This window comes from Impatiens glandulifera, chromosome 2, assembly GCF_907164915.1.
Source record: "Impatiens glandulifera chromosome 2, dImpGla2.1, whole genome shotgun sequence".
Lineage (NCBI taxonomy): Eukaryota > Viridiplantae > Streptophyta > Magnoliopsida > Ericales > Balsaminaceae > Impatiens > Impatiens glandulifera.
The window spans coordinates 64,094,962-64,198,203 of record NC_061863.1 but is presented as its reverse complement, the minus strand read 5'-3'; the positions used below and the strand labels follow the sequence as shown (position 1 = coordinate 64,198,203).

Sequence of the window (103,242 nt, the reverse complement as noted above, 5' to 3'; positions counted from 1 at the left end):
AAAAGCAAAAGATATTGTTATATTAATTCTTGTGTTAATAATATCACTTCCTTGTGAAAAGAAAAAACACTTCAAGAAATTTCAAAAGTTTGCTTGTGAGCTTGCTTGGTTGATGACTTGATGTGGGTTTATTGAAAGTTATGAAATCAATATCTTATTTAATTAAATGTTTTTTTTTTTATTTTAGATTAAATAATCAAATTGTAATTTTATAATTAAAACTACATTTTTATAAAATAAAAAATATAAATATTGAAATATTGAAATTTTAATTATTGAATTAAAAAATTTAATAGTTAAAATTAATGGTGCAAAAGGGGTTTTTTAAGAAAATCCAATATTCCAAGGAGCTGGTTTTTTTAGATTATGTTAGGATTTTACCTAATCTTTTTATAAATTATCTCTTTATCACATTGATATTATTTTAATTATTAAATTATTTATTTATAAAGTTCTCTTATTTTATTTTATTTAATCAAATTTAAATTTAAATACAAGAAGATATACTAATTAATCAATTAAAAATTTAAAAATACTCCAAAACTTAAATAACCTATTTATTTTTATCAAATAAAATTCTAAAAACATTCAAATAACCAATATCAAAACAAGCACTGCAAGATAATTTATATATCTTGAAGTGAAAAAAATGACAATGTAATCATTTTTATAATGTGAGAATTTGTTTAAATAAAAAGACTTATAAAATATTAATATATATATATAAATAAAATAAAATTTAAATAAATGATATTTTAGTATTTTTAATAAATTGAGTTAGTGATGGATGAGAGTCATGATAGTGAGTAAAGTGAAATAATGTTTAATTTTTTTTTAGTTATTTTAATAACTCAAACCAAGCCAATATTCTTTTACTTTCCTTTTTAATTAAAGAGAATTGGAATGATACCACGAGCAACTTGATATTGTTTTCATTCAAAAAAAAAATTTATAGTTAAACATCATTCATTCTTTTATTCATTAAATCACTTAATTTATTAATTAAAATTTTAAAATATCTTTTATATTAAATTATTACAATTTTATTATATATTAATATATTTTAAATTTTTTATTTAAACAAAAATATATTGAGTTCTCCAAATTATCACCAAACTGTTTTTTTCTTTTTCCCTCAAGAAATTTGTTGTATTAATGGGTGATATATATATATATGGTAAAATTAAGAATGGTTCTTCAAAGGTTTTTTATTTAATCTATATAAAATTAGGTGTTTTTAATTAATTACTTCTCACCAATTCACATCACTCATTTTCTTAACCAAAATACTAAAATATTCTCTATTTTAAATTATTATTTTTTATTTTATTTATATATATCAATACCTTTTAAGTCATTTTACCAAATATAATAATCACCTTCTCAAAATCATCAACCATCATTACTTTTTTTTTCTCTCTAAATTATTCAAATAATTTCCAATCCAAAACAAACCCTAACATATTATTAATTATTTTTATATAGTCCTTAAATAAATATTTGTGGGAAACTCAAGACAAGCAATGATTGTAATTTATAGGAAAGCTATCATGATTTCTCTTTCATAATATTTTAATCATTTGTTTTTTTTTCTCATTTATTTCACTTCAAGTACGGATTGGAACCGTGAAAAAATCCAGTTGATTGATGCCTTCACACAAAAGTTAAAAGAAAAAAAAAAGAGTTAAGGCTTGTTTGATGTTGGTTATTTGGTTTTTACCAAAATTTTTGAAATTTGATAAATAATTTACCAAAACTTATTATAATTTATTTTAGTTGGTTAAAATATAAGGCTTTTTTTTATTATATCTTTATAAAAATATGTTCAAATAATTTAATCAATTAAACTCAAAATAATCTACTTTTTTTTTTTGTTAAACAGTATTAAAAAAAAAACTCAATAACTCACCCACCAACAACAAGGCTTCAATTAAAATTCCTTAAAAAAATCCCCTAAGGCTTGTTTGATAGAGTTATTGAGATAAAACCCATTTTTTATACCAAAATTCAACCATCACATTGATAGTCAATCTATTTACTTAAAATAGCAAAATTATTCTTTACTTTTTTTTTAATATAAATTAATTATTAAATAAAAATTTAGAAAGATAATTTCATCAAAAATAAATAAAAACCAATTTTTTTTCCTACTTTTAATTAAACCAGAATTTTTTTGAAAAAAAAAAAAAAACTCAAAAAACCAACTCTCAAATAAGCTATTAGTTACTTCATTGCAAATACTACATTTTGTACAATTTGGTATATGATTCATGTAATATAATTTAAATTATTACAAACAATCCCTATTCAACCAACGAGAAGGACTTGTTTGGTTTGAGTTATTTAAATAATTCAAAACATTTAAATATCATTTTACTTTCTCTCTTATCAACCACGTCATTAAAAAAAAAATCGGACAACAAATTAAGTATGTAGCCTGCAAACACACTTAACCATTTAACTAGGCGACGCATAATCAGTCGTCTAACGGCTCGAACCTATGACGGTGAGAATATTCACCTCTTATTGTCGTTAGGCTAGAAGAGAGGATAAAAAATTGGACAATGAATTAAGTAGGTAGTCCCCACAAACACACTTAACTATTTAATCAGACGCAGAATTTATCGTCTAATGGGCTCGAACACAGAACTTTAAGGTGAGTATACACCTCTTATTGTTGTTAGGCTAAAAAAGGATAAAAATACTAAAATATATTTTATTTTAAATTATTATTTTTTATTTTATTATATATATCATTATATCAATAACTTTTAAGTTTTTTTTTTATTAAAAATAATTATTTTTATTAAACGGAGGATTTGAGATTATAACTTGTTTGGTTTTGAGAAGAGTTCAAATTACAATTTAAAATTATAATTGCATCCCAAACAAGGTTAGAGATTTAGAGTCCGATTTTCAATTCTTATAATAACATAACATATAGAAAATAAATAATAATTTGTTATTGATTTGAGTAGATGAGAATATTTTTGATAAATTATTTTAAAGTGTATTGATATATAATATAAAATAATAATAAATAATAATTTAAAATATTAGTATTTTGAATAATGAATTAAGTGATGTGATCGATGAGAATGAGGTAAAATAATGTTTAATTGAGTTGGATTATTTAAATAATCCAAAACCGAACAAGGTCTTAATTAATAAGATTTTGTAATAATACTAATAATAATAATATATATATATATAGTATTAGTTTGATTTTATTTTATTCGGTTCATTCATTTTAATCGTGAAACTCTAATATATGTTTTAATGATATTTAACTATTTTACTATACTCTTAATTATTTTAATTTATCAAACTTATCCGTAAAATAATCAATTTTATATGATTTAATTTATTCATGATAACTAACTAAATCGTTAAAACTATTATATCAATTTATTACAACTATCAAAACTTATTTATAATTATAAGTTGAATAAAACTAGTAGCTATTACTATTTAGTCAATGTATTTTTGTTGGAATTATTATTTAAAATTTACACTTGAATGAACAGTATTCCCGTGTGAATAACTGAAAATAAATTAGCATTATTATTAAAATATATAAATAAATAATAGTTAAAAGAATTTTTTATAAATATATATTTTCTTGGTATATAAATGTTTATAACTTTTTACATAATTCCCTCTTCTTCTTTTATGTCAACCTTCTCTAACACATTTTTCCCCCTTCATTCCAACTTTGTATACCATTATTAATTAATAGAGGAGGGGCAGAGAGAGAATTTGAGGGAGGGATTGGGGGGAGAATGATGTGTCCACTACATGGTTGAAAAAAATGATAAAAGGTGAGGAGAAAGAAGAGAAAAAATTTATTATTTTTTTGGCTAATCAAATTGCACAACATTATTCCCTCCCCCAATCATTTCTGTAATTCATAATATTTAAATAAACATGATTTTTAAGATATAAGATTATTATATTAGTTTAAAAAGTAAAAAACTGAAGTCTTTCGTTTCTTATATTATCTTATTATATCCTTTAAAGAAATTTATACAACTAATTATACCATTACTTTTATAATGCTAAACATGTGTAACTTTTATATATCTTAATATTTCTCAAAAATAAAAGTAGAACTATCACAATAAAAACCAATACTTATTATTACAATGACAACTAATATTGCCCTTATAGTTTTAAATGTACCAATTATATGGACCTTTGAAAAAAAGGTAGAAGAAAGACAAAAGAATAAAAGTATAAGGAGTTTGTTTTTTTTCCTGTTTTTTATTTACAAAATTTGACAAGAAATATGCTTAACTTTTTATTTTCATTTTTATAATATAGCAATTTTGATAAAAGATAACAAATAATTAGGTGAGACGTAGTTTTCGTTTGCAAAAAGAATTGATGGAGAGATTCCCTAAATTGTGTTGAAGGGTCTTATTTTGCTTCTTAAATTCGTCCATATTATCAGCAATATGTTGTCAGCTTCTATTAATAAGTTAATTTATTCAATTTTTTAAATTTTGTAATAACTATTTATATGGCCGGTTTGTTACGTATTAAAGTGGTGTTTGATATATGTACACATTATAAGGAAATATAGATAATGTAGGATAGTTTGAATTGTACAAGTTATTATATATGGTTTGGTTTGAGTTATAACAAATGATATAAATCTTATAAATACATTTTATAATTTTGTGTTAATTAGACTATATAAAAAAATAAAATTCACCCTTTTAATTAATTAAAGAAAAAATATGAGTTTGAATTTATTTTTTATATTAGTAATTTTTATATTTAATAATTAATAAAATTTTAATTATATTATAAAACATTTTGATGGAGATGTGGTCTGGGAGCTGTCTGCTGGAATTAGAACTTGACAAGCATTTGAGGACAATGCTTATGACTTAATTACATTATTATCATCGTCTTCACAATAATTAATGATAGCTAATCATGACCCAACCCAAAAAAAAATTAAAATATAATAAGAATATTGGGTTGATATATTAATAATATATTATACAATCATGAAGAAAATATATAAGGGGTTGTCAATATTTATGTAATGGGGTGGGTTAAAATAATACTGAATGGAAGCCAGCAGCATTGAGCCATATTATATAATAATATATATTATATTATTATTAATAGGACACAAATCCAAAAGGTTGAAAGCAACAAAACACGTATAATTTGGTTACAATATTTACCTTTTTATGTAATTTTTTTGGAATCAACTTAATTTGCAGATACTAATAATAATAATAGGACACAAATCCAAATGGTTGAAAGTACAAAAAGGCACATGATGTATTTTACAATTACATTTTATGTAAAAAAAATAAATTAGAATCAACTTAATTTGCAAATACCCAAAAGTATTATGCATATAGAAATTCAGAACTCATTGATATAATACATGAGTAACTCATATTCTCGTGATCATGAGTTTAAGTGTATCATTTTGAAACTCAAATTTAATAAACAAAAACGAAAAAGTTTTTGAACACTTCTTGAATCTCAATTATATTGACAAGTTAGTGTCTTCAACATGCTTTTAATTGTGCATATATCCCCATTTGCATGTAAAGTTACTCAATTGCCAATCAAAGCTCAAAATGAATTAAAGGCCTAGATAATTAAGAATGACATCTCCATCTATATATCCAGCCATGTCTACTTACAACATTATTAATGTAAAAAAAATAATAAGACTCTTTCTATTTACAGAGAAAGTTAGAACTACCCATCATATATAGTGGATATCTAACCTTAGATTGAACAAAAATAATATATAAGGTTAGATATTACAAGTTAAGGTATGGTAATATTTGTTATAATGTTTGATCTAATTAAAGAATAATAATAATAATAATAAAAGAGCTGGAAAGGAAGTTATCATGATAGCTGTCTGAGTTCCATTAATGAAAATGGACCATAACTTTTGATTTCAAAAAAGTGAAATTGATTGGAATGGAATGGAGATGGAGAAGTGGAACCATCCATTAACACAGATCTGATGCTTCTATCTTTCATTTCAGATTTCAGATTCCCATGTGATGTACTAAAAATCTTCTTCTTTCTCTTTTTATTCCTCTCCTTTTTTCTAACCCTATCTTATCATATACCTAATTTATTATTTATAAACAAGGGCTTGTTTGGGGAGAGGGTTATTGAGTTTTTAGAAAAAAGATTTTATTTGATGAAAAAAATATATTATTTTAGTTTTTAATTACTTCATGTTCTTTTATATTTAAAATTTAAATTTTATAAAAATAAAGTGTGAATACTTTAATTAAAGAAATTAATAATTTAATAATTACAAAAAGAATTGATTAATATATGAGTTTTGGATAAAATTATACAAATAACCCTTATCAACCAGTCCTTAAGATTTTGTTTGATCTCTCAATTTTTAAATTATTTTAAATATTTTATCTTAAACTCAACTATCACTTTATTTATTTTTAATTATTTTTTTATCTATTAAAATATCAAAAATATCATTTATTAACCCAAAAAGAAGAAAAGGAGAAAAAAACATATACAAGGGTATCTTGATAATTTAACACCCAATTTTTTTTTATAAAACAAGATTTAAAAAATTTATAAAAAAAAACGAGGATATGTTAACCTAACTCCTAAGGATGTCACAAATACTGAGCCATCCTTCCAAAGTATAAAAAAATATTCTTACAATATTTATGGAGAATGATAAGCAATTATGATTTTTATTTAACTTTGATTCATCTTTCAAAATTTTCACTGTTTCAATTTTTATTTATATTTATAAATCAATGCTTGGTTAAAATAAGAGATCAATACAATATACAAAGGAATTAGGAGCTACTTCCATTGACTTTTCTTTTATACAACATTCAATCAATTAATTAATTAAAATATAATTTAATTATGTATCAATAAATCTCTTCAAAATCACCCCTCCTCAACATTTTTTAAATAAATTACGTTTATTTCAATAAACCCAAACTAAACGAGCTCTAAAAATAAAAACTAGATAAGTCAATTTTATTTATTTTTGGATCAATTTTATGAAACTATATTCACTTAAACTTATTTCATTAATTATCATTTTATAAAAATATTAAAACGATAAAAAGTACAAAGATAAATTGAAAAATAACAAAAGAGAAAATGTATGCGAGGGGAACTAGCATATAATTATCATGTTGTTTCAAAGAATATTACATCTCTTCAAAGCATCAGAATGTGCTGAAAATTGGCAAGCAAGAGGTTTGGTTGGAAAACATGAATTGGAATCTTAATGTAGTTTCTGCTCCTCAAATAGATAAATAATAATAATAATACCATACTATAAATTAAATTGGAGATTCAAGAGCATCTAAGTTAACAATAGAGATGACAATGGGTACCCGTATGCCCGATATTCGTGGGTACCCGATCGGGTATTGAGTCGGGGACGGAGAGTATGCAAAACCAAAATTCGATAACCGACTATATTAATATTAATATATACATATATTATATATATTTATTTATGGTTAAATATTAATGTGACCTTTCACATCCCATCGTTATCTTTAAAATAATTACATCATTTAATTTGATCTTATTTACACTTCACTCTTACCCACACTTCATCATTTTCTATACTTCTATTTTTTATTATAAAAAACTTATTTCCTCTTTAATCACTTTTTTTATTCTCTCTTCATTCTTAACTATAAAAAATTATCTTTCTCTCTTATCCTTTTCATCTTATCTCTTAATATTTTTCAATATCTATTTTCATCTTTATCTCTTAATATTTTTTAATATTTCTTTTTCAATTATACTAACAACAAAATTGTTATGTTTTTCAACATCTTATATAGGTAAATAATGTTTCTATTTTTCTATTTTAATATTATTATTTTAAAGTTATTTATTGTTTAGTTATTCATCAATGTTTTTTTTATAGTAAAATATATAAATTTAGACTTTATTCGAATAACGGAATACTCGTCGGGTATCGGGTACTCGACGAATCGGGGATGGGAAAGATATAGAAATACCCGTTGGGTTCGGGATCGAGTAGTAAAATAGAAATCGAATACGGGGATATGTAATTCACTACCCGACGGGTAGGATATCTGTCGCCATCCCAAGTAAAAAAACACATTTTCAGAATTCTAATTGGTCAAGGACCGACCATTATAGGCTACAAAAAATAAAATCATGTCCTTTGGTTCAATAGTAATATATTCTTTATTTTCATCACAGCGAATATATATTCTTTCAAGTTCAGCCACATATAATTAGACTTTAAATTTTTAACATTTAAAAAAAATATTATACGGATGAGCTCAAAATGTAAATTCATTCACAAGCCTACATTGGATTTAGGGCTCTTGCAATATGGACATTTCATCTTTGCTGGCCTATTATTTGATTGAAATTTGGGCTTTGGAGAACCAACTAAAATAAAATTGACCCAAGTTGATCAGGCCGTCCATGAACATTAGTCCCGAAGTTTGGGACCTATGCAAAAAAAAAAAAATGGTTTTTTTTTTTTTTTTTTTATCTTATAGGATAAAGATTAATAATTTTGTATTATATTAAAGTTTAGTTTAATTAGTTAAATGATATAATACCCTATAAGAAATCATTTTAAAGATTTTTTTTATAATTTTTTCTCTAAAGTGAGGATTCTTAAGCGGTTGCATACTTGCATTGGTTGCCTCACCCAATACTCATATTATAACAAATTAATATAATTAATGGTAAATTAATCCATTTATGTATATAAAATTCATAAAAAAAAAAACAATTAAGTTCACCCATTATTTAGAAACTGTTCGGCCATCATTTTTTCTCGAGTATGTGTGCGTCACTTTCTTAATAGCAAATGAGACGAAATAATTGTATCTTGAATTATTTTTCATTTTCTCAATAAAAGTTACTCGAATATTTCATATGGAGAACCTCTTACATGTATTTTCCTATTATTTGTATAAATTTTTCATTATTTCGACCATATATATAAATGGTCTATTTTTATTTGGCAGGACTTTTTACGGCGTTGCATACCAACCCTCGGCTAAGGATAATATTAATTGCCGCTCATAATCATTGATAGATATTCTCCCGACACCGTTTATTGATTCGTTCAGCTTACTTCACTACAACGATCATCGTTCAAGAATTCAAATGAGTTCGTGTTGAGAGGAATCCTCAACAAATCACATAATCGTTGGATCATTCCAATTAGAGTTTTTTTTGTTTGTAAATTGTACGTGTATGCAATTCTTATTTGAATTTAATGAGAATGAATTCATTATAAAAATAAACTCATCATTTACAAAGATCACCCAACAAAAAAAAAATCACAACAAAAGATTTAGAAAACAAGCCATTTTCAATCTTAGTTAACACTCTTATTATATTAATTAAATTTCAATTTTAATTCAGAAATAAGTTTGAGAGTAGTATTCCATTTAAAAAAGTAAAAAACTCAAATATAGCAACTAACTACAAGAGAAACACAAGGGTGTATTATTCAAGGTTAAAAAAACGTGGACGAAATTTGGAAGGATGTCATGTTTAATTATAGCTCCCTCATGAGAACGTGGAGGTGTATTCCCACACGCGAGCAAAATTAGAGCTTACATACGATGAAGTCACTCAATTGGAAGTTTCAAGGTGAGATAAAAATTTAAAGTTTGTGTATGATTTTTGTAATAAAGTCATGAATTTGTGTTTGTAATTTCCTTTACTCATGTAGGTGTGGATTAATTCATTTGTTTTTTCTTTTATGTATCAAATCTAGGGTTTGTCAAGATTGATATAAACGAACTAATGTCGTTTTTTTCTTTTTGGGATTTTAATGAAATGACAATAAACGAAAAAATTATAACAATAATTCACGGTGTCAACTTCAATCAGCCATACAAATTCACTTGGTGCAGTTTTTTTCTTACAAATGGCAGTGAAACGTCCATCCCAAACAATAATATTTGTATAGAGACTAAATCTATAGTGATTACAAATTACAAAACATCCTATGTCAAACTTAAAAAAGAAACAAAATAAAAGAAAAATTAAAGTATACAAACATTAATATAGAAGAGAAAAAAACAAATAAACAAAAAGAAAGGCAAAGCAAACTTAAAATCTGTTTTATTTTTTTGATGGGTTGATTGTATTGGGTCACAAAGAGAACAGCTTGTTATACAAGCCACATTGCTCATTGGTAGTCAATTGTGGCTCCTGCATAATTAATATTTAATATAAGAATGATTTTTATTTAAAAAACTGGTAAATTTTACACATACCTGTCTGATCCTAAACTTCCTCTCACTTTTAAAAATAATATTCACAAGTTTATCCCTACTCCTGAGCTTCAATTCATTACCAGATTGAATTATGGATCGCATCGAATACAAAAGATTCCCGTATGTTAATGTCCCATTTTCTCCATTTTCAATAGCTTGAATCAATGAATACGTCATTGCACCAGTCCTAATCCTAGCATCCTTAGATAGAACCTACATACATAGGTTATACAAAACAAGCAAGATCAAATTGAATTAATTGATTGATTGATTTAAATAGTATATAGCTACTTACTGGTGTTTCAATTGCAGATTGATCATCGTCGCAGCTACTAATACAAATAACTTCTCCTCCTTTAGTTCCTTTCCAGACCTTTGACGGAGGCCTATGATCCTCCCATGTTATAGGTAATACCACAGATAACGGCTCTCTTGGATCCCTGTTGAACAGGCGGGGAGGAGGAGGGATGGTAATACGAGGATCAGCTGCTATCGAAACGACGGAATGACAGGATGCGCATTGTACGCAGGGAAGGCCGGGAGGAACCTGCAATTCTTTCAGGCAAGTTGAGCAATAACCTCTCCACATGATGATCAAGTAATTTCTTAGACATTCAAATTCAATATAAATGACAAGTTCAAAGTATTCTGTTAATTAGACTTTTGAACAGGTTTACTTGATGGGTCGTTCTTTACTAGTATAGTATTGAGTGGACTTGCATAATCCCATTTCAACTTGCAAATTTTATAATGAAATGAGTGGAATGTATTTAGCTAGATGGAATGGATCAAAACTAAGAGTGTGATTTAAAAAATTGCCACACTAGCTATATAGACAATTAATAAAACTATCATTATTTTAAAAGTATTTAGATATTACTACCTTAATGTTAATTATTTTAAAAATATAACTATTTATTATGAATTATTACTGGACATAAAGAATCAAACAATCACTAAATAAAAAAAATGATTACTAATTGATATCACCCAAACTATTTTCTCCCAAACAAACCATCCACTTCAGGAAGAAATCCAAGAATTTCTATATTAAAAAAACAATTAATTTTATTTGGGGAGGGCTTAAGCCCCATAGACCATAGCCTCCTAATGCGTCCTTCCATGTGTTGAGGACTTTATTAAAATGACGGGAGGAAAACGTCTTTTTACATATATCCATTAAAAAACGTCACATATAAAAACACATATAAAAAGAGAAAAAAATCAATAAATGAGTGAGGTAATGTTTCACTTTTGTGTATAAGTGTTACTTCTTCATTGGTATCATACAACACCTGTACTGGAATGTACTGGAATGATAGAATTAACCTTTCTAAAAGGGGATATAACTTCATTTGCGTGGTAAACACATACATGCTTGTATATTTAGAAAAATAAAAAAAAGTGAGACTATTTTTCATTAATCTTACGTTGTAGGACACTGATATAGTATGGCTAAGGAATCCATTTCCTGAACTAATAAAAATGGGTGATGATGAACGGGATGAATGGTCGAAAAATCAAGATGTGAACACGGGCTTCTTCATGGTTAGATCGAACAACAAAACCGTGGCTCGTCTCAAGACATGGTTTTGGAAGAGAAACATTAGCCAAGGGATGAAGGAACAAGATGTTTTGCAAGCCATGATAACCATTTGGGGGCTTAAAAGCATGATTTCTTAACACTCGCTACTTTAGTTGCTTTTGTTAAGATAGTTAAAAGACTAAGAAAATGAGTCTTTATCCCTATAATTTTTTTATGGATTATAAGATGGAAAAAAATTAAAAAACTTTTAACAACGAAAGTAGGTCGTTAAGAATTATTTACAATGTCATTATCACGACGATGTCGAAAATTAGATCCGGAAAACCCGTGGATTCGTGTGTAGATCTTATTACCTTTTTGAAGATCTTCGAGTCAATTAATTATTTTAATGTAATAAATTTGTACATCATTTTTTTCCATTTAATGTTTTTATCGTTGTGCTTAAACGATTTTTTATTAAATGGATCATTAAAAAAATTAAGAAGTTCAAAATGCGATCATCGCCGTGCATGCATGCCAATTGTTGTCGGATAATAAGTGTCAAATTGGCAAATCTAACGATTGTTCTTCATTTGTGGAAGGTGTTCAAGAGCTCGAAAGGTCAGATGGATTTTCATTGGTCTGTTCTTCGTTCAGCGCTTGTGTAGAGTGTAGAGTCGTGGATGTAAGGTTGAGTTTTGGTTGTGGAAGGGTTTAGTTCTCTTTTTAACTCTAAACATGTATTCCTTTATTGTTTAAAATAATATTAATTATAACTTTATTATAATAAATTTTGAATTTTTGTAGGTTGCTAGAAGGGGAAGAGGGTGACACAGGCAGCTGCCTAACCGGACTCAGCTCGCCCTGGATATAGGCTTCGTGTTGAATAAGTAGTAAATAAATCATTATTTTTTTTTTAATTTCTTTTATTTGAAACCCAATTTTTATTTGCAATAATAAGTAATAACAAATAGATTACAAAGAGAGAATTGAAAATACAAATTTAACAACAACAAGATAAAGAAAAAATAAACATATACATTAACACACAGGTACGGATCTATATAAGGGCTCGGGTGGATAAGAGCTCGGTTGGGTAAGGGCTCGGGTGGGCTGAAGCTCAACCCGAATTTTTATATTTTTTACGTTCAGTTTTGACAATAACCTCTAATTTTTTTTTAAAAAATCAATATAATTCACTGTTTTTTTTTATTTAATTATTAAAAATAATGGTAAAACTTACTTTTATATATTTACTTTATTTTTAAAAAATCATTATTTTTTTTAAGTTAACCTAAAATTATTTTTAAGTCAACCTCGGTCTTAAATCCTGAGTCCGTCCATTTTTAACTCATACATATAAACAAAACCAAAACTAATTAATAAATTTTTAGTTTGTAATTCCATGAATAGAACAATCATCGCATATTAAGATTGTAATATCGATCTAGGATGAAATATGTACCGTTATTAGGTGGATTCCTTGTGCTCATAAACATTTAGTTTATTTTAGTTCCAATGAACTTTTGAATTTATTACATACAATTTTACTTAAATTTAAATTATTATTTATTAAATTTTATAAAATATTATATATTTTGTTAAGCATTTCAAAACTTATTGTTAGGTTTAAAACTCTAAATGATAGCAAATGAACAACATGGTAGGTGAAACTTAAAAAGAGAAATAAATTAAGGTATACAAACATGTATCAAATTTAATCATGTGACAAATTAACCAGAATGTCAACAACTTTTAGGCATTGAGCAAGACATTAATATTGAAAAGAAAAATTAAATAAAACAAAAAGAAAGACAAAATAAACTTAAAATCTGTCTTTCTCTGGATGAAGTCTGATCCGGTCACAAAGAGAACGACTTGTGATACAAATCACTTGGCTCATTAGCAGTCAATTGTGGCTCCTGCATTATTAATATGTAATAGAATAACCTTTTATTAAAACTAAATATAATCTTCTGATACACAAATATAAAATAATCTTATATGTTAGATAGTTATGTGTCTTAATATATAAACATATAAAGTTGTTCAAATATTCATTTTAATATTATTAGTGTCTATATAATTATATTGGTAAAAGTGGTATTAAAAAAATTTATACTAATTAAAAATATTATAAGTCAACTTTTTATATTTAATTATTAATTTATATTTCATAAGAAAAAACTAAAAATATTATTAAAATAATATTTAAAAAGATGTATTTAATAGTTTAAAATGATAATAATATTCATAAATTTCATTTTATTTTTCAAATTTAATCGTTTCATTTTTATGAGCCAATAAACACACAAATTAATAAATTAATGACCAGATCCGTTGTGTTGGAGAAAACGGCGTTTCTATTTATATGTAGATTTTCATTTAACAAAGAAATGATGAATTTATGGACATTACCTGTCTGATCCTAAACTTCTTCTCCCCTGTAAGAATAAGATTCCTAAGCTTATCCCTACGCCTGAGCTTCATATCACTACCAGCAGATTGAATTATGGATCGCATCGAATACAAAAGATTAGCGTATGTCGTCCCCTGTCCATTTTCAATAGCTTGAATGAACGAAAATGTCATTGCACCAGTACTAGCTTCCTTAGAAAGAACCTACGTACGAATTATACAAAACAAATTAACAAGATCGGATCAAATTGAATTGAATTAAAGACTACTTACTGATGTATCCATTGAAGATTGATCATCGTCGCAGCCACTAATGCAAATAACTTCCCCTCCTTTAGTTCCTTTCCAGATCTTTGACGGAGGTCTATGATCCTCCCATGTATATCGTCCCGTCCTGTCCATCCTACATAAGAATGGCAGATCAAGAACTGTCCCGCTGTGGCAAGAATCTATAATGGCGTGAAGTTTTACTCCAATCGGTATCGGTTTCACGATCAATTCGTTTATATCATCGTCCACGATCATTCCTTCGGTCTCGTAGTCTAAAGGAACCAATGTCTCGTCAAATCCATCTACCTCATCTCCATTTTTATCCTCCAGAGAGAAACCATGCCCCGAATAATGAAACACTAATGAATCTCCAGCCTTACAATCTTTTACCAGCCATTGGAGTGCTGATATTATGTTCCTTCTTGTCGGTACTCTGTTTGGATCTGTTTCTTCCTCTGCAGTTTCACCAAATATAAATTAGAGTCTCATAATCTCTGTAAAAGTATAAATAATGATGATTACCGGAAAGCATGAGAATGGAGGATTCTGGGAAATTGAAACGGTTGAGCAAGAAGTATTTCATGTTCTTGGCATCATTGATACAACCTTCGAGTGTAACCGAAGTGTCGTTATATGTAATACCACAGATAACGGCTCTCTTGGATCCCTGTTGTTGAACAGGAGGCCGCGGCGTCGGCAACTGAGGAGGAGGAGGATTGGTAATACGAGGATCGGGTGCTACCTCAACGACGGAATGACAGGATGCGCATTGTACGCAGGGAAGGCCTGGAGGAACCTGTAACTCTTTTTGGCAGGTTGAGCAATAACCTATCCACATGATCGAATCGATCTGGATGGATGGATTGATTGATTGAGAACAGATCTAGTTTAAGAACAGATTGGAGGAGAGGAAGAAGACATTAAAATTCAGTATAAAATGACGCGTTTAAGGTGTTCAATTTAGACTTTAGAAGAGGGTTGACCGATGACTTTAATTAGGAAGCCCCTGATGGGGTCGTTCTTTACTAGTATAGTATTGAAGTCTTGAGTGGACTTGTATAATTTCCCTTTCCACTTGCAAATTAAATAAGGGAAAATGAATTTTTTTTATATCATCATGTAAGTGCATAACTTCTTAAGGTTTTTTTATTATCAATTAGAGCCCGTTTGATATGTGTACAAATTTTGTTTCAAGATATATTCAAAAGTAGGATTGGCATGAAATGATCAAACTATTTTGAGACTTTATTAATATTATTAGTATTATATTTTTATTAGAACTAAAATGTTAGTATTACCTATCACAACACTAACTTCAACAGTTCTTAGATAGTTTTTTTATTTTTAATCTTTTTTAGTAACTACTCTTGAACTAATTTGGTGATTTCTATTTAATAACTTCGTATTTTTACTAATTTTTCAAATTTTGATTTTTTATACAACAATTCATATTATTGTTTTTTTAATGATTTAAAACAATTAGAAAAACAAAACAAAAGAAGAAAATTAAGAGATCAAAGCAATCTGACCTTAGGCAAGCTGACTAATGAGGTGAAGATGAATTGCAGGTGGCTTGAGCACATAATGGGTTTGGTTCAGTTGGCTTTGAGGTTGCACACGGATAGAGTCTAATATTGAGAATTACATTAATATTATTAATAGTTTTTTTTTTTTGGAAAATAGTAAGAAATATAGGTATAAATGTAGGAGTTGAGTACTATGTCACCTTATCATCGGTCAGGAGATACAAAATGGTAATAAATTATAATTCTTTTTTAAATATTATTATTTTGCCTCTCCTTGTGAAAATGAACATGAAGGTTCCGTAATAGAGGACCTCAGCTCCAAATGTAGGGATGAGCAAACAAATAAATTCAACCTTTATTATTTAAATCGTATTCAACCTAAATTAATTTTTTTAATTTAGTACAACTCACAATTCAACTCATATTATTCACTAATATATGGGTTAAGTATGGATTTAAACCGTATTCAACCTAAATTAAATTTGTACAACTCACAATTCAACTCATATTATTCACTAATATATGGATTGAGTAATCCAAACTAATTTTTTATATATTTGTTTTTGTCTCGTTTAACAAATATTTAACTAATTTACTACGTTTTTACCCTTTTAACACATTTTTATCTCGATTAACACGTTTTTAATCTGTTCAACAAATATTTGATCCATTATACTTCGTTTAACACGTCTTTGACCTAATTTAACATGTTTAACATATCTTTGTCTTGATTAACACATTTTTAACCCGGTTAACAAATATTTGACCTGTTGTAACAGGTTGTCTTTGATCAATTTAACATATTTTTGTTTTGTTTATACAATTTTGACTCACTTAATACGTTTTTAGCTCATTTAACAAATATTTGACTCATTTTGTCATATTTAACATGTATTATAGTCGTTTAACACATTTTTAACCCATTTAACATATTTTAGAAGTATGTGAATCATTAGTCTTGTTTAATATGTCTTTTGACATGTTTAATACGTATTTTTTTTATCTATTTAATGCGGTTTTTATTCGTTCAATATTATTTGACTTGATATATTTGATTTTATTAATATTATTTTTATTTCAAAATTAATTATATATAAATTAGAAAATTGATTTTATATTTAAATGAGAAATAATAAATTAAGAGAGATAAAAAAAAAAGGTGATGCTGAAATAGAGAGGGGAGTGATTCAAATTTTGAAAATTGAAATTATTTTATTTGATTAATTTAAGTAACCTTAATCTAAATTAAATTATTTTACTTAAATTCATATTTTGGGTTTGAGGTAGGGGTTGAGTCATCTCATATTATATGTTTGACTCTAATAAAGGTAATATTTATTTAAGGCCCAATTCTATTTCTTTTAATTTCCCGGCCCCCCCAGTCTGCAGAATATCTTAGACCAACATTCTGAAACACCCCTCTTATGCTACTAGACCCGAAATGTTAGTTGACAAGAGAGTTGGGCCGTTATACTTCTGGACCTCCTAATAGGCTGAAATTGGAAAGTATTCCTCAAATATTGGATAAATCGTTTAAAAGATTTAAATTTTGGAAAAAAAATAATAAAATTTTTAGCTGGTGTAAGTTATTATATATGAAGCAGATGTTGGAAGGGCAGTTTCTTATTGCAGAAGGTAATTAAAAAAAAAAATCATAAATGAAGAAAACGTACGTACGATCCATTGCTTTGCAAATTAATTAGCTGCCTCAATTTTTTAGTTGAACCAAAAACGTCCCTGCGAAGATCTGGCATGCATGCTTTGCAAATTAATTGCTTTACAAAGATCAACATGCATTTTCTTCAGCCTTAGCCTTAATTAGTCGGAGCTTCAATTCTCCAATTGGGGAGGAGAGACCGCTGAGACCATCTTACTGTCCGTCGGTTGGCCGAAAGCTCGATTTTCTTGAAATTCCAGTGATGAAATGGCGCCTGAACGACATTGTTCGGAGGAGTTCACTAAACAGAAAAGATTGAGGTATTTTACTTGTTATTCAATTGAGCCATGTTATAAAAGAGTTTGTCATTCAATTGCAATTTCATTTTTATTTAAAAAAAATAATAAAATTATAATTTAATTTGATAGAAAAATATAACAAAATAAATTAAGTATATATTATTTAATTTAATTAAAATATTTATTTATACAATATATTAAAATAACTAAAATGTTAAGAGTTTTTGTCTTTAGGTCTGTTCTCTTATTTATATTTGTAGGCTATATATATATTGAAAAAAATATTAACTTATTATTGTTGATCGAAATCGATGACATTTCAAAGTAGGAAGTAGGGGAGGAACCTACACGTGATTGGTGAAGAAGACCCGTTTGCATTTTAGTTGATTCCGTATATAATAAAAAAAAATATATTAAAGAATTTTGTCCCTCTCTCTTTATTGTAATATAAACGTGTATATTTTATATTAATAATCTACATATAAATTGTATAATAAAAGTATAAAATTAACTTTAACTTAGATATGTATAAAATCATTAATTTATGGTTTCACCTTTTCAAAAAAAAAAAAAAGTCATCAATTTAAAATTGTTGTCTAAAATATTCAATTCCCCAAAATAAAATAAAATAAATTAATAATTTTAATATAAGTTGACTCTTCTAGTTTACTTAAATTAAAAATTAGATACAAATTAATTGCACTTAATAATTTTGTACCGCCTTGGTCACAAAAGTCATGTGTTAGAAATTTAGATTATACATACTAGCTAGCTTGTTGGACCAAGCAAACAAATATAAGTCAATAATATCATATATAATTATTAGTTTACTTAAACAGCCATAATATATAATAATAATAATTAAGTATATATATTATAATTAATTCATTTCATTCTATACCTTATCATCTTATAATTAATCAATGGATCTTTTATCCTCTAGACCAGCAGATGATAATCCGATCGAAAACTGTTGCAAGAAACTTACTATTTTCGATGTCGCCATAGCTTCTCTTCTGCTCGTCGGTGTCTTTCTCCTTCTCTTCGCCGTCGGCCCATCGATGTCTGTCGACAAATCTACCTGGATAACCTCGTATAACCCTTTATCCCATCCATTAACGGTACGTAAGTTCTTGTTTTAATGTATTTATAAAAAAAAAATGATATATATATGGATCTAGCGTACGTGGTTCGACGTGCAAGTGATTATATAATTGTTGCAGTTCAACATGACCGTTTACATAGACGAGTTGGACGAGGTGTTGGCAGGTGTATCCGACATAAACAAAACAGTCATAATCACTGTCGTGAACAAGGCCTACGCGGAGGGGGATAAACCGATGCTAGACCTTTTCTTGGATGGATTTTGGTTGGGTAATGATACCCAGGACTTGATTAATCATTTGTTGGTTGTGGCGCTTGACAAAACTTCGTTCGAACGTTGTAGATTTCTCCGGCTGAGGTGTTACAAGCTCGAGACCGATGGGGTTGACTTTGCCGGAGAAGAGCTTTATATGTCTGAGGACTTTATTAAAATGATGTGGAGGAGAACGTCTTTCCTTGGAGATGTTCTAAGACGGGGATATAACTTTGTATTTACGGTAAACACTTACATGCGTGTATATTTAATAATAAAACAAGAAAAAAGTGAGATTATTTTTATTGATCTTACGTTGTAGGACACGGATATAGTATGGTTAAGGAATCCATTTCCTGAACTAATAAAAATGGGTGATATTGATGATGAACCGGACTTTCAAATAAGCACGGACAGGTTCAACGGGGATGAATGGTCGAAAACTCAAGATGTGAACACGGGCTTCTTCATGGTTAGATCGAACAACAAAACGGTGGCACTTCTCGAGACATGGTATGGGAAGAGAAATACTAGCCAAGGGATGAAGGAGCAAGATGTTTTGCAAGCCATGATAAGAGAAGGAATAATATTCAATCATTTGGGGCTTAAAACAAGATTTCTTAACACCCTCTTCTTTAGTGGTTTTTGCCAAGATAGTAAAGATGTTCAAAACGTGATCACTGTACATGCCAATTGTTGTCGGACGATAAGTGCCAAGTTGGCGGATCTAACGGCTGTTCTTCATCGGTGGAAGGCGTTCAAGAGTTCGAAAGATCAGTTGGATTTTCATTGGTCTGTTCCTCATTCAGCGTGTGTAGAGTCATGGAAGTAAGATTGAGATTTGGTTGTGCAAGGGTTAAGTTGTCTTTTTAACTCTAAAGATATGTATTCCTTTATTGTTTAGAATCAATTTTAGAAAGAAAGAAAAAAAATAAGTATTAGATCATGTATTAGGAAACAAATAGTGTTATAAGGAATTACCAAATCTTAATTTTGGAATTTACTCATTTCTTTCCATAATTTTATTTATTTATATTCAAAAGATTATTAACTTAGTACAAAAGTACAAATTAATCTCGAATATTAAATATAAAAAATCATACATAAACAAACAAAATGCTTATGTATGCAAAACGGAAGAGACATAGTCATCACCCATTTAAAAGTCAACTTTTGATCTAATCAAAGGATTCTTCCATTGGAAAGGAGACCATTATTGTTAATTTAAAAAAGGTCAACTAAACTAGGGATTTAAAATTTAAAAAAAATTAAGTTCGCGTTTTCTATGTGAAAATAAGAATTGTTCTTTTTTTTTTAACTTGCTATATTTTATATCATAATTAGTAAAGATAATTAAATTTAATAAATTCTGAATTTGTAGATTAATGGATAGAATAATCATCGCAAATTATGGTTAAGACTTAAGTATCTATTATGGAATAAGGTTATTGGCTAGATTTCTTGTGCATGAATAATTGCCAATAGAACATGAATTTAAGAAAAGAAAAACCAAATTTGTTCCTAAAATGAGACATTGCACCAATAATGCAGGTTTAATTTGGATATTTTGTGTATTCTACGTAAAGAATTTACAATATCATTTGTCATAATATAACATTTTAATTAGCTGCATTTTTTAGGCATCCTATTAGTGAGATTTTAAGATGACTAATTAAAATAAGTGAACTAAATTCATAACCAATCACTCACAATTGAGATTACAAATGTAAGAAACTTTTTCTTCTAAAGATATAACTATTTCTCAAGAATTGTTTACTAAAATAATTGTAGATTTAACTCATATCCATGACCCTAGGACAAAAATTCATATGTTCTATAAATAAGATATACTCCATGTATAATCATAGTTCTTATTAAACATTTTTACTATTATATTTTTATTTGTTTGAAAAATTACCTAGGTGATCCTTCAATTACTTAATTTTAGTCTTCAAATTATTTTTTAAAATAATTCGACCATCAAACTTACATAACCTTTCTATCAATTTTTTCCGTTAAACATAATAACCATTCTAAGCTCTCCAATTATTCTAATTGTTGACTTGTTTTGGTTGATTTGATTGGCGATGTTGGCGTAATCAATTTCAAAGCCATAAATATAAATCATTCCATATCACGAATGATGTAACCAAGTCAAGAAACAACCACAGGAAAAAGAGGATAAATGCAACCATTTGTGAATATAAATTATATAATACTATTCAATTGTTGTTTCTCTCAAACTTAATATTTTCGTAAAAATAAAATAAAACAAATCTCTCTTTTGCTGTTGGGATTGTTACACTAAAGTCCGTATCACGTCATCAACAAATTTGTGACTTTGACAAATTCGTACCAGGATGACCTGTTATTCTAGCTTTGGCAAATTAAAGACTATACTTTAATTTTACAAAAATAAGTGGTGATATTAAGTTTGCTCATGTTATTCTGTTGGTAGTCTTAAATCTTAATCGTTATTAGACTTGTAATATCAATAAGTAACATGTTTTTAGTATAGGCTATAAGATTGTCCATTCTTCTATTACTTAAATATAATATTCCTAAACAAAAGAAAAATTATTAATTATTACCTTATCTAATTTTATGTAGCAGATTAATGATCGATATTAACAAACAATTACCAATTTAACTTACGCTCTTCTAGAATATTTAATTGCTAAACTTTTACAAAACAATTATATTATTATTAGTTTATTTATTTTCTTCAGTTATTTTTATATATTTTTTTTATAATTATCACAATAGTCACCCTTGCAGCAGTTATACATTATGTATAATGTTGTTAAATATTTGTTTGGTATGGACGGGTTTGGCCCTTTTTATTTATTTAAAAATTATATTTGTTTATAATATTTTATTGAGGGATGGATTTAGCTGAATAAATATCTTGAAATTTTTTTTAATTATATATATATTATCAAATTTAATAATATTTGGTAGTTAAACTTCAACTTCAACCCTATCTTCAACTCCAACTCAGACGTTTTTAAACAAATATAAATTTTTATCATATTAATTTTTATTTATCAAATCTCATTTTTTATCCTTTGTTTTTACTTAGTAGATATATTTTTTTTTTATAAATGATTGAATTCATATAAATAATAAATTAGAAAAAAATATTTGTAACCTATTGAGTTGACCTATTAGATTTACTAATTAATTTTTTAATGGAATACCAAGATTGGTCTACCTAGCCCATGGGCTTACTCATCTTACATCTTACCTATTACCAACAATAAATTGTGTTGTCTATTTTTTACATCAGTTTCATAACAATTAATATAGTTGTTATTTTTTTTAAATAACTCATGAAATATTAAAAAAGGAATAAAGTATGAGATGAGAAAACTAAAATACATGAAAACAAGAAAAGATAAAAACAAATACATGAACTGATGAACGAAGCCTGCATACTTTCCAGAATGAATTTGATTAGATAGTTAGATAATAATGACAACATGAACTATTTGAATATGGTATAATACAATATAACCATTTCTTTCTAGTAAAAAAAATAAGGATTGTAACTAAATTATTCTGACCCGTTATATCTACTATCTCAATCCAAATCTTCAAATAGCTACCTATAACATCACTCATTATGTTCGAGTCATGTTCTAAAGAAACTAAAAATACTTATCATCCCACACCATTATAAAAAAATTGTGATGAGCCGATTCAAACTCTTTATAGCATATCCAACTAATAATAATACATAAATTTTAATAGAATCTAAATATATGTTTTTTTATTTTATTCAATTAACAAAAATATATATATATATATATATATATTATGTAATATTTTAAAAAATAATTGTGTTGTTGGTAGGGATGACAATGAGTACACGTATGTCCGATACTCTTAAGTATTCAATGGCCAAGTTCGGATATTTTAAATCAGGTTTGGGTTCGATCTTGGGGAGGGGGAGAAGGTACTCGGTCGGAGATGAGTGACAACATGAATTATTTTCGATTCGGTATAATACAATACGAGCATTTCTTTTTAATCAAATAGTAAAAAAAAATATAAATTATAATCAAACTATTCCGACCCACTATATTTGTTGTCTCGATTCAAACCTTCCAACAATTACATAAGACATTACTCACTAAATTTGAGTCATGTTTCAAAGAAACTCAAAATACTCCTCATCCCACATCAATATACAAAAATGTGATAATAGGTCCACATCAATATACAAAATTGTGATATAGGTACACATCAATATACAAAAATGTGATAATAGGCCAATTCAAACTCTCTATGGCATATCCCGACTAATAATAATACATAAATTTTAATAGACATCTAAATATATTTTTTTAATTTTATTTTATTCAATTAACAAAAATATATATTATATAATATTTTAAAAAATAATCATGTTGTTGGTAGGGATAACAATGGGTACCCGTATGTTCAATGGATCTGGATCTGTTATCCCAAAATAATGTCTCATTTGCTGTCTCATAGGAGAGAGAAGAGAGTGTAGAGAGAAAAGAGAAAATTAAATATTAAAATAAAATGTCATATATATAATTTTTTAGAATTTAAAATTTAAGATTTAGAGTTTAGGATTTAAAATTTAGGGTTTATAGTTTAAGATTTAGGGTTTATTTATATATATATATATATATATATATATATATATATATATATATATATATATATATATATTTATTTGTCTAATTTATCAAAATTATGTTGTTTTGATATATGAGACAGCAAGGGGACAGCTTAACTTGGGACAGCAGATTCTCACCCATGTTCAATACCCATGAGTACCTAATGGTCAAATTTGAGTATTTTAAATCGGTTTGAGTTCGATCATGAGGAGGGGGAGAAGGTAGCCGCTCGGGGATGAAGAATGTGCGAAACTCAAACATAATACCCGACTATATTAATATTAAAAGTAATTTTTTTATTTAAGTTTAATGTGTGACTTTCCAAATATATTATCATTACAAATATTATCATAAATTCATCATTTAATTTGGTCTTATCCACATTCCCCTTTAAATATTGTCATGAATACACTAAACTCTAACTTTAAATTTTTTTTATATTCCCCAAAATAATATTTTCTACATAAATCTCCAACTTTTTTTTTATTTTAATAACAAAATATTACTTCACTCTCATTATTCTTTTATTTAATCTCTAACTCTTTTTTCAATTTTCATTATATTTTTTTTCTTAATTCTAGTTTATCTTTTTTAAGACCTACAAAATAAGTATGAAGATAAGTAATATTTTTATTTTTATTTTAAACATTTTAATATTACTAATTTTAAAATTATTAAAGTTATTTTTCTTTTTCTTCCATCTTTTTAATCGGGTAATGAGATACTCGTCGGAAATTGGGTATCCGACGAATCAAGATGAAAATAGAAGTAGAAACACTTATCGGGTTTGGGGTCGGATATTAAAATAAAAACCGAGTTCAGAGATTGATATTTCACTACCCGAAGACGAAGTTGTTGGAATCAAATTTTATGATTTCTTATAATATAATATATGTATATATACATATCATTTAATTATTGTTTAATGTAATTAAAGTTTCAATTATAAATTAAATTATGTTATACAACCGGCTTTGGATTAAGCTTATTTGCTTAAATATTTTTATTCAAATTAACTCTAAACTAAATGAAAGGAGAAAAAAAAAAGATGACCCAATAGAGATCAAACCTATTATTCAAACACTTTTGATTGAATAAGAAAAAAAAATTAAAATTAAGTTAGAAAATTAATAATGAAATTTTTAATCTGGAATTTTTAAATAATTAAAATAAGTGTATCACTGTAATTTAATATGAGATAAATGATTTTTTTATAATAAAAATTAAATATATTATCAAGATACAACTATTCTGGCACGTGTTTTGAATTAAGCCAATGGGAAATAACCTTGTTTTTTATATTGTTTAATTTGTTTTGAAAGATAGCAATTGATTAGTGATAATCATGATTATTAGCTGTTAATGAGTTGTGACGTGGCGAGTCGTAAGGCAACTCATTGGTTGCTGGCGCCTGCCTGCCTTATCTAAATACGCGGCGAAATGCACATTTCAACGGTTTTTTTACTTTTCTTTTCTTTACTTTATGTCTTAAATAAATAGAAAGAAGGAAAGAAAAAACTCTTTCTTTTTTAATTAAATTTGCATCCAAATTTGCTTTTACTTCTCTGAATTTATGTTGTTATACTTCGACTTCTATAAACATTTTAGGGTTCATAATTATTTTCTTATATTTAATAGTTAATTAAGTAATTTGATAATTAAAAAAACAATTAATTTAATAAATATATACATTTTAAATCTAAAAACAATTAAATTACTTCAATCAAATTTGCTCAGCAAATTTTATAATTTGAGTTAAGGTAAGAAAGTAAAATGAGTTTATGAATAACTATTATTAATATTCAACAAGAAAAGTATCTCAACATAAAATTAAAGACATAACTTAATTAATTAAACAATATTAATACATAATCAGCCAATGAGACAAACTTAATAGAGGGACATACAACTCATTTTTTATTTTCACAAATACAACATTAGGATAATATAAGTGAATTAACCTACAAAACCTTAACATTTGCATGATATAAATTAGAAAATGACAAGTTGATATATATATATATATTTTAAATACTTCTATAATTCTAATATTTCAAAAAATATATATTATATACTTTATCTTGGGTTTAATTCTCCATAAAACTTAAATGCCTGTTTATTTATATTAAATTAAAACCTCTTAACTCTAATTTAGGACTTAGTCCCTATACATAATTGTGAAATTGCCTAGCTTTATAAAGTTTTATTTTATAATTATAATTATAGTTTGAATAATAAAACTTTAAAATAATATTGTAAATATATGTTTTAAGTACTTCATCCAAACAATGATTTAGATAAAATAAACTTGAAATGTCACTAATTTTCCTATTAGATTAAACAAACAGAAGTGTAGACAAAATTTTATTTTATGAACTTTAATTTATTTTTTTAAACAACAACTTAATTAAAAGAAAAAATAAAATAAAATTTTAAAATTTCTTAAAGAAGTATGAGGATACCTAGAGGATTTAGAAATATATCTATGTTAGAAGGTATTGTGTAGACATCTAATCAAGCATACACAATGCAATAGTCTCAATAAATGGTACTCTTTACTTTATCTACTCAATATATGAATGACGTCCATTTCAACTTAATATATACAAATGATATAATTACAAAAAAATTCTAAAAATATCATCTAAATTAATTATTATTCATTTATCGATAAATAAATATTATATTCATTAATTGATAAATAAATAATCTCGCGAAATGAATATTTTTTTTTGTCCTAAAGGTATTCATTTATTGAGGTTCTACAATAAGTTGTTATCTTATTTATAAATATTATTATTTATTTTATCTTAATTAAATATTAATATAAGAAATTTAAGTGAAAAAAATGGATCATGAATTTTCATTTTAAATTTTCTGATGTTAAATTGAATATATATATATATATATAAAAAAGTTATTATTTAAGCGGATCATAGTTTTGGGTGTCTTTTTATTAAAAAAAAGAAGAATAAAAAAGAGAGTTATTAATTTATACTATTTATATGACTCAAAGAATGACTTCGATTTGAAACTTGCTTTTGAATATGATTGTCATAAATGGATGATGTCTGAGTCAAGGATGTAACATGTTTGTATATATATCGCAAGCTCGATTAGATTGAGTCGATGAGTTTTTTTTTTCCGATTATTTTTTGTGGACTATTTGACTTGAAACAAACTATAGGACATTCAGTGATCGCGATTGACTGATGTGTTTATTCCACAATGCATGCTATTATTATAACGATTTGAGAGATCTCTTCTCGAAAATCGGTGAAGACGATTATTGAATTTGTTGATCTTCTTAACGATCTTCGAGCTCGTTAAAAATTGATTTTATGTTATGTTTGTTCGTTTGTAAATATATCTTTTGGCTTATATTTCCATTGCTACCCACAATGGTTAATCTCGTTGGATTTAGTGACAAGGTGAACACTCGTGTTTTGTATTATTATTTTTTCAATAAAACGATTATCATTAATATTATGTTGCATTGACTTTTTTAAAGAAAAAAATTATACTATTTATATATTACTAACCTTTTTTAGAATATAAAATAAGATAATAAGATATTATCATAATATTATAAATTGTGATAATATCAATATTATCACAATATAATAAATTATGATATTATTATTATATTATAAATATCTTATTTTATATTCTAATAACTTTCTTCAAATTATTCCATTATAATCATAGTTAAATTATTTTAACTTAATTATATAGTTGTTTAGATAATTTAGGAATATAAGTAATTCATTATACAAATTGTCTTATATATTTGTGTAAATCATCTTATATTTGTGTAACTTAATTATATATTTGTGTAAATCATTTATACAAATCCTTAGTATATTTTAATTTAGAAAATGTAATTATATATGCATAATTATTTATTTACAGATATTACAAAAGACATTAATTATTTCAACCAAAATCTGGCTAAGATTTATATAACTTTCCCCTTTTTCCTTTTTCTATAATTCAGTTTATAATATTAATAAAAAATAGTTTAATAATTTACTGAATTAATTAATATAACCATTTATATTTATATTATTTTTAATATATATATATATATATATATATATATATATATATATATATATATATATATATATATATATATATATATATATATATATATATATATATATATATAAACAGTCAAAACTATAAATAGGAAAATAATAAATTATTTATAATTATACATTATTTGACCATCTGATGTTTTGTTTGTATTTTTTAATATTAATACTCTTATAAAATATAAAATTCAGTCAATTAAAAATGTATTAAAATAATATATTTAAATCTTGTTTGATATTACTTTTTTTTTTAAAAAACTTTTATCTAAAATTCAATACTATACTTTAAAAAAAAAATTAAGTCAAACAATTTTTTTATTATCTAAAACGAAAAAAACAAAAACAAATATCAAACAAACTAAGTATTTATATAATATATAGTTATAAATTAAAATATAGTAATTAATGATAATAAATAAATATTAGTACTTATAATATAAGAATATATGATATTATTTGATTAGATCATTATTATTAGTATATCAGTATATCTTAACCATCTACAATTGTACTTATGATGATTTTTACAGAAATAATAAATTTTTTAAATAAATCTTATTAAAAAAATGAAATTTAGAATGATCAAGGGTAATTCAGTAAATGAAACGTGCTACAAATAATCCCGGCTCTCTTGGGCCCGTTTCATTATTTATATTATTATTTTTCCCAAATCTGGGTTGATTGGTTGGATTATATATAATTTAGGGTTTTAATTAGTTAAATTATATTTAAAATTAAAAAATTTAAAATAAAATAAAGATAATTAGGTAATAAAAAATAAAATTTGTAAAATAAAATAGAGATAATTAGGTTATAAAGAAGAGATTGATGGTGGAAAATAATTAAGATAACTGAAATCTCTCTTTCTTGTCATTACCTAGTCAGCATCAACCTTAATTCTGATCTTGTACCATATATAAATAAACCAATAAACCCAGTTTACAAATCACAATTCATACAGCGCATCTTGTTTGATCTCGTTTTCGATTTTTTGCATTTCCAATAAGTTTGCTCCGTTGACCGTCACTTTCAAACGTATCGATCTACTCTTTCTATTCGTCTTCCTTCCATAACTTACTGATCAGGCGATCCATCATGAACGCTCTCGCCGCCACCAACCGGAATTTCCGTCATGCGGCTCGGATTCTTGGGTTGGATTCCAAGCTCGAAAAGAGTCTTCTCATCCCATTTCGTGAGATCAAGGTACATCTTTTTCTTCTTTTTTCCGATTCGCTTTATTCATATGAGAATTGAAATGATCGCTTATTTAACACGCATGGGGTTCTGGGTTTTTGATCAGGTTGAGTGCACTATCCCCAAAGACGATGGAAGTCTGGTGTCGTACGTCGGATTCAGAGTTCAACATGATAATGCTCGTGGACCCATGAAAGGAGGGATCCGTTACCATCCTGAGGTTATCATGATCATCGATTGTCTTAATATCGATTTACTTTTTTTCGATTGAGATCTAGTTGTTAACCGTAAGGAAAACAGAGTTTTTTTTTTATTTTTTACTGAGATGGTTTGTTTGATTTTGTTTTCTTTGGTATTAAGGTTGATCTTGACGAAGTTAATGCTTTAGCTCAATTGATGACATGGAAAACTGCTGTAGCTAATCTCCCATATGGTGGAGCTAAGGGAGGAATCGGATGTTCACCTAAGGAATTGAGTAGGAGCGAGCTTGAACGTCTCACCCGGGTTTTCACTCAAAAGATTCATGATCTCATCGGTGTCAATGTCGATGTTCCAGCACCTGATATGGGAACTAACTCACAGGTATGAACAAACTTTGATTTGCCTGCAAATTCTTCTTAAAGAAAAGAAGGCATTCTAATTCTTCTTTCATTGTGTGTGCAGACAATGGCGTGGATTTTGGATGAATACTCAAAGTTTCATGGACATTCACCAGGTGTTGTCACAGGAAAACCAATAGTAAGTGGACAGAAGATTAAGATTAAACATGTTTGTTGTTTGCTTCTTGTTGTAAGATTTGGTTAATTATATATAGGATCTTGGTGGATCTCTTGGTAGAGAGGCTGCAACCGGACGAGGTGTAGTCTTTGCAACTGAGGCCTTACTCAATGAACATGGAAAGTCTATAAATGGCTTGACTTTCGCTATTCAGGTAGCTTTTTAATTTTTGTGTGGTGGTTTGAGATGTTGGGATCGGGTAGTGAAAGAAAGTATTCATGTTTGTATTGTCTGTCTGTCAGGGCTTTGGGAATGTTGGGTCTTGGGTTGCAAAGCTGGTCCATGAGAGAGGAGGGAAAGTGGTTGCAGTCAGTGACATAACTGGTGCGTTGAAGAATCCAAATGGACTTGATATAGATGCTTTGATTGAACATAAAGAGACAACTGGTGTTTTAAACAACTTTAATGGAGGGGTTGCCATTGATCCGAACGAGATACTTGTCCATGAATGTGATGTCTTAATCCCATGTGCCTTGGGAGGTGTTTTGAACAAGTACATACTTCTCTTCCTATATCTATATAAGCCATGTATTCATCATCATCATCATTGTTGATGGAGTTTTTTTTTTTTTGAAGGGAGAATGCTAACAGTGTATTGGCTAAATTCATCATTGAAGCAGCAAACCACCCTACTGATCCAGAAGCAGACGAGGTTTGTTTGTTTTGTTTAATGATCTTTTTTCAAATATTTAACTGACAATCCTTTTGGTTTTGGATTTTGGATTGCAGATTCTGTCGAAGAAAGGAGTTGTGATACTTCCTGACATATATGCAAATGCTGGAGGCGTTACAGTCAGCTACTTTGAATGGGTTCAGGTGGGTGACTGACTTTCTTTCTGATCTAGTCTCTCTACTTTGAATAATCATTTTGAAATTGCTTGCTTATTACTGGGTTTCCATTATTATTGCAGAACATTCAAGGGTTTATGTGGGATGAAGAGAAAGTGAACCGCCAGCTTCATAATTATATGATCAAAGCTTTCGGCAACATCAAGAACATGTGTCAGACTCACAACTGTAACCTCCGAATGGGCGCCTTCACCCTCGGAGTTGATCGTGTCGCACGTGCCACCACTCTTAGGGGATGGGAAGCATGAAGAACTAACTACTAGTCTACTATTATCAATTTGTTTCTTTCCTTCTTTATAGATTGAAATCTGTATAACATTTGGTGATGAATCAAATTTATCTGAAATAATATTATTATTATTCTGTTTTGTTCAATTCAGTTTCATGGTAATCTTTTTGTTTGAATATATATACTGACAACAGCAGCAAAAGCTGCAGAAAAGATAAGTTTATTTATTTATATGGGCATGGGCTCTTTTGCCTCTCCATAATCCTTACCTTTCTAAATGAAGGAGCAAAACAAAACCCATCCTTGATAGAATTGGATAAAGAAAGATAGAGCTGCTTCAAAATCAAAATCCATTAATGGCGTTTATTGCTGCCAACACTTCACTGCCAAGAGCCTGCGCAACGAATCATCTCACCGAGAAACAAAAGAAACCTACATCTCAAACAGGGTACTCTAATAATTCTAGTATTGGTAACAAGAAAGCTGTCCAGTTTGTTTCTCTGGACATTGAAGGCTATGAAAAAACCCAGATTGGAGGAAGAACGGAAGACTCTGCAGTTAAGTTCTCCGATGAGCGTTGGAAGAAAGGGACTTGGGATTTGAACATGTTTGTCAAAAATGGCAGAATGGACTGGGATGGTGTCATTGTTGCAGGTATGTAAATACAATGATTGATTACAGTTTACACATTTGAAAGCATAAATTAATCTTGTAGAAGCAAAAAGGAGAAAGTTTCTTGAAAAGTTTCCTGATGCATCATCTATTGAAGAACCTGTGATATTCAGAAGCTCAATCATTCCTTGGTGGGCATGGATTAATCACTCCCATCTTCCTGAGGCTGAGCTTCTAAACGGTAAATCCAAAGACTGGGTTTTTCTTTTTGGTCTTCAATTCATCCTTCCCCTGACAATCGTAGTTAATGCATATGCTGGGTTTTCTTCTGTTGTATAATAATAATAATAATGCAGGTAGAGCTGCAATGGTGGGATTCTTCATGGCTTATTTGATTGACGTAATGACGGGTCTTGATCTTGTTGGACAAACAGGCAACATCATGTGCAAAGGCGGCTTGTTCCTGACTGTACTAGGAGTTATCCTATTCAGGCGCCAAGGAGATTTCGAGAATCTTAAAAAGCTAACCGATGAAGCCACTTTTTATGACAAACAATGGCGAGCTTCATGGGAAGATCAAGAACCCGGCCAAAGATAGTGGGTAAAACTCAAACTATAGTCGAGAATTGTGTTGCATGTTTTATTTTTACTTTTAATTTTAGAGTGAGACTCATTTCTTGTTGCATTTTAAAACAGAGCGTGTTTATTACTATCAAATATTTGCTGTTACATATTCACCTAATAAATTGTAACACAAAATGAATCAATAATTATATTTGAAAAATCATGTTGGTTTAGACCAGCCCAAAAATTATTATGGATCCCGACAGTTACATAAAAAAGATACAACCTTCATTCAACATTCAACCCGTGTTCTAAACAAAACTCAAAATCCTAGCCATGAAAACACTACAGACAAACCGTGACTGAGGTTGCAAGAAGGGAAACCTTTTTTTGAGAATGGTCTCACTTTTTTTTTCCAGGGATTAATTATATATATATATATATAAGGAAGGAGAGTGGGGAGCGACTCATACAGGCGAAAGTGACCTCGCTGTTATACAAAAGCGACCTCGTCCCTTTTGTATAATAACGATGTCTCTTTTGTATAACAACGATATCACTTTCGTATAACAACGAGGTCAATTTTGCTGTATAAGTTCTCCCAAAAGTTTTGCACTTGCTCCAATCATTTATATATATTATTTTATATAGTAACATACTCTTTAATTTTTTTAATTTAATTTAAAAAAATATACATTATTTTTGTTCCCTCTTATTTTATATATAACTTTTTCATTATTTTATTAAACTCAATCTAAATATTTATTAAGCCCACTCCATACTCAAATATTTAAACCATCTTTAATTAAATAATAATAAAATATAAAATTAAAGTTTTTCAATTCTTCTTATATATATATATATATATATATATTAATCTATTATATATTATAATTTATTTTAATAAATAATATATTTTTATTTTTTGGAATGGGCTTAATTCTATTATAATCCATCGGCTATAGGTGTTAATTTTAGTTTTTATTTATTTATTAAAATTAATGAATATTTATTTTAGAATATTATTAAATATTGATAAAATTAAAATAAAGTTATTTAATTGGATATATTTATAACAATCTTATTATATATTAATAGTTTTACCGGTGATTAAATATATTATGTAAAAATCAATACTTAAAATCTTATTTTAACAACGGGTACTTGAAGTGGAGGGAAAATCAATGGTCAAAAACTCAAAATCGCGGTTTCTTTCTATAGCATTGAGCTTCTAGGGTATCGAATTCTGGGATGGAGTAGACTATGGAGGAGTTCAGTCGTTTCTGACGCTGAGCAGAGATTACGCCACGTTTATTCTTCATTTTTCTTTGCCTTTGAAGATGAACAACGAAAATTTTCAAGCGCAGCAGCTCTCGGAGGAACAGAGATCCCGGATTTCCGACAAGTTCAGAGCTGCTAAGGCGCTTCTTGCCCGGAAGAGGCCGCGCAGTTTCATTTCGACTGATGACTTCGATCATATGTAAGCTTTTTTCGTTTGGGTGTAGATATTTGCTTCGTACTTTACTATAAAAATTAGTTCTTTATTATCTCTCACACACTCTCACCGCTCGAGGTTTGATTAGATTGATTCTGACGTATTGTATTTATTGTGATTTGACGCAAACAGAAATGGAGCTTCATCTCTTGCTCATGGAGGTAAGAGATATCCTCTTTCAGACATTTCAGTGAACACATGTTCTACACCAAATATGAAGTTGATGAATTTGGACAAGGAAAGCAAAATGGGTTCATGTTCTGAGCCGATGCATATCAGATTGAACAAGGATGGATTAAATGTAAGGGGAACCAGTTGTCCTTCCAAGAATGCCATAGGCGCTTTTGAAACTCCTAGAAGACAAATTCAGTGCCTTACTAATTCCTCCATTGATACTGCATCAGGGTATACGACAGAACCAATGGATGGTAATATAAGTGAAAGAGAGAACACTGATGCTAAGGATGGAACCAATAGGTCTAGTTCTTTTGATAGTGCAAGAAGCATGGTGTCTGATTATTCTGGATTGAGATTGAACCAGGATAGCTTGAATGTGAGAAGAACCAGTTTTCCTTCCAAGAATGCCATAGGTCGATTTGAAACTCCAAGAAGACAAATTGAATTCAGTACTATTATATCCACTGATAGTGCATCAGGGTATATGACAGAACCGATGGATGCTAATATAAGTGAAAGAGAGAATGCAGGTGATAGCGCATCAGGGTATATGACAGAACCGATGGATGCTAATATAAGTGAAAGAGAGAATGCAGGTGATAAGGAGGGAACCAATAGGTCTAGTTCTTTTGATAGTGCAAGAAGCATGGTGTCAGATTATTCTTCACTGACCAAGTCTTTAAATGAAGATTTTGACATTTCAGTTCTGGAAGAAATAGATGCTTTATGTGGACAAGGATTTGTCAAACAAGAAAGTGGAAATCTGAGTGATAATCCTCAAATGGAATGCCTATCAGTTGAAACAAATGTTGAAAAAAATATCAATTTGGCTGCTATATTCCCAGAACTATTGATGTCAAAGGGTGATGATAAATTGAGAGTAGAAGGTTTGAGAACTTCAGAGACTCTGCTTGATCATAATATGCCCAAGGAATATGCAAACTATATCCAGACTCTGAATGACAGGCAGCAAGAAGCTGCATGTAGTGATATATCAATCCCTCTAATGATCGTTGCTGGCCCAGGAAGTGGAAAGGTTTGCATTTGTTTTGGGCAGTCTCACTACCACTTTTGTTTTTGTGGTAATTGTTCTATTGTTCATAATTTTATTTTTATTTGTTTCTATGATATCAGACTTCTACAATGGTCGGACGAGTCCTGATGCTAATTAAAGAAGTAAGTTCTACATCTCCAATGTGCTTGTAGAGACATAGTTGGTGTATTAATGGGAAACTATTGATTAAGTCATTCTAAACGTCTGCTTGATAATTGTTTACATTATTTTCTACTCTCTTACACTTTGATTTCAGGGAATTAGTCCATCCAATATCTTGGCAATGACATTCACTACAGCTGCTGCTTCTGAGATGAGAGATCGAATAGAAAGAGTTGCTGGGAAAGCAATTTCAAAAGAACTTTTGATAAGCACATTCCATTCATTCTCTCTCCAACTTTGCCGCTCCCATGCCGAAAAGTATGCCTAGCATGATACAATTCCATATTATTTGACAATTTAGTAAAATTTAATTTGAAAACTAAAGAGCAATAAATAATGGCAAAAAGTTTGGTTCTGGCCAACACTACATCTCTGCTGAAAAGCCATCTATTCTCTATGATTTTACCGGAGGTTGGACTTTGTCTCACTTGTATGCGATCTACAGTGCTTACTGTTTTAGTTGATATACAACTCATATATTTTCCACAGAAAAGAACAAAAGGAATTTCCTTCATTCACAGTTTATCTTGTAAAGTGGGCTAACATTTAAGCATGAAACAGGTTAGGTCGCACGCCTGAGTTCTTAATATATGGACAAGGACAGCAAAGGAGAGCAGTCATTGAAGCTGTACGGATACTAGACAATGAAAAGGATACGGTCAATCACAATGCTGAGAAATCTAATGAGGGGTTCAACACAAATTCTCTTCAGTACTTCAAGGATAAGTCAAAGAAATGGCTGAAGTTTGTTACACAAGTAAGTTGTACATACTTTTAGATAAATAGTTAACATTTGATTTTCTTCTTGGTTGAAACCATTTCTTACAGTTAGCCTAGCTAAAGTTTAATATTAATCATCCTTGGCCAAAAGAATGGCCTTTTTTGCTAATAGCCACAAAAGGTGAAACAGACAAACAAGGCGTCTCTGATCCCTTCACAATATCTTTCATTCAAATATTTTTGGGATCAAGTCTTGAAGAAATGCATATACTTGCCCCTAAACTTTATATAGAAAATTTGATACATGTCCTTAATATTGATGTATGTTAATATATACCATCCAACTTGCAAAAATCTAAGTAAATCGTGCCTACTTTAATGCAACCTCTTTAAAAAGATTTGCCCTCAAACCCGTACACACTTTATTTCCATGTCAACCGTTTTTGCTGATATGTTGTATTAATAAGGCAACTAGATCAACAACATTCTACTTCAATAATATGCTTACTTAATAGCTCCATGCATGTTAAGGTTTAAAGGCAAGATCTCTATCCATAACTTTTCATTAAATAAAAAGTTAGTTGCTTGGTTTTATCTAGTATATATATATATATATCAGAAATTTCACATATATATATATATATCAGAAATTTCAGGTGCATACTTATGTGTATTTCCTCTATTCTATGTATGGAATTTTGATAGAAGATTTAACCAAGTATTATAATCTTTCTCTTCTTTCATATTTTTGTCCATGTAACTCATGAATTAACACAAGTAATGGAAGGCTTCTGAGCATAGTGTCATTAGATCTTCAGTGATGTTGCTATAATGAGTTTGGTTAATCAGTAATAAATATCTAATTGCAGTTGGATTCTCTGTTAACAATGGTTTATTCTCATTTTCCACTAACTTTGAATCTTTGTAAAGAATACCAAGTCAATCTGCATATATCTATTTTATGAATACCTCCTATAGTAACACATCTTTGTAAAGAATACCAAGTCAATCTGCATATATCTATTTACTGAATACCATGTCAACTTGAGTAGAAATTAACTTTCTTTTGCGGAATAATGCCATCTAGTTAAGCTCAATAATTATTTAGTGACAAGGTAATGTTTTTTTGAAAAAGGTAAAAAATATTATTTACAAAAGAATAGAGACACAAAGAGGCTATTCTCATGCCTCTGATACAAGGGTAAAGGATATTAGGGTTAAATATAGTGGCGAGAATAAAGTAGCAGTTATAATGTAGTAGTATAAATAGAACAGTTAGTTGTGAAGAATAATATGAAATGATTTAGTTGAAAATTCTTGTTAGAGTTTCTCTCTCATTCCTATTGTATTCACCCTAGCAGTTAGGGTTCTATCTCCTTCCTTGGTTTCTTCACTCCTCATCTCAATATAATTCTTTTATCCTTTTATGTTCAAGATTTATACCTAATTCTACTACAAAGTATAACAGCCTCATATGGGAGTAACAAATGGGCTACTCTCATGCCCCCAAATCGTTCAAATGCTAAACAGAAAATATAGCCGTATTAGACGAATATCTATCTATGAATCACCTCATCGACAATATTGAAAACATCACTGTCTGAGCTGCTCCCACCCTTTGAGTAACAAGGTAATGTGTAGGATTGCAATGATAAGATATGGAAATATGTAGTCCAATACGTTCTCTTATATATTGGGCCTATCCAATCCTCTTGTGTAGGTAACCCAATACTGAGATTCTCGATCACTTGTCAAAAATTGAACATAGCTTCATTCTTGGCCTTTTTAGTTTGAAGTAGATAACTCTGGGAAACTAATCTCTTAAACTACCCCTGTACTGTCACATTTCAGGCCAAAGCTTCTGGAAAGACTCATGAAGATTGCCAAAAAGGTGGTGATGTAACAGGGGTAAGCCAACTTTAAACAGTATATATGATATCTTGGCACTGGTTCATTTTCCTTACATGACTTACATGTCCTTCAGGCTGCTATACTTAAAAACTATGATGATATTTTGCAATCATGTAATGCTCTAGACTACCATGATTTCATCAGTTGTTCAGTGAGGTTGCTAACTGATTTTCCTGAAGGTTTGTATCCCTAGAACATTTTTCTTCACCTTAGGCATTTTCATACCTTAGCTACTGACAACAATCTTATTTCAAGTATTTAAGGAATGCCAAGAATCATACAAAGCAATAGTGGTAGATGAATTTCAGGACACAAGTTCCATGCAGTATCACTTCTTGTGTCTTCTTGCATCTCATAAGCGCATTACTATTGTTGGTGACGAAGATCAGGTATGCTTGTTATTCTTCGTTATAGATAAAATGTTTTCTTCTGTTTGAATTCTTTCCACCATCATATTTATAGCACATTTAAAGGGTCACTGCATCAACACTTTGAGTTATTCAAATGGATAGATAGTCAGTTTATTGGCACTTTATGTTTCACATGTTTGTAGCTTTGTGGTTTTAATAAGCTTCCATTTCTCCTCTCATCTATTTTTATTAAAAAGGTTCCTCCTCTCATCTATTATAAACATCAATAACCCTATTGCAAGAATGGAACTTTATGGATTCAGAAATATTCCTGCCTCCGTAGCCATGCAAGTGGGAGTATGATGCTTATTCAGTCCGTGTGACAGAAAGAACTCACAATCTAATCATGCCATAATGATGCAGATACAATGGTTGAATTTTTGTCTAAGCTACCAAACACATCTCTCATGGAGTGCCATTTTCCAAAAGTATTTCTTGTATTATTCTTGGCAGGCATTTTAGAACACATGTTTCTAGTATATTAAAGAAACTGAGGATGCTGTCCTGGAAAGAATAATTCAGGAAAAGTGTGAGATAAGATAAATCTTGGATAAGTTATACATTCCCCAAATAATATATAGTTGTGCCTTCACATAAGTAGCTGAAACCTCCTTGAAATGTTTGTAAATTGTTTGATGAGAAGAAACTTGACTGATACAAAAGAATTCTCTTTGCTATAAGTGCTTTTTGATCATGATCCTCAATGTTATTACAGTCTATTTTCAGTTTCAATGGAGCTGACACATCAGGATTTCGTTCATTTCGAAAGGACTTTCCAAACCACAAAGAGGTATAGTTTTGGTTGGCATCATAAGTTTTATCTTATTTTGAGAAATAAGTATACCCATCATTTGCCTATGCATTCACAAAGTCTTAAATGATTTATTTCCCAATATTCTCATCTGCTCCGGTATTATGTATCTTTTCTTGCTCAGGTTAGATTAAACAAAAATTATCGTTCTACCCGTTGTATTATTGAAGCTGCATCATCTATGATACGATATAATTCAAAGCGGTGCCAATCAAATAGTGTGCTTACAGACAATTCTTGTGGATCAAAGGTACATCTAGCTTTGAAGAATTTCATGAAGTTCTTAACTGTTAATCTTTAGGAAACTGTACTCAGATTGCTGTCAAGGATTGCAGCAACGAAGATGCTCAATGTGCATTTGTTGTGGACAAGATATTAGAGATATCTTCTGATGGTGCATCTAAGAAAAGTAGGTTTGGAGAGATCGCTGTTCTATACAGGAGACAGGTTAAGAATATCGTTTCCCAGTCTTTGAGTTCCTTAAAAAAGACTGCAAACATTACTATTCCTGAAAAATCCCTTTCACAGGACAACATGATCTGACACTTTGTACTTCAGGTCTCAGGGAAAGCATTTCAAACAGCTTTCCGAAACAGGAAGATACCATTCAATACTCATGGGGTAGCCTTCTACAGGAAAAAGGTAGTTGACAATATATTGACCAATTGTTCTTTTGATTCCTGTTTTGTCAATTGTTCTGTGTTCTGATACAAATTAATATGTTCTTTAAAGGAAAACAAACAAATTTATACAAAACTTTTTAAAAGTGGGGAAAAATAGCCATGCTGTAATGAAGGAGCAAGTTCCACATATTTTTTTCTAATAAGGTGCCAAGTTAATAATTTGTTAAATTAAATGAGATTGATCAACATAGGCAACAATTACATGTACATGGTAGCATGTTAATCTTCTTCACGGGGTAAACAGAACTCTTATTTATTATGCTAATAAATTAATATATTTTTAAATATTAAAGTTACTATTAATAAAATTATAGTGAATGCAATAGTAAAAATAGTGTATATACCTAGTCTTGAACGTGACCTTCACATTGTTTATCGAACAACTCAATCATGATTCATGAAGCCATGTTGAAATTGTGTTAATAAATAAAATTTAATTTAACTGATGGTTGATTTTGCAACTTATTAATAAAATTTGCATGTAATTTTGCTCCTCTAATGGCACATGGGTGTTTTTGTCCGATTGAATTCATGTGTAAATTTTCCCTTCCTTCTAGATATTGTCCATTGTGCAACCTGATTTTCTAGAATTAACATAAATATTTATCCACGTTATGATTAATGCATTGATTTGGCTTGAGTCTGATTCCTTCAAGCTGAAAGTTTCTGAATGGTTTAAGTTTTACCAATTTACTTCTGAAACAACTCTTTTGTTGTCATCATTGATATGATGACATTTTTCATAGTGTCAGATATGGACTAAATAAATATTTTGTTGTATAGGTGGTTAGAACCATTATTGCCATGCTTAAAACAACATTGCCTGGTTGTGACGATGGGTCATACCGTCTAGTATTCAAGGCATTGCTACCTTTTGAGAAAGAAGACAAAAAGAGGGTAATTATATTACATTTTATTCTGATTGGAGCTCTTCTTGTGTCTATTTAGTTCTTAGCTGATCTAAAATAACAATTCTGGAGTTCTCATCTCTGGAATATTTCAGTCGTAATCATTGTGATTTAACTGATCTTTTTTGTACAAGTTAATTTCCCCCCTTCCAAAAAGGACATGAAGAGGCCAAATTTATCTTTTCTGGGTTTTTGATTGCAGGTGATTTGTCATGTCGAAAAAATCTCTACTGTACGAAAATGCAGTTTCATATCGTCTGCACGTGACATATTTAATGCCAAGATTTCTGGAACATTTAAAAGGTCAGTTCAGGTTTATGTAGTGGTAACTTCTTGCACAAACTAAGTTGCCTGATAATCAAGAACTTCAATAATATGACTATCTAATTTGGATGTGGTGTTCTGAAATGATGAATAGGGTTTTAAGTTTGAGCTCTTCTTTGTCCTGTTCCAAATCTCAGGGTTTGATAAAAAAGAAATCTATGTAAAGCTCCCTTTGTTGGAATTAGGATTTTTCATTCTCCTTTGTGTTTTTATGTTATACAGGGAGATGCAATTTATGAGATACTTATTTCTCGTGGCATCTTTCAGTCTGTGTACATTTAATCTGTAGTGGCTTTGGCATCATTTGACAGTGTTTCAATAATATTGGATTGTCTTAGCAACAAAATTTCTCATTGATGTTGCTCAGGAACCATCTTACTCAAGGCCGCAAAGTGTTGTCTACCCTAGACATGATCGCCAAGCTTATTCAAAGGGTAACCGCCCAACTTTACTGTATTTTCGTTTGTCCTATAAGTACTGTTAAATGGACAAGAATAGTTATTGCTATAAAAAGATCTGAATTGTAGTTTCAAGTAACAAACAAACAATTATTATAATGTAGTGTTAAATGGATGATAAAAAAAGAATATTTATTTATATAAAAAAAATGGGTTGTATTTTGAAAAAGGGGATCAATTATTAGAAAAGAATATGAACGCCATAATTGTTCATTTTTTTACATGAAGGGAATGATAAAGATGAACTGAAAGACAAGATACGAAAACGTCTAAAGCCTATGGGGTTAAAATAGTCCCGTTAAATTTCCCTTTTCTCGATGAAAGCAAATGTGTGTATTGTAGTGTCAAGTAACAAACAAACAATTAGTTAAGTCCAATAAGTAGGGAGAATTTCCTTTCAGAAGGATTGGTCTCGTGGATCAGACTCATCTGATCAGTTTGTTAGCCGTAGTAAATCCACACTTAAGTTTGTGTTTAGGTCCAATTTGATGGAAATCTTTTCTTTATGAAAGTGAAAATATCACACTGACATATGATTGCATACAGGAACCATCAATTTCTGCTGCTATTACCTCAGTAGCAAACATGATACCTCAGGTAGGTGTTCTCTGGTTTTCTTGTGTATATTGAATTAAAAAAATACAGGCATCTATTGATAAGTTCTTCTATGAAAAAGTTATTTCACTTCTTAATCTAATAATAATTTGCTTCTATTTTCCTATTAAATTAATGCTTCTTAATTTTCTGAGTGCTTATTAACTGTAATATCCACTCTTCTAAAATTTTGATAATTTAATATTGAGTGTTTTTCAGCTGTACTATACTCATGTGATGTTTATTGGGTGTAATATGATTACAACAATGGGCAATATATAGTTTATCAGCAATATGAAACTATGATACTTTTTTTTGGTAGAAATACCTGCTTGAACAAAGAGCAGTCATTGACATTGATGGAGGGAAATTGCTAAATGAAGACAATGATGTTAGATCTGTAAGTTACTAATCATTCATCAAGTATAAAGTCATTATTTCTGCCCAAGTGCATTTTTTGTATGTCAATGAGGGAATGGTTTTTTCATAGTCAGTTCAATTATCTTATCCATTTTTTCTATATCTTATTATGATCATTGGATTAATTGAATTCACTCTTATTCTTGTATAAGAATCAATAATATATGTTTCTTCCTCGTGTTTTTGTTGGCTTCAGATCTAATTTTTAGAGTTATAATTGTTTTGTATTTATATACAGAATCTCCTTGAGATCTAGAAGTATAACAAGTCTGATCTAAGTTGCATCCTCGCAGGTGATCCAACATCTGTTAGATGATGTTTCTGAATTTATATCAACACAGTACAATATGGAAGAAGACAAGAGTGATGTCACTGCAGACAAAAAAGGCTGTGTTCATGTGCTTAAAGCTTTTATGGACTATTTATCTGGACGTGAGAGGGAAAATTTTCTTACAATGAAATGTGAGAATAAAGACGCAGTTACTCTTACTACAATTCATCAGGTTTCCACTCCTAGCAAAACCATCCACATGTTGTAGTTCATCTGTAAATCTGTTATTCTTTGGATTCTTTAACTCAATAAAATTGTGCCCTCTTTGTTTATATTATTTTGGCAGTCAAAGGGACTGGAGTGGGACACCGTCTTCATAGTAAAGGTACTCTTCTGGTGGCAGATTCTTTTGCTGGCGTTTAGACCAAGAAAATGGCATTCAACTCTCTTCTCATATCAATTTGTATTGAAGTGTAGTCTTATTTCTCATTCATCATAAGAACTATAAATCAAATCTATTTTAAAGTGCTTAGTTGACCCTTAATTAGACAAAGTGATAGGATCTTTTATAGAATTTTGTCCCACAATTATGAAAATGCACTGATGATAAAAGAGTAATTGGAAGGAAGTTGTCTGTTACTTATTGCTAAAGATATGAAATTCCTAACTGAAACAAATTTTTGTGATAAAAACTTCAGGCAAATGAGTCAGAGATCCCTTTGTTGCACGAATTTAATGGCATTGCAGGGGAAAGTTGTTCTTCTGTCGAGGTAAACACTAACATGTCTTTCTATTCTCTTTCTGAACTGATTTATCTGCATTTTGCAAAAAATGGTTTATCTAACATGTTATACTAACATCCTATTTACTATACTAGGAGGAGAGACGCTTATTATATGTTGCAATGACTCGTGCTCGGAAAAAACTGTACATCCTTTATGTTGTCATGGACTCAAATTGGCAGGTTTGATCAACAGTCATTTCCTTCTTATTTTATTGATTGCTTATGTGTATCTTCTTCTAATTAGCATATGTGCCTCATTCTCAGATGCTTCAGCCGTCACGTTTTTTGAGAGAAATCCCTCATCACCTTAAAGAGACCCAGGTATATTTAAAAAAACTGTCTCTACTAGTTTTCCGGCTTGACAGAGAGGCTTGATAACCTTGTGCTCTGTAATGTTGATGGCTAACTGTAACCTGGATTTATTTACAATCAAATTTTACCTGGGTTTTCTTACATGCCTAGTCCCTATCATGAAAAGAGATAAAGAATTTGTATCTCCGAAGGGTGGAGTATGTCGAACTTCAAGAAGGCAATAATAGCTGTAGTGTTTTCGTTATCTTCCGTAACCATTTGTTCCCAAAACATCACTTTTTTGGTAATATTATGGAATTCCCATATATTCCACACGACCTGTTGATGCTTTTGTGCAAAAGAGCAACAACAAAATCTTAAAAGATTCCCATATGGGTTGTTAAGGCTGAGATACATATTAATACCACTTGACCTTATTGTGGTATTGTCTTAGATCTTCATGAAAAGCTTACCTAAGTGTACTCATGAAAAGTTCTCAGGTTAGAAAATGAGCTTGTCATTTGGGTGAAAAGTTAATAAGAATTCTGAATACCCTCTGAGCCAACATAGCCCTTCAAAGAAATGATTTAGGTAAGTGAGATTCTATGCCCAACTAATGAGGACATCACAGGAATAATCATTTCTGTTTCTATCTCTCACCATGTCTTGCAAATTCTATTCAGTTTTTTGGTTCACTTAGTTAGACAGTACTTGGTGTTTCCATTAAGCCTATTTAGAAACTAGTATTTTGTGACAATCAAGATCCCATTGGAAAATCGTCAAAATTATAATTAAAAGTATTTTTTTTGTTATAAGATTTTTTGTGCATTATGATCCAGAATATAATATTATTTTTGTTATTTCATTTAATATACAAATTATTTTCTAGATTTTTTATTCATTTGGTATAAGAGATTTTTTTTGAATTATGATGAGATTATATTTTGTTCATGATATAAATTATTTTTTTGATGATTATAATTTTTGCCAAACATAACAAATATTGATTTTCTGGATCACGATGAACATGAAAAACTATTGATAACAAAATAGATAATTGTCTCTCCTTCCTCTCATTTTAATGATTCTCATGTAGGCTGAGCTCACTCCAAAAGATTTACAAAAAGAGGACCCACAAAATGAAATTGGAGCTGCAAGTGGTTTAGCACGAGAGGTCAAATCTCCCAAAGCAGATGATGTAGACAGCAATTTTGAGATATATGTCAATGAAGCTTTAGAGGAATTGGAACCAATTGAGGCATGCCATGGCAATAGCTTTCTCCGAAGGTTCTCTTTTATTAATAGTTTTTATAGATGGATTTATGTATCTATATGAAGCTTTTTTGTTAATCAACTGTTGCTTAACCCTTTCTTGAATTTGCAGATTCAATGTGGAGGATCGGGCAGTTGTTTCCCATTTGTTCCGTCAGTGGGCCAAAAAGCCAGCATTCCAGGATCCAAAGAGGTTACTCAACAAGGTGAATGTTCTCTATTTTGCATGTTTATATGAGTATTTATTGAAAAAAGTCTTTTGTCCTTGTGAATGGAAATTTAGATACTTCTAAAAAAAGAGTGACAATTTAGAAGACTCTTTAGATTCTGGCATGTGAATATTGCTTAATATATAAAAATAAATAGTGTACAGAGGTTGTCTTTGCTATTAAAAGCTTTTTATTTGTGGTCAGAACAAAACAGTAATTCCATTATGTGGTATTTTGGCTTGCATATGATTTTCTCGCTTTCAACAAATAAATAAACAATTTTGGTTCGAATGTTTAACTTTTTGTACCGATTATTATATTTTTCCCAGAAGAAAAAAAATTCAGTTCTTGTAATTGAACATTTTGCTTCTTCATTGCTTTAGCTTATGGAGTTTGAGCAATCCACCATTTCATTCTAATGAATCCTTCTGAAGTTTGTTTTTTTATTGAGCTTTGCTACCAAATATAAGTTTAACTTCTGTTATTCAAATCATATGATACTTATGGCTTAACTACCACTTGTTAAATTTCAGATAGGCTTTGCCATTGAAGAACGCTTGAGAGTCTCGAAAAGCACGAACAAGGTTGTAAAATCCTCTTTTTCTTTCTGCAAAACAGATCTTTTGGGTATCATTTCATTTTTTTAATGTCTTTAATCATAAGGTATATAAAAACATTTCAAAATGTAACCTATCAAACATTCCCTTCTTCTGTAAATAAAGTACCGTTAAGCATCTCATGTACTCTAAAGAAATTGATGAAGGATTTTGATGCTTCTACCACTATTTCCAACATTAATGTGGTACTTATTGTAATGTGGCAGGATGTTATGCGTCAACTTAAATCCTGTTTGGGGGGTGACGAGGCATTTCAGTTTGCAGAATATGTAAGTTTATATGGACATCCTAATAAACGATAATTTTGGGAAAATGTTTTATAATACCGTCTTCTTCTCAAATAGTTTTATTTGATTGGTAGATGTGACATATTTGGAAAACAAAATACAGGTTCTTAGGTGGGAGAAGATTCCGGCTGATCAACGCATACATTTGACCAGGGAGAAACAGGTTTTGGGTCCTTATTTACATCATCTTCAGATTAAACACATCTGAATCCTTCCTGTCTATTACATCTTTAGTTTGATTTCTGAAACAAGATATGTGGTATTTTGATTACTAGGAGCATTTTCAGAAACTGAGGATTGAGAAATCAATGAGTTCGTCAGCTGCTACGCCAAAACAGGTGAAATACATTTTCAGAAACTGAAGATTCCGATCTGTTTGTTCTTTGATATTGATTATCTCCTTTGTTTCAGGTTGCTTACCTGCAGAGTTTGGGATGCACTGTGGCACCTACATCGAGGCTTCATGCGTCGACTTTGATTGAGCAATATAAAAAACTTTGATCATCCCATGAATATTATTATGGTTATTTATAAACAAACAAAAAATATAATTGACTGACTGTTGTATTTGTTTCTATAAAATATAAGTATTAAGGGTTTTAGGTTCATAAAAGTTGTTTTACAAATAACTTATGCTTATTGATTGAATGATACAAAGCTGCTAGATATTAATCAAAAGGGTCGATCCTAGGGTCATGCTCACTTGCCATTGCCATTCCTGTGCACAGGCATGTAGGACACATAACCTGTCAAACAAACAATAGACAGTTAATAAATAATCATAGTGCAAGAGGTTGGTTTGAATTTAGTCTAACCAACCTTTCCTGCGCCTGAACAATTAGAACATCTTTGAGTTTTAGGCGGTAATAAAGGTTGATCTCCTCCTCTGGTTGATGTTGGGTCAATAAGAACAAGTGCCCCTGTGCTCGAGCAACGAGCACATGCAAGATAACCTGTTCCCAGACAGTACTTGCATCGTTTATGCTCTTGTAGTTTCACATTGTTCACTTCAACTACCATTAAAGCTGATATAACTCCAACCGCTCCACCAGCAAACGATGCCACTATCGGATCCACCTGACTACACACAGCTTTAGTCTCAATAACCAAAACCACAACAAATTCGCTTTGTAAACAAACAAAAAAAAAAAACCCAATTTAAGCTCCATAGGAAGTGCATTATACCTCAGCTGCATTGGAAGGTGCATGGTCCTTATAAAGTCTTCATAGGAAGTGCCTCCAAGACCCAATTTAAGCTCCAACTGACATTTTGTTTAATCATTATTTAGAATGTCTTCATAAGAAGTGTTCTTATTATGACAGAGTTATAACTTACTGTGGGAGCAAGAAGACCTCCAAAAAGTATAACTCCAGCAATAAGAGAGAAACAACTTGCATAATATTGCTTAAGATTTGAGGAGCTCTGCATCAAATAACTCAAGTTTATAAGGAGGAAGAAGAAGAAAAAAAACACAGTTAAAACAAAGGATGATAATATAGTTAGTTAGTTACTAGAGGCGGCAAAAAGGGAATGAATGAAGGGAAGTTTGGGAATTCATTTTCTTGTTCATCATTAAGAACTCCAAGCTCAGCATTCTTAATTCTCTGTTGTATCCTCAGCCTACGAACCTAATTTCATGTTTCATCATAAACCAACAGAAACAGAAAGGGATAATAAATAAATAAATAGAGAATATTTTGAATAGTAATACCTCCTCCATGTGCAAAAATATTTTGTTCCGTCTACTCCTAATGTTGTCCTGAATTTCCTGTAACTCCATTTTATCAAAATCTTGTACCGTTTCCGGTCCTTCAATTATGCAAAACCTGCGCCCACACACATCATGACATCAACCATCAACCATGACATCATGAAGAAGAAGAAGAAGAAGACAAGGAATAGAGTAAGTACCCAGCAGCTGCAGCAGCAGAAGCCGTCTTGTTTTCGGTTGAGTCAGAATCGAGGGACGGTCCAAGGGAAGAAGAACCACCCTCAGCTTCGGAAGCCATGGACCGCCATTTGATGGTGGATTTAGGCAATCCATGAAGAAATCTAGAGGAGGAAGAGGACTTATATATGGATTGCGGCGTGCTTGGGTAAGAGATGGATAAAATTCTACTCGAACAAACCATCTCGAAATTGTTGTATTATTATTTCCTCGATTGCTTCAGCCGAGAAACGACATGATACGCATAGAAGAGAAGGGAGAGAGAGATCAAGGAACCATTAATTAGTTTATCGAGAGAGCATAGAAGTGTGTGCCGTCAGGCGGCCATTGGGGATCTTTTGGAGGGAGAAGAAGCAGCACAGAACAACTCCTATGGCGGAGGGAAGAGCCTGTGTGCTACGTGTTCTTATTTCATTCGTCATTAACATTACATTAATACTACTCAGTCATTTTAATCTTTTTCCAAATTAATTAAACTCAATGGATAATTCAGCTTTCTAATAAATAAATAAATAAAAAGAAGAAGAAAGGGACTAATTCCTTTTTTTTATTTTCTTTTTGCTAAGAAAAAGACGGACTAATTCAGCTACAGCATACAAGTTTAAGGGCTAATAAAATAAAATTAATCAAATAACTAGCTAGCTAGGACGAGAATACTTTTTTTTTAATGTAATAACCAAAAGTAGAGCAAAAGTAGTCATTTTTGGGTTATAATTAGAAAAAATTTCATTTTTTTCAATAACTTATCTTCAAATATGAAATAATTATTCAACAAAACAATTCACCATTTGTTGAATTCAGTGTAATTTCAATGCTTCTCCTAGAATTAAATGTGTAGTTCATTACTCTCTGTTTTCTGTAAAATGGTGTAGTTCAATTTTTTACAATAAATCATGTTTGAAATTTAAGGATGCAAGAAAATATTTACATGTTTGATGTAATTTGAAGAATCGACAAACGGATTACAGTTAATTCATTTATCATGTTAATATATAATTGAGTTTTTCAATCAATTAATATTTCTAAATTAAAATTAATAACAGTAATTTTTTTCAGTTATAGCCAAGAATTTTATACTAAACTATTTGAAAAATATTCTTTAAAAAATACACTCTAGCAAATTGTTAAATGAAATATTATTCGTGAACCCGGGAAGTAATAAATAAAGATTTTCCCACTTCTGAAGATTTTACAAACTAAAAACACAAGCCATTGGACAAAATTTTCAACCTGGATAATTTGTCAGTTTCGACTTTAGAAGAATGGAGATATGATCATGAATCTGATTTCTTTCGGGCAAACCTCTGCAATGATTTCGGAAGTTCACTTTCATCACCCATCTTACGCCTTTTCGCGCCCTCAACCTTCTCTTCCATGAAAGGTCTCTTGGCTTTCACAACCAATTCCTCCCTCTTCTTGGCCTGTTTACTTGGTTTATTCCTACCTTTAGTCTTCTTTTTCATCCTCACCCCCTTTGCAGTTTCAACCGCAGCTTCCATCTCCTCCGCTCTCTCCTTCTTCGTTGGCTTCTCTTTTTTCCTCATGGTTTTCACATTACCCACCACGTTAGGATCAAGCATGATGGTCTCAGGCGGTAGCTTATCGAGAAGAGTGCGAATTTCCTTCTCCCTCCTCTGTTTCGATGTTTCAAACGGATTCGCCACCCAAGAATCGAAATTGGGCTCTCCTGAACCCGGGATAAGAATAGAGGACCAACCCGCCGAATGACCTAAACCCAACACATCCTCGTAGGGTCGAAACAATACCTTCCCAACTTGATACCCCTTTACCATAGAATGAGTCATATAACGGCTATAGTTTTGAGTTCCTGAGAAATCCCCAAAAACCTGTACAAAAGATCCAGTGGCTGCGGCAAGCAAGCCTTTCTGGCTGAAATCCAATGTCTTTGCATGTGTGGAGGGCAGGGTTTGGAGAACCTCGAATTTCCGCAAATCCCAAATCTTTATTTTCCGCTCCATGCCAGAGGTTGCCATGAGATGGCCGTGAGAGTGAAATGCAAGAGCTGTAACCGGGCCTTGATGGCACAACATCTTGACTAAGGGTGTGGCACAAGTCGGTTTCCACATGGTAACTGTACCGTTAGAATGACCGACAGAGAGGACACTGTTGTAAGGATTGGCCTGCATTACATTAGAGCGACCAAGCCCTGTTTTGTAATTTCCAATCATCTCACCAGTAGTAACGTCTTGATAATGAAGCTGGCCGAATTTGTTAAGGGAGGCCAAAAGAAAATGGTTCTTCAGAAATTGTAGCTTCAAAACTGGACCATGCTCCTAATAGTCCACCAAAAAAAACGTTATGCCTTCAAAAAATCAAATTTAAATAACTTTGCACAGAAATATTTTACATCTGTGAAAGAATGCTGACCTTGAGACAATGAAGCTCTGTACCCTCTCGGTTATAAATGTAAGTGTACCTGTAAATGTATTTTTTAAGTTTAGCTCATTTGATATTTAATAACAATAAACGTTTTTTCAATTTTGTTTTTGTATTGGAATGAGATTTTAAAAGTGCTCTAAACAATAAGGTCAAGGGTAGGGGGGTTGCTCACTTCTTCTGGGCAGCAGCAAAGAATAGCTCATTGTGCAAAAACACAACATCACGAACCGTTTCTCTAACCTAAAGACCAGTCATTAGATCAGGGATTGTAACATAAAATAAGATAAAAATTGCATTCATATGAAAATATTTTGGCTAATCAATGCTGAATACATCAACTAACATAAAGAATAGGCTACAAAGTTGATTGAATCCTTAAGTGGCTAAAAAAAACTAACAAACTACAAAAATATCAAAAGGATATGGATAATACAAAAAAACTAAAAAAAACATTGAAATTTTGATTCGCTCAAATTTACATCAAACTTATATATGTGACTTCTTGAAATAATTTATAGGTGGGGATTCAAAACCCAACCGACAGAAACTCCACTCATGGCCCCAAATGTCCATGGGGTCACCAATCGAGTACAAGTTTAACTACTAATTTGAGCCTCCATGCAATTTCAGGGGTTATTTGAATTTATTTTCATATCCAAATCTATAGTTTAGAAAGTCCTTAAACTCAGCTTAATTGTGACACCAAATTTGATACTTTCTTCCCAGCAAAAATCTTTTATTTCCTTACCTATTTTGTTGGCAGGAGAAAGTTACTCATGTTTGATACCTAACTATATACTCATGAACGAAAGTGTTATTACTCCGCTAGTGATATACTAATAGACAGGAGGAGGATCAGAATCACGAGGAATTGATTACCTGCATTTCTTTAATGAGTGCCAACTTATTCATATCCATAATGGCCAAATGCCCCTTACGACCAGCAACTGCCATATAGCGACCACTGGATGCAAAATCCAATGTATACGGAGCAAGTTCTGTTCACATAAAGGACTTGATCAATAAAATATAGCAACAACAAACAAACCAGCGAGTAAGAGTTACTTCTTTAAGTCATCATAATGGCAAAAGCTAGAACTTGATCAATTAGCAGAACAATGTTTAAATAATAACATAAATCTCAGCATTATTTAAATTTATAACATAACTCTCAACATATAATTTATGCCCAGATTCAATGAAACATAAAAAAGGAGAGATTCTCCCCAAAGCACAAAATGAAATAAAAGTAAATAGATAATAACCTGGTAAGACGATATCATACTGATTCTTTGAACTCAAGATATCAACTTCTTTTACAATTGCCTCTTGTCGAATTCCCCAAGTCTTCTCCATTCCTTCAGCCTCTAAATAACCCCCTTCATTAGGCATAAGCCACTACACAAAATGTTCACATATCAGCATATACATCAACAACTACTAGAAAAATATATTGAAACTACATATATTTGTAATTATGTTTTCCACTAATAGGAAAACGCATAGGACAGCCAAAGAAAGGCTAACATTAAGACATCAATAGACCACAGTCTTGCATTGATCTTACAATAGATATGTTAACAAAGAGTTGTATCATTTGTGCCATATCCCTCTTAAAATAGACAATGTAAGGAATGAGAATTTGCTTTCTGAAAATAGTAAAATGAAGGCTTGAACCCTAAGTGGAGAACGAGAATTTAAAAACCAATATGTTAAATAACTGAGAAATAACAATTTAGACTATAATAAGACATAAAATAACCTTCTCCGCTTTGGCAGCAGCTTTTGCAGATTTTCCAAATAAATCTTCTCTAACAGCAAGTTGGCCCTTAAGTTTTTTATCTTTCAGACCCTGTAAAGTATAATAGAGTAAATGAGTTTGTGGAAACACAAGAACTAAGAAATATGATCAAAAAATACACTATCAAGTTTATACCTCTAAATTAACACTTGCCCCTCGAAGATACTTTTTTAACTTCAAATCCATCTCATCACCAATTTCCTGTAAACACAGTAATCTTCTTGTTAACAAAAGTTGAGAATGAGAAATAATATACATAATGGAAAAGAATACCCTCAAAACACATATATATTCATAATGTGTCGTTGCTACTCGCTGAACGTGCACTTATCAATAGAATTAAGTTGCACTTCTAAACCCTAATCCATTATAATACAGGTATACTAACAAAAAATTCAATGTGGATAGTGAGTCCATAAAGAAAGATGAATTGAAGGAAAATTGAACTTGGACAACTTTTCCAACTATTCATGAGACAAATTGATAGAAAACATATAGAAGTGTACGTAAATACCTCTTCAGAAGGAGGCTTTCCTTTGGGAAGTTCGTCAATCTCTTTTGACTCTCCCATCTGATAATAACTTAGGGTTTTCCACTGCTGGAGCAAGAAGAGAGGTTCTCGTCGGTCGGAGAAGAGGGGTGGCGTCGGCTGTGGTGAGATGAGAGAGTAATAAGCGTACTTTAGCTCCTTCCTTACTGTTGTAGGTTGAATATGAGAGAGATCCGTGTAGCGGCTGGAGAAAATATATGTTTAGGGTTAAAACATATGGGTCGGGTCGGGTCGGTGCGGAATGATTTGATTGCGCCTTTCTGAGCTTTATTCGGATTTCAAGTTATTAAATTATCTAAAATAATAATAATAATTATTATTATTATTATTATTATTACTATTGGTAATTATTTTGAAAATTTTAATAAAAAAATTAAAAGTTATTAATATATTATAAAAAAATTAATATTTTAAAATTAATTGATTTTATAAATAAAAGTATAATATGATGTCTTATTAAAATATTTAAAAATTATTTTGTAAAAAAATAAAAGTAAAATAAAAAAAAAACGAAAAAAGCCCAAATTAAACCTGAACCTGGGCTTATGGCTACGGTGATTATGGTTTAGCCCAAATTAAACCTGAACCTGGGCCTATGGCTATGGTGATTATGGAAACCCTAATCAGCCTCGTCGAGCTATATATTGGCAACCTACTTCTTCAAGAAGCAGAGCACAAGTTTCACAGCCATTTATTCTTCTCATCTGTTTTACTCTATATTTTTTTTTTCTCGCTCTGTTTAGATTTATAACTAGAGAGAAGATCGCGATGAGGACTTCATAAATTCAAGCTCAACAGACCGGAATGCAGGTTTCTCTTTATAAGAGATTCATGCGTGTCGATTATCTCATGAACTGAGCGATCTTCTCTGCGAATCTATTTTTTTATATGCGTTTATATATTTGATCAATTCTTATGAATTTGTTTTTGTTGGAGATTCAGATCACAATGACGATAAAAAGCTCCCTCTTCTGAATAAGAAGTTGTAGACAAATGCAGGCAGAATCGAACCTAATTTTAATACTTGCCACTACTGAGTTATCTGAATTTCCCAATTTTCAAATACCTTAGGGTTTCTTTGTGTTCTTCATTCATATCTGTTTTTCAACGTGCATTGTTCTATTTTTCTTGAAAATGTTTTGATTAAGTTAATATAGAAATAAATTCGCGATGAAGACTTCATAAAATTCAAGCTCAACAGACCGGAATGCAGGCTTCTCTATTAATTTAGAGAATTTTGCGTGTCGATTATCTCATGAACTGAGCGATCATTTCTCTTGAATCTCTTTTTATATATTAATTTGCTCAAATTGTATGAATTTTTAATTAAGAGATTGAGATCACAATGACGATAACAAGCTCCCTCTTCTGAATAAGAAGTTGTAGACAACCGCAGGCAGAATCGAACCTAATTTAAAACTTGCCACTACTGAGTCTTCTCAATCTCTATTTCCTTTGTTTTACTTGAATCTTACATCTTTTTAAATTTTATACTTGCCATTATGTATGAATGATGATGAAGCAATTATTAATTTTCCAACACTTGGACTGAATTTTGATGAATTTAAGCTTCTGAATTCCGTTCAACCTTTTTATACATTCTTAATAAATATTGTTTCTTTTATAAATTCAACTTGTGAATGGTGTTGTATAGAAATCACTAGATCTGGATCAGGTCGGTCTTCAAATGGATTCGAAAAGAGCTATTGTTTCGAACTGGAGTTGGTGATGCAACTTGCTATGGAGGCAACCGTTAATTCGCCGGAGATTACTTTGAACCAGCATTGTTAAAGCATACCCAATAAATTATTTTGGTTTCGATTATGTTTTATTTATTATCCAAATAAAAAATATATATTTTATTTTTTTGTATTGTTCTTTCCTGAAATATGTATATTTTCCTATCAAGCATTTATTTTTTCTTTCACTATATATCATATTTTCTGTTTAATTATAAATTAATTTATAATAATTATTATATCTTTATCATAAGTAAATTAAATTAACTATAACAAATAGTTTATAAAAATTATATTTAAGAGTTAAAAGTAAAATTTATGAAGATAAATTCCATTATTAAGTAAATCTAATTCATATTAATCAATATATCAATTCAAAGCATTCATTAAGATTATCCAGAATCATCTTTTGAATATGTTTTTTTTCCCACAATAAGGATATTTGTATAATACACCAAACAATATTCAGAAAAGGTTCATAGACATTAGTTTCGTTGTAAGGGAAGCAAACATACAAGCTTACATTATTATTATCTAATCAAAGATGCTTCTTAGCCGTAGCATCGTATTGGATCATTACAGCCTTTATCAATTGATTGTTTATCCCCAAATCGACCCCCTTTAGCCAAATACTGCTGATGATACTCCTCTGCTCTGTAGAACTTCTTTGCCGGAAGTATTTCAGTAATAATCTTTCTGTTCAACACTTTCTGCTGTCGATCCCTTGATTCTATCGCTAATCTCTCTTCTTCCTCCGTATAAAAGTATATTCCCGATCGATATTGTGTCCCAACATCATTTCCCTAAATCATTCACAACCCTCTTCTCAATTTATGTGGAGAGTTTTACATTCATACTCCAATCAAAAGTCAAAAAAATATATGTACTTACCTGGCGATTCAGAGTTGTGGGATCATGTTTTTTCCAGAAAGCATCAAGAAGATTCTCGTAGCTACACTCCTTGGGATCATAAAGAACCCTAACAACCTCAGAGTGATTCGTTGTACCCGAACATATACCATTGTAGGTTGGATTGTGAAGAAATCCTTGTGAATATCCGACTTCTGTCTTCGTTACACCATCAACTCTCTGAAAAGCTAATTCGACACCCCAAAAGCATCCGGCGCCGAATTGAGCAAACTTCTGTCCTGGAGCAGGTACATCGTCGTCAGGACCCTGGGCGATCGATGATGGCGATGAAGAGTCCACTTCCGTCTCCGATCGATTTCCGAACCCTAGCTTGCCGAGCCAGCTCATTTCTAGTTTCGTATTGTCTGTTGTGGAGAAGAAGAAGATGCCGAGGGGAGGTTATAACCTGTTTGGCAGTTACGTGTAGCAATTTGTAAACTGGTTGGTACTATTTTTATTTTCTTGGTACCCAAGAATAATATAATATATTAATTATTTATTTTTATGTTTGAAGGTAACCAAACCATTATTGATCAATAAACTAGTAAATTATTTAACCTGGCTTAAGAAAGTTCTAAATAAAATAAATAATGGTCAAGGAAAAAATAATTAATAAAACATCAAAGAATGATTTTTGAACGTCTTGAAATATATATAAAACTTATTTATTTTATGCCAAGATTTGTTTACGAGGAAGGAGAGAAAATAACTAACTTTGTCCAAAAATGGCGAAACTTCTCTTTATATATGGTTTGATTGAACAAGTCTTCTCCCATTATTTTTTTTCGAATTCATTCGATCTCATCATCATCTTACATTTATCGAAGAAACATGCACAGATCGAGCAGCACAAACAGGGTGTACGATGAATATCTCAAGTACTATTCCTCCCCGTCGGATGAACTTCCTGTCTTGGAACCGTTATCGGAATCATCCAAGAAAGTCAGATCTCGTACTAGATTTTCAGACAACGCCATTCACGCTATTCCTTTCCTCCTCCTCCTTTGCGCACTCATCCTCTGGTTTCTTTCTAATCCATGTAAGAACAATCACTCTACTAATCAATCCCCCCTTACTGAAAATTAAAATCTACTAATTCTCCACTTTCAGATTTGGAATTACCGAGGAATGAGGCATCAGTAAGAGAAATGGATGGGACTTTAGCAGCCATAGACAGTGATACTGATCAAACCGGCGTTTTAGCAGCCATAGACATGATGAGCTTGGATTCGACTAAAGGTGACGACGATAATGACAACAAAGCTTCTTCGTTTCAATAGCTACATTCTCAACCCTAGTTTTCACAATAATAACATCTGTACGTAATTAGTAATGGATTGAAACCAAAAACCTGCCATCATCCATCCCTTTGAATTTGATATCTGAATTTTGTAACATGTAATTGTTCACACTTCACATAGAAGCTTAGAAGAATAGAGATTAGGAATTCAAACAGCTCAAAATACCAAGTATTCAAGAAACTCCCATCAAACACAATATGTAGGCTTCAGCAATTCTTGGGTTCCTCAAATCTAATCCTAACCCTAACACTAAATATAAATTTAAGTAAGCTAATTTGATTTGGGTTAAATTTGAATTCAGTATAAATTAGGTTTAATTCAAGTTAGCTAGGGTTATTCAAATTACTAATATAATCATTTGATTAAATTATTTTTTATCACTTCTCCCTTCTCTCGTTTTTTCATCGTTTACTCTCACCTCTCACCTATCATTTTTCTCATATCTTCCGTTTTTAATACTACCCTTCATAATAGTCAAATATAATGAATGAGATAAAAGAAACTTTGTTATTAAAAATATACTAAACAAGTAAAAAAAATATCAAACGGCTTGTAGACATATTAAACGAGTCTAATACTTATTAAAGTCAAATATTTATTAAGTTATTAAAACTATATATTATTTATAAATAGTATAAATAGAATAAGTTTTGATAAATTTAATTTGGCTTTCACATTTATTTTTTTCCTATTCTCACCGGACACACCCTCTGAATTGGGATAAGGGCGAAAATGGGCTTAAGTCCATTATAAAATATATTACCTATTAAAATTTTATATATCTAAATGTTTTAAAGTTAATAATGATTTTTTAAAATAAACTACATACATTTAATTCTTCTTAAATATATAGTTTTTTTTAATTTATTTTACCTTACTCTAATTTATTTTATTTTTTTCAATTCATTGGCGGTGTCTCATTTAATTAGAGAAATTATATATTTAGAAATTAAAAAATGGACCAATATATGGAATGGTAGATTGGGTCGTCAATCACATTTAATATAGGTAAGTTAATATTCTGATTTAAATTATATAGAGGTGGAGTAAAAGTCATGGCAAGATAATGAGTTTCATACTTAAATATATATATATATATATTTAAAAAAAAAATTCAAAATATTTTATTACTTATTATTTAAAATAAAACTATTATGTAAAAACATTAAATATTATAAATAAGTAATTTTTAAATAAAAAATAATTTGTTAATAATTTATATTTGCCTTTGTTGTTTTTGGCACAATTAGAATCCCACATCGGAAGATGATGGGAGTGAAAGAAGTTTCTTAGTATATAAAAGAAACTATATTCACAATTAGCATAAATCCCACATCGGAAGATGATGGGAGTTGGGGAAGTTTCTTAGTGTATAAAAGAAACTCTCCCCTCTTTGGTTTATTACACCCAAATTTGTATCTCTTCTTCCTTATTAATTGATAGCCTTAGTGCTCGGAGACGTAGGCAACATTTTGGCCGAACTCCGTTATCAAATTCTGTTAGTGTGTTCATTATTTTGTTTTCTTCTTTTGTGGTTCTGTCAGGGTTTTCCCCAACAAGTGGTATCAGAGCCGAAGGTTCGTCCTTGGCATGGTGGAGTCTTCAAAAGGGGCGTCAACTCCTTCGTCATCCTGGACGAGGACACCGATGTCGAATTTGAAGTTTGCGGTGGAGATCTTTGATGGAACTGGGCATTTCGGCATGTGGCAAGGTGAGGTTCTAGATTGTCTTTTTCAGCAGGGTCTAGATGTTGCTATTGAGGTCGGAAAGCCAGATGGTATAGAAGAAAAAGAAAACAAAATAATGAACACACTAACAGAATTTGATAACGGAGTTCGGCCAAAATGTTGCCTACGTCTCCGAGCACTAAGGCTATCAATTAATAAGGAAGAAGAGATACAAATTTGGGTGTAATAAACCAAAGAGGGGAGAGTTTCTTTTATACACTAAGAAACTTCCCCAACTCCCATCATCTTCCGATGTGGGATTCTAATTGTGCCAAAAACAACAAATTTGAATCAAATTTGGATTCACGAGGAAAGAAGACTCTTTTTATGGGATTTACTACAGGAGTTAAAGAGTATCGTCTCTGGTGTTTGGATGCAAAGAAAACCATTATCAGAAGAGATGTTACTTTTGATGATTATTCAATGTTGAATAAGGTAACACCAGACAAGATTGATTGTACTCCGCAACAGGTGGAGTTTGAGCAGATAAAGATAAGCCCAACTAGAAGTGACTCTCCGACGACAGACGAAGAGTTAAATGAGGAAGAGGTTCTGACCCAAGAACCTTCAGAACAAAGTGAATCAATTGCTGTTAATAGGCCAAGACGAGTTATTCAAAAACCAGGTCGGTTTGTTGACATGGCGGCCTATGCACTTCTAGTCGTAGATGATGTTTCATCCACTTTTTCAGATGTCAGTCGAAGTACTGAAAATGGAAAAAGGAGAGGTGTTATGGAAGATGAAATGCAATCTATTCAGAAGAATGAGACATGCAAGTTGAAGCATCTACGAAAAGAGAAGAATGCTATTGGTTGTAAATGGATCTTTGCTAAGAAAGAAGGATTTCCTGAAAAATTTGATGTTCGCTACAAGGAAAAATTGGTAGTTAAAGACTACGCTCAGAAGGAAGGAGGTGATTATAATGAGATACTTTCTCCTGTTGTTAAACACTCTTCCATTAGAATTTTATTGGCCTTGGTAGCGCAGATGAATTTGGAGCTAGCTCAACCAGATGTGAAGACCGCAGACATACACGGTCATTTGAATGAGGAAATCTACATTTATCAACCAGATGGATTCAAAGTTACTGATAAAGAAAATTGGGTTTGCAAGTTGAACAGATCATTGTACAGGTTGAAGCAATCGTCGAGACAATGGTACAAGCGACTTGATAAGTTTATGATTGAGCACAAGTACACAAGAAGCAGATTCAGTTCATGTGTGTATTTGCGCAAATTGCAAGATGAGTCTTACATCTATCTACTCTTGTACGTTGATGATATGTTGATAGCATCAAAGAGCCAATATGAAGTTGACAAGTTGAAGGCTCAATTGGGTAAAGAGTTCGAGATGAAAGACATGGGGAAAACCAAATCTAATTGTTTAGATTTGGTAAACATCTTCCGCGTTTGAGCCGGCGCTGAGGAGCGCCAATTGGAAGCACTGAAGGTTTATTTTTAATATTGAAGATTAGTATTTGGATATTGTGCCAAGGTGGAGATTTGTTGTTTTTGGCACAATTAGAATCCCACATCGGAAGATGATGGGAGTGAAAGAAGTTTCTTAGTATATAAAAGAAACTATATTCACAATTAGCATAAATCCCACATCGGAAGATGATGGGAGTTGGGGAAGTTTCTTAGTGTATAAAAGAAACTCTCCCCTCTTTGGTTTATTACACCCAAATTTGTATCTCTTCTTCCTTATTAATTGATAGCCTTAGTGCTCGGAGACGTAGGCAACATTTTGGCCGAACTCCGTTATCAAATTCTGTTAGTGTGTTCATTATTTTGTTTTCTTCTTTTGTGGTTCTGTCAGGGTTTTCCCCAACAGCCTTAACATTTTGTAGGTAAATACTTTTCATATTAACAAAGTTAACCAAAATAATCTTATTAGCTATTTTTTTTCTTATGGATGAAATTTGTTTTAAAAATAATTACCTGAAAATGTGTAATCTAAAAATATTTTATAACACAATTTAAAATTTAAAAGTGATTTTAAATTGTAAGAATAATTATGATGAACACAACATTTCGTACCTAACGTGTTCAAAATTATACATAAATACTAAACTTGATTTACTACAAATTTAGAAAAATTATCTCCTCAGAATCAAAATGATACAAGTAAATACCAATTTTGTCTAATAAGAATACCTATTGTTTTATTGACATTGTATTCTTATTTATTCCTTTACTTATTTTGTTTCATTTTACTTTTAACATTGACTTAAAGAATACCTATGGTTCCATTGACATTGTATTATTATTTTCGAATAAACATGTTCATAACAGTTAATTATTTTCTCGGATTAAATATATTTTTAAGATATAATTAAAATATAAAATAAATAATCTCATGCTGATTAAAAAGTTAATTTAAAAAATATTTCACAAATCTTTAGTCTATAAATTAGACCTAATTTATCTTATTATTAGTTAGTCAATAATAATAAAAATTCAATTATTAAATACTGTAAGATATTCTTTTTATTTATCAAAAATATATTTAATAAATTATTTGTATGATTGAACATGGATAATATTTGAATATATGTAATTTTAATCACATAAAATCCAAATAAATTGAGTTCAATAAGTCAATTGAAAGATAATAAACATATATCTAGAGTTTATTTATCATATCTCCTTCTCATTTTACTATAGTTGGAATTTCTAACCCCTTTTATACTTTTCTAAAAATTAAAATAAAATATTTTTTAATAATATATTAAAATTTCATATTATAAATAAATATATTCAAAATATTAAATATTTAATTATATTTATTAAAATACATATAAACAAAATTTCAGCTACACTCGAGTCAACTATCGGTCAATGGTGAAAAATCGTCAAAAATAAAATAAAATTTCAGATCGAAATTGATTAGGCAAATAATTTCGATCCTTAACTTGACCCTCTAAAGTTTCGAACCGGACCGGCTACTCATTGATGACGCGAGGAAGACGCCTGATCTTGAGCTAATTAGCTGTTTCAGCTAATCTCTTAGGTTTCCGAGTATAAGAACTTACCAATCGTTTACCGATAACCACTGTATGAAATCACCTCTCCCCTATATCTGCGATGTATCAATCTTCATCTGGTAACATTTTTTGTTTTTCAATTCAATTCAGTTCTCATCTGTATTATAAGTGTATAGTTTATCATTATCATATTTGAATAGACCTGATGTCTTCATCTGCTGAGCCGTATATGATCGGCGGAGAGACACTTGTAGTTTTCAGCTCAATAATGTATTTGAGATGATACTAGATTTGATCGGAACTTTTACCCTACACGTAGAAAGGTTTATCTACGTATTGAGTGTTTTAACATATTAACAGAGATTCTAAATATTCAGATTGATCTTTCCTTACTCTCGTTCTTGAAGAATATGATGATTTTCTAGTTGAGAAATTGCCTGTTGGAGATGATAGATTATAGTAATATTGTTTTCTGATAATTCACAGCTAGTGTTGTGTGCATATAAATTTGCAAAAGTATAATCCATTTAGGGTTGACAATAGTTTTAAGTGATGTTTGTTGGTGTTGACCTATTTTGGCTCCACGGGAACTGGTACTTACTATAATGAGTTTTCAACAGTGTTAGTATGTAGGCCTTGGGGGGTGAAAAGTATTTTAGTATGGGATGGAATGGAATAGAATGTTTACTATAAAAAGGAATTTTGAGAGCTATTGAGAGCTATTGAATATAACTCCCTTTCTTGGAATTGTGGTATAGTCTTGTTTTGGTTGTGAGTGAGAAAATTGTTTGGTTTGGTTTCGTGTTATGGATCAATAAATCGGAATTGTCATTTAGATGTTGACATCGTAAATGACATTAAATACGGATTCGTTCATTGTGGCGGCGTTAGTTATATGCGAGCTGCGTATTTACTGGGCCTATCTTGTCTTTACCTCTAGTAATTTCCTTATTGGCATCACTTACAATAAGTACATTAAAATAGTTACATTTTTAGCTTGGTTCACTGAATTTCACCCCATTTTATTTCCCTTTTAATTTTTGTTTGTATCAATGGATATCATTTCATGCAGGTTTGTTAAACTAACATAGAATTGTCCAAAAGGTTATAATAGCCATGACTGCATCATCTTATATCGTCTGACAAGCATGCCTGGCATACCTCTTGTGGCTCGTGAATTCACGTATGTACTTTCTCATCTTTAATCATGTTACTGTTGAAGTTGCTAGTTAGAAGTGTTGCACATGTGGACTTGTTCCATATTTTTGGACCAACTGTAATTCTTGTTTTTTCACAAGCTTTGGGGGATGTCTATGTGGATATGATAATCAATAAAAAATGGCTAGAATGGAATATCTATTTTTTTGATGCTTTTCTACATGTGATGCATGCTGTTTCTCTGTAATGTTATTGGAAATAAGAGTTTCCACTAACTGCACACATGATTTCTATTTGCAATTGCGGCTATTCTAGAAGTGCAGATCAAATGTGTCGCCAAGGTTGTCGCCCACATTTGTCCGAGGAAGAGGAAATTGCAGCTGAGGAAAGCCTTTCAATTTATTGCAAGCCTGTAGAGCTCTACAATATTCTTCAACGACGTGCAATAAAAAATGTAATACTAGTTAATAGGTGCTCATGCAATGTATTTCCTACATTAAACCTAGGTTCTTGGATCTACAATATTTTTACTTTGACATCCAGATTTTTATCCCCTATAATCTTCATTCTTACAACATATTGTTCCATTTTCCCCACCTAATCAGTAATGGTATGTCCTTGTGTAGCCATCATTTCTCCAGAGATGCCTACGGTACAAAGTACAGGCAAAGCACAAAAGGAGGTATCATCCTTCAATGTTTTTGTTTTTAATGCTCTTAAATAGGCTTTACATACTCTTAAAAGTCCTGCAGTTTGACATAATGTATATTTGTCTCATGTTGAACGTTCAACCACTTGTTATGCTTTCCATTCTTACCAATTTTCCAAGTTGTCTAAAGAATTTGTAGAATAGAAGCATAGCTCTCTGTCCTTCTGTTTCAACAGCTACATTAAGGCTTTGGAATCATATCTTAAGACCCTGCTTCCTATCACTTCTAAAAAGATCTTGAGAGATGTTCTATTCCTCTGAATCTAATCAACCAGATAATTAAGAAGGAAGTAGAATCTATATTTCCTAGGCCAAGTTATGAACTGACCATCACTAGAACATTTTTCCAAAATATCTGGTGCAATTTTTAACATTATATGTTTCGAAGTTTTCAGACTGATAACACTTCTGGTTTCTTTTTTAACTGCAGGGTCCAGATGTCAGTTTCTGTTTCAGGGACTCTGATCAATGGATTTCAATATCAAAATCTTTTCCCTATTTGCATAATGTTGGCTAAGCCAGTTGCTGACTTTGGAGTTACAGATGCTGTATGTTTCTCTAGTTCCTCTGCTAATCTATCTTGTCATTCTGCTTTTCTGGAAACATTTTCCTTCTTTGTTTACTATCCATAGTATGTTCATAAAACTGTCTGTCTAAATACTCCTGAAAGGCTTGTTGATTGGGATGATTGTTTTGTTTGTTTGTTTTGTTTTTCATCCTAATATTGTGTTCATACAGTATTCTGCAGTTTATCGCTTTAGTCGAGCAGTTATCTTGAATACCTCAACCGGAGTCGAAGGGATAAAACAAACTGAAGCAAAGTTTACCCTTCCAGATATTAACAAGTTGGAGGGGGAGATTAAATCTGGTTCTCTTTGTGTTCTTTTTGTCAGCTTTGGTATGCTGTAACACTTATACAGTGACAAATAATGGACTTCTAGTGATTCTTCTCTTTGTTGTAATAATTTGTTTTTGTCCCCTTTTATGCAGCGCGATTAGGAGAGTCAATTTCTGCTATTGATCTGACAAAGTATTGTACAGATGTATCATATTTTCCATGTAAGTTGTTATTCAGGTTACATGTTAGTAAAGAAGGTAGATATATGAAGCATGAAATTGGATTCTTGTGAGTAACGGCTATTTGATGCACATTATGGAGGCATATTCAACTCTTAGAATCCCTTCACGATCCCTAGCTATAATATATGTCGCATATGTACACCCATGGATGATAGTGGCTCCAGCATATACGAGCCTTACAAATTCCTTCTGAACCCCAGTTACAATATCAAAGTCCAATTTATTGTCGTAAATGTTAAACTCTTTGAGGACAAGAGTTTCATATTACTATAAACTGTTTTTAATACTACTTTATTATTATAATTATTTAATATTTTGGGTGAGTTTATCTTGAGCTTATGATTCCTTGTTTCCTCTGCCCAAAAATGCCCTGCTTCTTACTTGACTCCATGTACATGTCAGCAAACATTGAAGGATACTGCCTATTTGGAAAAATACCCTTGGAAATACTTCATTTGTCATGGGAAAAGTCTCCCAACTTGAGTTTAGGGGAGAAGGCAGAGATGATGTCAACCATCGAAATGCACTCTTCATTCATGAAGGTATAAGTTAACCTGAAGTGTCTTACTTTACATCTTCTTTACTCTAAGGAAGGTAATATAAGTTCAAAAAAAGTCTGCTTGACTTGTTCCTTTTTTTTTCCTTTTTTTTTTTGCAGTTAAGTTGCACAGATGAGGACAAATTTATTTCATTTCAGACCCCTTACAACTCTGGTGCTGTGGTTTGTACCTTTTGATTTGTCTGTGCAAAGCTCTAGTTAAGATGTGTTTCTTGTGTGTATATTAGTACTTTTTTTGTTGATCACAATTTATCTTATTGTATGAAGCCTGCACCAAAGCAAGTGGAAGTTATTATTTGTGCAGAAGAAGTTGGCGCAAAAGACAAATCCCCTTATGACTCGTACACATACAACAGTACTCTTAATACTTCATTGTCAAATATTATCCGGTAACGATCGTCAATTGTTTTTTCTCCTTACTGAGAACTATCTTGATGCTACCTTTTTATTTGTGCTTCACCCCTCTTTAATTGAGTTGGTTTAGTTTTTCTTGAATATCCTTTTCAGTTTTATAATTGGTCTTGTGATTGAAGATATTCCATATGGAAGTGATAGTTAAAATCTTACTTTATAAATAAAATCGCCAAAGCCTTACTGAGAACTATCTTGTTGCTACCTCTTTATATGTTCTGCAGCATCATAATATATCTTTCTATTGTTCGATTTATTGCTTGTTTGCATAGCCCGGTGATATAAGTGTTCTTTGATATTCATCTCTAGTTATTACGAAATACTACTAATTTTGGGTAATACATTTTGTAGGTCGTTTAGTTAACATGGATCTCTAATAAATAAAATACTTCTAATTTTTTTAGTAATTTTTTTTGTAGGTTGAGAAGTGGTAACGTAGTATTCAACTACAGGTACTTTAACAATAAGTTGCAGAGAACTGAAGGTATTCTTGTTGTTCAAATGTCCTATTTTTCAAACTGCCATATAAATTAAATAATAGTTTATCCGAGGGAATAGGCATTAAACATTCCAGTCCCAACCTAAATTTATGTTTTATCATATTCCTTATTATTTAATATTAGCAATATGCGAACAGTCGCTTAGACATGTTGTTTACCCAAAAACCACTATCCAAGGAAAAAATGCGGGTTAGAAGAAGAAATGAGCGAGAAATATAAAGACCCTACATAATCTTAGCATCCATGTATAGATCACTAAAAGCAGTTAGTATGAAGTTAATCAGGAGCTGTCTAGACTAGAATATCATTCATTTGAATTTCTACTACTGCCAACATTGTCATTTCAAGGTGTGTATCTGATGTTTTCCCTGAAAATGCAGTTACAGAAGACTTCTCTTGCCCGTTCTGTTTGGCCAAATGTGCTAGTTTTAAGGTGAATCTTCTTGACTATTTTATCTACTTCACCTTTTCAATATGGAATTTAATGTGCTAGTCTCTTCCCTAGTATTTTCTTTTGCATATTTATTTTTATAAATAAAAAAATCAAGGATAATTTTTATTATTGAGAAGATGTCATACAAAATATAGATTATCTATTTATAAGATACTCAAGATAGTATTATATTTAATCTAACCACATACTATATGTGAATCAACCTAATCCTCTTATTCTAGGAGTATCATATATCTAGCATGCACGATCGGGTGCGTGTTTTACCATTCCGAAATCAGATACTCTCCCTCAAGTCCAACCCTTAAGTCTTAATGTTGTTTTCCCCAAAAAAAATCTTAATGTTGAATTGTGATACCATGTACAATATATAAAGTGAAATTGTATTATTAAGAATATATTTATATATAGATTATTATGGATATCTTAACATAGTAGCACCTTATTCAAATCCAATCATATATATATTAATCTTTTATTATATCCTATCTGATGTCAATTTAATCTCATAATTTTAGGAGTATCATTTATCTAATATTCCGATAGTTTGTGACCACAAGTTCATGGGTTCTGGCCTTCGTGGCCATTTTCAAAAGAAAATATCCAATAGTTTCCAAATCAATTTACCAAAGTAACCAGAGGATGAGCTTTAAATCTTACTTTTTCTTGTTTATAGCACAAAACTTCCTAGTGTAATTTGAAAGCCCGGAAAAAGAGGGACTATTTTTGTTGTTGATATACTGTTGCACTCTAGTGGTCATTTGATTTGGGGTTATTTGAATAAAATTCGGATTAAGAATTCAAAATCTTGTTTGATGAAAAATGGATTATTTAGGTTAAATTACTAAATTTCATTTTGTATTTTATAAAAAATAAAGTAGGGGTAATTTGGTATTTTGATTAATAAATTTAGTGATTTGATTGTTGAAGGGATAGATGTTGTGATGGATTAAATCCAACTAACCCCACATTGAACAAGCTCCTATAGTTTTCTCATATTTTTGTTTTCGAGTATTATACTGATGCTGCTGGGATAAACACAATCTGAAGTTAGTTTGGCTAATGCTTGTAGTTTGTTAACAGGGTTTGAGATGCCACTTATCCGCATCTCATGATCTATTCAACTTTGAGTTTTGGGTTAGTAAACTTTTGTCTTGATTTGATTTAATCTTTTATCTTTTGGAGAGCAAACTACAAACTTCTTTCATCTTATAGGTCACAGATGAGCTTCAAGCTGTGAACGTATCTGTAAAAACTGAGGTTGGGCAATCTGAGGTAAAATTCTACTTCCATCTTGAAAAATTGTAGAATTACTTTTCTTTTCTTTCTTTTTCTGTTATAGGGCTATACAGATTTGAACCATAGACTTATCAGCATCAGTAATACAACGAGGATTCAAACTATTAAGATGAGCTTCATATAAAAAAAGATTCAAAATATTCCACTAAGATTTTTAAAATGGTATCAAGGTGTTAGTATATATATATATATATTTATTTATTTTAATGCAAATGTTTTTGAGTTTGTTTCCCATTTCTTGCAGAATCTGAATCTGTGAGAAGTTTTGTATAATCCACTTAAATTTTGTTTAAATGATGCTTCTTTTAGTGGATGATGGATTTACATGTGATTATAACTAGATAATCTTATTAATTCCCTTGTAATGTACTTCATTTAGGTCGTTGCAGATGGTGTCGATCCTAAGCAACAGACCTTTTTCTTTTGGTGAGTTTGTTAAGTCATTTTTTGTGTGTATAATTTATGACCTAAGAGCTAATATAATTTTGCACTGACTGAGAATTTGATCCTTCTGAATGATCTCTGTGAAGTTCAAAGCTACTAAAGCGTAGAAAAGCAACAAATCTTCTGCAGAATTCAAAGCATGTTCATCCACTGATCATGGATTCTGACTACCCTTCTGCAGTTAACGAAGTTCGAGACAAGGCTGATGGTATGTAGACACATTCAAGTAAATTTTTCTAAAAGTTCTGTTCTTGTTGTAAAACTGTCCAGAATTTTTCTTACAATGATTGTGCAAGCAATGGTTTATCAGTGACTTGGTAAAGAATTTATTTTCTTCAGAGGTTTATACAACTCAGATCCGTTTTATAAGAATTTCTATTCTTAACAAATTAAAAGGCTACCTTCTCTGGAAAGGAACCCTAGAAACTATTTCTTCTGTATCTCCATGAGTGTTAGGACCTTATTGTAGAGGCAGTGGACTAATATTCTTATGAGAGTAATTGACATATTTTCATTTTTAGGTATCGCAGATTTCATGGATCGTGATATACCCAGTCCTGATATCACTGGAATGTCAACAGCTACGGCTCATTCACACTCATATGCAGATCCTGAATGTATCCAATCGATAGCTGGAAGCAATCTCGGACCTCCTGTCATGCTACAGTTTGCAAAGACGAGGAAGTTATCCATTGAGCGTTCTGACCCAAGGAAGTATGTTCATATTCCATTTATTCTCTGAATTTAGACAGAGTTGGTACAATATTGTAAGGTTTAATTTACGGATCTTTAGTTAATATTATTTGACACATTCTGTATTTATCTTAACTAGTAGATAAGCATAAGGGGTTCAATTCATATCTTACCCAAGGTTACTTCAAAAATAGGCATCTAATCGCTATTCTCAAGTAACTTTGGATAAGATGATTTAGGTTAACCCTTTTTCTATAATCTCTTTCGCCCTTGTCACCATGCATATTCACATCACAGTTGAGCTTATTATTTAGGTACAACCCTATTTTTCTTGTGGCTAAAGAGTTTCGAAATTTGAAAAGGGAAATTTGATTACTTTATCAGTAAAACACAATTGCAGTAGTTGAATGATTTGTGAAGTAATAATTTGTATCTTAAAGAGTGTGATCGATCTAGGTCTATTCATTTGTTGAAATATTTGTTCCTTAAATCCTTGCATCTATAACTACCTTAATGTTTGATGTTTCCTATAAACTTATTTAATTTTTTTTGTGGACTCTTCTCCTGCTAACATGATCTGAATTTAGTTCTTTATTAAATTCTTTGTTTCAGTCGTGCCTTTTTGCAGAAACGCCCATTCTTCCACTCCCATAGAGCACAGGTGAGATGCCTTTGTCTAATCTTCACAATCTCTATCAATTATCAAGCTTTATTGTACACGTGTACAATATGGTTTGCTTGCACTTGAATTAAAATTGTTTCTGAAAGGGCTATATAGTTTTCCTAAATAATTGTAAAATTACAAGTGTTCTTCCATGGGTTTTGGAACTACATTATTAGCACATTTAAATATAAAGTTCTGCTTCAATTTTCTCATTTGCACCTACTTTTTTGATAGTTCATTGAACCATAAACGAGGTTCAAGCTCAAATCTGACATAAATACTATGTAGTTTAAGACTTTAATCTGGCCTATTGAATTAGCAGATCCATACTTAAATGCTGGCCAAATCTTAACTGTGATGAAGGTTATAATGATATTTTCTTGAAAATAGCTGCTTTGTGGATAAAGATCTTGGCATTAAATTGTTATATCACTAATTGTTGTCTAAAGTGTAAACTTCTGATTGCAGCCTATGGCATTGGAACAAGTTTTGTCAGATCGTGACAGTGAAGATGAGGTTGACGATGATGTTGCCGATTTTGAAGATCGACGGGTATGTTTGTTTGATTTCTTGTTGTTTGATTCATTTCTTGGGCTTTCTTAGCTGTTCTAGCTTTGAAAAATTGAAGGGCTAGCAGATTCACACTGTTCATTTGTTTCACCATCTTATCTTTCACAAAATAATAACCGTTTCACACATGCAGATTCTTATTCCTGGATGCATTTGTGAATCCTTTGCTTTCGTTCACTTTATACGTGATAATAATGTGTATTGTGTTTGATTGTACAAGTAATTAAAATTGTGAATCACATTGTTTTTCGGAGGTGCACATATTCAGTGCTTTTAAATAGTTTTATTTTATACAATATGCATGTGGTGAACCAATGTTTATTCCTTGGGACAAGGCTCTTTTCACTTGAGCTACCCTGTCGGGTTGGAAAGATTCTATATTAGATTAGACAAATAAATAAAGAATTGCTGGATATTTAAAATGAGAACATAAGTTTCGACTTTAGTAATGTGATGAAGTGATTGTTGATTTAACATATTTGCAAAAGAAAAATCTTTATTTTCCAACAAATTTACGCTCTGTCGTTGCAGATGCTTGATGATTTTGTGGACGTTACCAAACATGAAAAGCAAATGATGCATATGTGGAACTCATTTGTGAGGAAACAACGGTAATCCTTTTACATTGATTATCATAGTAATATTTCTGGTGTTGGTATTGGAAGCATTGAACCTGTTCCATAATGACTTCTTTGATGCTAATGTTTATTTTTTCACATTGGCAGAATATTGGCAGACAATCATGTACCTTGGGGTTGTGTAGCATTTTCAAAAATGCATGGCACAGCACTTGTCCAATCGCCACCACTGCTATGGTAGCTTGTGCTTTTTCATCTTCATTTGATTAAATTTACTCTTTCAGTTGCTTCAATCTGGAAAACTCATAACCCAATTGTTTCACTTACTTCCCATTTGGAAACTCTTCCAATTTTTAGATCTGAATTTGGATCCACATGAGAAACTAACTGCCTGTAATTTTTGAATCGGTCATATGGCTTCGTTAATGAATTAGTTGTGCAGGTGCTGGAGATTATTTTTGATAAAGCTATGGAATCACGGGCTGCTTGATGCACGGAACATGAACAATTGTAACGTAATATTGGAGCAAATCCAGAAAAAAGATGCTGAGGATCCTGTGAAGAAGAGCTAAGATGGTGGTGATGATATATTTGGATATTGTTAAAGGTGTCAAGAACCACCGTCCCTAATTAAAAACTAATGTCGCTAATAATAAGATTTGTTACTGGTCTCTTGAAACTTACTCTTTTGTTATCAACTATTTAAGTGGTGGTGGTGATGGCCGTGGTAACAAGTTTTCCTTATGTTCAATTTTAGAAAGAAAGAAAGAACTATTAATCTGCTTACATCTGTTATGCTAAATGGCAAAATTATATTTCTAACTAGTTTCTAATTTATTTGAATGAGATATATATCAAATCATGGCCATTGGAAGACCGCGACCCAGGCGTAATAGGGATAATTGCCGAAACTATATATGCATGTTGAAAATCAAACAGATGGACCTTACTTAATAGGGAAAGGTAAACCATAGAACAAGTACTAAACCACTCCCATTCCAAAGTCAAACCTTCATAGTAAAAATTGGCATTGAATGAAATCAAATATAGATAGCATATAAAGTTGGTATATTCGTTCAAGTAAAAAGTAACTAAAACTACTAATGTGCCTTGCTTACATAGATGCATCCGGATCATCGCTTCTTGTCTATTTAATCTTTGTCGGTCACAAGTCTATTTTTGGTTTCAATCATATTTATGTCCTAATAAAGAATCAAAACTGTATATAAATTTGATCATTATATAAAAGTAAGACTAATGTGAATTATGTAACATAAATTATTGACATTTGATCAAATTTGTTAAGCGGATAACATTAATAAATTTCACAATCTTATTTGGTAATTGTTTTCTCTTTTGTTTATTATTAATATTTTTTAAATTTTAAATTTATTTTATTTCTAGTAATATAATTGTAGATTTATCTCTTCATTGTTCTTGAAATTTGTGTAATTATTTGTACTCATAGGTTGCTCTATTTATACTCAACATCATAGCCGACCATGAGTTTTGGGCTGTCCCATCCCGGTAAAAAAGAAATCGATATATTTTTATTGCCTTAGGTCTAATTTAAAAAATTAATAAAAAAAATAATTTTTTTGATGAGATTTGAACCCATAATCAAATAAAAGTTTAAAGTTCTCATCTTAAATCAACTAGCAAAAAGTCCGTGCGTTTGCACGAAGCTAAGTTAACATATATTAACTAAAAAAACATTGAAAAAAAATGAAAATTGAAAAAGAAAATTCTAATTTTCTGTTTTTTCGTCTTAATAAATCGTCGTTTGTCGAACAACCACTAAATGCGTCGAACAGTAACTAAATGCTTGTAGTTGTCCATGCTACTTAAATATACCATTCAAATGGATTCCTTTGTGTTATTTTTTGAGATTCTAATATCAATAGATATTATAATAGTTAGTCTAAGTTATAAACATAAAAAAATATAAGATGAAATAATAAGTGGAATGAATATCGATAATTGGACAATATTTTCTACTAAATTTTTTTAAGGTGGTAAGGATCGTAAGAGAAATCAGAAGTTCTAATTTCTCAAAATTTATGACTATAAATATCATTTAAAAGTCATACTAATTTGAGACTATAAATATTAAACATAACTCTTATTCATAGTGTGGATTCAATCAAAACTTATCCAAATTAAATTACAGAGATCAATAAATATAATTGAAATCATCATCTGATAAAGTATCCATTATTTATAAATTTACTTGTACTACCTAACAATTTGTCTAAAATGAAACTCTTTTTTTTGTTGGTGTCAAATGCTTATAATCCAATTTTTATAATATTTGCATTAATTAGTTATAAATTATAACTGAAATAGAACTGGAGTGTATGTTTTATTTAATATTTTATTTGATGTTAATTATTTGGATAAATTACTAATATATATGAATTGAAGATTATAATAATATTTATTATCCGTTAATTTTATTTCCATTAATTAGTTATAAATTAGAATGAAACTGGATGATTTATTTTATGGATGGGAGGTTATAATAATATTTATTATCCGTTAGTGAACATATTTAATGTAAGTATATTTTTTTTATAATTTAAATCTCTTAAATAGTTTTCATAATTAATATTAATATTTAATGCAAATCTCAATAATTATAGATGACTTTTTTAGATGAGAAAGGTTTATTTTATTTGAATTTATTTATAAATAATCAAATTATTTAGATGAAATATTTAATAAAAAATATTAATATATATGAATGGTTGGTTGGTTATATTTATTGAGTTTATGTGTATCAAAAATAAAAGTATACCATAAAAATAGAAGTTGCACAATAAAATTAAATTCATAAAACACATTATTATTTCATTAAAAATGAGAGTATTAAACAAAAATACTTGATCTTCAATTATTCCAAGTTATTGTTTACATACGAAGATACAAATCTAGAGCTAAACACAATTATCTCAAAATTAAAGTATTTTAAATGAACAAACATTCAGAAGTACAATAGCTTACATCCAAAAGTATAATGACCTACAATGGCTGAAAGTACCTGAAACAAACCAAACAAAATTAGGAGTTAATGCAATAGAAAAATCAAAAAATCTTTTTACAAACGAATTTTATGATAAAATGATTAAAATTTCACTGACTTACTAATACTCACACCTCCAGGCATGATAGCACGATTATCACCAAAAACAACTTTGCATAACCATGATAGCACCATTATCGCCAAAACCTGATAAAAAATCAAAGTTGTTTAATGTTGAATCCAATCAACCCATCATCTCCATCAAAACATCAATTGAAATATTAAAAATCAACCTATTAAAGTGATAACTAAAAGAACTTGAAAGCAACCAAACAAATCGAGAATTATTATTATATATATAGTCTCCAGATAATTTGCTCTTATCTTTGCTCTCATCTGTCTCTGAATAACAAAGTAAGACTTAAGGAGAGACGAAACATAATAGAGAAGAACTGTTATATTTCAAAAACTAATAAAAATATATGATAAGAAGTTTAGACTTGAGCTCAAGAGTTCATACCACATTACACAAATATGAATCTTCTTTGAAATAACTGAAAACTCGTTCTCCCTATGAAAACGACAACATTATGTCAACAAAAACTCAAGAAAAAAATTCATTGCATCAATAACAAATAAAGACCTTACAGAATATGATTTCGTCTAGGATTTTGAGAAACCTAATCATGAACTATGAAAGAAGAGAGAGAAATATATATCAATAACAAATAAAGACTTTACAAAATGTGATTTCGTCTAGGATTTTGAGAAACCTAATCAAGAACTATGAAAGAAGAGAAAAATATATATCAATATGTTAGAAAAATTAAGTAAGTTAATTTTTTAAACCGGCCATACATTACAAGTTTTAAATATTTATTCTAAATAATCAAAAAGGGAGAAATTGTTAGAAAAATTAATTAGATTAATTTTAACCGGCCAAAGAACTTAATCAATCTCAATTATCTGGTGCAAGTACAGATCAAGCCGCATAATACCGGCTGAAGTACTTGACTCAATGATCCGGTCATAGGTTATAAAACCGGCTGAACTCATCAACCGGATCGGCTAGCAAATGCTGATTCATCCGGCTGACTCAATCGTTATTTGAAGATCCTAAAAGTTCAACGGGAAAATATGAAAAGTGGCAAATATGAGAAAATGACGTAATATGACGATATAAAGATTTCTCAAAAATACAAAAGAAGATAAGATCCGGATCAGAAGAATGCAACGAAAATAATGATGAAACTAGTTATCTAACTCTACAAGCAACCTCTGATTCAGACGGCTAACATGGTGCATGCATGCCATGTGTCAAAAATGCAAGTCGGCCTAAGTGCATGACTGCCAAGTGTCCGAAATGACAAAAGTGCATGCAACCTCTAAACCGGATCGGCGTGGTTTCAAATGACCAATCAAGAGGAGAGAGAAAATTATGACCGTTGTCATATTTTCTCTATAAATAGAAGCCAATGGTGCCGAAGAAACATACGCGTGAGATCATTTTACGAAAAGCATATACAAGAGAGAAGTAACAACAACTTGAGATCTCACGTACAACCTCGAATAGTGATTTGAAATTCCTGAAAGTGTTTGTGTATATTTTACTATTGAGTAAAAATATTGTATTACATCATTGTGAGTGGTATAACCGACGAGCAGTAAATAAGACTTGTTCGGATTGTGTGTTGTGGTTGTGTAATATTCCTTAGTGAATATCCTTCTCACTATTTGAGAAAAAGAGGTGACATAGGAGATTAAACTCCGAACATCCATAAAATCCTGTCTCGTGTTCTTTATTTTCATATTCCGGCTCACTCACTCAAACCAAACCGAAACATCTAAACCGAACCAAAATAACTAATAAACTTACCAAACCAAACCAAACCGACTTTCTCCTTAAACCGATATCTCCTTCTAAATACCTTCCAAACCGAACTGTGTGTGTTGCTTCAAGCTGAAACAAACCATTTCTGCACTTGAATCCTGTTCAAGAGGTTTGTGACAGCTTGTGTAGTGTTAAGAAGTGGTTTTAGTCTCTAACCGGACTATTGTTAGTGTGTGTTGTGTTGTGTAAGCGTTTACCCTTTAAAAGCCGGAACCCCTAGTCCTTTAAGGGCGATCCCGATCTTAACAAGTGGTATCAGAGCGAGAATCTTAACACTCAAGCAACCGAAGAAAATGGGGATGAGAAGCATGACCCACAACGACAAGCCACCTATGCTAAATAGTGAAGGATTTAACGACTAGAAGAAGCAGATGTACTACATCTGATCACGTTGAATGATGAAATGAGCAAAGTTCTAAAGGAGGGTCCGATAAAGATTAACAAGGAGACGGAAGAATGGACGGCTGAAGATTGAAGAAGAAACAACCTGGACAACCATTGCATGAGACATATCTTCAAAACGATAGATGACGACACGTTCAACAAAATTTCGGATTGTCAAAATGCAAAGGAAGCTTGGGAAATGATCATTCAGATTCATGAAGGAAATGACAGAACTAAGGAGAACAAAATCTTGGTGGCAACTCAAAAATATGAGAACATTAAGATGAAATCGGGAGAAAACATGAAAGAGTTCAGTGACCGGTTCACCAGTGTAGTCAACGAATTACACACACTTGGAAAGAGATATGACAACCGAAAGATCATCATAAAAGCCTTAAAGATCTCTACCAAGTGTATTGGATATCAAAACCATGGTGATGAGGGAATCAAACAACATTGGACAAATGAAGTTGCACGACGTGTTTGAGGATCTGAAAGCTTATGAATTCGAGATAAAATCTCGGATCGAAGATGAAACATCAACATTAACCGCAACCAGAGCCTTGGTGACATCGGTGGAACCGGCGATCCATGTATCAACCGTTCCGGCTCTTGTCAAAAGCACTGACCAGATTAGTGAAGACGTGATGGCCATGCTAGCACAAAAATTTGGGAGATTCATGAAGAAGAATCAACCATCGAACAACAACTTCAACTATAACTATGCAGATAAATCAAATGTAAGATGTTTTAACTGTGATGGTTTTGGTCATTACAGGTCGGAATGCAGAAAACTAAGGAGAGACGACCGAAAACCAGGAAACAGCTACCAAGGAAACAACTATCAAAGGAATGATTACCAACGAAATGACAATCAAGAAAACAACTATCAAAGGAATAACAATCAGCAAACCAGTGTAGGAAATAAAATCCAGAAGGCACTCATCGCATCTGACGGTGGAAGTGACTAGGCTAACTCCGATACCGAAAACGAAGAAGAAAGAATTACATGCTTCACGGAACATGAAAAAGAGGTATTTGATTTCGCATCTGATAAATTTACTAAAGAAGATTTAGTTTCTGCACTCAACGACATGGTCGCTGAGTTTAGAAACCTGTCTACTTATATACCGACCTGGTCAAACTATGAAACCGGAGAGTCAAGTGATATTGCTGGTGAGCCATGCGAAACCACGGTATATGAATCGGTTGGACTATCCTTAGAGAATGAGAAGCTCAAGGAGACAGTCCAACCGATAACCGAAAAAGATGAAAGAAACAGATATGTTACGGCTGCTTGGAAAAGATCCCGTGAAGCCGTAAATCACATGTGTAACTATAAAAGACATCCTAAATGCAAATAAGGTCTCGGTTACAAAAACGACAGATCCGACAACAAGACCTCTCCAAACGGGATGAAACTCACAAAAAACAATCTTCCTTTCATGAGATTTGTCAAGAGCTCTTCAGCCGACACTGAGGCAAAACATAACCTAAAACCGGAAAAATAGTTAAAATAGGTAGGTTCAACCGACTCAGAGAAATGACTTCATCCTGAGAGAAAGAAAGTCAATCGGTCAGTAAATAGACAAACCAACACACATTCAAAAAGAATTAATAAACCATCACAATCACGACAACATAAAGTACTATTCGGCAGACAAGAAATTGTCAAGCCAGGTACCGGAAAATCAATTAAAACTATCACTGGGAAAGTGATCCGACTTATTAAAGTCTGGATCCCGAAGGGACTAATCAACCACGGACCCAACTGAATGTGGGTAATAGAAAGGTGTAAATATTTATTTTTTGCAGGTTAGGACGAGCACGCGGCTGGAAAATTCTGAATGGTAATTGGACAACGGGTGTTCAAGACACATGACCGGCAACAACGGACTTCTAGCCGATATCATCTATGAAACCGGAGCAATGATCACTTTTGGTGACAACTCAAAAGGTAGAACCGTGGGCAATGGTAAGATTGTCCATGGTAACCTATCCATAAATAATGTGCTTTTAGTTGAAAACTTGCATTTGAACTTGTTAAATATAAGTCAAATGTATGATATAGGGTACACGATTGAATTTCATAAACATGAATGCATTGTTAAAAATCATCAAGGTGATACACTATTGACCGGAAACCGGATGAGAAACATTTACAAAGTTCATTGGAAAACTAAAATTGAAAATCCTGTTTGCATGATAGCTAGGAATGATCCGAACTGGCTCTGGCACAAACAGCTAAACCATCTAAACTTTAAAACCTTAAACTTTATATGTTCTAAAGAATTGGTTAATGGTTTTACAAATATCAAATTTTCCAAAGATAAAGTATGTGCTGCATATCAAATGGGAAAACAAATAAAATCATCTTTCAAAAGCAATGAAAATTTTCAATCCGAACGATGTTTAGAACTTTTACATATGGATTTGTTTGGTCCGGTTAAAGTAACTAGTCTAGGAGGCATGCAATATACTATGGTAGTTGTTGATGATTATTCTAGATTTACTTGGGTAACATTTTTGGAATCTAAAAGTCAAGCTACTCCAAACCTGATTTAACTACTTTTGAGAATACAAAATGAGAAATCTATTCGAATTAACCGAATAAGAAGTGATAGAGGAACCGAATTTACAAACAGTACTTTAACTACTTTTCTTGATGATTTTGGTATTAGGCACGAGTTGTCTAGTGCTAGAATAGCTCAACAAAACGGCCTGACTGAGAGAAGAAACCGAACTCTTAAGGAAGCCGCAAAGTCCATGATAGCCGATTTGGGTGTTGCTCAAAATTTTTGGGCCGAAGCTATCAACACTGCTTGTTATACTCAAAACCGGTTTTTAAATACTAAACGTTTTACTAAAACTCCTTTTGAAATATATCATGACAAAGTTCCTAATATCCGGTATCTTAGGATCTTTTGCTGTAAGTGTTATGTTCACATCAACGGCAAAAGTTATTTGACCGCTTTTGATGCAAAATCCGATGAATGAATAATGTTGGGCTATTCAGCCGTAAGTAAAACATATAGAATTTACAACACTAGAACTTTAACGGTTGATGAAACATCTCATGTTGTTTTTGATGAATCGGTTGAACGAAACACTGCATTACCCTTCGACCTTCACAACATAATGGAAAATTTCAATATTTATTCTAATGATGAAGATGAGGTTCCGATCTATAGACGGCTTGTCAATGATCAAGCGTTTGATGCTGAAACTCAGCCTGATCAAGTTGTTTTACCATAGAAAGTCGACGTTTCAGTTTCAACTGAAGAAATCGGTCGGCCTGACCCTGTTCAGCCTACCGATCCGTCTAACCTTGATCAACCAACCGGACACTTGGAAGACACGTCTTGAATAAACCTCAAAAGGAATAAAAATATTCTCTTGAACTAGTAATAGGCAACATCTCATCACCCGTCCGAACTAGGCAACAAAATTTGGAGCACTATGAAAACTCAGCTTTCATATCACAAATTGAGCCGAAAAAGGTGGATGAAGCTTTGCTAGATCCCGATTGGATTTTAGCAATGCAAGAGGAATTAAACGAGTTTGAGAGAAATAAAGTCTGATACTTAGTCCTTAGACCGAAACATAAATCGGTCATAGGAACAAGATGGGTATTCAGAAATAAACTCAATGAAGACGGTTTAGTTACGAGGAACAAAGCCCGGCTAGTGGCTGAAGGCTACAAACAGGAAGAAGACATTGATTTTGAAGAATCATTTGCCCATGTGGCTAGATTTGAGGCCATTAGAATATTTTTGGCATTTGCGGTTTTCAAAAATTTCAAAGTTTTTCAAATGAATGTTACAAGTATTTTTCTAAATGGTAAAATAAATGAAGAGGTATATGTTGATCAACCTCCAGGTTTTAAAAATCCAGAACACATGAATTATGTTTACCGGCTAAACAAAGCCCTTTACGGTTTAAAATAGTCTCCAAGAGCCTGGTACGATACATTAACCGCATTTTTATTTGATCACAAGTTTACAATATGTTCGGTTGATAAAACTCTTTTCAAATTTGAGAAAAAGGAACACATATATTACTTGTTCAAATACATGCTGATGATATTATTTTCGGCTCAACCGATCCAAAATTATGTGATAAATTTTCAAAAATGATGACTGACAAATTTCAAATGAGTATGATGGGAGAATTAAGTTTCTTCCTAAGTCTTCAGGTCAAGCTGATTGAAACCAGAACTTTCATAAGTCAGCCAAAATACACAGCCGAACTGTTGAAGAAATTTGGAACAGACACATGTGCCGATGCGGCTACACCAATGAGCTCATCCGTGAAATTAGATAAAGACGAGGACGGTCAAGTAGTAGACATAACAACATATCGAGGAATCATCGGCTCACTACTTTACCTAACAGCTAGTCGACCGGACATCCTATTCGCAGTCGGAGTATTTGGGAGATTTCAAGCCAATCCAAATCAATCATATTATACAGCGATTAAAAGAATCCTAAAATATCTGAAAGGAACCCAAGACGTGGAATTATGGTATCCAAAAGACTCGAGCTTTAATATAATAAGCTACTCTGATGCAGATTACGCAGACTGCAAAATTGATCGAAAGAGTACAAGTGGGACTTGTCAGTTTTTGGGAGACCGACTGGTCTCATGGTACAGCAAAAAGCAGACCTCAGTTGCAACTTCAACCGCAGAGGCGGAGTACCTAACAGCCGGAAGCTGATGTGCACAACTTCTCTGGATTCAACAGCAACTCAAGGATTTCGGTGTAACTGCCGAAGAATCTCCTATCATCTGTGACAACACAAGCGCAATAGCAATCACATACAATCCGGTGTTGCACTCAAGAACAAAACACATTGACATAAGACATCACTTCATCCAGGAGCATGTGCAACAAAAACACATCCGGCTGGAGTATGTCTCAACCGAACAGCAAGTGGCCGATATCTTCACCAAACCGCTACAGGAAACTAAGTTTTCTTACTTCAGAAATATTTTAAGACTTACTGATAGTAAACAACTTATGTCATAAACATCAATGCATGCTCTTAAACATACATCATCATGAAAAATCGGGGTATGAGCTCAGGGAGAAGCTATCGCTTCTCAAGCCGTACCTCAATAGGAAATTAAATACTCAAGGATGCTAACCGGAAAGATGTCTCCGGTTAAGCCTGACAAATTCATACTTCCAAATCACATGTATCTATATTGAGCGGTTCAAATGACTTGGTAAAACAAATAGTTTAATCCAAAGCTAAACAAATGTCGATCTGGTTCGACATTTCTTCACACCGGAATAAGATATCTCGATAAAACAAGTCATGGAAAACCAACCAATAAAATGCATCATGGTTTCGGTAAACTGAAGTTTTCCGGCTAACTTGGGACGGCTCACCGCGTTTTCATGCACACCTTGAAAATGGAACCTATAAATCATAAAATAGTCTACCTCAATCGAGATGACGACACGTGTCCATCATCAAGAGAGGAAGACTAACATTTTGTCCATATATTTATTTTAATCATGAAAATCTTTAGCCATCATTACTATTGCATTGGAACTAAACATTGTACATCTAAACAAGTTAACCTCATATTAATTAATTCATGACATCACTAAGCACACCCACACCCTTAACCTAGCCGAACCATTTGGCTATATAAACAACCTCTCATATCTCAAAACATTTTACAAGATCACTATCGACAAAAATACTTGAGCAAAGATTATCATAAGAACATTAACACTTCTCCTCTCTCTAAAAAGATCCTTTTAGCCGACTTCGACTCAATCTACCAATATGAAGAGTATAATATACTGAAGAAACCGATTCACAATTTTCCGTTAGCTTCTCCAATGGTGAAAATATTAAAAAAAGGAGAGCTCAAATGATTCTATTATCTCATATTTTTAGAAATTATTTATCATAAACTCCAAAGCTTTTTGAGACTGCACTTTATTTATCGGTCAAATTTGTACGTCTTCGTGTCTTGACATATTTTTTCATACATAATCTTTCCAAAAATTATTATCTTTTACTTTCGTCCAGCGACACTCAGAAAATTTAAAAGCACTCGATGAAGTGAAAGAATGTTATCAACATCGAACAACACTATAGAGAATCAAAATCACTCGCTTCATCAAGATCCAACGACCCATCTGCGATTCAAAACCACTCGCTGTCATTAATATTCAGCGACACTCCGGCAATTCAAAGACACTCGTTGTCATCAACATTCAGCGGTACTCAAATCAAACCACTCGCTGTCATCAACATACATCGACACTCCGATGATTCAAAATAAACATCAACATTCAGAGACTATTCGACGATTCAAAATAATTTTTTTAAAAATAAATTCATTAAAATCAACCTAATATACAAACATAGTCTAACCAAAAACAAATCAACAAACTTAGACCATCGTTACAAAATCTAAAAGATATAGAAAATATCAAATTCTAATAAAACTAAATCAAATATTAAGAAGTTTCAAAAGTAGCTCATTTATTATGCGACCAATAGAAAGATTATTTTGTAGAGTTTTTTAGAGGCCTCCATACAGATGGTCTAAAATTCGGAATAGATATTCCAAAAACAGTGGCAACAAAAAAACCATAACTTCTTAATAATTATTTTGTTTAATTACTTCACAATAGATAAATAAAAACATACAGAAATATAATTTCTTTCCCACTTGGACTCCAAAGATTCCCATAATATTCCATTCCAAAAATGCACATGATATAATAGGAAAACTGCCTTATTTTAAAATTATATAATATTTTTGAATTTAAATACATAAATAAATTATAGAAGAAAATAAATTATAAGCTATGACCTTACAAGTGTGGGATGGCATGTAACTACAAAAATGAATCATTTTTCTTAAAAAAAAATTATTAATATTTTCTCAGTTTTAACCCTACTACTTGAGGGAAATTTGACGTCCGATAATCTCACTCTTTTTTTTTTTAAAATACCCATACCGGATAAACTTTGCAAAAATGAAAATTTTGATCTGTTTAAAGACGAAAATACTCCATTCGCGTGACGCGACGAAATTTAGTATTTATTATAAATTCTCAAATTTTTTTTCATTTTTTTCTTCTCCGCCTTCTCTCTAAACCCTAAGCGAACGACGAACACAATACGACAAACACAACACAACGGCGAACAAACGACATGATACACAAAAACAAATTTTCCAGATCTAGTGAGCAACAACATGATATCGCGAAGCGTAGTAGGCGAATAGGCGGCACGGTCACTGCACGTGAAGCGTGGAGGTGAAGATGCAGCACGGTCGCGACACGATGGGTCACGTTACGATCGCAGCACGCGAAGAGGTGGCACGGTTGAGACAGGATGAGTCTATTTTAAATATTACTCTTTTTATAACTATTATCGGAAAAAAATATTATTCACTACAATCGACAATCTCCTATTGTTAAACAAATTAACAACTTTAAATTGACGACGATAGACGATAGAGAGTTTCATCTCATAATCATATCAGTTTCAAGATCAATGGGATGGTAATTGTTATATATTGGCACAATATAATTTGAGGGACTAGCTTCACACAGAGAGATTTAATAATAAAGAGATAAAAATTCAAGATTAAACATAAAAAATACAAAATAATGAAGAATTTACAAATTAATCTCAGTTTTCAAATATTATTGCACTCATACAAAATAAACTTAGAGATATTTACAAAATTACACATAAGCAAAATACACTTATCGGCGATAGTGCCGTCTCTTCTCATTCCATGCCGCAATCGTAACGCGACCAACTTTCGAGAAACAAGAAACATATTTTGATACTCTCGTGTGACATGATCACTTATGGGTGTATAAAAAGGAACAATGCTATCAGAAAATAAACAAACAACTATATATTTCAGAACGGAAGTATACCAATATACTAGTGTATAGTGTATGTCGTCATATTTGCTGAACGGAAGTATACCAATGTATGTCGCCATCCTTGTTGAACACGGAAGTATACCAGTGTACGTCGTCGTTCGTCGTAGTGCTTAGGGTTTAGAGATAAGGGGAGAAGACCAAAAAGAAAAGGAGAAGAAATAAATGAAAAAAAATGGAAAAAATATTAAAGATATACTTTTTATTTCTGTCCGAAATGATTATTTTTGTAAAGTTTTGCTCATTTAAAAAAAAAAAAAGGTTTATGAGGGTAATTTAATTAAATTTCCCACTCCCAACTTATGCATGCATAAAAAAAAAGAAAAATAAATTATAAAATATATATTTAATTCAAAAGTAATAAAATATTTTCTAAAAGCCCATATATATATATAAAAGTCCAATAAAACTCTTTTCTTCTTCCATTGTTGCTTCACCCTCCTTGATATCTCTCTCTCACACACATGCACACACAAAAACATATAGAGAGAGAGACTATTACAGTCTATAGAGCTGCTAGCAATGGCTGGCTGATCATTATAATCCTCCTCTCAGCTGTCAATGGTATATGATAATTGGATAACCCATTTCAGTCCGATGATCATTTCATAACCAATACCTGAATTCTCTATTATCGAGCTAGAGACCGCTATATGTAAAGATGAGCTCTGTCTGGGCATTCTGCTAATGATTTTTATGAAGTTTCAGATTACTTGTTATACGCACGAGCCTTATAAACGAGTCGGAAGAATTCAGGATGATCGGATTCAAGATCAATAAATGTCCGAAGACGACGAGGAGGAGCCACCACTGGAGACTCTTTCGTTTTGCTCACCGCGGCATGAAAGCCTGCCGCCGGGATCACAACTACGAAGCCATGGCATGCGCGCACTTTTGGGTTTAATGCCCTCAAGGACAGTTATGCGCACGGCGTATTCGAAGAATACTGACTCCATCCTGTTGGACGGATCATCTTTATTAATTGGAGGCCCTTTAAACTTTCGAAACGGGGGCCCGATTACTTAATGCTGACGCGAAAAAAAAACCCTGATCTTGAGCTAATCAGCTGCTGCTGTTTCAGCTAATGCCTTAGGTTTCCAAGTATAAGAAGAACTTACCAATTGTTTACAGATAGGTTTACGGACCCACCCACCGTAGGAAATCACCCCCACCCTATATCTGCGCCGTATCAACCTTAATCTGGTAACATTTTTTGTTTTTCAATTCAATTCAATTCAGTTCAGCCCTCATTATAGTTTATGCTTATCATTATCATCTTTGAATAGAGCTGATATTTTCATCTGCTGAGACGCATATGATCGGTGGACAGACACTTGTATTATAAGTGTATAGAGGTGATACTAGATTTGATCAGAACTTTTATCCTACACGGAGAAAGCTTTATCTACGTACTGTATTGCGTGTTTTAACATATCAACATAGATTCTAAATATTCAGATTCATCTTTCCTTAGTCCTTACTCTCGTTCTTGAAGAATGATGACTTTCTAGTTGAGAAGTTGCCTGTTGGAGATGATAGCTTATAGAAATCTTGTTTTCTGATAATTCACAGCAGTGTTGTGTGCATATAAATTTGCAAAAGTAGAATCCATTTAGGGTTGGCAAAAGTTTTAAGTGATGTTTGTTGGCGTTGACCAATTTTGGCTCCATGGGAACCTGTACTTACTATAATGAGTTTTCAACAGTGTTAGTATGGAGGCCTTGGGGGGTGAAAAGTATTTTAGTATGGGATGGAATGGAATGGAATGTTTACTATAAAAAAGGAATTTTGAGAGCTATTGAAATACCCCTAGTCATTTTCCTTATTGGCATCACTTTAATAAGTACATTAAAATAGTTATGTTTGTATCTTGGTCCATTTTATTTCCCTTTAAATTTTTGTTTGTAACAATGGATATCATTTCATGCAGGTCTGTTAAACTAACATAGAATTGTCCAAAAGCTGCGTCGTCTGATATCATCTGACAAGCATGCCTGGCATACCTCTCGTGGATCGTGAAATCACGTATGTACTTTCTCACCCTTAGTCATGTTACTGTTCAAGTCGCTAGTTCAAAGTGTTGCACATGTGGATTTGTTTCCATATTCTTGGACCGACTGTAATTCTTGTTTTTTCACAAGCTTTTGGGGGGGATGTCTATGTGGATATGATAATTAATCAAAAACGGCTAGAATGGAATAACTATTCCTTTTCTATATATGACGCATATGGTGAATATGCTGTTTCTCTGTAATGTTATTGGAAATAAGAGCTTCCACTAACTCACATCATTTCTGTTTGCAATTGCGGCTATTCTAGATGTGCAGATCAAATGTGCCGCCAAGGTTGTATCCTACATTTGTCCGAGGAAGAGGAAATTGCAGCTGAAGAAAGCCTTAAACTTTATTGCAAGCCTGTAGAGCTCTACAATATTCTTCAACGACGTGCTATAAGAAATGTAATACTAGTTAATAGGTGCTCATGCAATGTATCTCTTACATTAAAACTATGTTCTTGGATTTACAATATTTTTACTCTGACATCCAGATTTTTATCCCCTATAATATTCATTCTTGCAACATATTGTTCCATTTTTCCCACCTAATCAGTAATGGTCTGTCCTTGTGTAGCCATCATTTCTCCAGAGATGCCTACGGTACAAAGTACAGGAAAAAAAAAAAAGGAGGTATCATCCTTCAATGTTTTTGTTTTTAATGCACTTAAATAGGCTTTACATACTTTTAAAATCCCTGTAGTTTGACATAATAGATATTTGCATGTTGAACGTTCAACAACTTGTAATGCTTTCCATTCTTACCAATTTTCCAATTTGTCTAAAGAATTTGTTGAATAGAGCATAGCTCCTTGTCCTTCTGTTTCAACAGCTACTTTAAGGCTTCTTAATCATATCTTAAGACCCTGCTTCCTTTCACTACTAAAAAGATCTTGAGAGATGTACTGTTCCTCTGAATCTAATCAACCAGAATAGTTCAAGATTGTAACTTACTAAATGGTTGATCTTTGTTTCGTAGTCTGAGAATCCCAGGTGAAACTGGGAAAGTGCATTACTGAGATTTCCAGATAATTAATGAGAATATGCTTCTTCACTGCAGATAATCTTTTATTGTTCTTTTTCAAGCAGATTTAGTTGGGTCTTTCCTAATTTCGATGTTATTGTACCTTATGAGAAAGGCCCGTCTATATATTGTCTTCATGAAATCGAGGTTCATAAAATTCTATAATTTACTTAATTTGACATCTTGCTATCTGGGAAAAAAATCAGAATAATTTATCATACTGTGTATTGGAGTATTAAATGCAAGTTTGCCTGTTTTGATCAACAGTATATTTCTCTAAAACCTTCTAGGCCAAGTTATGAACTGACCATCACTAGAACATTTTTTCCATAATATCTGGGACAATTTTTAACATTATATGTTTTGAAGTTTTCAGATTGACAACACTTCTGGTTTCTTTTTTAACTGCAGGGTCCAGATACCAGTTTCTGTTTCAGGGACTCTGATCAATGGATTTCAACATCAAAATCTTTTCCCTATTTGCATAATGTTGGCTAAGCCAGTTGCTGACTTTGGAGTTACAGATACTGTATGTTTCTCTAGTTCTCTGCTAATCTATTTTGTCGTTCTGCTTTTCTGGAAACATTATCCTTCTTTGTTTACTATCCATTTTATGTTCATACAAATGTCTGTCTAAATACTTTTGAAAGGCTTGTTGATTGGGACGAGTGTTTTGTTTTTCATCCTAATATTATGTTCATACAGTATTCTGCAGTTTATCGCTTTAGTCGAGCAGATATCCTAACTACTTCAACTGGAGCTGAAACAAAGTTTACCTTTCCAGACATTAACAAGTTGGAGGGGGAGATTAAATCTGGTTCTCTTTTTATTCTGTTTGTCAGCTTTGGTATGCTGTAACACTTATATGGTGACAAATGATGGACTTCCAATGATTCTTCTCTTCTTTGTAATAATTTTTTTTGTCCCCTTTAATGCAGCTCAATTAGGAGAATCAATTAATGCTATTGATCTGACAAAGTATTGTACAGATGCATCACATTGTCCATGTAAGTTGTTATTCAGGTTACATTTTAGTAAAGAAGGTAGATATATGAAGCATGAAATTGATTCTTGCGAGTAACGGATGTTTGATGTACATTTTGGAGGCATGTTATGTCGCATGGATGACAGTGGATCTAGCCTATATGAGCCTTAAAAATGCCTTCTGAACCCCCAATTACAATATCAAAGTCCAATTACAATATGTAACCTATATTAATATCAACTGTTTTTAATACTACTTTATTATTATTATTATTATTATTATTTATTTTGGGTGAATTAATCTTGAGCTTGTGATTCCTTGTTTTCTCTGCCCAAAAATGTCCTGCTTCTTACTTGATTCCATGTACATGTCAGCAAACATTGAAGGATGCTGCCTATTTGGCAAAATACCCATGGAAAAGTCTCCCAACTTGAGTTTAGGGGAGAAGGCGGAGATGACGACCTCCATTGAAATGCACTCTTCATTTATGAAGGTATAAGTTAACCTGAAGTGTCTTACTTTACATCATCTTCTTTACTCTTAGAAAGGTAATATACTTAAAAAAAAGTCTAAACTAGACTTGTTTCTTTTTTTCTTCTATATTTTACAGTTAAGTTGCACAGACAAGGACAAATTTATTTCATTTCAGACCCCTTACAACTCTGTTGCTGAGGTTTGTACCGTTTCATTTGTCTCTGCAAAGCTCTTGTTAACATGTATTTCTTGTGTGTGTAATAATACTTTTTTGGTTGATCACAATTTGTTTTATCGTATGAAGACTGCACCAAAGCAAATTGAAGTTATTATTTGTGCGGAAGAAGTTGGCGCAAAAGACAAATACCCTTATGACTCAGACAACTCTGATGCTGTGGTTTGTACCGTTTCATTTGTCTCTGCAAAGCTCTTGTTAAGATGTGTTTCTTGTTAAGAGTTGACTAGTGCTTTCTTGTTGATCACAATTTATTTTATTGTATGAAGTCTGCTCCAAAGCAAGTGGAAGATATTATTTGTGCTGAAGAAGTTGGTGCAAAAGACAAATCCCCTTATGACTCAAACGACAGTACTCTTAATACTTCATTGTACCGTGTTATCCGGTAACGATTTTCAATTGTTTTTTCTCCTTACTGAGAAATATTGATGCTACCTTTTTATTTGTGCTTCACCCTCTTTTTAATTGAGTTGGTTTAGTTTTTCTGAGTACCCTTCTTGTGATTGAAGATATTCCATATGGAAGTGAGTTAAAATTTTACATTACAAATAAAATCGCCAAAGCCTTACTGTGAACTCTCTTGTTGCTACCTCTTTATATGTTCTGCATCATCATAATATATCTTTCTATTGTTCGATTTATTGCTTGTTTGCCCGGTGATGTAAGTGGTCTTTGATATTCATCTCGAGTAATATATGAAATACTATTAGTTTTGGGTAATACATTTTGTAGGTCGATTAGTTAACATGGATCTCTAATAAATAAAATACTTCTAATTTTTTAGTAATTCTTTTTGTAGGTTGAGAAGTGGTAATGTAGTATTCAACTTCAGGTACCTTAACAATAAGTTGCAGAGAACAGAAGGTATTCTTGTTGTTCAAATGTCCTATTTTTCAAACTGCCATATAAATTGAATAATAGTTTCTCTGAGGGAATAGTCATTAAACATTCCAGTCCCAATCTAAATTTATGTTTTATCATATTCCTTATTATTTAATATTAGTTATAGTGTAAAATAATAAATATTAAATTCTTAATAGGACATTTTATTAAAAACATTAAAGTTTGCATAAAATTGTTGCAATATGCGAACAGTCGCTTTGAGATGCTGTTTACCCAAAAACCACGATCCAATGTAAAAAAAATGGGGGTTTAGAAGAAGAAAATGAACGAGAAATAAAAAGATCCTACATAATCTTAGCATCCTTGTTTGTATACATCACTAAAAGCAGTTAGTATGACGTTAATCAGGAGCTGTCTAGACTAGAATATCATTCATTTGAATTTATACTACTGCCAACATTGTCACTTCAAGCTGCCTTTGAGGTGTGTATCTGATGTTTTCCCTGAAAATGCAGTTGTAGAAGACTCCTCTTGCCCGTTCTGTTTGGCCAAATGTGGTAGTTTTAAGGTAAATCTTCTTGTCTATTTTATCTACTTCACCTTTTCGGAAAGAAAATTTAATGTGATAGTCTCTTCCCTAGTATTTTCTTTTGTATATTTATTTTTATAAAGAAATAAATCAAGGATAAATTTTATTATTGAAAACATGTCTTACATAATATAGATAATCTATTTATAAGATACTCAAGATAGTAGTATTATATTTAATCTAATCACATACTGTATGTGAATCAACCTAATCCTTTTATTTTAGGAGTATAATATCTAATATTCAACACTCTCCCTCAAGTCTAACCCTTAACTCTTAACCTAATGTTGTGAATTATGATATCATTTACTATTATAAACTTTAATTGTATTATTGAGAATATATTTATATATAAATAATCTATTATGGATATCCTAACATTGTAGCACTTTATTCAAATCCAATCATATAAATTTATCTTTTATTACACCCTATCTGATACAAATTTAATCTCATAATTTTAGGAGTATCATATATCTAATATTCCGATAGTTTGTGACCACAAGGTCGTGGGCTCTGTCCTTCGTGACCATTTTAAAAAGAAAACATCCAATAGTTTCCAAATTAATTTACAAAAGAAAAAACAGAGATTGGGTTTTAAATCTTAGTTTTTCTTGTTTATAGCACAAAACATCCTAGTGTAATTTGAAAACCCGGAAAAAGAGAGACTTTTTTTTGTTAAGATACTGTTGCACTATAGAAGTCATTTGATTTGGGGTTATTTGAATAAAATTTGGAATTAAGAATTCAAATCTTGTTTGATGAAAAAATGGATTATTTTGCTTAAATTACTAAATAACATTTTGTATGTTAAGTAGGGATAATTTGGTGTTTTGATTGATGAATTGAGTGAATTGATTGTTGAAGGGATATATGATGTGATATGGGAATAAATCCAACTAACCCCACATCGAACAAGCTCCTATAGTTCTCATATTTTTGTTTTCAAGTATTATACTGATGCTGCTGAGATAAACACAATCTTAAGTTAGTTTGGCTAATGCTTGTAGTTTATTAACAGGGTTTGAGATACCATTTATCCTCATCTCATGATCTATTCAACTTTGAGTTTTGGGTTAGTAAATGTCTTGATTTGATTTAATCTTTTATCCTTTGGAGAGCAAACTACAAACTTCCTTCATCTTATAGGTCAAAGGTGAGATTCAAGCTGTGAATGTATCTGTAAAAACTGAGGTTGAGCAATCTGAGGTGAGATTCTACTTCCATCTTGAAAAATTATAGAATTTTTTTTTCTGTTATAGGGGCTATAGGGATTCTAACCATAGAATTTATCAGCATCAGTAATACAATTATGATTCAAACTATTAAGATGAGCTTCATATAAAAAAAGATTCAAACTATTCCACTAAGCTGTTTAAAATTATATCAAAGTGTTATAATATATATATATATATATATATATATATATATATATATATATTGTTCTTGTTTGTAATGCACGTGTTTTTTAGTTTGTTTCTCATTTCTTTTGCAGAATATCATTTTGTGAGAAGTTTTGTATACTCCACTTAAATTTTGTTTAATGATGCTTCTTTTAGTGGATGATGGATCTACATGTGATTATAACTAGATGATCTTATTAATTTCTTTGTAATGTACTTCATTTAGGTCGCTGCCGATTGTGTCGATCCTCAGCAACAGGCCTTTTTCTTTTGGTGAGTTTGTATAGTCATTTTCTTCGTGTATAATTTATGACCTAAGTGCTAATATAATTTTGACTTGACTGAGAATTTGATCCTTCTGAATGTTCTCTGTGAAGTTCAAAGCTACTAAAGCGTAGAAAAGCAACCAATCTTCTGCAGAATTCGAAGCATGTTCATCCACTGATCATAGATTCTGACTACCCATCTGCAGTTAACGAAGTTCAGGACAAGGCTGATGGTATGTACACACATTCAAGTAAATTTTTCTAAAAGTTCTGTTCTTGTTGTAAAACTGTCCAGAAAAATATATTTACATTGATTGTGTAAACAATGGTTTATCAGTGACTTGGTAAATAATTTATTTTCTTCAGAGGTTTATACAACTCAGATCCATTTTAGAAGAATTTCTATTCTTAACAAATTCAAAGGCTACCTTCTCTGGAAAGGAACCCTATAAGCTATATCTTCTGTATCTCCATGAATGATAGGGAAAGATCTTAATGCGTGGACTTATATCTTTATGAGAGTAATTGACATATTCTCATTTTTAGGTATCGCAGAGTTCTTGGATCGTGATATACCCAGTTCTGATGTCACTGGAATGTCAAAAGGTATTGCTCAATCACACTCACATGCAGATCCTGAAGGTATCCAATCGATAGCTGGAAACAATCTCGGACCTACTACCTTGCCACAGCTTGCAAAGAAGAAAAAGTTATCTATTGCGCGTTCTGACCCAAGGAAGTATGTTCATATTCCAATTTAGTCTTTGAATTTAGACAGAGTTGGTAAAATATTATATGCTTTAATTTCCAGATCTTTAGTTTAATATTATTTGATATATTCTGTAATTATCTAAACTAGTAGATAAGCATAAGGGGTTCAATTCATATCATTACCCAAGGTTACTTAAAAAATAGGCATCTAATCACTATTTTCAAGTAACTTTGGATAAGATTATTTAGGTTAACCCCCTATAATCTCTGTATCCCTTGTCACCATGCATATTTCACATCACAGTTGAGCTTATTATTTAGGTACAACCCTATTTTTCTTGTGGCTAAAGAGTTTCAAAATTTTTAAAGGGAAATTGGATTACTTTATCTGTAAAACACAACTGCAGTAGTTGAATGATTTGTGAAGTATTATTTTGTATCTGAAAGAGTGTGATAGATCTAGGTCTATTCATTTGATTGCCTTATCAGTTGCTTTACCTTCTATATATTGAAATCCAATTTTGCATTTGTTGAAATGTTTGTTCCTTAAAGCCTTGCATTTATAACTGTCTTAATATTTGATGTTTTCTATAAACTCATTTAAAATTTTTAGTGGATTCTTCTCCTTCTCCATGATCTGAATATAGTTCTTTATTTAATTCTTCGTTTCAGTCGTGCCTTGTTGGAGAAACGCCCATTCATCCACTCCCAAAGTGCACAGGTGAGATGCCTTTGTCTAATCTTCACAATCTCTATCAATTATCTAGCTTTTTGTACGTGAGTACAATATGTGTTGCTTGTGCATGAATTAAAATTGTTTCTGAAAGGATTATATTTGTTTTAGTAGTTTTCCTAAAAAATTGTAAAATTACAAGTGTTCTTCCACGGGTTTTCTAATTACATTGTTAGCATATTTTAATATTGAAGTTCTGCTTCAATTTACTCATTTTTGCACCCACTTCTTTGATAGTTCATTGAACCATAAACGAGCTACAAGCACAAATCCAACATAGATACTATGTAGTTTAAGAACTTGAAATATGGCCTATTGAATTAGCAGATCATTATTTAAACAATATAGTTCTGCTTCAATTTTCTTATTTGCACCTACTTCTTTGATGGTTCATTAAACCATAAACGAGCTCCAAGCACAAATCTGACCTAGATACTATTTAGTTTAAAAACTTGAAATATGGCATATTGATTAGCAGATCAATGCTTAAATGATGGCCAAATCTTAACAGTGATGAAGGCTATAATGATATTTTCCTGAACAAAGCTGCTTTGTGGATAAAGATCTTGGCATTAAATTGTTATATCTCTAATTGTTGTCTAAAGTGTAATCTTCTAATTGCAGCCTATGGCATTGGAAGAAGTTTTGGCAGATCGTGACAGTGAAGATGAGGTTGACAATGATGTTGTGGATATTGAAGATCGAAGGGTATGTTTGTTTGATTCATTTCTTGGGATTTCTTAGCTGTCCTAGCTTTGAATAATTGAAGGGCTAGCAGATTCTCACTGTTCATTTGTTTCACCATCTTATCTTTCACAAAAAAAATGTTACACATACAGATTCTTATTCCTGGATAGATTTGTGATTCCTTTGCTTTCGTTCAATTTATACGTGGTAATCATAAATGTGTATTGTGTTTGATTGTACAAATAATTAAAACTGTGAATCACATAATTTTCTGGAGGTGCACATAATCAAAGCTTTTAATCAGTTTTTTTATACAATATTTCATGTGGTGAATCAAGGTTTATGCTTTGGGACAAGACTCTTATCACTTGAGCTACCCCGTTGGGTTTGGAAAGATTGTATATCAGATTAGACAAATAAACAAAGAATTGCTGGAGATATTTAAAATGAGAACATAAGTTTCAACTTTAGTAATATGATAAAGTGATTGTGTATTTAACATATTTGCATAAGTAAAATCTTTATTTTCCAACAAATTTACACTTTATTGTTGCAGAGGCTTAATGAGTTTGTGGACGTTACCAAAGACGAAAAAGAAATGATGTTAATGTGGAACACATTTGCGAGGAAACAGCGGTAATCCTTTTACATTGCTTATCATAGCCATATTTCTGGTATTGGTATTGGAAGCATTGAACCTGTTCCATAAGGGCTTCTTTGATGCTAATGTTTATATTTTCACATTGGCAGAATAATTGCAGACGGTCACATGCCTTGGGCTTGTGTAGCATTTTCAAAACTGCATGGCCGAGCTCTTGTTGATTCGCCATCACTGCTATGGTAGCTTGTGCTTTTTCATCTTCATTTGTTTAAATTTACTCTTTTGTCTGCTTCAATCTTGAAAACTCATACCCAATTGTTTCACTTACTTCCCATTTGGAAACTCTTTTAATTTTTGGATCTGAATTTGGATCCACGTGAGAAACTAAATGCCAGTAATTTTTGAATCGGTTCGAACATGTGGATCTGTATATGGCTTCGTTAATGAATTGGTTGTGCAGGTGCTGGAGATTATTTTTGATAAAGCTATGGAAGCACGGGCTGATTGGTGGACGGAACATTAACGATTGTAACCTAATATTTGAAAAGATTCAGAAAAAAGATGCGGAGGATCCTGAGAAGAAGAGCTAGGATGGTGGTGATGATATATTTGGATTTTGTTAAAGGTGTCAAGAACCACCCTCACTAATTTACTGCTAATGATATTTGTTACTGGTTTCTTGAAATTTACTCTTTTGTTAAGATTATCAACAATTTAAGTGACGGCGGTGGCGGTGGTAAGAACTCTTCCTTTTGTTCAATTTTAGAAAGAAATAAAGACCTATTAATTAATCTGTTTACATATCTGTCTAGTTTATCGACAAAAATATATTTTCAATGCCTATTTGATTTAGCTTACAACATAGTTTCTAAATTCTTTGAATAAGAAATCATGATCATTGGATTTCCTAATTGCGAGGATTGCTGAGTTTACCCTTGGGTTTGCTCTGTGTGGTCCGGCATATAAGCCAAAGACCAATACTATACTATATATGCATGTCCTCTACCATAAACCAAACAGTTTGACCTTAATAGGGAAAGTTAAACCCTAGAACAAGTATTAAATTGCTTTCCCACTCCAAAGTCAAATCTCTATCTTAAAATATAGTTTTAGTTAGTTGTGTTGCATTGAATGAAGTTTGTTTGAAAGGTATAAAGCTAGTATATTCATTTTAAGTAAATGTAACTAAATCTCTTCTAATGTGTCTTGCCTAAGTAGATAGCATACGGACTGTTCGCTTCTTGTCTAATCTTTTGTCGTTCACAACTCTATTTTTTATTTCTATCATATTTATGTGCTAATAAAGAATCAAAATTGCACATAAATTTAATCATTGTATAAAGGTAAGACTAAGGTGAATTAAGTAACATAAATAATTGTTCAATTTACTCAAATTTTTTAAGGAGAAGGAACTCAGTATTTATTGTTTTCTCTTTTATTTAGTATTAATATTTTGTAAATGTTAAATTTAGTTTATTTCTAGTATTATAATCATATATATATATATTTATTGATAAATTCTTTAAGGCATTTGAATAAACTTGATTAAATTTAATTGAGAAAAAAAAGGAGAGAAGATTTCACTTAAATTACATTATGTGTTCATTTATGGTTCAATTTTTAAATTAACCTGGTTTGAAATTTAATTTCTCATAATAATTTTTTTTATTCATTCTCAAACTAAATTTAGTTTTTTTCTTTCATTTTTTTAAATCTTATAACTCATTATTAAATATATACTAAATTTATATATATATTTAAATTATTATTTTTTATAAATTTGATTATTTATATTTTAATATATCAATTTATATTATAATTTGTATAAATTTAATTAGTTATATTTTAATATATCTATTGAAATTATTATTTTTAATTTGATTATATATTTTTAATATTAATATTTAAATTATTATTTTTAAAAATTTTATTATTGCAGTCTAGTTTGTTTTTTTTTTTTTTTATTTATCCCTTCCAAACAAATTTTACTCTAATAAGTCTATAATCTCAATAGACAAATTTAAAAGTTTACTGAACAATTTATTTTTTCTAATCCAGCTTTTGTTTGACTGTCAACTCTGAGTTTATTATATATTATATTAGTTCACATAAAATTGAAAATGTTTTTTTACCATTTATTTTAGTTGTTTGATTATGAATATAAATTATAATCCTTCATTTGTTTTATTCGAATTGTAAGCATCTCCAAGGAAACAGCAAATGCAAACGTATTCCCATTGTCTGCTCTAACGGGCCGGCAAACGCAGCCGGCAAAATAAGAATGTCCTCCATCTCTAAACAAGTAGTTTCTGTTCATTCGACAATTTTTTTTATAAATTTATAAATAAGCCCTTCAAATATATGAAGTATAATTTAAATATTAAACTTGTTTATATAAATTATTTGAAACACTTCATTGGTTTTTTAATTTTTAATTTTAAGATAAAAGTTATAATATTTTTTAAATACATAATTAAATCATTAAATTGTATTATATTTGAAATTTTATTTATTTTATTTTTTATTTTTACGTTATATTTTATAACTTAAACTTTAATATAATATATTTATTTATTTAAATATATTATTGAATTATTTAGTTGTATATGAATTATTGATATATATAATTAATTTTATTAAAGGAATGAAAAAAGATTAGGATTAAATATGTAAAGTAGATAAATATATAGATAATATTAATAAAGTTAAAAAGTTATTGTAAGAAAATAATATTCTAAGAATATTCTTTTTAGTTTGAAAATGAGTTTTTGGGTTGGAGATGAATTAGTGTTTGATATGATGTTTATTGCATTTTGAGTTTAAGAATGGGTTCGTGGGTTTTAGATGATCTTCGGGCTGCTTTTTATCCCGTTTTGGCCGGTACTTGATTGGAATGGAATGAGATGAGATGTTATTTGTTTTCCGATATCACCCCAATTTTATCATGAATAATCATAAACACAATTAAATATATAATATCATTAATATATTTGTTTATTTTTTAAGTTTTACAAGTATTTTAAATTTATTTTTTTAAAATAATATAAATTTTGAATATTTTTTACAAACTTACGATATAACAGATATATTAAAATATAACTTATATTTATAAAAGTAATAATTTAAATTAATATATTAAAATATAAATAATTAAATTTATAAAAATAATAATTTAAATATATTAAAATATACAATTAAATTCATAAAAATAATAATTTAAATATATATATAATATAAATTATTAAATTTATAATATATTTAATAATTAATTATAAAAAAATAAGTTTGATCAATAAATTAAATTAATGTGAGAATAAATAAAATAAATTAATTTAGAAAATTGAACTCCAAACAAGATTAATTTAAGAACGTCCATAGGTCACGGAGGTAGTTTCTTTGTATTTCACCGTCCATCTTTCAACTCATTGACCTAAAAGCAAACACCTTTTCTTTTTATATAAACTTATAATTTTTAAATAAATTCATTTTCTTTTTATATAAACTTATAATTTTTAAATAAATTCATTAAATTGACATAATATACGAACATCGTATTCTTAAACTAAAGAGAAAAATTGTATTGAATTATTATTTTTTGTTACAAAGATTATGTCGATTATATAAACATTGTAATTGACCTATAAGGAAACTAAATAATATAATATTGATATTATCATAATTTATAATATTGTGATAATATCTTACAAAGTGGTTGATAGCTCCGGTCTTGAAAACCGGTATAGTTTTGAAAAAAGAACTATCGAGGGTTATATATTATATTATACTCTAACATTTCTATTTAAACTCACGATGTAACAACAAAATGCATGGAGAGTTTGACAATCAGAAAACGAAAACGCGAACAATAAGAAGTTACGCATCATTCTTAATCTTCTTTTCTTCCCTCTTCTGCCTAATCCATTAATTATTTACCAAAAAAATAGCTCTTTTTCGATTCAGACCAACCAAAATAAACTACCAAACCAAAATCAATTAAACCAAGCTCCACAAACTCCTCCAAAAAACCAAAATGAAATTAAAAACCCACGACAATCAAACCAAATCAAAACCAATCAAACCAAATTTACAAACTTAAGGAAAACCCAAACCAAATTCAACTCCATATTCTCAACAACAACCAAACCAATCATATCAAGTTTCACAAAAATAGGGTAACACCAAATCAAATTCAACTCCTTATACTCAACTAAACAACCAAAACCAAAACCAATCAAACAAAGACCAATCAAACCAATCTTCAAAAACTCACTTTCAATTTTCTCTCCTCCAAGACTAATAATAAAACCAACATTCTTTTAAATCAGCTAATTCAACCAAATCAACCTTCGATCTGTCCAAGTTATCCTCCTCATATAAGAACAAAACAACCATACTCATTTCCACCACGCTACCAAAAAAAATCTTCAATCCAACTAGAAAACAAATTCACTCAAATGAAATCCAAAACCCTAGATAAGTTGCTTAAGGCCACCGACAAAAAATAATATTATTACTAAATGATTAGAGCCCTCTATCAATGACTAATGTAACCATTGATGGAGGCAGCGGAAGACTATCACTTAATTGACTCGAGAACAAAAACAAGGCTCTGATACCATGTTAAACTAAAGAGAGAAAAATTGTATTGAATTGTTATTTTTTATTACAAAGATTGTGTCGATTATATAGACATAATAATTAACATATAAGGAACTAAATAATATAATATTAATATTATCACAATTTATAATATTGTGATAATTTATAATATTGTGATAATATCTTACAAATATATATTATATTATCCTCTAACATATATAACCAAAACAAATTAAAAAAAAGAAGTTAGACCTAAATTTAAAAGTTATAGAAAAATATCAAATTCAAGTATAAGATGTTGCTCCTCTATTTTTATGCAAAAAAAAAATATATGTTTTTCCTTGAGTATCTATCAAATGAAGGAGATTACTAGAAATTCAATGTTGAATTGCCAGATTCTTGGAGAGTTTGGGGGAGACCTACCCCAACAGAAACAGTCTCAATTTCGAAATACATATTCCATAAAAGCTGCGTAAACAATCCTTTCCGTTACAAAAAATTCATAATTTTAAAATTCAATAGAATTATTTTACTTCACCAAAAGAAGTTAAAAATATGATCTCTTTCAAAATTTGTCTCTAATATTTCATTTCAAAAATGTATCATCATTTTAAAATGTTAAAAATAAAATAATGAAATAAAAATAAGATTAGAGAATACTTTGACACAAGTCAAACGAATCTTACTTTACTTCGAAAAGAGAAAGAGGGTGATTTCATTAAATTTCCCACTCCCAACTTATGCATGCATAAAAAAATATAAAAAAAACTTATAATATATATTTAATTCAAAAGTAATAAAATATTTTCTAAAAGCCCATATATATATAAAAGTCCAATAAAACTCTTTTCTTCTTCCATTGTTGTTTCACCCTCGTTGATCTCTCTCTCACACACATGCACACACAAAAACATAGAGAGAGAGAGAGACTATTACAGTCTATAGAGCTGCTAGCAATGGCTGGCTGATCATTATAATCCTCCTCTCAGCTGTCAATGGTATATGATAATTGGATAACCCATTTCAGTCCGATGATCATTTCATAACCAATACCTGAATTCTCTATTATCAAGCTAGAGACCGCTATATGTAAAGATGAGCTCTGTCTGGGCATTCTGCTAATGATTTTTATGAAGTTTCAGATTACTTGTTATACGCACGAGCCTTATAAACGAGTCGGAAGAATTCAGGATGATCGGATTCAAGATCAATAAATGTCCGAAGACGACGAGGAGGAGCCACCACTGGAGACTCTTTCGTTTTGCTCACCGCGGCATGAAAGCCTGCCGCCGGGATCACAACTACGAAGCCATGGCATGCGCGCACTTTTGGGTTTAATGCCCTCAAGGACAGTTATGCGCACGGCGTATTCGAAGAATACTGACTCCATCCTGTTGGACGGATCACATTTATTAATTGGAGGCCCTTTAAACCTTCGATACGGGGGCCCGATTACTTAATGCTGACGCGAAAAAAAACCCTGATCTTGAGCTAATCAGCTGCTGCTGTTTCAGCTAATGCCTTAGGTTTCCAAGTATAAGAAGAACTTACCAATTGTTTACAGATAGGTTTACGGACCCACCCACCGTAGGAAATCACCCCCACCCTATATCTGCGCCGTATCAACCTTAATCTGGTAACATTTTTTGTTTTTCAATTCAATTCAATTCAGTTCAGCTCTCATTATAGTTTATGCTTATCATTATCATCTTTGAATAGAGCTGATATTTTCATCTGCTGAGACGCATATGATCGGTGGACAGACACTTGTATTATAAGTGTATAGAGGTGATACTAGATTTGATCAGAACTTTTATCCTACACGGAGAAAGCTTTATCTACGTACTGTATTGCGTGTTTTAACATATCAACATAGATTCTAAATATTCAGATTCATCTTTCCTTAGTCCTTACTCTCGTTCTTGAAGAATGATGACTTTCTAGTTGAGAAGTTGCCTGTTGGAGATGATAGCTTATAGAAATCTTGTTTTCTGATAATTCACAGCAGTGTTGTGTGCATATAAATTTGCAAAAGTAGAATCCATTTAGGGTTGGCAAAAGTTTTAAGTGATGTTTGTTGGCGTTGACCAATTTTGGCTCCATGGGAACCTGTACTTACTATAATGAGTTTTCAACAGTGTTAGTATGGAGGCCTTGGGGGGTGAAAAGTATTTTAGTATGGGATGGAATGGAATGGAATGGAATGTTTACTATAAAAAAGGAATTTTGAGAGCTATTGAAATACCCCTAGTAATTTTCCTTATTGGCATCACTTACAATAAGTACATTAAAATAGTTATGTTTGTATCTTGGTCCATTTTATTTCCCTTTAAATTTTTGTTTGTAACAATGGATATCATTTCATGCAGGTCTGTTAAACTAACATAGAATTGTCCAAAAGCTGCGTCGTCTGATATCATCTGACAAGCATGCCTGGCATACCTCTCGTGGATCGTGAAATCACGTATGTACTTTCTCACCCTTAGTCATGTTACTGTTCAAGTCGCTAGTTCAAAGTGTTGCACATGTGGATTTGTTTCCATATTCTTGGACCGACTGTAATTCTTGTTTTTTCACAAGCTTTTGGGGGGGATGTCTATGTGGATATGATAATTAATCAAAAACGGCTAGAATGGAATAACTATTCCTTTTCTATATATGACGCATATGGTGAATATGCTGTTTCTCTGTAATGTTATTGGAAATAAGAGCTTCCACTAACTCACATCATTTCTGTTTGCAATTGCGGCTATTCTAGAGGTGCAGATCAAATGTGCCGCCAAGGTTGTATCCTACATTTGTCCGAGGAAGAGGAAATTGCAGCTGAAGAAAGCCTTAAACTTTATTGCAAGCCTGTAGAGCTCTACAATATTCTTCAACGACGTGCTATAAGAAATGTAATACTAGTTAATAGGTGCTCATGCAATGTATCTCTTACATTAAAACTATGTTCTTGGATTTACAATATTTTTACTCTGACATCCAGATTTTTATCCCCTATAATATTCATTCTTGCAACATATTGTTCCATTTTTCCCACCTAATCAGTAATGGTCTGTCCTTGTGTAGCCATCATTTCTCCAGAGATGCCTACGGTACAAAGTACAGGAAAAAAACAAAAGGAGGTATCATCCTTCAATGTTTTTGTTTTTAATGCACTTAAATAGGCTTTACATACTTTTAAAATCCCTGTAGTTTGACATAATAGATATTTGCATGTTGAACGTTCAACAACTTGTAATGCTTTCCATTCTTACCAATTTTCCAATTTGTCTAAAGAATTTGTTGAATAGAGCATAGCTCCTTGTCCTTCTGTTTCAACAGCTACTTTAAGGCTTCTTAATCATATCTTAAGACCCTGCTTCCTTTCACTACTAAAAAGATCTTGAGAGATGTACTGTTCCTCTGAATCTAATCAACCAGAATAGTTCAAGATTGTAACTTACTAAATGGTTGATCTTTGTTTCGTAGTCTGAGAATCCCAGGTGAAACTGGGAAAGTGCATTACTGAGATTTCCAGATAATTAATGAGAATATGCTTCTTCACTGCAGATAATCTTTTATTGTTCTTTTTCAAGCAGATTTAGTTGGGTCTTTCCTAATTTCGATGTTATTGTACCTTATGAGAAAGGCCCGTCTATATATTGTCTTCATGAAATCGAGGTTCATAAAATTCTATAATTTACTTAATTTGACATCTTGCTATCTGGGAAAAAAATCAGAATAATTTATCATACTGTGTATTGGAGTATTAAATGCAAGTTTGCCTGTTTTGATCAACAGTATATTTCTCTAAAACCTTCTAGGCCAAGTTATGAACTGACCATCACTAGAACATTTTTTCCATAATATCTGGGACAATTTTTAACATTATATGTTTTGAAGTTTTCAGATTGACAACACTTCTGGTTTCTTTTTTAACTGCAGGGTCCAGATACCAGTTTCTGTTTCAGGGACTCTGATCAATGGATTTCAACATCAAAATCTTTTCCCTATTTGCATAATGTTGGCTAAGCCAGTTGCTGACTTTGGAGTTACAGATACTGTATGTTTCTCTAGTTCTCTGCTAATCTATTTTGTCGTTCTGCTTTTCTGGAAACATTATCCTTCTTTGTTTACTATCCATTTTATGTTCATACAAATGTCTGTCTAAATACTTTT

At 31.1% G+C, this 103,242-nt stretch overlaps 12 protein-coding genes and 5 non-coding genes across 22 annotated transcripts; 13 read left to right on the top strand and 4 right to left on the bottom strand.

Annotated features, from left to right (window-relative positions):
- Positions 1 to 13,476: 13,476 nt before the first annotated feature.
- LOC124926556 (metacaspase-1-like) lies at positions 13,477 to 15,412 on the bottom strand. Its single transcript, XM_047466804.1, has 4 exons — positions 15,022 to 15,412; positions 14,503 to 14,954; positions 14,230 to 14,433; positions 13,477 to 13,733 (listed from the first exon to the last, which is right to left on the bottom strand). Exons 1-4 carry the CDS (start codon positions 15,335 to 15,337, stop codon positions 13,674 to 13,676), a joined length of 1,032 nt encoding a protein of 343 aa, XP_047322760.1. The 5' UTR covers positions 15,338 to 15,412; the 3' UTR covers positions 13,477 to 13,673.
- A 3,482-nt stretch (positions 15,413 to 18,894) lies between these two features.
- Positions 18,895 to 20,280, top strand: LOC124927429 (uncharacterized protein At1g28695-like). The gene is made up of 3 exons (XM_047467832.1): positions 18,895 to 19,102; positions 19,205 to 19,582; positions 19,661 to 20,280. Exons 1-3 carry the CDS (start codon positions 18,905 to 18,907, stop codon positions 20,168 to 20,170), a joined length of 1,086 nt encoding a protein of 361 aa, XP_047323788.1. The 5' UTR covers positions 18,895 to 18,904; the 3' UTR covers positions 20,171 to 20,280.
- An 8,849-nt stretch (positions 20,281 to 29,129) lies between these two features.
- Positions 29,130 to 31,282, top strand: LOC124925913 (glutamate dehydrogenase A). Its single transcript, XM_047466048.1, has 9 exons — positions 29,130 to 29,290; positions 29,388 to 29,501; positions 29,642 to 29,863; positions 29,945 to 30,019; positions 30,096 to 30,212; positions 30,301 to 30,551; positions 30,635 to 30,710; positions 30,788 to 30,874; positions 30,970 to 31,282. Exons 1-9 carry the CDS (start codon positions 29,183 to 29,185, stop codon positions 31,153 to 31,155), a joined length of 1,236 nt encoding a protein of 411 aa, XP_047322004.1. The 5' UTR covers positions 29,130 to 29,182; the 3' UTR covers positions 31,156 to 31,282.
- A 145-nt stretch (positions 31,283 to 31,427) lies between these two features.
- On the top strand, positions 31,428 to 32,427 carry LOC124927780 (light-harvesting complex-like protein 3 isotype 1, chloroplastic). Its single transcript, XM_047468255.1, has 3 exons — positions 31,428 to 31,790; positions 31,852 to 31,989; positions 32,105 to 32,427. The coding sequence occupies exons 1-3, from the start codon at positions 31,493 to 31,495 to the stop codon at positions 32,344 to 32,346; spliced, it is 678 nt and encodes a 225-aa protein (XP_047324211.1). The 5' UTR covers positions 31,428 to 31,492; the 3' UTR covers positions 32,347 to 32,427.
- Positions 32,428 to 33,506: 1,079 nt separating this feature from the next.
- Positions 33,507 to 46,715, top strand: LOC124924025 (ATP-dependent DNA helicase SRS2-like protein At4g25120). The gene is made up of 29 exons (XM_047464057.1): positions 33,507 to 33,792; positions 33,940 to 35,020; positions 35,119 to 35,160; positions 35,295 to 35,458; positions 35,762 to 35,957; positions 37,772 to 37,828; positions 37,905 to 38,010; positions 38,087 to 38,220; positions 38,957 to 39,031; positions 39,177 to 39,302; positions 39,368 to 39,499; positions 39,611 to 39,694; positions 40,519 to 40,632; positions 40,846 to 40,946; positions 41,335 to 41,401; positions 41,972 to 42,022; positions 42,342 to 42,419; positions 42,733 to 42,942; positions 43,057 to 43,095; positions 43,409 to 43,480; positions 43,588 to 43,674; positions 43,759 to 43,815; positions 44,882 to 45,072; positions 45,170 to 45,263; positions 45,800 to 45,850; positions 46,090 to 46,152; positions 46,274 to 46,333; positions 46,446 to 46,508; positions 46,582 to 46,715. Exons 1-29 carry the CDS (start codon positions 33,653 to 33,655, stop codon positions 46,669 to 46,671), a joined length of 3,825 nt encoding a protein of 1,274 aa, XP_047320013.1. The 5' UTR covers positions 33,507 to 33,652; the 3' UTR covers positions 46,672 to 46,715.
- LOC124924026 (protein ORANGE, chloroplastic) lies at positions 46,675 to 48,489 on the bottom strand. The gene is made up of 7 exons (XM_047464058.1): positions 48,083 to 48,489; positions 47,883 to 47,997; positions 47,683 to 47,799; positions 47,507 to 47,593; positions 47,356 to 47,432; positions 46,990 to 47,251; positions 46,675 to 46,916 (listed from the first exon to the last, which is right to left on the bottom strand). Exons 1-7 carry the CDS (start codon positions 48,301 to 48,303, stop codon positions 46,839 to 46,841), a joined length of 957 nt encoding a protein of 318 aa, XP_047320014.1. The 5' UTR covers positions 48,304 to 48,489; the 3' UTR covers positions 46,675 to 46,838.
- Positions 48,490 to 49,195: 706 nt separating this feature from the next.
- LOC124926199 (probable U3 small nucleolar RNA-associated protein 7) lies at positions 49,196 to 53,031 on the bottom strand. The gene is made up of 8 exons (XM_047466382.1): positions 52,835 to 53,031; positions 52,456 to 52,521; positions 52,282 to 52,371; positions 51,785 to 51,917; positions 51,399 to 51,517; positions 50,692 to 50,759; positions 50,508 to 50,556; positions 49,196 to 50,413 (listed from the first exon to the last, which is right to left on the bottom strand). Exons 1-8 carry the CDS (start codon positions 52,889 to 52,891, stop codon positions 49,394 to 49,396), a joined length of 1,602 nt encoding a protein of 533 aa, XP_047322338.1. The 5' UTR covers positions 52,892 to 53,031; the 3' UTR covers positions 49,196 to 49,393.
- Positions 53,032 to 53,631: 600 nt separating this feature from the next.
- Positions 53,632 to 53,734, top strand: LOC124928263. The gene has a single exon (XR_007098482.1). It is a non-coding gene; the product is annotated as a small nucleolar RNA Z107/R87 (small nucleolar RNA).
- Positions 53,735 to 53,808: 74 nt separating this feature from the next.
- Positions 53,809 to 53,911, top strand: LOC124928326. Its single transcript, XR_007098528.1, has one exon. It is a non-coding gene; the product is annotated as a small nucleolar RNA R30/Z108 (small nucleolar RNA).
- A 122-nt stretch (positions 53,912 to 54,033) lies between these two features.
- Positions 54,034 to 54,140, top strand: LOC124928264. Its single transcript, XR_007098483.1, has one exon. It is a non-coding gene; the product is annotated as a small nucleolar RNA Z107/R87 (small nucleolar RNA).
- Positions 54,141 to 54,205: 65 nt separating this feature from the next.
- On the top strand, positions 54,206 to 54,305 carry LOC124928327. The gene has a single exon (XR_007098529.1). It is a non-coding gene; the product is annotated as a small nucleolar RNA R30/Z108 (small nucleolar RNA).
- A 72-nt stretch (positions 54,306 to 54,377) lies between these two features.
- LOC124928305 lies at positions 54,378 to 54,452 on the top strand. The gene has a single exon (XR_007098511.1). It is a non-coding gene; the product is annotated as a small nucleolar RNA snoR31 (small nucleolar RNA).
- Positions 54,453 to 55,001: 549 nt separating this feature from the next.
- On the bottom strand, positions 55,002 to 55,904 carry LOC124926689 (peptide methionine sulfoxide reductase-like). The gene is made up of 2 exons (XM_047466967.1): positions 55,501 to 55,904; positions 55,002 to 55,412 (listed from the first exon to the last, which is right to left on the bottom strand). Exons 1-2 carry the CDS (start codon positions 55,864 to 55,866, stop codon positions 55,161 to 55,163), a joined length of 618 nt encoding a protein of 205 aa, XP_047322923.1. The 5' UTR covers positions 55,867 to 55,904; the 3' UTR covers positions 55,002 to 55,160.
- A 417-nt stretch (positions 55,905 to 56,321) lies between these two features.
- Positions 56,322 to 56,873, top strand: LOC124923679. The gene is made up of 2 exons (XM_047463645.1): positions 56,322 to 56,557; positions 56,629 to 56,873. The coding sequence occupies exons 1-2, from the start codon at positions 56,350 to 56,352 to the stop codon at positions 56,796 to 56,798; spliced, it is 378 nt and encodes a 125-aa protein (XP_047319601.1). The 5' UTR covers positions 56,322 to 56,349; the 3' UTR covers positions 56,799 to 56,873.
- Positions 56,874 to 61,457: 4,584 nt separating this feature from the next.
- LOC124924099 (polycomb group protein EMBRYONIC FLOWER 2-like) lies at positions 61,458 to 71,434 on the top strand. Of its 6 annotated transcripts, none has more exons than XM_047464159.1 (22): positions 61,458 to 61,602; positions 62,605 to 62,715; positions 63,009 to 63,144; positions 63,317 to 63,372; positions 63,830 to 63,947; positions 64,138 to 64,297; positions 64,390 to 64,458; positions 64,882 to 65,021; positions 65,138 to 65,200; positions 65,306 to 65,427; positions 65,869 to 65,933; positions 66,330 to 66,382; positions 67,484 to 67,537; positions 67,616 to 67,675; positions 68,079 to 68,125; positions 68,230 to 68,351; positions 68,665 to 68,857; positions 69,449 to 69,497; positions 69,969 to 70,052; positions 70,602 to 70,681; positions 70,796 to 70,885; positions 71,091 to 71,434. In XM_047464159.1, the coding sequence occupies exons 2-22, from the start codon at positions 62,681 to 62,683 to the stop codon at positions 71,218 to 71,220; spliced, it is 1,926 nt and encodes a 641-aa protein (XP_047320115.1). In that variant the 5' UTR covers positions 61,458 to 61,602; positions 62,605 to 62,680; the 3' UTR covers positions 71,221 to 71,434. The 6 variants fall into 6 exon arrangements, 5 of the variants coding, with proteins under 5 accessions (XP_047320115.1, XP_047320112.1, XP_047320113.1 ...); XM_047464156.1 differs by having other exon boundaries at positions 61,459 to 61,602; positions 63,006 to 63,144; XM_047464157.1 differs by having other exon boundaries at positions 61,463 to 61,651.
- An 8,673-nt stretch (positions 71,435 to 80,107) lies between these two features.
- On the top strand, positions 80,108 to 80,662 carry LOC124925204 (uncharacterized mitochondrial protein AtMg00810-like). Its single transcript, XM_047465175.1, has one exon. It carries the CDS (start codon positions 80,108 to 80,110, stop codon positions 80,660 to 80,662), a length of 555 nt encoding a protein of 184 aa, XP_047321131.1.
- Positions 80,663 to 84,923: 4,261 nt separating this feature from the next.
- Positions 84,924 to 95,281, top strand: LOC124925203 (polycomb group protein EMBRYONIC FLOWER 2-like). The gene is made up of 23 exons (XM_047465174.1): positions 84,924 to 85,081; positions 85,809 to 85,903; positions 86,198 to 86,336; positions 86,509 to 86,564; positions 87,367 to 87,484; positions 87,661 to 87,802; positions 87,894 to 87,962; positions 88,240 to 88,433; positions 88,551 to 88,613; positions 88,719 to 88,811; positions 88,919 to 89,034; positions 89,449 to 89,513; positions 90,008 to 90,060; positions 91,103 to 91,156; positions 91,231 to 91,290; positions 91,711 to 91,757; positions 91,862 to 91,983; positions 92,297 to 92,489; positions 93,134 to 93,182; positions 93,819 to 93,902; positions 94,438 to 94,517; positions 94,632 to 94,721; positions 94,943 to 95,281. The coding sequence occupies exons 2-23, from the start codon at positions 85,869 to 85,871 to the stop codon at positions 95,070 to 95,072; spliced, it is 2,052 nt and encodes a 683-aa protein (XP_047321130.1). The 5' UTR covers positions 84,924 to 85,081; positions 85,809 to 85,868; the 3' UTR covers positions 95,073 to 95,281.
- Positions 95,282 to 103,242: the final 7,961 nt, after the last annotated feature.

Excerpts from the sequence above, each read along its gene's own strand:
- LOC124926199 (XM_047466382.1), bottom strand. The coding sequence starts at position 52,891 with ATGGGAGAGTCAAAAGAGATTGACGAACTTCCCAAAGGAAAGCCTCCT. Across the intron at positions 51,918-52,281 it reads CTGCTGCCAAAGCGGAGAAG|TGGCTTATGCCTAATGAAGG; the intron begins GTTATTTTATGT and ends CATTTTGTGTAG. Across the intron at positions 51,518-51,784 it reads GTATGATATCGTCTTACCAG|AACTTGCTCCGTATACATTG; the intron begins GTTATTATCTAT and ends TTATGTGAACAG.
- LOC124925203 (XM_047465174.1), top strand. The coding sequence starts at position 85,869 with ATGCCTGGCATACCTCTCGTGGATCGTGAAATCAC. Across the intron at positions 86,565-87,366 it reads CAGGAAAAAAAAAAAAGGAG|GGTCCAGATACCAGTTTCTG; the intron begins GTATCATCCTTC and ends TTTTAACTGCAG. Across the intron at positions 90,061-91,102 it reads CCAAATGTGGTAGTTTTAAG|GGTTTGAGATACCATTTATC; the intron begins GTAAATCTTCTT and ends GTTTATTAACAG.
- LOC124927780 (XM_047468255.1), top strand. The coding sequence starts at position 31,493 with ATGGCGTTTATTGCTGCCAACACTTCACTGCCAAGAGCCTGCGCAACG. Across the intron at positions 31,791-31,851 it reads GGATGGTGTCATTGTTGCAG|AAGCAAAAAGGAGAAAGTTT; the intron begins GTATGTAAATAC and ends TTAATCTTGTAG. Across the intron at positions 31,990-32,104 it reads TGAGGCTGAGCTTCTAAACG|GTAGAGCTGCAATGGTGGGA; the intron begins GTAAATCCAAAG and ends ATAATAATGCAG.
- LOC124924099 (XM_047464156.1), top strand. The coding sequence starts at position 62,681 with ATGCCTGGCATACCTCTTGTGGCTCGTGAATTCAC. Across the intron at positions 63,948-64,137 it reads ACTTTGGAGTTACAGATGCT|TATTCTGCAGTTTATCGCTT; the intron begins GTATGTTTCTCT and ends GTGTTCATACAG. Across the intron at positions 67,676-68,078 it reads CTGAGGTTGGGCAATCTGAG|GTCGTTGCAGATGGTGTCGA; the intron begins GTAAAATTCTAC and ends TACTTCATTTAG.
- LOC124925913 (XM_047466048.1), top strand. The coding sequence starts at position 29,183 with ATGAACGCTCTCGCCGCCACCAACCGGAATTTCCGTCATGCGGCTCGG. Across the intron at positions 29,291-29,387 it reads TCCCATTTCGTGAGATCAAG|GTTGAGTGCACTATCCCCAA; the intron begins GTACATCTTTTT and ends GTTTTTGATCAG. Across the intron at positions 30,552-30,634 it reads TTGGGAGGTGTTTTGAACAA|GGAGAATGCTAACAGTGTAT; the intron begins GTACATACTTCT and ends TTTTTTTTGAAG.
- LOC124926556 (XM_047466804.1), bottom strand. The coding sequence starts at position 15,337 with ATGTGGATAGGTTATTGCTCAACCTGCCAAAAAGAGTTACAGGTTCCT. Across the intron at positions 14,434-14,502 it reads AATCTTCAATGGATACATCA|GTTCTTTCTAAGGAAGCTAG; the intron begins GTAAGTAGTCTT and ends ATTCGTACGTAG. Across the intron at positions 13,734-14,229 it reads AGAAGTTTAGGATCAGACAG|GAGCCACAATTGACTGCTAA; the intron begins GTAATGTCCATA and ends TTAATAATGCAG.
- LOC124927429 (XM_047467832.1), top strand. The coding sequence starts at position 18,905 with ATGGATCTTTTATCCTCTAGACCAGCAGATGATAATCCGATCGAAAAC. Across the intron at positions 19,103-19,204 it reads CTTTATCCCATCCATTAACG|TTCAACATGACCGTTTACAT; the intron begins GTACGTAAGTTC and ends TAATTGTTGCAG. Across the intron at positions 19,583-19,660 it reads GATATAACTTTGTATTTACG|GACACGGATATAGTATGGTT; the intron begins GTAAACACTTAC and ends CTTACGTTGTAG.
- LOC124923679 (XM_047463645.1), top strand. The coding sequence starts at position 56,350 with ATGCACAGATCGAGCAGCACAAACAGGGTGTACGATGAATATCTCAAG. Across the intron at positions 56,558-56,628 it reads CTGGTTTCTTTCTAATCCAT|ATTTGGAATTACCGAGGAAT; the intron begins GTAAGAACAATC and ends CTCCACTTTCAG.
- LOC124926689 (XM_047466967.1), bottom strand. The coding sequence starts at position 55,866 with ATGAGCTGGCTCGGCAAGCTAGGGTTCGGAAATCGATCGGAGACGGAA. Across the intron at positions 55,413-55,500 it reads CCACAACTCTGAATCGCCAG|GGAAATGATGTTGGGACACA; the intron begins GTAAGTACATAT and ends TGAATGATTTAG.
- LOC124924025 (XM_047464057.1), top strand. The coding sequence starts at position 33,653 with ATGAACAACGAAAATTTTCAAGCGCAGCAGCTCTCGGAGGAACAGAGA. Across the intron at positions 43,816-44,881 it reads ATCACCTTAAAGAGACCCAG|GCTGAGCTCACTCCAAAAGA; the intron begins GTATATTTAAAA and ends ATTCTCATGTAG. Across the intron at positions 46,509-46,581 it reads CAGCTGCTACGCCAAAACAG|GTTGCTTACCTGCAGAGTTT; the intron begins GTGAAATACATT and ends CCTTTGTTTCAG.
- LOC124925204 (XM_047465175.1), top strand. The coding sequence starts at position 80,108 with ATGGGAGAATTAAGTTTCTTCCTAAGTCTTCAGGTCAAGCTGATTGAA.
- LOC124924026 (XM_047464058.1), bottom strand. The coding sequence starts at position 48,303 with ATGGTTTGTTCGAGTAGAATTTTATCCATCTCTTACCCAAGCACGCCG. Across the intron at positions 47,433-47,506 it reads GAGGTCTTCTTGCTCCCACA|TTGGAGCTTAAATTGGGTCT; the intron begins GTAAGTTATAAC and ends ACAAAATGTCAG. Across the intron at positions 46,917-46,989 it reads ATTGTTCAGGCGCAGGAAAG|GTTATGTGTCCTACATGCCT; the intron begins GTTGGTTAGACT and ends TTTGTTTGACAG.